The sequence below is a fragment of the Antedon mediterranea genome, chromosome 11 (genome assembly GCF_964355755.1).
Source record: "Antedon mediterranea chromosome 11, ecAntMedi1.1, whole genome shotgun sequence".
NCBI lineage: Eukaryota > Metazoa > Echinodermata > Crinoidea > Comatulida > Antedonidae > Antedon > Antedon mediterranea.
In genome coordinates, this window is record NC_092680.1 from 14,972,685 (window position 1) to 15,113,584 (window position 140,900).

The 140,900-nt window shown below is 32.7% G+C and overlaps 6 protein-coding genes, 1 long non-coding RNA gene, 1 other non-coding gene and 1 pseudogene across 8 annotated transcripts; all 9 read left to right on the forward strand.

The window, feature by feature from the left end:
• Positions 1-5,436: 5,436 nt before the first annotated feature.
• On the forward strand, positions 5,437-28,955 carry LOC140062937 (MAM and LDL-receptor class A domain-containing protein 1-like). The gene is made up of 16 exons (XM_072109329.1): positions 5,437-5,494; positions 10,967-11,347; positions 13,358-13,608; positions 15,290-15,374; positions 15,740-15,907; positions 16,502-16,770; positions 17,797-17,884; positions 18,650-18,823; positions 19,442-19,710; positions 21,436-21,523; positions 22,260-22,430; positions 24,452-24,747; positions 26,080-26,323; positions 27,284-27,564; positions 27,801-27,885; positions 28,704-28,955. Exons 2-16 carry the CDS (start codon positions 11,146-11,148, stop codon positions 28,913-28,915), a joined length of 2,883 nt encoding a protein of 960 aa, XP_071965430.1. The 5' UTR covers positions 5,437-5,494; positions 10,967-11,145; the 3' UTR covers positions 28,916-28,955.
• Trnad-auc (transfer RNA aspartic acid (anticodon AUC)) lies at positions 23,899-23,970 on the forward strand. The gene has a single exon. It is a non-coding gene; the product is annotated as a tRNA-Asp (tRNA).
• On the forward strand, positions 28,137-28,254 carry LOC140063286 (5S ribosomal RNA; annotated as a pseudogene).
• Positions 28,956-34,584: 5,629 nt separating the features above from the next.
• LOC140062941 (uncharacterized) lies at positions 34,585-36,910 on the forward strand. The gene is made up of 4 exons (XR_011847559.1): positions 34,585-34,771; positions 35,330-35,430; positions 35,808-35,892; positions 36,442-36,910. It is a non-coding gene; the product is annotated as an uncharacterized lncRNA (long non-coding RNA).
• Positions 36,911-41,966: 5,056 nt separating this feature from the next.
• Positions 41,967-60,094, forward strand: LOC140062936 (MAM and LDL-receptor class A domain-containing protein 1-like). The gene is made up of 22 exons (XM_072109328.1): positions 41,967-42,156; positions 42,850-43,100; positions 43,730-43,814; positions 44,514-44,669; positions 44,898-45,251; positions 45,619-45,780; positions 51,286-51,551; positions 51,662-51,743; positions 52,239-52,421; positions 52,925-53,184; positions 53,660-53,873; positions 54,163-54,413; positions 55,120-55,204; positions 55,300-55,455; positions 55,650-55,921; positions 56,095-56,182; positions 56,385-56,543; positions 56,888-57,186; positions 57,386-57,665; positions 58,112-58,365; positions 58,531-58,618; positions 59,551-60,094. The coding sequence occupies exons 1-22, from the start codon at positions 41,967-41,969 to the stop codon at positions 59,787-59,789; spliced, it is 4,374 nt and encodes a 1,457-aa protein (XP_071965429.1). The 3' UTR covers positions 59,790-60,094.
• Positions 60,095-63,545: 3,451 nt separating this feature from the next.
• On the forward strand, positions 63,546-80,603 carry LOC140062934 (MAM and LDL-receptor class A domain-containing protein 1-like). Its single transcript, XM_072109325.1, has 22 exons — positions 63,546-63,789; positions 64,479-64,726; positions 64,853-64,937; positions 65,042-65,197; positions 65,301-65,654; positions 66,327-66,497; positions 67,152-67,429; positions 68,092-68,173; positions 68,470-68,634; positions 70,410-70,690; positions 72,806-73,049; positions 73,514-73,758; positions 73,846-73,930; positions 74,085-74,240; positions 74,352-74,623; positions 76,747-76,834; positions 76,940-77,113; positions 77,930-78,228; positions 78,396-78,681; positions 78,992-79,248; positions 79,488-79,575; positions 79,800-80,603. Exons 1-22 carry the CDS (start codon positions 63,591-63,593, stop codon positions 80,039-80,041), a joined length of 4,455 nt encoding a protein of 1,484 aa, XP_071965426.1. The 5' UTR covers positions 63,546-63,590; the 3' UTR covers positions 80,042-80,603.
• A 14,880-nt stretch (positions 80,604-95,483) lies between these two features.
• On the forward strand, positions 95,484-103,009 carry LOC140062939 (MAM and LDL-receptor class A domain-containing protein 1-like). The gene is made up of 13 exons (XM_072109331.1): positions 95,484-95,693; positions 95,949-96,192; positions 96,604-96,857; positions 97,208-97,292; positions 97,434-97,586; positions 97,978-98,249; positions 99,063-99,150; positions 99,339-99,509; positions 99,693-99,988; positions 100,221-100,482; positions 100,758-101,014; positions 101,267-101,354; positions 101,866-103,009. Exons 1-13 carry the CDS (start codon positions 95,505-95,507, stop codon positions 102,096-102,098), a joined length of 2,592 nt encoding a protein of 863 aa, XP_071965432.1. The 5' UTR covers positions 95,484-95,504; the 3' UTR covers positions 102,099-103,009.
• Positions 103,010-105,602: 2,593 nt separating this feature from the next.
• Positions 105,603-119,462, forward strand: LOC140062935 (MAM and LDL-receptor class A domain-containing protein 1-like). The gene is made up of 22 exons (XM_072109327.1): positions 105,603-105,772; positions 106,274-106,536; positions 106,755-106,839; positions 107,123-107,278; positions 107,561-107,914; positions 108,048-108,224; positions 109,361-109,635; positions 109,943-110,030; positions 110,174-110,332; positions 112,039-112,307; positions 112,518-112,770; positions 113,120-113,376; positions 113,760-113,844; positions 113,993-114,148; positions 114,293-114,564; positions 114,965-115,052; positions 115,198-115,374; positions 116,713-117,011; positions 117,233-117,518; positions 118,117-118,373; positions 118,601-118,688; positions 118,897-119,462. The coding sequence occupies exons 1-22, from the start codon at positions 105,673-105,675 to the stop codon at positions 119,154-119,156; spliced, it is 4,404 nt and encodes a 1,467-aa protein (XP_071965428.1). The 5' UTR covers positions 105,603-105,672; the 3' UTR covers positions 119,157-119,462.
• Positions 119,463-128,176: 8,714 nt separating this feature from the next.
• Positions 128,177-139,862, forward strand: LOC140062006 (MAM and LDL-receptor class A domain-containing protein 1-like). Its single transcript, XM_072108046.1, has 20 exons — positions 128,177-128,246; positions 128,414-128,501; positions 129,072-129,230; positions 129,426-129,779; positions 130,441-130,626; positions 131,160-131,428; positions 131,614-131,710; positions 131,987-132,148; positions 132,502-133,032; positions 133,400-133,647; positions 134,145-134,226; positions 134,583-134,735; positions 134,871-135,145; positions 135,614-135,701; positions 136,099-136,287; positions 136,650-136,942; positions 137,426-137,702; positions 138,102-138,361; positions 138,645-138,732; positions 138,999-139,862. Exons 1-20 carry the CDS (start codon positions 128,190-128,192, stop codon positions 139,235-139,237), a joined length of 4,095 nt encoding a protein of 1,364 aa, XP_071964147.1. The 5' UTR covers positions 128,177-128,189; the 3' UTR covers positions 139,238-139,862.
• The last annotated feature ends 1,038 nt before the right edge of the window (positions 139,863-140,900 follow it).

A 140,900-nucleotide genomic window follows, 5' to 3' on the forward strand; every position in this document is an offset into this window, starting at 1 on the left:
ACTTCACTCAACAGAGAAAAATTCCAACTGGAGATCGAATTGTTGTTAAGAGAGGTCGTGTCGTCCACCGCGCTCTCGCGGGAGCATGCCTAAAGCATTGTTGTTATGCTGTGGTTAAGGGGTTGCACTGCAAAAATAGAAATATACCGCGCTCGCGAGAGTGAAAACAGGGCAGTTGTTTTCTATCATGTGACCCACAATCTTTCAATAAAATTAGGAATTTATTTAGGTTTATATAATTAAATTATAACCACATCATAGTTACCATTGTTTATAATAGTATGAGAGAGAAAAGAAAACCACTATTATTACAAGAAAAAGAAACACACAGTTAGAGTGTAAGAATGTTAAATAGTACTTTTTTGTTTTAGTACATGCTGTTTATACATACATTTATTTATGATTAATCGATTGACTTGACAAACCAATGTTGTTGTGAAATGCATTAAATGTGAAGGTGTTGTTTACAAAATGCCACCAAAAAAAAATTACACTTTGCTCATTCATCTTGTATCATAGTAGTAATTGTATTTATATTTTGCATAGAATAGCATTAATTACAACTGCTAAAGTACAATTTCTAGCTGACAGGTTTCACCAAATAAATGTAAATATCTATAATTCAAATTAGTTTATTCTGAAAACATGTACTACTCCTGTGTCTGTTCTATAGAAATTGTCTTCTAAAGGTTTTTCAACACGCGTCCACCTTCCATCTTGTACTAGCTGTTCAAAAGCCTCATTCATCGTCTTTATATTCCCATTCTGATAGCCAAATTGTATTGATTAAGAGGATAACATGACCACCTAAACGTAAAAAAATTCCAATAAGAATGTATTATTTATCTAATAGATACACATTTCACAGACAGAATAATTTCAAAACCTATCATCAATAGATAATCTTTGTAGATCAGAGATTTTGCAATACATTCAGTTTATATTAAGCCAACTCAGGCAGCTGCATCGTACGACGAGATTCGTATATATATGGCCTTGTTTGAGGACGATAAAGTTGCCATTTACCCGTTTACACTACAGAGAACGACTAGAAATAAGATACATATAACCTATATACAGTTCGAAATAAACTTAAAGGTGGAATTTTCGAAACTCTAAATAAACGGTGCAGCTCTCGGTTGTGGACAGAAGCATTAGCGCCGTTTGACTATAGGCCCGGCCCCAACGGATGAACTTGAGGGGAGATGAAAGTGGCCCACATATTGCGCAATGCAGTCCAGTTGAGCTTCAAGACATGAGGTATTTCACAATTACTATTTATATTTAATCTTCAAAGATTGATGAATTAATTAGCCACTAGCCTTAACGGCTATGTGACTATCTGGCTTCTCCGGGAGACATGTCTCCGAATTGTAATAAATAAAAAATGAATGTTACATATCAGTTTTTAAATTTCCGGTACATTATTGGTGACCGAGCAATATTAAGTGAGGCTTGTAAACAATCGACGGCGTGAATATTAGTAAACCCAGCAAGTTTTGTCTAAATACAGTACATAGTTAATAATCAATTATCATCCAGACCAATATATCATTTATTAACATTTTTAATCATTGTATCAATTATTGATATTCATAAACATATGTTTAGTATTTACCATAACTATATTTCACTTACCAGTTCTCCAAAAAGTCCAGTTCCTAAGCAACAATCAAGTATGGTATCATTTTTGCCGGCGTACCTCTCTAAAAATTGTAAACTCAATTTAGGTCCTTTAAAATTGACTGTAGTGTTGTCTGCATCGTGTGTCTTTGCCCATTTGTCATAACAATTAGGAATATATTCGCCATCGTCTTTAGCAACAACATCGCTAATCCGTTCTGTTACCGTTCTATAATTATAAAGACAAACTTAGTTGGTTGAAGTTACACGTTAACACTAGTCTCTTTTTAAAAATGTCTTTGAAAAGCTGGTCTAAAACTTTTCAGTCTTCTGGCTCGATTGCCATAATTATCTTGTTGCTACAGTAACTTTGCGTCAATTTTGTTGATGGATTGCTTGTATTATTGTATATTTAGATGGAATAATAATCATTTATGTGTAATGAAAAGATTAATAGCCTGATGATACAATTAATTAATATTTGTCTATGTTTACTCAGAACATCATGAGCTATAACAACCCTTAAATGACGTTAAAGGTAACGTTCTACATTACTAACTTTTGCTTCGAGATTCCTGTTCATTCATTTTGTTGATCTATAGGACATAGTACAGGAGTAATTTTAGGGGTTAATTAGAGGTCATTATGAGACAAGTTTTACTTCTAATTTTGGTCCTAAGATGGTAATATAATAAAAAGAGAACTTTCTTCGTTTTGATTTAGCTTTTCGCTTTTTATTTTTGTATCTCCATTGAGATCCAGCCACTGATACCCACAGCATTGTCATTTTTTTCAGTAATTTGCCTTTGGATTTATATATATTTTCTACTGTTTGTATCAATTTTGATCTGATTTTGCTGTAATTATGGAGGGTACTTTGGATAACTTTACCAAATTACGTCGCCTGTCCGAGAAACGTGACAGGTATCGTCACCATTTACTCTTATTCAGACTCCACCCTGGCTCCCTTTGTTATATTTCTTTTATTCCTGTCCACCCAGGCACCACTTGCCAGCTTTATACTATGACGTTATCCAAATTCCTTCACTTGCACTGATGAAGGGCTAGTGTTGCCCGAAAGCTCTGCTAACTTTTCTGGCTGTTTACTTTATCGTTTTGATTTAGCTTTTCGCTTTTTATTTTTGTATCTCCATTGAGATCCAGCCACTGATACCCACAGCATTGTCATTTTTTTCAGTTTATATATATATATAAACAAATCAGGCACAGAACATTAATTAAAATTAAAATTTAATTAATTAATTTGAAACGATAAAGATGAGGAAATCTGTGAGAATGAGAAAAAGTCGCCCCAACCGAGACTCGAACTCGGACCGTCTGCTTGATATGCAGTTGCCCTAACCATTAGACCACTGGGGCTTTCATGGTATTGTTCTTTAACTCGATCGGATAACGACCCTTTAACATAAACACATTATATAATATATATATAAACACATTAGGCATAGAACATAATTCTAAACCGCCTGGTGATATACTGAAATTTAATTAATTAATTTGAAACGCTAAGATGCGGAAATATGTGAGAATGTGAACAAGTCTACCCAACCGAGATCCGAACCCGGACCTTCTGCTTGATATGCTAACCATTAGACCACTGGGGCGTTCATGGTATAGTTCAAACCCGATTGGATACGGTAGCGACTCTTTAACATTCTCGGCGTAAATCAAAACGATAAAGTAAAAAAGCCAGAAAAGTGGACAGGAATAAAAGAAAAACAACAAAGGAGATAGAAAAGGTGAGGGTAGAAAACAAAGAAGATAGCTTGGTAGATATAAACAATATTGGAATGGAACCAAAAAACAGCTAACATGTTGGTTAATATTAAAACTTAAATCTGAGAGTATGTTCCTAATGATAATTCCAAATGAGTTTTTCTACAGCTGAAAAAAAATGTAATGTAAAAAGTATACGTAGATCTAGGCCTACTTGTTTTGATAAACTATAGCTTATATAAAAAAGAAATATAGACCAGTAGTGATATTGAAAAAGGTGATTCTTTTGTGGATATTTGTGCCGTTGATTTTACGAAAGCCTTCGACCGAATTGACCATACGGTCATTGTTAGAAAGCTTGTCGACATCGGAGTGAGAACATCTATTATTCCCACCATCTGTGGCTTTCTGACGGATCGTAAAATAAATACTAAACTTAGTTCATCCTTTTCCCCTTATGCCAACATCACATGTGGGATTCCACAGGGTACAAAGCTTGGGCCAATTTTGTTTCTTATATTAGTCAATGATATCTCTATGGAAGGCTGCAGATGGTGGAAGTATGTTGATGATCTCACTCTTGGTGACACTGTTAAACATGGTAATGCCCCTAAACTTCAATCTTGTCTTGATGACCTTACTGAGTGGTGTGATACAAATCACATGGTCCCTAAACCCTCTAAGTGTCATATCATGAGAGTTAATTTTTTGAAAAGAAATATTCCCCCTCCTAATTATTACCTTAGTGGTACAACACTTAATGTTGTTTCGTATATGAAGCTCCTTGGACTTATAATCCAGGATGACTTGAAATGGGATAATAATGTCAGTGACATGGTAAAAAGAGCATCCAAAAGGTTGTATACGTTATATATCCTTAGAAGGGCCAATGTACCAGTTCATGATATGATATCCGTTTATGTTTGTTATATTCGCCCAATCTTAGAATACGCCTGCCCTGTGTGGCATGGAAGCATCAATAAGGCCCAAATATCGACCATTGAAAGAGTGCAACAGAGAGTTTTACGTATTATTCTGGGTCCCGCTTTCCTTACGTATGATTCAGCTCTTGAGCTTACTGATATGACCACTCTCGCATCCAGACGAGAGACGTTGATTCAAAAATTTGGAGAAAGGCTCTTGAAATCGGAATTGTACAGAACTATTTTGCCCGACTACCGCATTATTAATAGAGAGCTTAGATCAACCACGGTAGATAAACCCCTAATTAATATACCTGTTTGCAGAACTAACCGTCTTAAGACTTCGCCTGCCCTTACCATAAGTAGAATCCTTAATTCAAACAGTACCTGATCACGCTGAAGATGGTTATGTTATAAATATTTACATATATTGGCCTATGCATTTGTATATAAATTTTGTAATCTTTTTAACATAACATAATTTTATTTTTTTAACTGATTTATTCAAATTTTTTAATGTTTTGTATAAATTTTTGTATTTTTTTAAATGTTTCTGTTTCCATATATTTATATATATATTTTTGTAAATCAACAATTTCAGCCTTCGGGCTGCATGTTTTTTATTGTATAAACCTGAATAAATAAATAAAAAAAATAAAATAGATAGTTAATTGTTATTTTATCATTGTATTGTATAAGATAATTATTAGTTTTTAAAATGTATTTTGATACTTATGGGAAATTGCTTAATTTTTTTGCGCTATAAGTTTTGTAATTATTCATTTTAAAAGGCTCGTCAAAAAAAACGTTGCATATTAATGTATGGTTTATAATAATAATTATAATTATATTTTCAACGACTGAAATTATAAACCCAGAATTCCCACAACGTTGTCAATTGTCAACATATCATGCCCAAAGGACCGTTTGTACATACGGTACTGGAAAATGATATGATATTAATAAGGTCATATTTGTTAGTTACTATATTATAACATTTCAACGTTATCGTATAGTTACCATTTATTGCAAGCGTTTTGAGTTATTGTAAACATGTCTAATACTATAATATCTAATTTGGAGACACCAATCTGACAAGTTGACGTCACTCAAGGGCAACGTCACATCACAATCCATTGAGATCAATATATATTTTTTTATGAAATGTGAATTGTATTGTAGATCTTTCAGTTTTTCAAATCAAACATCAGGTATGTTTTATAAAATAGCTTTTCAGGTTGATGGATTGTTGGATTAAAAAAAAATCTCTTAGATAGGTTACGTTTACACAAGATGCAATTATGATTGTATAGAAGTGTATATGAAATGTATTGTATTCGTTGTAGAAGCATATGTAGGCGCATATCCTGGAGTGCTAAGCTAGGAAAAGATGATCTACATAAGCTTAATCACGCAACGGCGAAGAGTTGGTGAGTAGTGAAGTATACATCTATAGATTTGAATTCATTTTGAATACGTATATTAGACTATCCACTTTCACTTCATATTGATAGGCAGTATTATGACATCAATCGCACATTTTGCGAACGCGTTCACATCACATACTGAGAATGGTCGAGTGTGTGGCCGAGCGGTTAAAACCGTGGAACCGTAATACATAGCCATGATCGGCAAGGATTCAAGCCTCACTCGGTTCATGGTTCTGGTGGTATAACGAGTCTTCTCGGGTAAGGACTATAAACCGTAGGTCCAGTGTACAAAAAACAAATGGCGATGTGCACCTAGTACATCTTTCGAGACGAGTAGGGAGTTACGCCGGTGTATTTGGCCTACTTGTTCCGTAATAATCAATTTGTTGATGTTGATTGTGGAACTCACGACCACGACGATGGTGAAGATGAAGATGGTCAGTGAAATCACTCAAACTACATTCAAATCATCAGTCTATGGTCGTTACTATGTTTTTAGTATAGTATTTGTTGTGTTCGTGTGACTATGATTTACTGAGGTTTAAATGTTACAAACTCTCAATGGATCTGTCCTACATATAGCTCAATACCAACTGCTTATAAGTGTATAACTTAGACTCTGTAGTCTAATAATGCTGGTTCACATTGATTAATACAGTAAGCAATCGGCCTCTTTCCAAGTGGTCTGTTGCCATCCGGCAATGATGAATTAACAAAATTTTGTGACTGGTTTATTTCAAACAAATTACTTATTAATACTCTTAAAACAAATTATTTAATTTTTCACAATTCTCAACGTAAACTAAAAGTTGATGACCTAAATATACTTCTTGGCGGAATTCAAATTGAACGCAAAACTGAAACACTTTTTTTAGGTGTATATATTCATGAAAACCTCAAATGGACCAGTCATCAAAATTACGTTTCGAAAAAAATATCAAGATCTATTAGTATTATTAACAGACTTAAGCACTTCTTCCCTCTAAATATTTTAAATTCTCTTTATAACACACTTGTACTTCCTTATTTCCAGTATTGTAACATTATTTGGGCTGCAGATTACTCTTCTAATATTGCTAGATTAACTAAATTACAAAAACGTGCAGCTAGATTTATTACTTTTTCACCATATAGAACCTCATCTGAACCCCTTTTTAAACGTCTTGGTATATTAAAATTAACGGATATCCACAATGTTCAAGTTGCCAGTTTTATGTTTAATTATTTTAAAAACCAACTTCCTATTTCTATGATTGATATGCTCTGTAAACGTACCAAATTTCACAATTACAATTTAAGAACTTCTCATTTAAACATTCCTTTTGCTAGACTTACAAAAACTAAATTTTTTATAACTATATCAGGTCCTAATTTGTGGAATCATATCCCACCAAATATCAAAACGTCAATATCATTATTTACTTTCCGAAAAAAGTTAAAGAATCATTATATATCTAAATATTATACTGCTTAGTTAATATGCTTATTATCATTATTTATACTCATATACTATTTATGTCTTACACAAAATATTAGTTGTTGTTTATTATTGCAATCTTTAATCTATACTATATATAATGTATATATAGTATATACTATAATATATACTGGAATTATAATTAAGTATACATATTTTTTTTTCATTTACCAATATCGGTAGTTATTTCATTTATAATTATCATGAAACTATTGAAATATAATTTAAATAATTTTTATAAAGAAGATGTTAGTTATGTTATTATACTGTAATTTTTTATCCTAAATTATATAATTATATATTCTAGGTTATTTTTTATTTTTTTAGTAATGTGTTTTGTTATGGGTCCCTACGAGACAAGTTTTTAACTTCTAGAAGGGATCCATGATAATAATGACTACCAATTACTGCTTTATCTATGTTCACTTTAATATCTTTTTTCTATTTTGTATATATTCATTCATTATTATCTAAATAAATATTATCTGAATTATCTGAATAAACAACTATGTAATCTTAAGACTAAAAATACTAATTTCACCTTGCCTGGGCTGTCCAAAGTTGAAACTGCCTCTGAGATTAATGCCCATTTCTCTAGTGTTTGTAAATGCCATCCCTCCTCTTAATTTAAACGATTTACCTGCTTATCTCCCAGCCCCTGGGCCACCACCTTTAATCTATGCTGTTCAGGTCCTAAAAGCCCTTTGTAAACTTAAGACTAACAAAGCTGACCATCCAGATGAACACCCTATTAAATTATATAGAGATTTTGCTCCTGAACTTGCTGAGCCTGTTGCGGATATCTTCAATCATGCATTGAAGGATGGTGTTTTCCCTGACCTTTGGAAAAGGGTTACTGCAGTTTCCATTCCTAAAACTGTGAATGCTAGTTCTGTCTCTGACCTTAGACCTATTTCCCTTACCTATATTCTTGCCGGGGTATTTGAATCTTTTATTGTTAAGTGGATTCTTGAAGATATTAAGGGTAAATTAGATTCTCGTCAATTTGGTAGTAGGAAAAAGGCTTCCTCAACTCACTATCTTGTTAGTCGTATTGACTCTACACTCAAAGATGTTGAGAAGGGTAAATGTTATGTGAACCAATGTGCCACTGACTTTACTAAAGCTTTTGATCGTGTTGATCATAATGTTATTATTATAAAGTTGATTGAACTGGGTGTGAGGTCGTCCATAATTCCCATCGTCTGCAGCTTTCTCACTTCCCGTTCTCTCAACACCAAGTTTGCTGGGATTTTGTCATCTTCCAAGTCATTGACTTGTGGTGTCCACCAGGGGACATTGCTTGGCCCTGTACTTTTCCTAGTACTTATTAACGATGCTTAGTGTGTTGATTGCTGCAGACGATGGAAATATGTGGATGACCTCACCCTTGGGGAGGTCGTTCACAAAGGTGATTTGCCTTCCATGCAATCCCTGTTAGATGATCTGAGTGTTTGGTGTTCATCCAATAATATTATACCCAAACCCTCCAAATGCCATATCTTGGTTGTCAATTTTCTTAAGGACAAATCGGATGATATTATATCGCCTTCTTTTAGTCTGAGTGGTTCCATTTTACAAGTAGTTGATCACATGACGCTTCTTGGTGTAATCTTTCAAAATGACCTAAAATGGGAACTTAACACTAATAATATTGTGTCTAGAGCTTCTAGACGTTTTTTTCCTTGTGCATTTTGAAGAAAGCTGGAATCTTAATTAATGATTTGTTGACTGTTTATATGGCTTATATAAGACTTATTTTAGAATATGCTGCCCCTGTTTGGCATGGCGCTATCACTAAGGATATGTCCAAGTCTATTGAAAAGGTACAAAAGAGAGCATTGCGAATCATGCTAGGTAACAACTATTTGTTCTATGATCACGCAATGTCAGTTACTGGTTTACCTACTCTTGTTGAGAGTAGAAACAAACTGGTGTTGTCTTTCGGGGAAGGCTTATTAAAATCCGAGCTGTTTAGAGAAATACTTCCCCCTCTTCATAAGCCAGCTCGGTCCCTCAGATTCAACCGCTTTCTGGAAGTACCTCATTGTAAAACCAGCAGACTTAGGTCGTCTCCAGTTCCCACCATGGTGGATATAATTAATAGGCACCACTAGCTCTTTTTTAGATATGTAATAAGTGTATGTTTTAAGGTTTTTTTTATTCATGTATGTTTTTTAATTTTATGGTACGATATCTAATTTTAATAAGATGTTTCTATTTTTATAGCAATTTTAACTAATTTTTATTTATTTGTAATACAATTCATTTCAGTCCTTGACTGTCGTTTTGTAATATATTTTTATATACCGAATAAAAAAAAAATATATAGCAATGTACCACAAAATAGGACATTGGCGTTTAGCTGGCGACAAAACGATATGTTTTGTGACATTACACATAGTCAGGCTAGCTCTTCTTCCTAAAAGCCTAGCTTCATAAAAAATGTGATATTTATGCGTGTATAAGCTAGAACAGATGAGCAACCATTCGTTTATCAACTAACAGAATTCATTCCAATCCACCAAAAATGGAATCTATTTTATTTAATACAATTGCGCCCTCTATTCAAATAATATTTGGGTATAACTTTTCACCAAATTACAACAAATAAAAGACAATTCTTGTAGACGGGATAGAGATAACTACGAAACATCATTTAATTTACCACAAATAGTTTAACCTAAATTTTTTTCATCGTCAATTATTCTCAAAATCAAACTCAAATTAATTAGTATACTTAAATATATGAGGTGATAAAAACAGTACTGGAAGTAGGTACTATTGGGTTGTAAGTCAGGTAGATGCAACCAAGGCTACAACCTTTTGATAGCAGTGATTAACTTAAAATTGACACTTCAATTAAAGACACTGTACCGTTACTATACTCTATTATAAATTTATTTCTTATTTATAATGCCTAATTTACTTTCCAGCCACATTAATGTTTTTTCTTTTTAATTTTCATACATAATTTATACATTTACTTGCTTGCCCACACACACACACAAACAAGATACCACGTTTCCAATAACATGTATCTTAAAAATTTTTCAAGAAATTAGCAATTAACACTGAATATCAATATTGGAATAAATTATTACACCTGATTTTACTTACTTACTCTGTACTTCAGCTCCCATGTAGGCTTCCGTCTGTCAGTGGTGCTAGTCTCGTTTTCAACGTTGGTCTGTCTATGAGAATAATTACTGTAGACCGGTTTGATAAAATGGAAGGGGATGTTGTTGTTGGTTAGCTGGGGAAGGATGGATGGTTACAGGGAAGGCTCTAGATATTTAATTTTGTTAAGCCAATTATCTATAAAAGTATCAAACAAAAATATTAATATTACATTAAATATGACATACACTGTTTACTGAAAGAACACTAAGTAAATAACATTTAAGCAACGTCATTACCGCCTGGATAACTGAAAAAAATCACAACATGAACAAAGTACACTAACTGCAGATCAATTTGAGGTTTGAAAGTAGTTTCAAAACTAAAACTTTACAAAAATTACCGTTTAAACCGTTTCTATTTCAGCAGTTTAGAGTTTTAATCCTTAGATTATTAAACACATGATAGTCTACTGATGTGTGACCAGATTGGGTGGTTGGAGATGGGTTGTACTGCATATGGTTTAATTTTAAAATAATAGAATAGAAGAGACAATATTAATAACTAGAAAATATAGTATTATAGGTATTCCAAACCGATATCAAGGTTATATTTTACATTGTTATAACGACAATTATTTCCTTTCGTCAACTCAGAAAGGTCACAGGTCAGTGGTTGCGTTCATTGATGAGCATTATTCCACCAATGTGGTAGTTCTAAAACAGACAATAGTATTGGAAAGGTCAACAGTAATATAGTGTGAAGTTCTTAAACGGAGGAAGTATACTGTGTTTCACTTCTAAACGTCTGAAGGTGCCAAAATTACCTGCCAACGATGGTGTCGATATTAAAATACTGCATTTTGCTACTGATGATATCAAGTAGTTATTCACTTTTTTGTGATTTTGAAACTGATTTTTGTAACTTTGAGGTAGACACAGACGATGAACTTGCAAGATTTTTACGTTGGTCCAAAAGTACTGGTAGATTTGTTTCTTACATCCCACTAACAGATCATACTTACGGAAATGGAACAGGTAAGAAAAACATGTACATTCCTACGAAACATAGTTAGTACTTGTTACATATTTAAAACCAGTAATTTAGGTGTTGAAAAACAAATGCATTAGAAATTAATAGGATAATTATGTTAATATCATGTGTAAGTGTAATTAATAATATAATTGTCTTTATTAAGTCGGAAAATTGATCTTAAAACTAATTCTTAACTGCCCCAACTAGATGTATTAAGTTATCCAACGAATCATTCATTTCTGGGCGAGATATGTACATCGATAAATCTAAAGAAGTTTTTAATATATAAAATAAATCTTACTAAGTGCGTTTCTCATTATTGTTGTTGAAATAAACTTTCAGTTGATATCATTTTTATTTTAAAGTGTTGCAAACATGGCAGTTCTTTTCAATTTCCATCTACACTTTTCGTTGTCAAAATACAGAATTTCTAGTCGTTTTTGTTTAGGAAAAACGTAATTTTTCTCTATAAAATGTTGCCTAATTATGTTGGTTCTCAAATAGTGTTCTATAGTTGTGTAATTTTGCAATCACATACATTCCAACGAGAGTGAAAGTCACAGGAATCGAACTCGGATCTTACTTTAGTAATTGTTATTATATCTAATATTCTTTAATGTTACGTATAACACGAGTTTCGAATAGGTATCTTTGAGTAGATATGTTTGTAGTTCGGGATCTTTTTTGTATGTTCTTCTCAGATCTATTAAGCCACCTTTGAACCGTTCAAGGATGCTTTTTTCAACTAACCCTTAAAGTTTTAACTCTCGACATTTTTTATAGTTACATATTATTATTGTAAATATCAGCGTTCCACGTGACCACACATTGAACTGTACTAACGATGATAACATTTCCAATTTGCATAAAAAAATCAAATAGTTAATAGGTGACATCGATTTAATGCTCGCGAATATAAGAATATAAACTGCTCTCAGTTATTATTTTTGTACCGATATATGTATACATTCACTGATGTTCACCTTCCGCAGTTGTTGAAGATTAAAGTGTCCCACAATACGTTTAATGGAAAATCAGAGAAGATAATGAGTGGAGATACACTTATTTATTCTTTTTCTATAACAAATGCATTATTTTACAGTGATTTTTTAAAATATATTTGCATTTTACGAACATTAAAAATAACGTAAAAGCAAAATTATTTTCCTACGTTGAAAGTACGCAACACAAAATATAACAGTGGGTATACTATCGGTTAAAAGTTTTATGTATTTAAATACTGAAACTCGTTCAATCCTCCGTATTATTTTTTCTTAATCCGCTAGTAAGTTCCTCCTTAACCCACACGTTTCCCACCCTTGAAAATGTTTCTTGATGACAAGAGCATGATACAATGTTTTAATTACTTGGTATTGGTTTGTAATCTTAAATAGAATATAGATATTTAAATTCACAAACAAATGGTATTCCTGTCGCTAAACACATTACGGTATGGAATTCTGTTAGTTACTAAAATTGCTTCCGGCACGATAGGAAAACGGAAAGATTATATCCGTCACTATTTGGGCGTCATAATCTTATCATGCTTCCTCAAGGAGTACCAGATAGCCTCGACTGCTTTAGCTACCTACTATTGAAGGCTTACAGTATTTACTTTTCCCCCACCAAAATAGCAATTTGAAAAACAGTGCAAATGATTATCAGCCTTTTTATTTGCTTTTGATAATCATGATGTGGGTCTACGTTTATCTTCCAGTTATCTAAAGTGATGGGTCTTGTCGGTTGTATAAGAACATTGGTAACTAACCATTAATGTAGGCCTAAATCAAAACATTCTAAATGCCTAATTTCAATATGCAGTTAAATTGACTATCAATTTATTATACTGATTTTTTCAACGAATATTTTGTGACTTATATCAACATTATATTGCTCTATTTTGATGTATCCATAAACAAAATAATTGTTTATTGAAGGTTCTTATGTGCTTCATAAATGCAAATGTAGCGTTTTATATCTACTACATGCTAAGATATTATCACATTTTTTAGGTCGGTATGCGTTCATGAAAACTAGATATTCTGTATACGATGGGCATTTATATTCACCTGAGCTTACAAATACCGGGTACAAATGTATGTCATTTTACTATCAAGTAACAGGCCAAGTAAATGAGGTTAAGCTATCAGTATTGGCTTTGTATAATGACACGGATACTGGTACTGCTATTTGGACATTGAATGGTGGCAGAGGGCGAGTATGGAGGCAAGTTGAAGTGCCGATACCAGAGGGTGTTTACAAAGTAGGTTCCCCAAATCATATTTTTCACAAAGATTATTTCCACGGTATTATATTAATTATCGAGTATTTATTATTACAGCATCAGAGTTATTACATTGAAATGAAACAAAAATCAGACAAATTGTTTGTTTTATAATATTTTACAATGTAATTTTAACATTAATTCGAAGGAATAGAACTAGTCTTAAAAAGGTGATTTTTTTATATTTGTAGTTACATAATGGTTGTAACTTTCCAGCTAGCTAAAAATTCCCTAATAAATGTATTGGCCTAAAAAATGATTTGATTTAGTCGATTTGGATATTTGAAAGTAGATATTATCCTACTCAAGTTTTTGAAAAATTTGATAAAATAAAACAAAGATGTTATAAAAGTATTCCATAAGCATAAATAGTAAAACAAAGTTCATGATTGTTTAAAATATATTATTAACTTGAATACTGTTTTGAATGCTTTCAAGAAAAACTTTTCTTTTTGCCATCGAGATTAGTTTGTATATCACACAGTAAGACATAAATTTATCAATACAAATGTTTGTTTACTTTTAAACGAAAAAAGAAACTGTTATTGTTAACTGTTTGTTTAAAATTTAAATCAACAAAAACACATGACTGATACTAATACCAATAACGCGTAATAAGACAAGTACTGATAACGGTACGAGTACTCTTAATACACGATATCTTTGCCATTAGGTTCATATCTATAGACAATGTATAACGTGATATATGTGTTTTATTCAGGATACCAAAATGCACTAGTATTGTAACGTATACACATAGTGGCAAAAGTACACAGATTCCAGTGTTTTGAATACATTGTTGGTTAATGATATACAAATAATGAATGTTTATGAGTGCAATGGTACAAATAATGGCACGAGGTGAATGATGAAAGGTTATATCAACGAGGCAAAGCCGAGTTGATATAACCTTTCATCATTCACCAAGTGCCATTATTTGTACCATTACACGAATACAAAACATTCATTATTTGTTTTATATAACATCTAGACGTTTTTTTTCGTACACAAAAATGTTTCAAAAAGTACTATTTAACGATTGTTGAATAGTGCGTACTATTGCACGCCATGTGACCCACATTCGTCCAATCAAATGACAGGAATTTATATAGGTGTTATATAATAAGCGTTATACTTAATTAATAATTTAATTAATACAGAAAACCTATACATACTAAGAAACGGTGGTCATTTTAAAGAGTTTCTAATATTTCCACACTGTTTCCAATAATCCCTTCATTGGGACACCCTAAGGGGACACTTTCCTATGAAAGAAAATACGTTAACACAAAACCACCTCTATTAATGAGTTTGGCCCATTAGGCTGCCCTCAGGATCTACTGCAGTAGTACTTTCTCTCAACATCAGTTAGTACATTAAAAACAAATATTTTGAAGTAAACTCTTCTTTACATTAATATAATACAAGAATACAAAATAATATACATGAATTTGCAAGGAAAGGTATTATAGTTTACCTGTTTTGATAAATAATACTAAGGGTTTATTATTGATAAAGTAAATACACATTCAATAAAAGGTTTTGTTACTTTGAAACATTTGTTTAGAAACATGTTATTTACTTGACAATGAAATGAATAATTGTTCTAACTTAAATTGTTCTTTTTATGAATGATAATGCTATTTTGAATTTGTTTCAGTTGGCGTTCAAAGGTCATCAGACAACCACTTCACAGGGCATATCAATTGATGATGTGAATGTTACGACAACTGAGTGCAGTAAACGTCAGTAAAACCTTTTAAATAAAAAATACATAAATTATACTTATAGTGACAGTTATGAAAAACGCCGAAAACATTTGTTTTAAGGCGGTATAGGTTTGGATAGTAATGCGCACTAGAAATTCCAGAAGCTTTGACTGCTTTAAAACTTCCATAACCCATAACTGCACTTGTTCGCACTTGCTTTTTATGCCATTGGTTCTTTGCTTTGTTTTTTCTAAACACAAATTTCAGTAGTAGACAGCAAATAAGCAAGTTGTTTTTACAAAACAACCTGCTAAATACCATTTTCCCAATAAACCATTAAAAATACATATACAATGTATCTGTTTCCATTTCTTAATGTAATTTTTTCCTTTAAACTACAGCTGAAAATAAAACCGAATATGTTGGAATAAGATGCGACTTCGAATCTTTTGAAATATGTGGTTATAAACAAGATAACTCGGATGATATGGACTGGGTATGGAGTAGTGGAACAACATACACATCTGGCACTGGCCCATCAAAGGATCATACACGAACCGATCAGTTTGGTATGTTTATTATTATCATTAATATTTACTGTAACTCTCGCTCGTATTAAAAGTCAACTCTATAAGAAAGAGCAAGTCTAATACATAATAGCAAACAAGAAACATTCTGTTCAATGTCATGCCTATTTCCCAGACCACCTCTCATCAATTTTTCTCTTCTATTAACAAGAAAAAGAAATGTTTTTGTTAATTATGCAATTTTTCACATAATATATTTGATTTTAATTTATTAAGAAAATCATCAAAACAATACATATACAAAGTGATAACATAAATTACTGACATTACAAATAAAAACATTTATAAACATTTATAACTTGATTAAAATTGCGAAATGGCCTATTCAGAGTCTTTTTTTGTTATTAATCTTCATTTTCCATATTTTTTTGGGACATCTTTTTAGGCGTAACAATTAAACATTGGTTAAAAAGAAATTTTAAAATTCCTGATTCAATTATTTAACTGTTATATGTTCGAATAATTATCTCTCAACATTCACTTATTTGAAATTGTTCATGGTAAAACATTATTTTTTGAACATATATAGTCTGAGTTTTATGACAATGCTTTTTATATTGTTTTATTACGGTATAGGATTTTACATGTATTTGGAGACATCAGTCTACCCAGTAGTTTCTGGCCACAAAGCCCGATTAATCTCTCCATCTATGAACAAAACAACGGATAATTGCTTAGAGTTTTGGTACAATATGCACGGCCGTCATTCCGAGAGACTAAACGTATTTGTTAAGGAGTCAAAATCTGAATCACTTGGTTCAGCAGATTGGACAAAGGCAGGAGATCATGGAGACAAATGGTACCGTGGTACGGTGACTGTCGATACAAACTTCAAATCATTTTACGTAAGTAATACTGTATATTCTCACAAACGCTCTAAAGCCTGGTTCCCACTAGCGACGCAAGGCAATGCAACTGACGCAACGTAAGAAAATCTAATAATTGTGTTTGTCCCCACCGCCTGCGTGAAATCAAACCTGCTTGTTTCGCGTCAATGCAACGTTAGCATGCGCGCCGTATATAGTATATATAAATTTAGTACAGTATATAGTAGACTTTGACATTGTTTAACTGGTACTTTTGAGTACGCGCTGTACTATATTGCGTTGTTGTATGAAATCAAACTGATTTGATTTTCCGTACCGACGTGTAATTACGCAATACAGCACTTTGCGTCGATACGTCGCTGAGTTACGTTGCGTGGGAACCAAGCTTTACATATATGTATACATAAATGAAATAATGGTATCCGCCAATAACTACATAATGTATAATACCACCACCAAAATTACACAACCATAGAAGTCACGCTTGCTATTTGATTGTTACGTTGGTTATCTGCTTCTTTCTTTATAATGCTAATTAATTGCCAAATTTACATATTGTTAATATTGTTATAAGGACTGTGGGCTACTACTAATGATTGTACTCCAAACATGTCGCTAACATAGCACTGTTTGTATTATTATTAAATATTTTGTTACATTTAAATTTATCAATACTTACATAGTTCTAAATGTATAAAGGAAATCAATAATGGATGGCATGATCTATTTTCCTGACACTTCTTGTTTGATGTCTCTTCAATAATCATTTTGAAGTAAGAGATTGCTTTGAAAAATGGAGATATTTGTAATATTTATATGTTCCAAGTTTTATGCATAGTACCGAATAACTCGATGGGTTTTCCAGACAAAACAACATAATTATGTAATGTCGTTTATTTTGAGGTTTCGATTAAGTTGGAACTATTTTGTCAACATTACGGAATAAAACCACCAGTAAAAAATACAGTAGATTGATTTATATTCTAGCAGTAAAAGAGTATACCAACGATAGCATGCAATATAGTTTGTAGGTTTATCTTTCAGGTTGTGTTTGAAGCAGTGAGAGGCGAGGGAGACTATGGGGACATTGCTCTTGATGATGTCTTTATACATGAAGGAAAGTGCCCTGAAAGTAAGATGTGTTCATCTATTAGGACTATATAATTATTTTGCTTGACTCACACTCTTGAATTAAGTTAGACGAATTGAAAAATAACTTGGGAAATAATAAGTATAGGCCTAAAGTATTTTCCCATGATCAAATGAGATTGTTCATGTGTTCAAACATTTCTTTTGTTTTTAGCCTACTCATTCCAAATTGTGTTTCAACGTTGGCGTTAAAATATTATATTATTAATATAAAGTAATACTTATAAGTAGAACAAGGGCATTATTATAATGTCAGGATTCCACTCGGGATTATAGTTGAAAAAAAAACATTTAGGCATTTGTTACTGTAATAAATAATATGATGATCCCTTAATCTACAAACATAATGCATATGGAACTTTCCCAACACTTTACGTAAACATAAAAGCTATAGGCTTATGCTTATATTGAAGCGGCCATTTTATGAAACCGAATATCAATGTATATTATAATGGCACTAAATAGAAATGTGATATTCTATCTCGCTCCGCTCGATCGATTCTCTAATTGTAACTTTTAATTTTCGCAAACAAATGTATTTTTAGACCAATTACTTCGTGGCGGTTGAAATCCTGCGTTCGATAGTACTCGGGCATATATTCTCTACGTCACAAGCTGTAGAGCAGAGAGATCATCTTATGTTCGCTTATTTTGACGACACTCGTCCGTAGAAGTTGTCATAGAGTAAAATGCCGATGAATTGATCGTGATTTTAGCTTTTACATTATATTATTGAAATACATTTTAGTTCCCACACCGGCACCACCTCGACCAATAGCAGACGTGAGTTGCACATTTGAAGTTGATATGTGTAACTACACTCAGGGAATTGGCGACAAGTTTGACTGGGCTCGATATACAGGAGATGGATACCGGAGTTATGTACTACCCCGTGTTGATCACACCTTAGGAACCGATAAAGGTATGCAGATTATTAATTTTTTAAATTTAAACATTAGTTAATTTTCTACTACTAAATAAATGCTATACGAATAATGAATGTGTATTGGAAGGATATGTCATAGATTGAACGAATGAATACTCTATTTAAAAGGCCGAGTAAAGTTAATGTGGATAAACGTATTCACACTATTACAATTCATTACAACTAGCAAGCGAGTTATCTCTATCAAGGTTAAATTGATAAAGAGACTCGACGTTGACGCGGGCCACCATCTTGTCTTGAATATACAAATGATGAGGAATAGTGAAATAGTAAAGATCTAGACGGGGAAGCATTTCAGTACTGTATTATTAAATCTTAATCTGAATCCTGTTTATCAATATGTAAAACATTTTTTTTATCACAACAATGGTGGTTTTATGAGTACGTAGGCCTATTTTTTTCTCTTTTATTTTTTTCTATGAAATGCATAGCAGGTTAATTCTATGCGTCACCTACATGTTTTCTATTTTAAATTTTAATTAGGCCATAGGCCTATGATTTTTAATAAATTGTGTCTTTATTTGTACTGAGGCTATAGGCCTATAGTTAACTCTGTTGCTTTAATAATTTGTCAGTTTTTATTTATCGGTTTAGGCGCTTTTGTTAACATAAATCCGCTGTATTCAAACACTATTGGAGATGACGCCAGACTGGTTACACCGTTGATTAAAATGAACAAGGAGACGATGTGTTTGCGATTTTATTTTTATATCAACCATTGGTCAGTAGATAAGTTTGCTGTATATGTAGTACTAAAAGGAGATAGTATGCCTATTGATCCGTTTTGGGCGATTTACAACCAAAGGTCTTCTACATGGCAGTCGCAGGATCTTGAAATATACCCACAGGATTCAGACTTTTATGTAAGATATGTTTTTATATTGCTAATTACATTTTACCTACGTTTTTAATCTAATTTAAGATCACAAACATAAATGCACGAAAAACCCTTGAAAATAAGAAAAATAAGTCGATTATAATTATTTAAGCGGCCAGCTATAAATACGAGATTGATATTTTCATATTGCTTATGTGATGCACACACTTTCGATCGATCGTAAAGTGGAAAAAATGTATTAACGGATTCTGCCAAAAAAGGAAAAACAATTCAGCAACGGGACAATGTCAGGCTTATATTATAATATAGATGTACGTGACCGTACCATTCTTTGCCAGCTAGGCCTAAACAACTAAGCCTACTGTAAGACTGTACTGTAAGAAAAACAATGCACTACCTAAGTAGCTCGCGTCGAAAGTTCTATCGTAGACGTTTCTATGCTTATCTTAGTTAGGCTTAGTTTTGTAGGGCTAGTTGGTAAAGGGCGGTAACATCGAACATCGTACGTTAGCTACAGGCCTAATCTGACGTTGTCTCGCTGCTGAATTAATTTTCTATCCCTTTTTGCAAGAATCCGTTAATACAATTTGGGGAAGGCCTGGTATATTAAAAGTTACGGTTCTTTTTATTTGTTTACCCCTTCAATATGAAAATATCAATCCGCGTGCGTATATGCATGTTGGAATTTATAGTGAGCCGCTAAAATGATTAGAATCGGCTTATTTTTCACAATTAACAGTTTAAAGACGAAAAAAAAATATAGCAATAGTATTTATTTTTACATAAAATGTAATGTGTTCTTTACCCTTAGAAGGTACAATTTTAATACAAGGAATGACCTGGTTTAATGTTTTTAAAATTATATATATTCATTATTTTTACAAAACGTCAACAATTGTACGTAGGCCTATAGTTTCTTTAAGTTTTATATTTTCCAATGACAGATAATTAGTAGCCTATAGTTAGAATTAACCATAACACATGGTTGAATAAAAAGATCTTGCATATCCTATCTACATAAATTGTTGCCAACCTTTGAGTTTGAAGAGTTTTAGATGGACTGTCTTCTCTGTGTCAGTTCTGCTATTGTATTGATTAGTAAAGAAAAAATATTCGGCATTACTAATTCTGAAAAAAAGATTATTTTCTAGACAAAAAGTCCAACAATTGTCATATTAGATGACTTAATACCATGTGATCATTCATCTTAATGGCCAATAAGTACACTTGAGGAAGGAACACAGTGTTATGATAACAATGTCATACATTGAAACAGTTCAAAGTTTATTGTTACATCTCTGGTCGTTTGTTCACAAACTTGAACCAAGTTATTTTTTTTAAATACTCAATGACTAGTTTATGTCTGAAAATATATGTTTCTTTAAATTTGATAGGTTTGTCAGATATAAGTTAAATGATAAGGCCAACAGCCATAAGTCGCGTGCTAAAACGCATAGTGATACCGGACCGACAGACAGACCGACAGACCGACAGACCGACCGACAAAGTAAACTATAGAGAATAGGCCTACTATTACATGTACTAGAATAAATAAAATGCTATGAAATAGAATTCGAACCAAAAAAAAAAATAAATAAATAAAATAAAGGCTTTAATTGAGTGTAATCTTTCTTAATTTTATGAAAAATTATTTACACTATGGCAACTGAAAAATATTTAAAATGTAGGCAAATGTACACAATTTTGTTTTCATTGCCGTACTTGTATTTTCTTGTATTTTCTTGTTTAGATTATGTTTGTGGGGACAAAGGGATCATCAACTTATCCAAATATTGCATTAGATGACGTTTCAACAACGAGTGGAGTTTGTAAAGTCAGTAAGTATATATCGCTACCGGTAGTCGATACAATTAGCCTTGAAAAATAGCGCCAAATTCTATAGGAAGTATCCATTTTGGTTGGTGTTTAAATGGCGCCAAATGCATTTAGCTCAGTGATACTTTAGGAAAGGACCATTTTTGATTTTCTGTAATTGTTGAAGAAACCTTCACAACAATTTAGTTGATTGTTTTTGTAATCTATTTGAAACAAGACTTAGAAAAGAGTGCTGGTGTTAGGTTGGATTTCATTTACATATTTCAATGTTTTATGTCGATGCATATCATAAACTTTAACTAACACGTTTACATGATTGAATTACAACTGATACGGTACAATTATCAAATGGTTCCTTTTAACGATATTCTTAGATACTTACGGTACTTAGTTCCGTGTCCTTGGATGGAAGAGACATGATAGGATGTCACCTGGTTTAGTCATAATAGTAGAAGCAAGTTTTGCAACCCAGAAAGTAATGTGATAATACCAGCATCTAGCATAGCAACAACTAACAAACAATTTTGAATTGAATTATCGAGAACCGAAAACTCCCATACATTGTAAATTATATCAAGACAATCTAGCAACATGTTGCTCAGCTTTGGAGATAAAACGTCGAATAACATGTACTGTACACTGTTACGAGTTCCTATCTAGGCGAGCCCAGTGTCCTGTTGTTAAATTGTCTGATTAGGCATATATCAAATAAGGTTTATAATGTTTTAAATATTTTAGTTACACCGACACCAGGTGTTCCAGACGCAGACTGTGATTTTGAGAAGAACATGACTGTTTGTGGCTATGAACAAGACACAACTGACAACTTCGATTGGGTCTGGCACAAAGGATCAACGGGTTCAGACAACACGGGACCTGCAATTGACCATACAAAAGGCGATGCTTCAGGTAATACTTCCAATGGAAACTTTTTTATCGTCTTTTGTTTAACCAAAACCATTTAAAATTTAATTAGGCTAATGTAAATTACTCTTTGACGCTCTTGTTGGTATATGTGTTATATTTGATTTATATTTTTCATTTTTTATTTATCACACATTTTAAAACAATTGTGTAAGTATAGATTCTTGAAAATCATTTTGAGGCTCATTTTCATTTTATAAAATATAATGAAAATTGTAATTCAGATTTACAAAAATAATTATTTTTTCTTATAATAATCAAACATTTATATAGCGCTAATTCCAAAACGATAATCAATGGTGCATTGTATCCTGAAATTTGATTAATTTTTAAATTAATCTTATTAATGAAAAGTTAGTAACCGTTTTACAAAAGGTTGCTTGTTTCCAAAGAAATACATTCTTTAGGACCAGAGATTAGTTAGGATAAATACATTGCTCATAACAGTAAAATATGCTCATAACATAACTGAAACTATACAGTCGTTCCTATACATACATACATTATGTTTATATAACTTGCAATTTAAGGTCAGAAATTATTTTAATTGCGGATTCCTTTCCCATATTTATTTTGGTAAATAATAAGTAGGCCTATACTTACGGAAGGAAGTTGCTGTTGAAACACAAATATTTAGTGATACAGAGGAAAGGACAGTTTATTTTAACAATATGCAATGGGAACCATATTCGTATATATATATACGAATATAAAACCACAAAACCTTTTGGACTTAACATTAGGAACATACTCCCAGATCGGTAAAATTATTCCATTGACTACCAAAATTTAAGTTTCAATATTAACAACCATTTAAGCTGTTTTTTAGTCTCATTCCAAAATTGTTTATATCTCTACCAAGCTACCTTCTTTGTTTTCTCTTATTCAGACTCCACCCTGGCTCCCTTTGTTATATTTCTTTTATTCCTGTCCACCCAGGCACCACTTGCCAGCTTTATACTATGACGTTATCCAAATTCCTTCACTTGCACTGATGAAGGGCTAGTGTTGCCCGAAAGCTCTGCTAACTTTTCTGGCTGTTTACTTTATCGTTTTGATTTAGCTTTTCGCTTTTTATTTTTGTATCTCCATTGAGATCCAGCCACTGATACCCACAGCATTGTCATTTTTTTCAGTAATTTGCCATTGGATTTATATATATATATATAAAGACTTTTTCTCATTCTCACAGATTTCCTCATCTTTATCGTTTCAAATTAATTAATTAAATTTCAGTATATCACCGGGCGGTTTAGAATTAATGTTCTTTGCCTCTTGTGTTTATATATATATATTTATTTATATATCGTGAATAAAAATACTGAAAGATGAGGGCGTATCAATTTGATCTCTGTTGCGCGTGTGTACAACTGAGGACTAGTGCTGTTCCGCCGTACCACGCCGAGAATGTTAAAGAGTCGTTATTCAATCGAGTTCGCACAATACCATGAAAGCCCCAGTGGTCTAATGGTTAGGACATCTGCATATCAAGCAGGCGGTCCGAGTTCGAGTCTCGGTTGGGGCGACTTTTTCTCATTCTCACAGATTTCCTCATCTTTATCGTTTCAAATTAATTAATTAAATTTCAGTATATCACCGGGCGGTTTAGAATTAATGTTCTTTGCCTCTTGTGTTTATATATATATATATATATATATATATATATATATATATATATTTTGGTAAATATAAAGACGATTGTGCCTTCATACTCTGTAGGCCTACTATAAAATAAATAACACTTTTGCATAATTGTTAATAGAAAATACATAATATTTAATACTGTGGATAAAAACAGAATGGCTGCAACATTACTAAATTAAAGTATTTCATTTTCCAAATGGTCGATTTATAATATTTGGAAGCAAATTTATATAGATTTCATTTGAGATAAAACTGATAGGTAGAGTGAACTCGCATTACATTAGAAAATACTAACATATGACATTTGACCTCAGCGTTTATATGTGAAATTACTGCAATCGCTCTTTGTTTCTACACTATAGGTCACTATATATACATAGAAACATCAGACCCACGTCGACCAAACCAAAGAGCTAAAATCACATCTCAGACTATCGCTGGACGTGATGAGCCAATCTGTCTTCACTTTTGGTACCACATGAAAGGCGAGCATGTTGGAACATTAAACGTTTATAAAATATATACAGGCAGTACTTACAGACGGTCAATCTGGACCAGAAATGGCAACCAGGGCAAAAATTGGAAAGAAGCATCTGTTTTAATCAATCAAGACTACGAAGGAAGTGGAACCTTTGACATTGTGGATCTCAGTTTTAAGGTAATTATACAGTGTGTATTATGTTAAGGCAGAAGCATGAAAAATAACATATTAATATAAATATCGTTAGTGTAAAATGATGTAAGTACAACCCTCTGGATATCACTACCACACAACGAAAAATAAAGAAAAATCTTTCATGGATCACTCTGGCAACAAGCTATCGATTTCTTGGAAGCGCTGATTTAGTTATGTCCAGCCTTACGGCATACTTTACATAGTAAATTCAGTAGAAGAGAAACAATGTCCCCTGCCCCTCCCCCACCCCCATCAATGTATGAAAAATGTTAGTTTACTGCAAAAGCACACATTTTGGCTAAAAACAAGTGTTGTAATATATGGTTTAGAAAATTAATATTCAATGTCACACAAAATTATATGTTAGAATAGTGTTTTCTCTATTCCTGTTTAATCTTGACCAAATAATTTATGCATTGATTGATAAGTTAACATAGTATTTTAATTAAGTAAAATTTGGTCACCAATCATTCATAATTTGCTGAAAAGTCACATACATTTGAATGTGAAAAAAGTAGGCGAATACTACTTTTGGAAACGTACTTCTTCAATCAAGCTACCTAAAAAGCAATATCGGTTTTACAAAGGAAATCGAATACTTTAGAAACTTCCTAATTTCTTCCTGCCATTAAAATAACATTGATTGTCAGTTAGAAATTAAACAATGCATGCGGTTCATAGAATTGCCCTATTCAGAATGATAGTACAGTAGTAGATTCAGTCAAGTGGCAGATTTTTATTGGTCATTCATAGCAGAGTTAATATTATAGTACTGACGTATACTATCATCAGTTTGTGCCCTTTGTGTGAAAGTTTTGCAACAATTATATTAGTTTCAATGTATGTGTATTGTTTCTGGGGTCTTTCTCGAGACAAGAAACTTGATTTCTTCTAGAGAAGACCCCAAATGATGGCTTATTACCATGTTTTCATTTAAATAATGTACACACCTATATATTATACTGTTAAAAAATATGCCATTGTTGAACAAATAAATGTTTTTTTGAATTGAATAATTATAATTCATGAGGGCGTGTGGCACAGTGAGGGCGTGCGCCGCAGTATGTTGGATTGCTGATCGTGACAAGACACTTTATTTACGTTTGACTCTCTCAAACCAGATGTAAAAATGGGTATCTGGTTAGGTCAAGACACAACCTTGCGCTGATTACTAGCTGCATTATCGGAGTATGTTTCCATACGTATTTTGTCAAAAAAAATGACCGGGGTAATAATGTGAAGTGAATAATTGTGCAATGAGCGCTATATAGAAACGAATACTGATTATGATTACTATTACATTTTTTGTTATAGGTTTCGTTTGAAGCAATTGTTGGCGATGGTCATGAGGGCGACATTGCTATTGATGATATAAAGTTTGAAGTCGGATCTTGTAAACCAGAAGCACCAGAAGAACCGCCAATTACAAAATCATGTGACTTTGAATCGGGATTGGAGAAATGTGGCATGTATCAAGCTATTGGAGATGAGTTTGATTGGATTTCTATGAATAAATCAGTACAAAGTAACTACAAGAAGTACAAACCGTATATCAAAAGTAAGACTTATTTCAAGTTTTGAATACAAATAGGCCTATGCCAAAGTTTCCATTTCAATTCAAATAATTATCTAATTACTCTATCTATTTTTTCTTTATTAACATAAAGATACTTAGGTCTAGCCTACTGGGTACTCTGTGTACTGCAATTCTGTTTCTCCCGCTCTTCAATTGTCTTGTTTTATCAGATTCTCCTTGGTCTCTCGATTTCAACAGTTAAATAGGCTTTATTAATTATACATTTTCATTTTCAGTCATTGTATCTTTATTTGTCCATTAAAACTTAAAATTAACAGACATTTGCTTTGAAAAACTGGCATATCATCATATAAAAATACACAGAAAATTACACAACACAGAATCAGCATGCTAGCAACACGCTATAACATGATGAGCATGATGAGGCTCGAGACAATGAAAGATGTTGACTATTTTAGAAAGTTGGTCAACAAACGAAAGAAATGGAGAAACCTGGTACAAAGAGTAAAGCAAGGCAGCGCAGGCGGAGAAATCAGTAGATTACTCGGTGAAGAGGCACTAAATAAAAAAAATAATATAAATAACAACACAGTAAAAACAAATTAGTCTGATAAAAGATTAAAAAGTACTTATTATAATAATGATTCAATATTGCACATTTTTGGTAATTAAATAATAATCAATACAATCAATCAATAAATCAAAATAACATTTTCTATCGTTCATTCACAAACAAACATAATTTCTTACAATATAGGCCTACATAAAAGAATAAAGGAGGCAATGAAATGGCTACAGAAAAATAATCTAAAATTAATTTTTTGTTTTATCTCATTTTACAATAAATAATACTAAAAAAAATGTGTTTGTGGAGGAATTAGTGATATTTTGAGGGAGGGAATTCCATAAATTAGGTTCAATAAAATGCCATCAATAATGACATATAGATAGAGATAAATATAATGTTTTTTGTTTGTTTAGATCATGGAAATATTATGGCACTGGACATGGCTGGCAAAAAACCACACACACGTGCTGTGATAATAGGATTCATCGCTGTGAAACCAAATGCGCAATACTGTATGTCTCTAGAATACGTAATTACTGGTGATATAACACAAAGAATAAATGTCGTAATGTACAAATCGAATTCTTATTATGGACCTGGTGTTTCAAAGCCTCTTAAGAGCATCGTTGGACACAATGACGATGTTTGGAAAAAAGCGTATATTAATATTAATCCAAATGGTAAAAATGTAACGGTAAGTATACAAATATTTAATTCAATCTTTATTTCCGATCGTCACATGAGAATTATTCATAAGTAGTAAAAGAAAAAAAACAACATTTCCACCACACAGCTTATTACAATAAATAATTTGATACAGGACATTTCTTCAGAAAGTCACCTGCATTGGTTAAGTTTGCACTGTAAACTTATAGAAATACAGAACATTGTAATACTGTAATTCATCTCTCTTCTACTCTTTATTTTCAGTATGGAATTGAAGGTGTTGTCGGTGTAACAGATAAAGGACAGATTGCAATTGACAACATTAAAATCGATGAAATGTCATGCAGTAGTACGTAAACGTTTATTCCCTTTTCTATCGATAGTTAAAAATAGATATAGATAAAAACCTCGTTTTACCTGAAATATATCATGCATAACTATGTAGGTGGTAGCAGCTACCTCTATAAAGATCATATGACCCATAGGCATATGTCCTTCAAAATTGCCATGATTCTGTCTCGATTTACTTTCCAATACCGAAATATATTTCAAATTAAAATAAGGTATACTTCCTTCAATAACCTTTTCACATCATAAAAGATATACGGCTTTACCACGTTGAAACACCAGTTCTCGTCAGATCACCGAAGTTAAGCAACGTTGGGCCTAGTTAGAGCTTGGATGGGAGACTATCTGGGAATAGCGGGTGCTGTATACGGAGCTGGGGTCCTGTTAGGCATTAGAAATCAGCACAGCTGATTCTTATGGCAGCCCCTGAATCTAGTATCTGCCTCAGAACTCTGGTTTTGTTTGTATCAAACCTGTTAGTGGCGGTAGTTATCACTGTTGGTTTCGATTGAATAAAATAAAAAACAAATACATATCCACGTAATATTACCGTCTCACATCTTTGTGTGAAAGAGGCCCTCCGACTTAACAATATCGTTCGAACCAATGTTTCTTTGTTTTTCCTGGTTTATACGTATAAGTTGTATCAGGAGTTGATTTTATGTTCATGAAATGTTCAATATCAACGTATACGTGATTAAATTTTTAAACATTTAGTATACAAAACTATTGACATTATAATTATTATGACATGGAGTGTAGAGTCTGCTGTCAAAAGTAATACAAATTGTATCTAATGTTCAATATATTATCTTTCAGAAATAAAGCCAGAAAAAGAAGAAGAAGGATCAAACTTTGGTATGGGTATAGGTATCGGCTTTCTTATCTGTGTATTAATTTTTGGCTGTATTTTGGTTGCCGCGTATTTATTCTATAATAGAAGGCAAGGATTACCTCGGTACACAAAAGAATTAAATACCAATGCTATCTTTAAAGGTGGCGAACACGATCCTGATATAAACTTTAGTTAATGATGTTTGTTTTTATTACTTTTTTTAATAACATAAACAAGTTCTTATTAATTAAGGATGAGACTAGTAAGGGCTCAGTTATTTACCCGGTAAAGTTGGTTTATGGTCCCCAGTTAATCTTTACCATTGATGGGTAGGATAAGAAACTATGCCTGGCTGGGGCCTAAACAAAATGAATAAAAACTACAATAAATTTGCAAAATACTTCCACATAAATGACACTGTTATGTTGATACGATCGTGGAGTATAATGGTATTTGTAAGTTAAAACAATTTCGAATCAGTGTTCACGACATTGTATTTTTATTCATTGAAACCAAATAATATTAAAATAGGGAATAAAAATAAGAAACACCGAGTCTGTTTACACGGTCAGAACCAATGCTAAATCCAAACCATCCGATGAAAATAATAAATAGAATAATACTCAGTACTTAGTTATAACATGGCGTTGTCAACAATACTGTTAAACATGATCGATAATGACCTCACATGAGCCTAAATGTAGCAACGTGTATTATTATAAACATTCCAAAGCATAAGAAACTGCAGAACATGTCTGCGCTTTAAAAAAAGAAGATATAACTAGTTGGTGTTTTTTTTCTGTACACAGAAACAATTATACAATATTAAAAATCAACAAATATTTTTTGTAATTAAGTATTTTTATTTCATAGCGTATTTTTTTCAACTATGACTATACAATGTCTTCATCCTATACTAGAATAACATGATACGCAGTATATTTTATGAATAAAATATAAACTTTTCAAACATAATTCATCATAGCTGGAATAAAAAAAAAACTATATTGAATACAGTACGTATAATTTTACATTGTATTACTTGCTAATATATTTGGAAAAAAGACATAAGGTAGTGAATAATAAAGTGTACCATAAACAGAACTGGATAAATATGTGTCTATTTTATTTCTAACGAGAATTACCTACATTAAAACGATTTACCAAACATTTTTATATTTTTATCAAACCTTACCAAGCGTGAAGCCGATCTTTTTTTTAAAGACGACGACATGTGTAAGGACAAAGAAAGCTTTTTAACAGAAGAAAAAATCTACTTCGAACTGTGCGAACTAATTAATGGCGAAAACCTTATTGGAATACAACGAATAAGAAACCTCCTGAGGATTTACTTAAGTAGTCATGAAGACAGGGTAAAGGTTATTTTAACGGGAATTAACATAAACTCTAAACACGTAATTCTATATGATTCAAATCCATATCTCCCATCGAACAACAGTATTTAATAAAAGACGTCCCGATCTCTGTTACAATGATGAATTTGTTTCAATGGGAAACTACCATTTAAAGACAGTCTACCACGATTAACAAAAATCAATGGATGTAAAGCGAAGCAGATAGAAGTAACAAATAATGTTTCAACTGTAATGAAGATGATCGCAAAGCGAATCAATGCCCAAAAATGTTCAACTTACGTGCAAAAAATGCAGAAATGATGGGCACAATGAAAAATTCTGTACTTATTCAATTCAATATTCATAAGCCAAAATTATGAAAGTTAAAACTTCTACAACTAAGGACTAATAATAATAATAATAATAATACTAATAATAATAATCGTGGCACCAAATCCGAAGCAAAGAACAATAGTCAAGAACACAATCAAGAACAAGAACAGAAACCTTCAAAGACTTCCGACGAACAAGTTACTCAAAATTATACAGCCGCCCGTCATCTAGTTCTGTGAAACCCCCCCACCCCCCCCCCCCCAAAAAAGAAAACGTCTTCTTAAGGTTAAGCAAGTTAAGATAAGCTCTATTTCTTGTAATTGTTTTTGACTTAGATTGCCCGATTACACAATTATAAAAAAAAGAGTAGGCATACATTTTATTAAAAAAAAAATGAAAAGAAAATAAAAAAATAAAGCCCTGCATTTAATATCATTAAATTCCAGAGGTATGTAAGAAAATTATAAAAAAAAAAAAAGTGTTTAAATACTGTAAAGAGCAAAAAGCTGTATAAAATTTTGTATTTTAGAGAAAAATCAAAATTCTAAAAATGTAATGTGGAAAGGCGAAACCTATCACAGTTTCGGTACCGGTACAACAAAGAGTAGAGGTGTCTCTATCCTATCAAAAGCAGGATTTGATTTAAATGACATAAAGTACAAATATGTAGCCGAGGAAGGTAGACTTCTCATTATAAGTATAAATCATAATAACACCGTTATTACCTTTATAAATGTTTACGCCCTAAACAATTGATACTGTACCGTAGCTAATGAATATGTATTAATATGGTGATATGAATTGTATACTAGATAAAAAAGTAAATTTTAGAATAAATAGTGTAAGTCGCTATGATAATTCACCACTAATACTACAAAAATGTATGAACAAGTTTCACTTGATGGATATATGGAGATGATACCATAAAGATAAATCCCAATTCACTTGGAGAAGAAAGAATACATACAGACCTTTAGAAGTCTAGCGCCCTCACTAGAAACGGCGACATATAAATAACTACGGATATTAGACCTTGTATATTCTCTGATCACCAGGCTATATCCCTATAAATTTTAAATGATCAGAAAGAAAGAGGACCGGGATTTTGGAAATTAAACAATAGTGTTTTGAATGACGAAATATACGCGCTAAACATGATAAGTAAGCCTATCATTGCAAAAAAACCCCCGAAAAAATGAATATAATTTGAAACCAGACAGTCTATGGAAATACTTAAAAGTTAAAATAAAAGAATTCACATGTAAATACTGTTCTAAAAAGAAAAAAATTAGAAATATTAATAAAACGAAATTCATTGAAAAAGTTAACGAACTGACAACAACCTGAATTTAACTTATAATCAAGAAACAGAATGTCAATTAAAAAAAATTTAAAATAACTTGACGACACACAGCAAAATTTGAAATTCTAAGCAAGAAAAAAAAATCTTGTTTTAAGAAAAAATTCTTAAAATAAGTATTTTTTTTCTTGTCAAGATTTAAAATTACTTAAAACAAGAAATAATTTTCTAGAAAAGACACATTTTCTTAAATTAAGTTTTGCAATATTCTTGAAAATGCTTATTACAAGAAATATTTTACTTAAAATAAGAAGTCAATATCATTCTCTTCTTATTAAGAATAGTTTTGCTTAAAACAAGATTTGAAAATACTTAATTTGAAAAGTATTTTACTTAAAATAAGAAATCTATATTATATTTATCCCTATCAAGAATAATTTTTCTTAAATCAAGATTGATGAATTATAAAAATTACTTAAAACAATCAATATTTTTCTAGGTAAGACAAAGTTTCTTAAATTAGGTTTCGCAATAGTCTTGAAAATACTTGTTTTGAGAAATATTTTACTTAAAATAAGAAGTCAATTTCACACTACCCTTATCAAGATTATTTTTACTTGAATCAAGATTCGCAATATTCTTGAAAATGCTTATTACAAGAAATATTTTACTTAAAATAAGAAGTCAATATCATTCTCTTCTTATTAAGAATAGTTTTGCTTAAAACAAGATTTGAAAATACTTAATTTGAAAAGTATTTTACTTAAAATAAGAAATAAATATTATATTTATCCCTATCAAGAATAATTTTTCTTAAATCAAGATTGATGAATTCTAAAAATTACTTAAAACAATAAATATTTTTCTAGGTAAGACAAAGTTTCTTAAATTAGGTTTCGCAATATTCTTAAAAATACTTATTTTGAGAAATGTTTTACTTAAAATAAGAAGTCAATATCATACTATCTTATCAAGACTATTTTTGCTTAAATTGAGATTCGCAATATTTTTAAAAATACTTATTTTGAGAAATGTTTTACTTAAAATAAGAAGTCAATATCATACTATCTTATCAAGACTATTTTTACTTGAATCAAGATTCGCAATATTCTTAAAAATACTTATTTCGAGAAATGTTTTACTTAAAATAAGAAGTCAATATCATACTATCTTATCAAGACTATTTTTGCTTAAATTGAGATTCGCAATATTTTAAAAAATACTTATTTTGAAAAATGTTTTACTTAAAATAAGAAGTCAATATCATACTATCCTATCAAGACTATTTTTGCTTGAATTCAGATTCGCAATATTCTGATTTTGAGAAATGTTTTACTTAAAATAAGAAGTCAATATCATACTATCTTATCAAGACTATTTTTACTTGAATCAAGATTCGCAATATTCTTTAAAATACTTATTTTGAGAAATGTTTTACTTAAAATAAGAAGTCAATATCATACTATCTTATCAAGACTATTTTTGCTTAAATTGAGATTCGCAATATTTTTAAAAATACTTATTTTGAGAAATGTTTTACTTAAGATAAGAAGTCAATATCATACTATATCCTATCAAGACTATTTTTGCTTGAATTGAAGTCAATTCTATTTTAATATTCTTAAAAATACTTATTTTGAGAAATGTTTTACTTAAAATAGATTGTCAATATCCTTATATTCACACAACGGTAGAGCAGTTAGCACTTCAGTTTCAACTGATGAAAGAATCTGGGTAATCAAACTGTTTGTGCTTTGAATAATCGATTGCACTGCAACCTAAAGAAAATAATATTGATTTAATATTTTTTATATTCAAGTTTTAATATGTTTAAAAACTAAGTTGTGCTTTAGTTGGGGAGCTATGCAGCCTAACAAAAAAAATGTTATTTGTAACAATGAAATTGGTCACAAAAAAATGCAACATAAACTTAGAGTGTATAATGCCTAGGCCTAGGCCTAGTACCCAAGTCCTATAGTCACTATAGCTAATAGTCCTGTATAATAACAGTACCAGCAAGGCCTAGGAAATAGACGTATTTCTCTAATAAAAAATAGTTTAAAATGCATAATTGTTGTAATTTTAAAGCAAAATGGCTTACCTGTGGAATCTTGTTTCTCTCCTTTAATTTTAGTAGAAAGAAATCAGCATTTTTTATACTATTATCTGCTTGTTCATCCTCTAGTTAGTAGGCCTTCTTGCTGAGCATCAACAAGATAATTAATATTAAACAATCATTAACAGTATAACAATACTAGAATTATCACTACTACTATCGTCAGTTGATAAATCATCCCCGTTATAATAGTTTTTTTCTTCATTAACTTCGTCAGTCTCCTAGTCTAGGCCTAGTTCTACTTCATCCTCAATTGGCATCCTCGTTTTCTCCAGGCATACTTATATACTGATGTTTCCATCGTCAACTGCAGGAGGTTGCCGATTGTTATACTCGTCCTTAAAATGGCGTCTTATGACATGCTTGTAAAACGAATTGTAAATTCCAAGGCTTGCCGGGCAGCGAACCACCAATTCCACATGTTACTCGAAAATTCGGAGTATTTCCATGAATTGAATTATAATGCCTTAGCAAATAGGGTAGCAAATACTGTACCTACTTCAGTTTACTGGCACCAACTTATCGCTTTTTTTCGGACTGCAACAAACATGTGTCATTATTATTGTCTGTCGTATTACTGTTGGTCCAGACGTTTTATAGATTTGCTTTAACCACCATGGAGGTTTATACCTCCATGCTTTAACGTTGAGCAGTATAATGACCTTATACATTCTGGGTAAAAGGCCAGCGATAAATTTTTGGTTATAGTTGAAAAACAACACTGTGTGTGGTCGATGACCTACTGTAGCTCCCGGCGGGATCATGGCCAACGGTTTTTTAAAGTAATCATTCAAAATCTAGATTTTGTAAGTAAAAGACACCTTTCATCGCAATTTATATATTAAATGCTTCAATAGGCCTAGTAAGATTAGTCTAATATAATGTCGAAGGAAGACGCTTTGTTGAAGATCCGAGAAATAGATGAAGAAGTGGCCAACATTTTAACAGGTTCGTAGGCCTAATAATTATATTTTAATCTGCCAGCAGTCTAGGCCTAGCCTAGGCTCCTTCCTAGTTAGTAATAGTACTGTAGGCCTGGAACTAGTAGGTCTAGGCTAGCCTACTATGCCTGTACTGACGGACAGGTGTATAGGTTTAGCTTAGCATTTTAGTTCAGACATTGAAAGAGGGGACAAATATTGTCGGACCTATTTCAGCTAGGTATAAGGAAGGCCTAATAATAGATAATACAATTATAATGTAACAGTTATTTTGTAATGTAGCCATGAAATATCTACGAAGGATTTTACTGTATTATATACACATATTCCAATGAGAAATATAATGACATTTAAAAACACTTCTTTATATTTAATTAATTGTACACACTAAGTAATCCCCGAAGTGATCACATCGATATTGAAACTTTATGTTTTTAACTCTAAATTTAAAAAAAACATACTAAAAAAACAAACAAAAAACATACGTACTGCATAACTAAAATTGTTATATTAAATTTCTTTAAAAAAAAATGTGTTATTTACAATATCTTAAATTATTTGTTAGGTAATTGAAGAAGTTCGAAGGATACTAATTATTACTAGGCAAAGAGGAATGAAATACAGTTTATTTTGGTATTTTAAAGAGAAACACCAGTCCTCCATCTGGTAAGTACAGTGTATGTTTTTGTACTTTTATCTATTCATAAATAGTTTTATAATGGACCAATGGTAGTGAGGAAAATACGTGTACATATTGTGTACGTATTTTTAACAGCTTGGTTCGACTCAAGCTAGTGTCATGCACTCCTCCCTTTGACAACTAAAATTAAATAAATGACTTATGAATATTAATTTTTGACATATTAATGCTCTCCTGGCCAGCCCACCCTTTCCCCTTCCTTTTACATTGACCACCTACAAAACTGTAGGCTACATTATTAAAAATTTGAGCTACAGTATATCAAGTTTATGTCCATACATTATTCCACTCATTTAAATAAATTTATATAATATAATGTTTTCAATTTGTTATTTTTGGTTAGGTTCAAAGATAACCCATATGTTGTCAAATCTGTCAAACATATTTGTTGGGAAAAACTCATCAAAAAAAGTCTGCCGACCTTGAAGGTATTTAGTGTTTTTTAAAATTTAAAATACAAGTAACATTATGTACATTAAAAAAAAATCAAATTTATCTTAGCTTAAAATTCGAGGTATATATGCCTACTATGTTTACAATAATTTATTAAAATCAAACAATTAAACAAAATTTACATTTAATTGTATGATTGTTATTATAAACATTGATACGGAATAAAAACATCAATCAGGATTGAGCACCATTTTGCGTATTGTCTTCCTAAATAGTAATATTAAAAATAAATTTAGACCCTAATAATTTAACTAAAAATAATAGATACAGCCAGGCCTGTCTTTGGGATCGGTATAAACAGGGCAAAGTTTGTGATTAAAAAGTTCAAATGCATATTCCACCCACCCTTATGTCTTATAATGTAAAATTATTCTTACCACCGTTCTAATATTGCGTCATGTTTTTGTGTTTACCGCCCCAGATATAGGACTCTAAAACCACACCGTACCCAATTAGTTGATGATGTTACACATATTTTAAATACAGTAATAACTAAAACTATATTAATCTCTTTTCATTTTTAGGAACATGAATAAAGATCCAGAATCCTGGTCTTCACGCCGATCAGGTAATATGCCGGTATTGCTTTTGGACACAGAAATGGCCTACATTAAAGTTTAGCAAACAATTCTAACTACAAAGAAAGCAAAATTAGATGAGGCTCTAGTTACTCTCCTCTCCACTTTTTACCTTCTGGATTTCGATTATCCAAAATGAAAAGAAGTAGGCCTCACTATCCTTTAACAGTTAGTGATTTGTGATGAAAACACACCTGTACACTTGACAAAGGCTGTTGAATCATCATTAGTATACATTAATAAATTTAAAGACACCTAATAGTTTAAAGCCCAGGTGCGGGAGAAGAATTTTACGAAATTTGTATTTTACCATTTTAATGTTTTTAAGTTTTCTTTTGATGGCATTTTATTATTAATAAAAACAAGTTTGTTTTAAAGAAGTTGTATATATTATTGTACCTAATGTCATGTAAATTGTAGTTCTTAATGAAAATAACAGTATTGTTAATATTATGTTTTATAACATTCTTGAATTTATTTATTTAAGTAAAATATTACTTAACATGAGTATTCATTTATCGTTCTTAAAATAAATTTTTTATGATTTATATTTTATAGAATTCTTGTTTCAAGCAATTTTTTTCCCAATATAAGTAAGAATTTACGAATATTAATTTGATAGAATTCTTGTTTCAAGCAATACTTTTCTTAAAATAAGTAAACATTTACTGGTTTTTATTTGATAGACTTCTTGTTTACTTATTTTTAAAAAAGTTTTGCTTGAAACAAGAATTCTACAAATAAAAATCGGAATATTCTTACTTATTTTAAGAAATATATTGCTTGAAACAAGAAAACTAAAAATATAAATCGGAATATTCTTACTTATTTTAAGAAAAATATTGCTTAAAACAAGAATTCTAAAAAATACAAACCGGAATATTCTTACTTATTTTAAGAAAAATATTGCTTGAAACAAGAATTCTACAAATAAAAATCGGAATATTCTTACTTATTTTAAGAAATATATTGCTTGAAACAAGAATTCAAAAAATACAAATCGGAATATTCTTACTTATTTTAAGAAAAATATTGCTTGAAACAAGAATTCAAAAAATACAAATCGGAATATTCTTACTTATTTTAAGAAAAATATTGCTTGAAACAAGAATTCCAAAAATACAAATCGGAATATTCTTACTTATTTTAAGAAATATATTGCTTGAAACAAGAATATTAAAATTAAAAATCGGAATATTCTTACTTATTTTAAGAAAAATATTGCTTAAAACAAGAATTCTAAAAAATACAAATCGGAATATTCTTACTTATTTTAAGAAAAATATTGCTTGAAACAAGAATTCTACAAATAAAAATCGATATTTTGCTTGAAACAAGAATTAAAAAAATACAAATCGGAATATTCTTACTTATTTTAAGAAAAAAATTGCTTGAAACAAGAATTCAAAAAATACAAATCGGAATATTCTTACTTATTTTAAGAAAAATATTGCTTGAAACAAGAATTCAAAAAATAAAAAGCGGAATATTCTTACTTATTTTAAGAAATATTTTGCTTGAAACAAGAATTCAAAAAATACAAATCGGAATATTCTTACTTATTTTAAGAAAAAAATTGCTTGAAACAAGAATTCAAAAAATACAAATCGGAATATTCTTACTTATTTTAAGAAAAATATTGCTTGAAACAAGAATTCAAAAAATACAAATCGGAATATTCTTACTTATTTTAAGAAAAATATTGCTTGAAACAAGAATTCAAAAAATAAAAAGCGGAATATTCTTACTTATTTTAAGAAATATATTGCTTGAAACAAGAATTCTATAAAATACAAATCGGAATATTCTTACTTATTTTAAGAAATATATTGCTTGAAACAAGAATTCAAAAAAATACAAATCGGAATATTCTTACTTATTTTAAGAAAAATATTGCTTGAAACAAGAATTCAAAAAATAAAAAGCGGAATATTCTTACTTATTTTAAGAAATATCTTGCTTGAAACAAGAATTCAAAAAAATACAAATCGGAATATTCTTACTTATTTTAAGAAATATATTGCTTGAAACAAGAATTCTATAAAATACAAATCGGAATATTCTTACTTATTTTAAGAAATATATTGCTTGAAACAAGAATTCTATAAAATACAGATCGGAATATTCTTACTTATTTTAAGAAATATATTGCTTGAAACAAGAATTCAAAAAAATACAAATCGGAATATTCTTACTTATTTTAAGAAAAATATTGCTTGAAACAAGAATTCTATTTTAAAAAATCGATAAATTGTTACTTATTTTAAGGCAGATACTGCTTAAAACAAGAATGAAAAAAGCAATTAAATTCTTGGTAAGAATATTGTTCTTAAAGTATTATTTCTTGGTAAGAATAATTTTCTTGATAAGAATTTGTGTGATTCATGTTAAGAATTTTACGATTCTTGGTAAGCCAAAAAGTATTGAAATACGGACAAGTCAAAATTTACTTGTTTCAAGAAATATTTTGCTTGAAACAAGTTTTTTTTTTCTTAAAACAAGAATCAGAATTTTGCTGTGCATATACATGATTGAGGCCAAAGCAGCCCAAATCCTTTCTAGAATAGAATGTTGTGAAAACAGGCGTAAAAACAATAAGTTTTTCCTAGAAAAAAATACCGCAGAAAGAAACAAATTACCACGTTATTTAAATCTAATGGAAAGTAAACCACAGATACTAGTGAAATATTAAGTGAACAAGTTAATTTCTACAAACACTTAAAAAAAAAAATATATTCCGGGTGATAACATAAGAAGTTATCTTGACCAAGCAAAATAACTGTCGTTGGAAGACGGCGAACAATGTAAAGGTCTACGAACCATAAATGAACTAACAAATGTCATTCATAAAATGCACTTAAACAAAAGCCCAGGGTATGATGGACTAACTGGAATTTTAATTTTTTTTTTAATATAATTATTAAATAAATGTTATGTACATCCTTAAATTATAGTTATAAGAGAATTAATAACAAATTGGCCAATTACCTGTTAAATGCTGACTACAAAATAATGTCCTATCAAGTAGAATAAAAAAAATAATTGCGTCAATCATTGATTCCGACCAAAAAGGTTACATCAATGGACGGTTTGGAGGCGAGGACATACGCTTAGTAGAAGACGTTGTTTTCCAGGCCGATATAAGTAACTCGTCTGAAGCAATGTTTTTTTTAGATTTTGCAAAAGCGTTCGACTCTTTAGATAGATGCTTTATGCTAAAATGTCTCAAAAAGTTTGGATTTGGATTGGTTTACCAAAATGGATTGAATTGATTTACAAAGACACAGAATGTAATGGATGTCTATCTGAAAGTTTTCAGATGGAAAGTGGAGTGAGGCAAGGATGTCCACTGTCTGCTATCCTATTTATATTATCTGTAGAAATAATGGCTATTAATATAAGAAAAAATTCACAATGTTGCCCAGCAATACCAATGATATTAATAAATGTAGGCCTACAGCAAAAATATGTCAGTTGGCAGATGATACCGTCATATTTGCAAAAGATGAGATTTTTTCTTAAAATAAGTAGAGTGTTTTGGCAATATGTCAACTATGGAAAAAAGGAAACCTCTCTTTTTTGTTAAAATAATAATCATAAAAGCTTTTGAAATTTCAAAGCTTGTATATAATGCTAGCATTATACCTGTACCTAAGTATGCATTTTAAAAGGTAGAACAGATTTTATATAGTTTTGTATGGGGTAAAAACCCGTTATTAAACCTATTACAGAAGGAGGGCTCAACATGACGCACTTTAGCACACTGGTTACTTCTTTAAAGCTTAGTTGGGTTAAGAGACTTTCCTGACCCAGGTTAAATGAAAATGTGTACCAAGATATTATATGTATCCTTTCAATATTACCAAGGTTAATTTTAAATTTTGTGCAATGTCCTGGTTGTATCGAACATTGTCGTTCTTGAGACGAGTCAGTTACTCAATGGATTCATCTTATTACAGTATTACTTAGTATAGTAGAAAATTGCGTTGTGACAACCAAATGTATAGGCCTATCATTACCATGTATGGGCATATTGCACTTTTTTTGTAAAACTTGTTTGATACTGTAGACAGAGCTTCAGTCGCACAATGGTTGTGATTATGATGCCATATGCTGGTTCCCATACTATTGATGATGTACGCTATCACGTTGACATTAGACAAAATCCTCCACAAATAGCATGTTTGTATTATGTGCTTAGTTCACTACTGACCTATGTGTGGTGCATTGTTTTTAGAAAAGACAAAGCAACTACATACGATCTGGTTAAACTTATATTGGTATGGAGAGTTGTTAACTTTAAAACAATACAAATACATGGTTGATGTAGGCCTATGACACATACGCCTACGCCTATCAACAACTGGTTATTTTCCGATTTTGTTTCAGTAGAGGAAATATTATTGCTTATAATAGTGTCTAGTTTTCCAATGATTATAACCCTTGTGACCCGTTACACAAAAACCGGCGTCCATGAATTACCGCAACACTTACCGTCCCACAACTATGTTAAGAAGACTGTACAAGTATTAAAGATGTATTGTCGCCCAAAAACATGAAAGATTAATTAAATAAGACTATTAATACGTTATTTTGTAGTTTGAATAAAGTTAATCACTTCAGTAAAAAAAAAATTGAAAAAACAATGTTTTCACTTATAAAATGACAAAATAAATGGTTAAATACAATTAAAAATCCATTGCTGACAGCCAATCTTACTATTTTTGCTTTAAATTACAGTTTTTTCAGATAAATAATTTGTTTTCTATCCAATTTTTGGTCAAAATGGATAATTATTATTATAAAATGGCATATTCAACCAAAAATGTTAACAAAATACATTTTCAGGGGGACAATACATTTCTAAATATTCATTTAAAACTAAGGATAGTTTTGGCAGTTTGTTTAAAATTCAGTTTACACACAACACAACCAAGTAAGACGAAATTTTTAGTGAAATTTGAACGATTCATATTATGGGACTAAGGTTTTGATGTGAACGATTATTAGGCCTAGTACTGAGATTTAAAGTAATAAAATCCACAAAAGTATCCAAAGATTAAAACGTTTGTACAACCACCTATTGAACGGCTAATTTACCAATGAAGTGTTTGTATTTTAGTAATAAAAAATAGAAATACATTATCATTATTATTATTACACATTTTTGGACATAATTTAACTGAAGGTTGATAACCTTATAACAATGGAAACACAGTAGAAATGAGGATTTCAGCACATTTTTAAAATCGGAAAACGCAACCTGAAGCACAGGAATTATTAAAACGCAAAACACGGAACTGTTCCCAGAAATATACATGTACTTTGTCGTTATAGAAGCAGTGAAATGTTTATTCCAGGAAGAACCGGTACTATCGGGTGCAATAAGTATGATATCATTTTAGTAGATACCACACAACACAAACATGCTCTTGGTGTATTAGACCTGTACATATTAAACAACGTCAAAGATGAGCACATATACTGTATTGTTTCTGTTGATTCTTTCTGTTCTAATGAGTGAATTAACAGTCAATTGTGAGATAGATTGCAGCTTTGAGGAGGACATATGCACCATAACAAAAGACAAGACAGCGTCAGCCCAATGGAATAGACAATCAGACCAGCATCATAATGACCATACTTACGGTAATAGTTCAGGTAAGACAACAGACATTTTACGCACATTGTTTGAAATCACCATGTATCTTTTCTGTAAAAAATAAAATAACGACATTATATACTAAACAAACCTTTCTTTAAAATATGACAATACAAATAATAAATAGTCATAATAATAGTTATATGCTACGCTTACAGTAAGTACACGTAGACACTGCCTTATCTCGGAAAAGTGAGAGACAGTGTAACTTTAATGTCTTTGATGATGATTATTTATATTATTATATTTATTATTATTATATTACTGTATTAGTATGTATTGTGCGGCCTTATGGTGCGATTTTAATGTAAAAACTATAAAGTCATTACAGGTCTGTTATAATAACGCACTTAGAAAGATTTTAAGACGCTCAAGGAGCTGTAGTGCTAGTGCTATGTTTGTTGATAACCATGTTCCCTCCTTCTATGAGTACATTCGGAAATCAATTTTTTGTTTCAAAACAAAAATTGAAAAAAGCTGTAATACTTTAATTACATGTGTTTTTTCTCGTATTCTAAAAGATTCAAAGTTGCATAGAAAATGGACAGAACTTTTGTATATTTAATCTCATGTATACTTTTACGTGTGTTAACTAGTATCAGTATAGCCATAATAATGTGTTGTTTTTGTAAACTTTATGTGTTTCATATGGACAGTTTGTCTGAAATAAAGTTGAATTGAATTTATTCCAGGTTTCTTTATGTCTGTTCATGGCAACGGACCTGCGCGACTTCTAATACACGTAGTCGACGGTGGACCGAGGTGCTTGACTTTCTGGTATAAACTGTATAATCCAAACAAAAATGCCCAAGGGGGTATACTTCGTGTATACCAAACATACAACAGTGCCTATTTCGATGAACCAATTTGGGAGGTAACAGGCAATTTAGGAAAGGTCTGGCGATCAATTGAGTTGGATCTATCGAGTAGTACTGATTTTAAGGTAATCACTACAAAACAAAAATGTTTAACCGGTAATAAAATCATATCATATCATCGATCTTATGTATTAACATGTTGTGCTATGTATGTTGTGCCTATTGATACAATATACTGTATGTGGTCCGAATACGAGACATTTAGAGTAACAGGTAGCGAAGACTAGATTTGAGTGAGTGGCCGAGCGGTTAAGACAGTGGAACCGTAATTACGTAGCCATAACATCGGCAAGGGTTCGAGGCTCACTCACTCCATGGTTCTGGTGGTAGAACGAGTCTTCTCGGATAAGGACTATAAACCGTAGGTCCAGTGTACACATCTAGCTCGTGTGCACTTTAAAGAACCTAGTACATCTTTCGAGACGAGTAGGGGGTTACCCCGGTGTATTAGTACATTACAGCCACTGATCACCAACTGGGCCCTCTGGGAGACCAGTCTTTGACTGAAGAGGTTACCCAGTATAAATATAAATTTCAATTCAATCAATTTCCCAAATTCTAATCTTTATAATTAACAGTAGAACGTCTATTAAGGAAACCCTTAACAATAACGAAGGATGGGTTTTCCTAAACTGGAGTAGTAATTAGTAATGTAAGACAGTTAATTACCATTTTCTGTTTTGGTTTAATGAAGATTGTAATTGAAGGTGAACGACATCCCGATAGCTATGTGTTATTAGATGATGTTGCTATTACAGATGAAAGATGTTCGGGAACACGTAAGAAAAACGACTAAATATTGGATTAAATGTGATATTTTAGTGTGGCATATGATGAATAACTACATAAATAATGAATATTTATTAGTACTGTTGTACAACTTATATCATAAAATTTACATTTCACCCAATAAAGTTATTTGCACCACGCACGAATATATATATATATAATTTTGAAACGATAAAGATGAGGAAATCTGTGAGAATGAGAAAAAGTCGCCCCAACCTGCTTGATATGCAGATGTCCTAACCATTAGACCACGGGGCTTTCATGGTATTGTTCAAACTCGATTGGATAGCGACTCTTTAACATTCTCGGCGTGGTACGGCGGAACAGCACTAGTCCTCAGTTGTACGCACGTATTACTGTATTTGATTTATGGAACATCTACAGTAAGACGATTTTTTGTCATTGTTATTCTTATGATCTTTTTAAACGAGAGATCGAACGATCGTTAAATAGCACGTACTATTACACGGCATGTGACCTACAATCGTCTAATCAAATGCCATGAATATAATAGGTGTTATAATAGGCTAGTTAGCAAACATAGTGAAAATTAGTATATACCAAACAGATGGCAATTATTTTTCTTCAAACATTATACCAGAACAGTAGCATTTGTAGAGTGCAGTTCGTTCTATCCAAATATCAATGTAGAATTGGCCATACGTGTAAAGTTACTGTTTATGTTTCAGATTCCGTAATGCCTGACATATCATGTGACTTCGAATACAACCTTTGTGGTTACCAAACGAACACTAATGTTGATGTCGATTGGATACGACAACAGGCAGACGATGGGATGTCAGGAGATGGACCAGATGAAGACCATACATTTGGATTTGACTATGGTAGGCTTCTTCAATATTGGAAAAAATCACTTTCTCACTCAATATTTAGTAAAAATAAACAATTTTGATAAATTAAGATTAGATATAAAATTGATTAATACAGTGTGAGTGTCGCTTTAGACATTTGTACACAAAACGTGTACTAATGATATTATTTTTACTTTTACCTTAATTATTTTTTTCTACTTTTATACCATTATTATTCACTTTTATTCATTTTCAACATAGGGCATTACTTGTGTGTAGACCCAGATAATACCCCACGATATGAAGGCCACAGAGCTAGGATCACATCTCCAATTCAGAACATAACTGAAGAAGAATACTGTGTCTTGTTCTGGTACTACATATCTGGTGTAAGCGTAGGTGAACTAAAAGTATTTTCAGAGAAAAATAACAAGAAAGAGTTAATGTGGAATGTCCGAGGTGATCAGAGATCATCGTGGCATAGAGGTAGTTTTCAACTAACCAATACGAATGATCCGTTTCGACTGATTTTTGAAGCAATTCGTGGAAGCAATCCAAGTCAAGGTGCCTTCTGCGTTGATGACGTTGATGTTCTTAGTGGAATTTGTTCAATACGTAAGTTTACTATTAATTAATTCCCAAATGAAATACGTTCATTGAAATAATCAATTGAACCATATAACAAAAAATTATTCTAAGAAATACCAACATCCTCCATTTAGATAAAATATATTGTATACTGTATGAAAGTTGGTTTTTATATAAATGATGAATATTTATGAGTAAAATGGGGATTTAATGTTGCATCTAACGAGGCAAATAAAGCTAATTCTCCCCCATTTTTAACACACATTGAAGGAATTAAATGTCGCGTCTTTGATTTTGTGACCGATTAGCCTACAACATCGAACAACATTTTTAAAATGTTTACAAAAATGTTTCAAATGGAAAATATATGTTTACGTTTTTATATCTCCAAAAGACAATACCTCACCCACTCCAACCGACACACCATGGCAAGTTAAGAATATAGAAGACGCGGGTTGCACATTTGAGACCAATGAGTGTGGCTATGGTTCGTATGACGAGAAAGAGACTAGTTTGGGGGTTAAATCAGGATACGACCATACTGTTGGAGCAAATGGTAAGATATACTCTTTTCGTTGAAACCATAAGATACAATAGTATAATCCTTGATAGCTAAAGTATAAATTTATCTTATATATAATCCCCAACTCGTCCCGAGAGATACGTTCTCTAAATTGGACATCAGCATATTGTGTACACTGGACCTACGGTTTATTGCCTTTATCCGAGAAGAATTATACCATCAAAAAGGGGGAAAACATGAGTGAGCTCAGATAATAATGTCCTGGTAAAATTGATAATTATACTTTCAATAATAATTATAGTCCTTTAAGCTCATCATTCAACTTTGTATACATTTTGGACACTGTAATTTATTCATGGCTAGGCAATGGCTATGCCTATAGCCAATGCCTACATTTTTAAATTAATTTAATTCACATTGATTAAAACAGTAACATTTGGTTTTTAATAATTATTGTATTAAATATTATTATTTATATGGATTTTACAAAAGGCACTTACTGTTAATGTTACTCATGTCAACAAACGACCAAACAATCCTACGCCTAGCAATGCTAAAACGTCTAGGCCTAGCCTAATACTAACAGGCCTAGGCCTACTAACTAGGCCTAGCTAGGCCTAGGCTGAAAGACAGCAATACCAAACTTTGACTGGAACTCATATAGGCTAATTATGTTTTTTTCCAACGAATACACGTACACGAATGTAAATCCTAAAAACGATGTAACGAGTTAATTTGAATGCGTTTTTGATCTAGATTGGTACAAATTATATCTCTCCAAAAATGAACTACCATCGACGAAACATTTTCGACGAAACATTTTCGACGAAAGTACAAAATAGGTGGCACTGTTGTATTTCAAAGCAATACAGTTACAGTTTAGCTGTATCATCCTCTGTCGGATGTAGCCCTCCTCATGCTTCTGTCAATCCCGTCTGTTCTGTGCTGTCCTCGCCCACGTGATGCCTGCATACTTTGTAATGTCGTCCCTCCATCGCCGTTTCTGCCTTCCCCTTTTCTTGTGCCGGTTCTTGGTTGCCATTCTGTCATACGTTTTGTCCACCTGTTGTCATCCCTTCTTGCCAGGTGTCCCGCCCGCGATTTTTTTTTTCGTACATAAGTTGGGGACCCCTCATGAAACGTCACAAAATAAACATGAATAATTCATCAGTTAAATTTGTTGTTCCGTGTGCACCCAAGCGTATAGCAACAAGAAGTGATTACACAACTGCGATACGATACTTTCTACAGTAGGCCTAGAATAAGTCAATTCACGTGATTGCCTTCGCGCACTCTTCTTCACACAAAATGTGTCGAGTCGAGGTTAATCGACAGCTAGGCAAGACATTAAACTAAGTAGTAATTCATTGGACATAGCCCAAAGAAAGCTTAGACCCACAAGAATAAAGAATGTGTATAATTTGTGTACTGTATTTTTTTAATTCTGCTATTTTATTATCAAACAATATGCATGATGTACTCAAAGGAACTTAAAAAATGCGCGTATATGAACACATGAGATGGGAAGATTTGACCCACGAGAATAAAAAATGTATTTTTGTGTAATTTATTGTTTAATTTTGCTGACTTATTACTCGGATTGTGTCATACCAAAGATAACTATCTTTGGTCATACCTAACACACACACGTCACACACACCCACAGCTACTACTAGAATAGACATGGGTTTAGAGACTAATAATTAGGCATACTAGTATTAATACATAATAGTATTAATAGAAACTATAATTTTAACACGTAATTCTTTAGTAATAAATTATATTAAAAACACCATAAACTAAAGGCTGATTATTTTGACAATCCACACAAAACGCCGCTATCTTCTATGAAATCGCACGTCGCAACAACAGCGGAGATAGGCCTAGAATCGTACCGCACTTGTGTAATCACTTCTTGTTGCTATACGCTTGGGTGCACACGGAACAAGAAAATTTAACTGATGAATTATTCATGTTTATTTTGTGACGTTTCATGAGGGGGTCCCCAACTTATGTACGAAAAAAATAATCGCGTCCCGCCCAACGCCATTTTGCTTCTTTTGTTTTGTTCATTATATCTTTGACTTTAGTAAATTTCCTTATTACTGTGTTTTTGATTTTATCCCTAATTGTCACTCCAAGCATTTGCCTTTCCATAGCTCTTTGTGCAGTGGTTAGTTTTTGTTCCAAAAATGTTGTTGTCCATGTTTCACAACCATAAGTCATTGTAGGGAGTACACACTGGTTGAAAACTCTTCTCCTGTGAACTATTGGGATTTTCTTGTCGCAAAGGATTTCTCTATATCTGCCAAAGCAGCTCCATCCCGCCTTAATTCTTATGAGAATTTCGTCTCTTGTGTTGTCAGCCATTTTCACTGTTTGGCCCAGGTACTTGTAGCTATCAACTTGTTCGATCCTATCATTTTCAATTTCTATGGACTCATTGTTATGGAAGTTTGTCATATACTTTGTCTTTCCTTTGTGTATTTTCAAACCAATCTTCTTGCTCTCTCTGTTCAGATCATTTAACTGTTCCTCCATGTCTTTGACTGTTTCGGTTGTCAAAGCAACCTCTGCAAATCTAAGGTCAGTTAAACTCTCTCCATCAATGTTGACGCCATGTCTTTCCAGGTTCAAATGTTTGAAAATTTCTTCCTCTATGGTTGTAGTGAATATTTTTGGTGATATTGTGTCCCCTTGTCTGACACCTCTGTTTATGTGGATGAGCTTAGATACATCTTTGTCAAGGTGTATTGTTGCAGTGGCATCTGTATAAATGTCTTCAATTATCTGAACATAGCCTTCATTTACTCCAGTTTTCCTCAGGGCTCTAAACAGATCAGCATGTTCTACTGAGTCGAATGCCTTCTCGTAGTCTATGAAGCCTACGCATAGATGCAGTTGGTATTCATTTGACTTCTCTATTAATTGGTTTAAAGAATGTAGATGGTCTGTTGTTGAGAATCCCTGCCTGAATCCAGCCTGCTCTCTTGGTTGGTTTTCATCGGGTTTCATCATCATGTGATAAAAGACTGATTGGTCTATAATTCTTGATATCAGCTTTATCTCCCTTCTTGTGTAGTATTATGATTTTTGCCTCTTTCCATTTCACTGGTATTCTCTTTTCTCTCAAGATATGATTGTACAGTTTGACAAGGTTTATGTTTATCTCCTCCCCTCCTATCTTAAATATATCGCTGGCTAAGTCATCTAAGCCTGGTGCTTTATTATCTTTCATCTGTTCGATGGCCATTTCCACTTCCCTAGCTGTTATTTTTGGAGGTTCTGTTTCATCTACAGATTTATTCTTGATCTCCATTGTGGTTTCTGTCTTGGTTGAGTTGTACAACTCTTGATAAAAGTCTGCGCATATGTTTAGGATTTCCTTTCTTTCTGTGGTTAAGTTACCATCTTTCTTCCTCAGTTGGTTATTTCTAGTTTTCTTACGGTTCAGTTTTGTGATCTGTTTTGGTCCTTTTCCACTTTCCAAGATTGTTTCAATTTGCTCTCTCTTCCTTTTTCTGCTTCTAGTTCTTCTCATCTTTCTCACTGTTTTTACTAATTCTGTATATTCTATTCGTTGTGATGTTGATTTGTTTTCAATTTCTCTAAGTTCTTTTCGTTTTATATCAAGCTCCTCAATCAGTCTGTCCTCCTCAGATGTCAGCTTGTTCTCTCTGTTCAAAGGTGCTGTTTCTTCAGCTGCCTCAATCACTGTTGAAGATATCAGATCAAATTTGGTGTCTATATCTGCATCTTCAATATCTAGACTTGCAAACCGATTTTTAAGTTCCAACTGGAACTCCTCCTTTCTGTTTTTCAGTTTCTTTTGGTTTTTGATGATCTTTAGTCTTTCAAGCTTCCTTTTCAGATGTATTTTGGCTCTTACCATCCTGTGGTCGCTACCAATGTCTACATTTGTTATTACACTGCAGTCCTCTACAATTCCCCGTTGGCTGGTTAAAAAAAAGTCTATTTGATTTCTTGTTCTTCCATTTGGGCTCTCCCAGGTCCAATATCTATTCTTATTTTTCTTAAATAGTGTGTTTGCCACTATCAAGTTATGTTGTGCAGCAAATTCAAGTAACATGTCTCCTCTCCAGTTTCGTTCTCCAACTCCAAATGTGCCCATTATAGGTTCTTCTCCTTGTTGACGTTCTCCTATCTTGGCGTTGAAGTCTCCCAATACTATGGTGTATTCCGCTTTGCTTTCTCCTTTCGCCTTGCTTATTTCTTCATACACTTCTTCAACTACTTCATCATCATACTCACTAGTTGGTGCATACACTTGAATTATGCATAAGTGTTTCTTTTCTGAAAGCTGTATGTTAAGACTTACTACTCTATTTGAGTAGTGCTTGATGCCTTTTATATAGTCTTTGAATTTTGGATGGATTAGGAACCCAATCCCCTTAGCTTCAGTGTTGTCTTCCGTTTTTCCATGATTGTATAACCAAGCTCCTCCTTTCAATTCTTCGATCCCCTCTCCTTCTCGTTTGGTTTCACAAAGTCCTATCACATCCCATTTGAAGTTTCTTAGTTCATCCATTAGTGATTCTAAAGATTCCTCTGTTCTTAAAGTTCTGGTATTATACGTACATATGTTGATTTGTGATTGTCCACTCTTAAATTGATGTTCATCAGTCGCACAGCTTCCATTCGGCTTTGACTGTGAGACGCCATATAAAGATTTTATAAATCTTACATCACGACTGGGCAACTTGCATTCACCAGGTCCTTGATGACTGCGCCCTTTTTGGCCATGGGCTTTACGACCTCTCTTTTCCTTGTCTTCCATTTTTATACATGAGGGTTTTCTGCCATATACTGACGCGCTGGCAGGACGTAGTGTCAGCAGGTTTTTCTTAGGGTTTTCCTCCCAAACTCAGAGCTTCGTCAGTTTCCTTGAGCCATAAAGCGGACTCAAGTTATCCGGCTGGCACCGCTTGGAGGTAGAAGATGAGTTGCAAGTATAGAGGCGATTATGGACAAGTGGGCTTACAGATGGTAATGCCACAAGTACATACTGTAACAAGTACAGAAGTTGCGCATATACAAGCCTTACGAACCAAATATGTTCGCGTTTGCAAAATATTTGTTTTGTACTATTTCAAAGCAATAGTATAAAACAAATATTTTGCAAACGCGAACATATTTTTTTTTTCGTACACGAAACAAAGTACTATTAAATGATCGTTTAATAGTGCGTACTATTGCACGCCATGTGACCCACGTTCGTCCAATAAAATGACAGGAATTTATTTAGGTGTTATATAATATATATTCTTATAGAATGATCAATAATAATAATATATTTTTCTTAAAATGATTTGTTAAGCGTTTATAAACTAATCCGAGATCCTAAAAGCTACCACATCTGGAATATAACGCACATAACTAGACGGTATCACTTATGTAGTTCCGTTTAGTAACACATTGATTAGAATGTTAAGAACAACAATACTAATCATTATTATGAAAACAATTTTTTTACATTACTGAAGATGAACAAATAATTTTTTTATTATTTAATTATAGGACATTTTGTGGGTTTAAAGTATTCAAAAGCTGGTTGGACTTATCGGACGCCATACATTTTCAGTAATAGTGTTTCCAATTGTTTGACATTCTATTACAAATGCACTTACCATTACTGTAAATACGGAGGTTTAAACATCTACATTATTGATCAGGCAGATGGAAAAAATGCGTTGCCAGTTGATCCATTTCAAATAGTAAAAACATATTCAACAAAATGGGAAAAGATAAAGATAGATTTGCCTCTAACAAATGACAATTTTACAGTGAGTTATTTTTTCCGTTAAATAAACCATATTTATCAAATCATATTTACATCAATTGCCGATTGGGTGGGTTTTTCTTAATCTCACAATATTATTTTGTCTTCAAATAGGTTGTTTTCGAAACAGAGTATAAAGGAAATGTATATGGTATTGATGACGTAGAGTTTTACAATCATGAATGTTCAGAAGAAGGTATTTTTCATTATTTTCATATGTCTAACACTGGTATAAAGCGATTTGACATATTTTAAGTATTGTGAAATTAAACGGCCACCATTTCGTACAAAAATGTAAGATATGTTTGCAAAACGACCATAATATGACTAAAACAAACATAAAGTCTACTAAACGAATTTAGCCGCGCGAATCTAAAGCGTCGACTTTTGCACACGTGTATTGATATTACCATCTTCCAAATCTCTTTTTGTGACGATGTCAGTTTTATTTCCTTTTAAGGAATCGAAAAATATCGCAACCAATCAGAGCTCATGAAATGATTTACCACGCCTTCTTTATGCACTTATGCAACAATAGCTTAGCAGACATGCGATGGAAAAGAAATTTTCAGCTCTTCGGAAAGGCTACTATAGCGTAATTCATTAATCAAATATAAAATAACTTTAGGACAGAAATAATATATGTTTTATTATTTAAAAGTTGCAAAACAATGATTTGTTTTTTTTGTAGTAAAGCCAACGAAGGAGCCATTTAAATCAACAATTGATTGTGATTTCGAAGAAGGTGAAATATGTGGATACAGTCAAGGAACAGGCATGTACAGCAGGAACAAGGCATGGACACGAATTCAAGGCCCAACACATTCGCTTAATACTGGACCAGACAACGATCATACTTTGAATACGACAGAAGGTGAGAATAACCCATACGAATATAGGGCTTTACTACTGTTATTCATTCTTTTCTTATAGTTTTGATTGTATTAGAGTGAATAAACCCTATTATATAATGTTTTATTACATTATGTACTAGTTCTAGGCAAAGGTAATCTCAGTATTAAATATTCTTTAACAATTTCATATATTAAATATTGTTAGGCCTACTATTTCTAATTTAGCCCAGTTGAAGATTAGGCCTATTTTCTTTTACAATTATTCTAATCTCAGTCTTTACGATAACAACTACGATTATAACGATTACGGCAACCATGATAACTAAAACTACTACAATTAATACGATTAAAACAACTACTATATACGACAATGGCGACTACTCCAAGAATATGGCGACTACTAAGACTAGAAATACAACGACTACAACCACTACGACTACTAAACAAATATGACGACTGACAATGCAACTACACGATTTAAACGACTACGACGACTATAACAACTACATACTATTCGTTTAAGGTCATTATATATACGTTGAAGCATCTGGCATATCAAGACAAACAAGCTTTCTTATCAGCACACCCCTTTTCAAACATGTCCATGGACCGATGTGCCTTCGATTTTGGTATCACATGAAAGGAGAACATATAGATAGATTGAATGTTCGTAAAGACATGACTTATCAAGGCACAATTTGGAGTACATCATCGACTACGTCGGGCTGGAAACTTCAAAATATTGAAATTGACAACATAGACTTGTATGATAAACAAATAAAGGTATATACAACAGTAATACTAAATAATTTACCTTTTAGTGGCCGATATTAAAACATTAGATGTCACATCAAACATCAAACATCACTAACGTCACGTCACGTAAACCCACCGTAAGTAAGTAAATTGACCAATCACAACGCGATGGATCATCCAAACTGCTGTGGTTTGAGATTGGTAACCGTTATTAAGTTGCGCCTCGTCCATTCCAAGTGGGAATCAGGCTTTATTTAAAAAAATTGTATTTATTATGTTGTTGTATCGAGAAAAAAAACTGTTACATTGAATTCAAATAGATGAATGATAACAGATAGTTAATCCGTATGAAGGCCTACACACAATCATAGACATGGCACAGGCCAATCATCGATTTCAATTTTGCTTCAATAATAAAATACATAAAATTAATACGGACATGCTCCATTTTAACGTCTTTGTCATGTAATACATTTGATATCTTTACATTATCTGATTACAGATCTATTTTGAAGCGTATATTTCTGGTGGACATAAAGGAGATGTTGCTCTTGATGATATTACACTTGTTGATAATGTATGCAATCCACCAAAACCTGCTATTACATATTCATATTGTCAATTCAATAGTTACCCCAACAAATGTAACTACAACGATTATCGTCCAAATAATAAATGGCATTCATGGAAACATCAATCAAAAATCAATGTTTCAAGTAGGCACATTTTACAACTTTTTGGTCTTCTAGTTTTTAGTTAATTATACGACATCCAAGCCTTTATAATAATATTTATATATAAAATTGATATTTTTTGTACTTTTAAACAAAAATACCTTAAATAATTAGGTTGTCTTAGTAATGTTTTATTTACAGAAGATTTACTTTGAATTGGTGATAATGATAATAATACTAATACTAATAATAATAATAATAATAATACTAATGTACGTAATTTATATAGATATATACATTATAACATTTGTTATTTATTTTTTTATATCAGGTGTAAATTCATTTTTATACGCTGATAAGACCATAGATAAATATGTAGCGATTGAATCTCCTAAATTTGAATACGCCAAACTATATTGTCTACAAATGTCATATATAATCAAGCAAGATTTTGGTTTGAATGCAAATTTTGGTTATGAATCGATAAAACCGGTGATGACTTCTCTTAGGAGACAAATGGCACCATCGTGGGCAAAGTACTCTCTAGAGTTTAAGCCAATACAGCCAGATGAGCAGTTCACGGTAAGTACACCTTGTTAAGATTTGCTCGTTGACAGGCCAAGTGCATTATATATACAGTAAGAGAGCGTTCGATTTGTGGCAACCTAGTCAACATATTTATTCTTAATGCTGAAAAATCGGAATGCATGTTTGACTTTATGAGTTGTTATGATGGATATATATTAGGCCTATACAAATTATGAATGTTTATGAGTGTAATGGTACAGATAATTGCATGAGGTGAATGCCATTATTTGTACCATTACACGAATATAAAACATTCATTATTTGTTTTATATAACATCTAAATAAATTCCTGTAATTTGAATCAAATAAAAGTAGGCCTAGCCAAAAATGTACCTCTCTCGCGAAACCAGTCATAACATTTAATTTTCGCGGCGAAAGAACAAAATAGGTGGCGCTGTTGTATTTCAAAAGCAATACATTTAGTATAAAAAAAATATTTTCCACACGCGAACAGATTTTTTTTTTACACGAAATGGAGTACTATTAAACGATCGTTTAATAGTATTGCGCTGCACTCCATGTCACCCACAATCGTCCAATCAAATGACAGAGATTTATTCAGGTGTTTTATAATACTAAATAATTACATATTATGCTTATGCTATCATTTATACAATTACAGTATTTGTATTATTATTTTGATAGATACCAAGTCATACAAATCTTCAACTGAATGCATATATTTTTTTACATTTCCTAGATTATATTTGAAGCTGGAATAGGTAACGACAGAAATGGTTTTGTAGCAATAGATAACATCATGATCAACAAAGGACATTGTCCAGGTAAGTACAGTATTGCAGTTGTCATTACATTGACGTGACATCAATCACCGACAACACAAGAACATTGAGTAATAACATGTTACCTGTTCTTTCAGTACCTGGTGTTGTGGATAAAATAGACTGTAACTTCGAGATGGATTGTGGGTTTTTTACTAATATATCACTGGCTAACGGATGGCAACTGTCAAATAAAGACACTTACAAACATAAAAAGTTACCAAATATTGATAATACCTATGGATCGCCATCTGGTGAGTAATGTTTTTTAATATGAAGCTATATAAGATATATTATACAATTTAGTTGATATCTTTTAGCAGTAATGGTTCACTCATATATTTATAAAAACTTTCTATTATAGAAATAGAGATTCAGACATTGTTACATTGTTTGTATAATTATACACTTTGATATATTTATAATTTTTTTTCTTTAATATTTTCAGGTCATTATTATTTCATCTCATTTCGACATACCCAACCGCAGGCAGAACGAAATTTTCTTCGTACACCAGTAGTAGAGATGATTAAAACAAAAAAATGCTTACATTTTTATTATTATATGAACTCAAACGCAGTTTCAAGTCTCAATATTTACGTCGATGATGAATCAGTTAAGCACTTTCCCGTTGATCCTATATGGTCTTATGTAGGCAAGAAAGGCAACCGGTGGAACCTCGTTCAAATAGATATTGGACACACTAAAGGAAACTACTCGGTATGTGGGTATTGAATAAGAAGAAAATACCAATAGCCTAGACAATAACGGCAAAAAACACGGCTTTGCGAAATAATATATGATCGAATTTGTTTATGTGTCAATAGTTTTAATTAAAATCTACTCAATATATGATTTGCTTTTAAGAATGATAAATTTTTGTTACTTGTTAGATTGTGTTTGAACCAAGATCCGGGGGTGAACACCACGCTGACATTGCAATTGATGATGTCTTCCTTCTGGACAAATCTTGTAGTAAAGGTAAACGGTCATTATATGCAAAGGTTATATTACAATTAAAGCTTTATTTTATAGTTATCCAACACATCATTCAAACGTACTTTTTTAACACTTTTCTTATGATTTTTTTTTATATTATACTACATTTTTAACAATGTAAACAAAACTGAAGATTTAAATTTAAATATATTTAAATGCTGGTGACATCTCGTTCTACTTTCAGCTACTGAACTTAACATTGATTGTGACTTTGAAAGTGGCAGTTGTGGCTATACAAATATGCATACGGCAAAATTCAGTTGGACGCGAAATGGAGGAAGAACAGAAACAACAAGCACTGGGCCAATACAAGACCACACACATATGAATGAGGATAATAAAGGTATTAAATGTACTGTAGCACTAAATGCACACATTGGGGGGTATGCCTTTGTTGATTTATCTCATTATGTGATCATTCGAGTTCAAGTTATTTTTATTGTGTTTTCAAAATTTAAAAAAATGGTATAAAAACAAAATTGGTTGCTGGTTATAAGACATAAACTGGTTTAACAGTCGTTAGGATACGCTATTATAGTCTGATGTAGGTCTAAATTAGGACTACATGAAAAATAAAAACAATAAACCACAACATGTGTGTGCTACTCTTTTTCTAAAACAGGACTATAACTGTAGAGTTTAGTGGAATTGAACATCATTTATATTATTCATTTTTTTTAAAAATAGGAAACTATATGTACATCGAAACGTCCCCTCCACGAATACCACTTGACGCTGCAGAATTATCTAGTCCACTTCTACCTCCATCAACTAAGTCAAAATGTCTTCATTTTTGGTATCACATGAATGGAAAGTCAGTAGGTAGTTTAGAGGTGTACAGAGTAATGCCAATACTTAGTGAAAAGACCTTGTTGTGGTCAAAACACGGAGAACAAGGCGATCACTGGAGAAAGGCAATTGTTCCACTGAATGTTAAAAGATACTTCAAGAACGGTTCTAAAGAGATACTTGACCACTCATTGAAGGTTAGAATTCATTTAAAATAGAATTACAGAAAGTAAAATTGTTATAGGCCTATTAAAGAATCACCTGGACCTAAATACTGTGTCAAGAAATTGAGATATAAAGCGCCTCTCAGTGCCTTTCCAACATGCGCACTAATTGGAACTAAATTAAAGGGTACTGTAACATAGGGCCTACATTTATTTTTACATGTATTTGCAGGTGCATTTTAGAGGCATAGTTGGATTCGGATATGAAGGTGATATTGCGATTGATGACGTTAAAGTGGTCACGATGTCATGTGATCCTCATCCCAAGAGTCCACCAGTTACTGAAACTAGCTGCGACTTTGAGAATGGGGTAGAACAATGTGGATTTAAAGAAAACACCGAAATGAACGGCAGTGGGAAGTATGATGGAAACATTGTGAATTGGACCTTCTTCAATGCGTCATTAATAGTTGGAAATCAACCAAATGATATATATGTTTCACTGTCTCAAAGTAATGTATTACTCTAAAATAATTATATTTAGTGCGTTAAGACTATCTTGTATACGAAACATGTAGGAAATATGCAACACAAACTATAGTGTTGAGAGATTTGAATACAATTTGTACACTGTACTTATGAAACTAGATGATAAAAAGTGGAAACAAAACACTAAACGTTTCAACGTATATTACTAAATACTTATATTGAATGTTATATAAACACAAAACACTATCATACTAGCTCATGCACTCGAAAACGAAGTACTACAATGTTGCATCTGTTATGACATAAAATGCGCCAATAAAAGTAGGGCCAATACTTGATAAACTTTACTTTTACTATCAATAAACATGTATCAACGTCTTGTGGTAAAATATTATACTTATAGCAAACCAATAATACCATAGACCTAGTTAAATAAGTAAAGTTATTTCAAATTTATATTCTTCTTCAGATCAAAGCTCTTACATCTTTACAAAAGCAGAAACATTAACAATAGGTCAACGTGTTGGTTTAGCATCACCAGATATCTCGGCTGGTTGGCATTATTGTCTCCACTATTCGTATGTCAGTACTGGTGATTTCGTTATTGCTATCTACACAAATTCATCAGGAAAAGTGAAAGTGATTGACGCGTTATCCAGAAGACATCAGTCGACATGGAGTAAACACACAGTTAACATTCTACCTCAAGAAAAAACATTTACGGTAAATTCAGGGTTGAATAATATTCTTTACTACCGTCATGTCAACAAAGGATAATAGAAAAACTTGGTGCATAATAAAAACAATAGCCTAATCAATTACATGAAAATATGTGGACCTATTAGAATATTCCATTTTATTTCTAGTCTGTCTAACTTATATTCTTAGGTACTATTTGAAGGTGTTGTCGGTCGAGAACGAACCGGTATCATGGCGCTTGATGACATTCTGATTAAAAATGGAAAATGTGCTAAAGGTTTGTAGTGCGTAAGATTACGCTTTTATTTTATAACATGGTATTGTATGTTATATTGTTTTTATTTCAGTTATCTATTCTAAAAAGTGCCTTTTTATTTAAAGAAAGTACGGTTGTCTCAATAAGAAGAATATAACAATATGTTCTTGAGTAATTTGGTGTTGCATACATGCCAACAGTTTATTTGTTAGTTTGTTTAGCTTCCTTTTCCTAAAACGTGCCATAGGCATAAGATAAATGTTTTTTAAATACATGCTTTTGATTGCTTACAATTGGGAGGTATTGAGCTCGACTGAACGCGGATAATAAGCCGACGTAAAAATCCAGTGTAATCAGTAGACTACAAACAGTATCTAAATACATACAGATACAGATACAGATTCATTTATTGTCCAAAATATTAATGGAAATTACAGTGCTCATAAACCTTGGCTTGCCTAAAATAAATAATATATAGCTTAAGAGAATAACATCCATTAATATAAATATAGGGGGGACTATCTAACAAATATGTATATAATGTGTATATATGAATATTATTCTTCTTTTTTTTGTGTCGTCCTGTCATCATATTGTTGTTGTTTATTGATTTTCCACAAATAATACATTTTATTTTCTTGATAAATCATTAAATATTTATGAATAGGAAAAAATGAAGCAATAAGAATTAGTGAAAAATAAATCAGAAAAGAAGGTTTACCTGCCATTCACCGAGACCAGATGCTTTTTGATATTAAATTTAAAGGAAAAAAAGTTGGTTGAGATTTTAAAAACAGGTCTAAACTATTCTATAGTTTTGGCAAACTTATATTTATTTTCAATTGTAACACTACTTTTTGCAAATATAGTTTGGTATGAAGGGATGTTATTCTCTTATATTCTCCTATATATTCCTATATATTATTTAAGTTTAAATATCATTTCATTTGAAGGACCTCAATTGCAGAAAACAACAGAATTACCAGAAGCCAATGAATTATCGTCTCATTCGACTGCAATTGCCTGTCTATCAGCATTGTTTGCAACTGCAATGCTTCTACTTGTACTATTCTTGGTCTATCATTGGAAAATGTTAAACCAACCTAAATCCTCCGGTGACACAAACCAAGAAAATGAACTGATAGAAGTGGATCAAGCGGACATACATACTTTGACCGCTGTACAGACCTAGATTTGCTTATATTGTTATAATGTAAGCAAGTTAAACACAATTAGTTGTAGGCTTTGCTCTCTTTTAATCTTGATAATAGGCTTTCGTATTTCAAATTTTCTTAAAGTCATTTATAAGTCTATTGAAAGCTTACAAATACATTACTTGTTAAGGTCAAATTGTATTTAGTTATCATAGTTCATGCCTTAGCAAATGTACAATAAAGGATTACAGTTTAATTAATTCATTTTACTCAAAAATTCTTCATACATTAGTGAATGTTTATATTTTTTCAATCTATGATACGTAATAAAAATTCAAATTGGTGAAAATTAACTAGTGGTAGTATTATTACGAATGAACCTGTTAAATTAAATTACTGGTTGACAACATTAATCGACAATCTGCCTGCCGACCAAAACTTTAGCCTGCCGAACATTTTGACCGATAGAAAATTGACCGACTGAGACACAATCGAACATTTTGCGTACGTACTGAAATTGTTATATATTACAAAGATAGGCCTACCTTCATATATGTCAACTAGTACTGTGTTGACTCATTCGTTCGACATTCTTGTACCGCCATTACAATGAGGTACATGTTTCTTTGTTGGTCTCAACAAGTATCAGCATACCATGCAAAACAGCCATTCATACACTCGAACAACGGGAATTCAACGCTAACAAGACGTGTGTTAAACCGGGTTCTCCACCATATTATTATTTCGGCCAATAGTTTTCTGACGAAAACAACACTACATTCATTTGTTTTCATTCTTTTATCTACAATACTGCTGGCTTGTTACCAATAACACACATACGTACACCGTACTCCTAATGGACACACGAGTACAAACCCTTCTTCCTATGCCCGTTTATGTATTAGGAATTGTGTAAGTATAACGGAGTGTAACCGCTATCACAAGACAATGCTGACTGAATATATTTCTTACTTAAATAATCGTCTAAATGTACTTATTGTAAAAGATTAATTTTTAACTGACCTAATACTTTACCTAATATAATTTTCAAACTTATATCATAGAAATGAAATACTTAATGCTTAAAGATGTATTGTCCCCCAAAAAACATGAAAAATGAAGATAAATCAGACTTTAAATATGTTATTTTGTAGTTTTAATAAAGTTAATCACTTCCGTAGAAAACACGAAAACAAATAATGTTTTCGCTTATAAAATGACAAAATAAATGATTAAATTCAACCAAAACCCACTGGCTGGCAGCCAATTTGACTATCTTTTGCTTTAAATTACATTTTTTTCAGATAAATAATTTTTTTTTCGATCCAATTTTTGGTCAAAGTGGATAACTATTATGTTACATTAAAATGGCATATTATATTCAAAAAATGTTTTGTTAAGAATAATTTTTTCAGGGGGACAATATATATTTATTACTGTAGTGTTACTATGCCGGATATAAAAATAACGTGATTGTTAAAGTCTGTTTAATTATCGTTTTAATTCTTCTCAACTAAACAATATGCTGTTATAATATTTTGATACCATTTCTAAAAGCACATCTATTGTCACTTTTAATTGACAAACTGTGCTTTTGGTTTCCACTTCAGAGACTGTTTCGGTAACCGATGACTCAATTGACGGTTCCTCAATGTGTAACAAAAGTGTTCTAATCTATATAGCATTACTAGTAGTAAATCATAATTAACATCATTACTATACCGATTGGATGGTTTTATGTGTAATCTATGAGACCAGTTGTTTGGAGTTTAGTTATTTTACTGGTTTACAATTCATGAACTCTATATATCTCATTACTAAATTGAAAACAAATGAAACTATTTTACACACATAATTAGAATTTTACTCCTTCTTTCTTACTGCCTCATCATGCGCCACAAATGCCTCATTTTTATTTAAAACGCGCACCTTAAATTGTACTATAGATTACACTAATACCATTTTTCGTTGTAAATGTTTGGAGCTAACTATTTTGAAACTCCAGAGTCTTCTTCCTTTAGTTAGGCTATAATATTTCAAAGAAGCTTTATAATGGCCTACATTGCAAGGCCATATGACGCATATACATACATTCTTTCAAAATGAGTTCAGTTCCCATATGCATTCCAGTACAGGAAATAATATAATGTCGATTTATAATGTATATAATTTCAAGTATTATCCGCTGAGCCTTTCAAGAATTACCGCAAACCGTCTCACAGCTTTTGGGTCAAAGGATCTTTGTTGTAATTCTATAGAACTATTGACTAAGTGCCAAATTTGTATTTTTTTATAATAAAGAAAAAAAATGGTAGTACACGAAGCAATCTGTAAAATCGGGTGAAAGTTTTAGTATTCATTTATAACATCCCACTTTTAACATACAGTACATCTAGAAGTATCCTTAATCGCAAAACACAGTTTTTCTTGGATAAGGGTAGATGTTTTCTTGAAATACTATAACCATTGTCTGTCAAGTATGTGCCCAGTCTTAGCATTATCACCAGTTCCAAAAATGTGCAGCATTTAGTTATGTATGACAGTCGAGGTTACGAACAGAAATACCATATATTATGTTTCGCATATAAAATAATAATTAACAAAATTCGTTGCTCAATGATGTTCAGAGACCTATGACTAGGCCCTTAAAGATAGAGATATCGATCCATTGATTCTTATAATGACCTACTCGTCCCGAATGATGAACTGGGTTCATTAAACTGTACACATGTAAACTGTGTTCACTGGACCTACTGTACGGTTTATGAGCAATTTTATTGAATCTTTTGTTATTAACAATAGGCATCAAGACGTCCTTACGTTTCATCACGGTATCGATAGGACTGATGATGCTTGCAAATATTCCGGAGTTATTCGTTTTCCAAAGGCCTTTTCTGTACTCGATGTGGGGATCCGTTATTATCTCATTGAAGAGCCTTTCCATAAGTTTAAAGCCAGTTTAAAACAATTTTATAGATGTTTAATATTGCTCTAGATTTTTTTCGACTTCAAAGTCTATTTTTAATCTAATTTTTAAATACAAGTATCTATTTTTATAAATCAATCTCTAATGTACAATAATCCTTTTTTTTTATTATATAAGCATCTATATTTATAATCTATCTCTAATATAATTTTTACACAGTATTTTATCTGTTTTATGTTTTGTTTTCTTTTGAAATAAATAAATAAATATAATCTTTATCTGCAAAAGACCACCATCACCAGAACTAGGAGCGTTGCGGCCTTGAACCCACGCCGTTATTGTTGGATCTTTAGGTACGGTAAACGGCGCCCCTGCCTTAACCGCTCGGCAATTTGACTCGCTTTACACATAACCAAGAAAGAACAAGTTAACTTTAACGATTTTAATAAAAAAAAAACAACAAACACTGAGGTGAAAGAAAGGAAGCATTTTCTCAAGAATCTAAAGTATACCCAGTATAATGATCGACCTAATTAAAAATAATAATAAAAGTGATTGAAAATTATTATTTACTGTGTAGCCGACAAAAATTGACCCTTTTTAGCAGGTTGGTCAATAACCTAGGCCTACAGTAAAAGAAACAAAGATAGTAATAAGGATGTTAGCGCATTGTGGATTTAAAAAAGATATCAGCTGCTGCAACCACAAGAAGTTATTAAAATGCGGAAATATTCCCAGATGTATTTTTATTGTCACTATCACATTTTCTTGAAAAGATTCCTAAATTATATTCCAAGAAAACATGATACTACCGGCCCCACGGTATTATAATATACACTATTTTAATAATACCGACAACAGATAAATAACCATGCTGATGTACTATGCCTGTACATAATAAAAGAAGTCAAAGATGACCATACATATATTTCTTCTGTTGATAATTTCTGCTTTAGTGAGTAGATCAAGTGTACATTGTTCCACAGATATAGAATGCAGCTTTGAGGAAGACACGTGCACCATACAGAAAGACCACGGGACGACTGCCCGTTGGATAAGATGGTCAGGGGCTTCTGCAGGTTTTGTTGATCATACTTACGGTAATAATTCAGGTAAGAACGCACCTTCTTGAAAAAAAAACACCAGTATATTACTATATATAAAATAATGCATAATTGTATACCTAGATGATTTAAGGTTGTGTGTGTATGTTTCTCAAGATACGTATTTTGGCTAGTGTATGTAGAAATATTCCATTAAAAAAAAACGGTGACAGTTTAAATATGCAATGTCTGTAAGATCCAAACGTATTGATAATATAAACTACTTGGATTAAATCATACCAAAGACTATCCTAACTTACTAGTATACAAATAATGAATGTTTATGAGTGCAATGGTACAAATAATGGCACGAGGTGAATGATGAAAGGTTATATCAACGAGGCAAAGCCGAGTTGATATAACCTTTCATCATTCACCAAGTGCCATTATTTGTACCATTGCACGAATACAAAACATTCATTATTTGTTTTATATAACATCTAAATAACAAACAAAAATGTTTCAAAAAGTACTATTTAACGATCGTTGAATAGTGCGTACTATTGCACGCCATGTGACCCACATTCGTCCAATCAAATGACAGGAATTTATATAGGTTTTATATAATATCTAATATACCACGTTGTACTTGAATGTGACAATTCCAAATTGGGAAAACTGCAAATAGGCTATTTATCACAATTACTATGTGTTTTCACACAAAATAAATGGCCTACATGTTTCTGTTGTTTCTATAGGTTTCTTTATGTCTGTCCATGGCCGTGGAACTGCACGGCTTCTAATAGAAGTATTTGACAGTGGGCCAAAATGCTTGACTTTCTGGTATAATATGTTCGATCAAACCCGTTATGATGACGGTTCCCTTCGTATATATCAACAAAATGACAGCAACATCTATGATGAGCCAATTTGGAAGGTTACGGGTGATTTTGGAAATGATTGGCGACCTATTGAGTTGGATCTAACAAGTAGTATAAACAATAAGGTAATACTAATACGAATTTGTAATGTTTGTAATTAGGTATAATCTCTCTAAATAAACAAGTATAAACAATATACATATATAAATAACAATTTAATAAATGATAGTGTTGTCTGTTTGTTCTTCAAGGCTATTATTGAAGCTAAGCAACCCACCGATAGCTCAATATCAATTGATGATATTGTCCTGACAGATGGGAGATGTTTGGGAATATGTAAGAAAATTTTGTATAAAATCAGTTTAGCTAAAATATTCGTTTCCATCTAGTAATAGTAGTACTGTATTAGAAAGTGACTGTTAAACATGATCGTATTTCAGATTCTGAAAAACCTAACATATCCTGCACCTTTGAATACAACAGCTGTGGATACAAAACAGATCCTACTGTTGATGTTGAGTGGATACGACAGCAGGCAGAAAAAGGGGCGTATGGAGATGGACCAGATGAAGACCATACACTTGGATTTGACTATGGTACGTCAATATCGACAACAAAAATGTTAAAAGAGGATGCATAGAGACAGCATTATCTTACCTTCTTAATTATGTTTACAAATGATTTTTTTTTTAAACATAGGACATTATTTGTGTGTAGACCCAGATACTACTCCACGCTATACAGGTCAGAGAGCTATAGTTGTATCACCAATTCACAACAAAACTGCAGACGACTACTGTGTGTTTTTTTGGTACTACATATTTCGTTCAAGAGGTGAAATGTTTGTGCTTTTACAGCAAAGTAACCAAACAGATATCATGTGGAACTTCCCGGGCGACTCCAATTATCTACCAGCGTTGTGGCGCGAAGGTAGTTTTCAAATAACAAACACTGATGATACATTTCGATTGATCTTTGAAGCAATTCGTGGGGAATATGCGAGTCAAGGTGCATTCTGTATTGATGACGTTGACATTTTTAATGGAGTTTGTGGTAAGTTTATTGTTTATAAGTCTAAAAAATTATTTCCAGATCATGCAGTGATAGAATCTCTGAATTCTTTGATAAACTTAAAATAAATCACAGCGATTTACTAGATATATCTTAACTCACTATCGGAAGTCTTTCATTAATTTGAGTTCATTGAGGTACCGCTCACCTTCCTAGTTATTTTATTATGCGTGTTTATGTTTCCAGAAATGTAAATGCATAATAGAATAATAATATATACTAGACAATAATGCATAATATAGAATATTAAATGAGTTTTAACTGCTTTATTAATGCACCCGATACTCCTACGATATCTAGAGACAAAATAATCTGCAGTTTCTTGTTTCCTGAGTGTAACCTCTTTCTATATACTATACATTATCAAATAGTATCGGCAATACAGCTGCCTGAAGCATTATCAATAATATAGGTGCTTTTTACTTCTAACAATTACATTTCTGGGCATCTTTTCATCTAGAGAATATAAATAGCTCCGCAAGTTTATTGTCTCTAGACATACTACCTTTGAGAATCGGATAACTCTTTAATAAAACAATTATATAATTATAAGTAGAATGAATTCTCTTATATCTGTTATAGCTCCAACCTAGACATGTGTTCTAGCAACATAAATTATAACCAATGTATAATGTCATATTTGATTGAAAACAGAACATACGACACCAACTCCAAAGAAACAATCCGAAGTTCCGTGGCAAGTGAAAAATATAGAAGACGCAGGTTGCACATTTGAGGACAATGATTGTGGCTATGGTCCCTATGATGAGAAAGAGACAAGTTGGGGAATAAAACAAGGGTATGACCATACCGTTGGAGAAAATGGTAAGATCAAAGAACTTATAACACAAGAATCTCCTGTTAAAAGGTCAAACTGGGCGACGCCATTTCACAGCATGGAGCAGCGCCCCCTCCAAACTAGGAAGTCAATTACTCTACCCCCCCCCCCCTAGAGTATTAGCGGATCCCCTCTATGATTTTGACTTTCTAATTTGATGCGGGCGCCCTACTCCTCAGTCAATTACTCTATCCCCTCTAGAGCATTAGCAGATCCCCTCTATGATTTTGACTTTCTAATTTGATGCGGGCGCCCTACTCCATGGCTCACAATGGCGCCACCCATAGCTCTATTCTATCCCACAATGCCTTTCGAAATTGTTACGCGCTTCGGACGAACAGGAGATTCTTGTGTTATAAGTTCTTTGGTAAGATGCAATCTGTCAGTGACATAACCTTTGGCACAATATAAAACATTTGAAAGTATGACGATGAAGAATATTATGAGGATGATGATGATTACAATGATGATGATGATTAAAATGATGATAATTGCGATGATGATGAAATAATAACGCAGTTGGGATGGTGATCGTTATTATCACATTAATGGTGATCTTCTGTTACTAATGGTGATGATGTTTACACAAACATGAAGGTAACACGTGTTATATTGTTATGTACCTATATTTTGTTGTATAGGACATTATTTAGGAATAAAGTATGAAAAGTCTGGTTGGGCTTATCGGACGCCATACATTTACAGCAATAGCGTTTCAAACTGTTTGAAATTCAATTACCGTTGTCTTGGAGATATATGTCCGGAAGGGCCCTTACACATCCACATTATGGATCAGGCCATTGGTGAAGAAGCGTTATCAGTTGATCCATTTTCGAAAGTGTATACTCGTGGAAACACAGGCGTAAAGCAATGGAAACAAATACAGATAGATTTGCCGCAAACAAATGGCAATTTCACCGTGAGTATGATACATCCCGACACACACACACACACACACACAAAAGGAGGACGATTAAAATAAAAAATAATGTCTATATTAGGATTATTATAACATAGTCATACTATTAACGGGTTACTTATAATTTTAAACACAAACAAGAAAGAAACGTGACTTTCTCTCTCCATAAATTAAAAGGTAGGCCCTATACAGTACAAATCAATAACAGTAGTGTTGAAGAATTGAGAACTTTGATACGATTGTACTAACTAAAGATCCATGTTTCTATTTTCTTACCTCAGCCCCAACCATGATGGGACTGAGGTGGTGCAGAAGACCCCTTACTTAACCGCCCTACCATTTAAATCGGCGCGACCTATGTGTATATTTCAGATATGAAAAGTGTGCTCCAAGCAAAAAATGGTTGTGCCTGCTATATGTCAAAGGTCAAAATTAGTGGTTTATTGACAGTTTTATGATTTTTATTACATTAGAACAAATATAAACATATAGGCCTACTTTGCGAGTTATTTGAGACTACAATTATTACTTTCTGACCAGTAGTTGCTGTTAACATAGTTTGCTAAAAGGTGTAGGAAACCCTTTCTGGCTCCACGACTAATAGTCTTAATTAGATAACTGAAAGTTTAAGCAGACGTTAGAATAGTTATTGTATTTTACAGGTGATTTTCGAATTAGTAGTTGAGACAATGTTTAAATTTGGTATTGATGATGTAACGTTCTACAATCAGGAATGTTCTGCAGGTATTTTAGCAAATTCTTATCTTCAAATATCTTGATATTCTGAATACTATACCATGAGTAATTATTTTCAAATGATTTCAATCTATCATTATTTAAATGTTTTATTTTTATTATATGGTTTTATAATAATAACCATATTATTTTCTTAGTAACAACATTACGAAGTCACTTAAAATCAATAAAATATTAGGCATATATAAAAAACGCATTTAGAAAGCTTTACTTTATTTTATTTTAAAGATTGTGCGTACATCTTTGCTAATGGAATTATTTATTATTTGTATGGTTGTATGTAGTTAAACCTGAACCATTTATATCAACAATTGATTGTGATTTCGAAGCCGAAAAAATGTGTGGATACAGCCAACCAGGAACCAGAAAGGAGTGGATACGGTTCCAAGGCCCAACACCCTCACTTGGTACTGGGCCAGATAACGATCATACTTTAAATACAAGAGAGGGTAAGACAACACATAGTTAGGCATACCGATTATGGCTCTGTAGGCCTCGTGGGGGCTAACTCCTTTGAATGAATGTCTCTCTACCACCTGCTTAGTTTGCCGAGTCACAGTAATACCCAACATAGTTGAATTTCCAGCTGGTTTTGAATTTGAAGACAATGCCATTGCTTGGTTCGCAGAAATAAATTGGTTAGTACACACGTAAAACACCTAATATGGGAGTAAACTCCTTCTTTGCCACCGCCATTGATTTACATTACTGCCATACAACGCACATAAATTATTGTAATGTTACTATTATTATTATTACTAGATGGTTCTCGAATACACATTCATTTCAATATAAAACATGTACGTACCGCAGGACTATAGTACATTGTCGTTTACAGAAATGAATAATTAGACACGATGATTTATGTAAAATTAGCACCCTAGGAATTAGGCCTTATCTTAAAAATGAGTCCAATTTTTTTATTTGAACTCATTTAAACAAACCCAATTTATGTTTTGTATATAGCAGTAGAGTTGAGGGATGGGGAAGAAGAGGGGAAGAACAATTTTTAAATATATTCTCTAGCCACTCAGTAACGAAATATTGTTTTAAATGTTTTATAGGCCTATCAATATACCACTAAACACAGTAAAACATTTACGATTTATAATACTTTTTTAAAACTGTCCCTGTTATAGTCGATTGAAATAGTACATGTAACGATACACCACTACGACGTTTAGATTTTTCATAATTATTAATACAAACGTTGAGAAGCAGCTGTCAGTAATCTACCCACGGTTACAGTAATAAATGTTCTTTGTATATTTTGTTTATCTAACAGTAACAATTTCGATTCAAATGGCGACCAAAAATGGTTAATACGTACTGTATTTACAATATTGTCAAAGTATTGCAACACTATTATATAAGTTTTATTCTCAAAGGGCCCATAAATTTACCTACTTGTGTTAAACCAAGGGTTCATAAATCTACCTACAAACTGACTGGGAGTCTGAGAGATTGTAATGTTCCATTCATTGCAAATCAATACATTTGTATAAACGTATATTAAATCTATCAAAATAGTATTTTTTAAAGAAAATTTGCCTATCTTCAACATTATGATGCTGTACTCGAGCTGTATAACCGGTTTTCAGCCATTAAAAACAGTTATCGTAGGAGGAGATAGGAAAATGCGAAGCATCCTCGTATTATTGTATGCGGGTATTTTTCACGATGGACATGCATTAGACAGTGTATACCACGATCGGAAAACACCCCTATTTTGGGGCAAATCGTTGAACCTAAATTCGTTTTAATTGTCAATAGCTAATTATCTGACTCAATTTAATTAGTAAACAGGGTTACATCAGGTGGTTAAAATCAGTACCGAAAGTACGAACCAACTTTATATACCATCGAGTAAACGTTCTAGAAATAACGCGCGATTTACCGAATTTAGCCCTTACGTAAATTTATATATAGATTATTATTATTATTATATTACTATACTATCTTTTCATCTAAGTGTGCTGTTATCGCGGTTAGAGATTAGGTTTTGTTTAGTTGTAAATCGAGATAATAATATTTTTTCAATTCTTCAGCTTGCATTGTATTATATTTTCTGAAGCCTTTATACAATTTTTATATTTTTATAATATAATGTTCTATTCTAAATCATTTAATTATATATATACAGTATTAATATAATGCTAATTCACAATTACTTTGTTGTTAAAGTAAAGAAAATATTTTAAATTAATATTTTATTTGGTTAAAGGACACTATATATACGTTGAAGCATCGGAACGAGAAAGAGAAGGTGTATTCTTTTATATCAGAACACCAATGTTCAGACATTCCAATGGACCAATGTGCTTTCGGTTTTGGTATCACATGCAAGGAGAGCACACCGGTGATTTGAGAATTCAAATACAAGGGCAGACTTGGGGGTATTTTAGACGAGAAGATCTATGGAGTGAAAGATCTAGTACCTCAGGATGGACACTCGGCACTATTGATCTTGATAACGAGAGAACTATGTACGATGAACACGTGCAGGTATAATTAGCACTCATTTTTATATGTTGTCACGAACTCTTCTTACGTATGTTTCCGAGCGGTTGAAAATACTTTAGGAACTCCCTTGTGACATAAAAATATAAACACAAAATCCACAAAGTTGTAAAATAACTAAAAAACAAAGCTTTAATTCTAATCAACTTCAACTTTCAACAATCCAGTAAGCACTTTAAACAACAGCTTCACGATAACTTTTACAATCGAATATCCAACCTTCTTCAAAATAAATACTTCAATCCAAAATCCTTCTCTCTCCTTACAATTGTCATACTTCCCCTTATATACAATATGTTCATAACCTTCTAGATCATTCCTTATACTTCTTATTCTATTACATTACAGTTTCTATTAATATCACTTATGGAATGTTGCTGATTGTTCTTATATTAATTATACATGGTTTCTTAAATCAAAATATCTTATTCTAGAATGTTCATGTTAAGGAATGGTAATTCATTACAATGTAAATTTGAATTAAGTTATGGATTATAGCCTGTGATTCATAAAGTTTATGCGATAAATGATATCTAACGGAATGTTAATTGTCGCCATACTAATATTAAAACTAATATTATTAATTTCACTGCTATTGCGTAATTACTAACACTAGATGGTACGCTCGCGTACCATCTAGGTCGTGCCCTCAGATGGTTCTCGAATACACAGTAATTTCAGCGTTAAAAAACTGGCGATTTCAAATGTACAATAATGCAGGACAATAATATATGTCGTTTACAGGAACGATTAAATAGACACTGTGATTTATGTACTCAACTAATATTAGCACACTGGGACTTACTTCCGAAAGAGAAAGTTGTCACAAAATGAGACCAATTGTTTAAGTCAAATTTAAACAAACTTAATTTGTGTTTTGTATGTAACATTATGGTTGAGAGATGGGGAAGAGGATGGGTGCAAAGAGGAACAATTTTTAAATATATTCTTTATTTTGTAACGAAATATTAATTAACATGTTTTACAAATAATATACCACTAAACACAGTAAAACATTGCGATGTAATACTTTGTTGAAACTATCACCGTCGTAGTCTATTGAAATAGTACAGTACATGTAATGATACACTACGACGTATGTTTTTATATAATGTTAAACAATTTGTGAAAACCACCTCTATTCGGGGCAAATCATAAATTCGATTTAATCGGTAATAAATATTAAATTACGGCGACTGAAAACGCTAGCTCATTATCCGTTTAAAAAAAATTATATCCAACCTCTGCAGCACAGATTGAAAAAAAAATGAATCGAATTTCTGTTATGAGTATACAGTACTTTCCTTTACGACGCCTGAGGGAATAGACGCTTGTGGAACGACACAGAGATTGGAATGTTCCATTCATCGCAAATCAATACATTTGTATAAACGTATATTAAATCTATCAAAATAGTATTTTTTTAAGAAAATGGGCCTGTCTTCAACATTATGATACTGTACTCGAGCTGTTCAACCGGTTTTCAGCTATTAAAAACAATTATCGTAGGAGGAGATAGGAAAATGCGAAGCCTCCTCGCATTTTTGTGGCGGGTATTTTTCAAGATGGACATCCATTAGACAGTGTATACCACAATCGGAAAACACCCCTATCTGGGGCAAATCGTTGAACCTAAATTCGTTTTAATCGTCAATAACTAATTATCTAACTTAATTTAATTAGTAAACAGGGTTACATCAGGTGGTTAAAATAAGTACCGAAAGTACGAACCAACTTTACATACCATCGAGTAAAAATTCTAAAATTAAGGCGCGATTTACCGAATTTTGCCCTTACGTAAATTTATATATAGATGTATAAAGCTCTGTCTACACTATAAACTTGATGTCATATCACTATCATATTTGGCACACTTTTCTTGGCAAACTAGTTTGATAATTTTGACAGAGCTTAATGTAAATATGTATCACAAACTGTGTAATATTGTTTACTATTCACCAATGACTACTCGCTGAGTTTTTACAAGCAGGTTTTTCCCAATATGTTGAGAGCGTTCATGTACGGTATAATCATGTTATCATTTCCCCAATTTATATCATGATGGAACTAACCTGATTCTTTTACATTATCTGACTTCAGATCCAGTTTGTAGCGTTTATTGCTGGTGGACATGAAGGAGATGTTGCTCTTGATGATATTACACTTGTTGATAATGTATGTAATGTACCGAAACCTGCCATTACACATTCACATTGCCAATTCAATAGCCACCCAAACAAATGTAACTACAACGATTATCTCCCAAATCATACCTGGTATCCATGGAAACATCAGTATGCATCATGGCACATAGGCAGTACGACATCAATCGGTATTTCTAAAGGTAGTACAATATGAATATTTGTCGGAAAACATGTAATATTGGAATTTTAGATAGTTTTAATCTTCTCCATAATCAGTACAGTGACCATAATACTCTTGTAACTTTTGTATACACTTTGAGGTCTAGAGAGTTTGACTTCATATTGACCTAATCAAAATGTGCAACAAATAACACAACGTATATTTCGAACAATTTAAGACCACATCCAAGTGTCTACGACCAATAGTTACGGAGATACATACATGCCCTGGGTCTCGATCTAGTTACTAGAGTAATAGCAAAAAATGTATATAAAATAGGAAAACTCAGAACAGGTTCTTAACATATATAAAATGTGATAAGTACACTAATACATAGGACAGCCGTCAGTAAAATCGTGAGTGTTTTATTTATAATGAAAATACTCTATGTATTACTTCTACTTGTATACTTCTACAACATGTATTACATTTTGTCTTCATTAGGTGTCAATTCTTTTTTATATGCTGACATTGAACAAGAAAACAAACATGTAGCGATTGTATCTCCTAACTTTGAGTACGGCGAACGGTATTGTCTACAATTTTATTATATCATTAAACAAGATTTTAGTTTGAACATTCGTTCATCAAATCAAAGCTTATTGACTTCTCTGACGAGACAAATGGCACCATCTTGGGCAAAACACTCACTAGAGTGGGAACCATTGAAGGAAGATGAACAGTTTGCGGTAAGTATACATTTTTAAAGTTAGTCGTATAAATGCACGTCTACTGGTTAAATCATATAGTTTTATAGTTTTAATTATATTTTGTAGATTATGTTTGAAGCCAAGATAGGCCACAAAAGAAATGGATTTGTGGCAATCGATGACATCTCGATCGGTAAAGGACACTGTCCAGGTACGTACTGTAATATGATACCATTTAATGCTCAAATGAGTACCCACTTATGTATTATTAGTTCGTGGTTGTCATGTTGCCTGATAATTCCAAAATAGAGTTGTGTTATTACCTTTGATTTTACTTTATTTTATATTACTTTTTATATCATCAGTACCCGAAATCGTAGACAAAATTGACTGTAATTTTGAAAAAGACTGTGACCTTTCGACCAATATATCACTAGCTAATGGATGGCAACTGTCAAATAAAGAAACTTACAAACATACAAAGTTACCAAATATTGATAATACGTATGGAACGCCATCGGGTGAGTCATGTTTTTCTTGCATATCCTGTGTATTTAGGAGTTATTAATCATTTTCAAATTTATGATATGGAACCAATAACTGATGACATTTTTTTGTATTGATTTTCTCAGGTCATTACTATTTCATCTCATTTCGACATACTCAACCACCGACAGAAAGAAATTTTCTTCGTACACCAGTAGTAGAGATGACTACTAATAAACGCTGCTTACAGTTTTATTATTATATGAATTCAAATGTAATATCGAGTTTGAATGTTTATATCGATGATGCATCAATTAAGCACTTTCCCGTTGATCCCATCTGGCATTCAATAGGCAAGAAAGGCAACCGATGGAATCGTGTTCAAGTTGATATTGGATACACTAAAGGAAACTACTCGGTAAGATAAGGTACAATAAAAAAAAGGCATGTAACAAGAGTAGACGAAACAAATAGACTGGGCCTAATCAGTATAGTCAGACAAGGAATGTAACGAGTCCCTATCCTTACAAGGCGAGATCAGTGTCCCCTTGCATTGCATTTTGCGCTGTTTCTGGTAGATAGTAGACAATATTTGTTTGAGAGCTTCAAAGACTTGAACCTAGTCTGGGTTCCAGACGATGTTTTGACCTAATATTACTAAAAAAATAACTATTTTGGCACATATGGCGTTTCATACGTATACATTTGAGCTGAAACAACGTCTGGGCGCGGCATGATTAAAGAATAGAATGATATGCATCAGTTTGAGATTAAAGCTTCCATGACTCTAACCGACAGAGCGCGGACCGCCCACAATGTTACAAAATAAACACAGTTTAATTAACCGTCGTTTAACAACGAAACGCTCGTGTGCCTAATATATTGTTACTGCACATGATCAACAACATTTAACCTTGTTGGCTATGCTGCGCGTTTGCGCACTTTTATCTTGGTGACATAATTAATATTTTATATTTTTAGCGCTAGCTGCTATGGCAACGAACAACAATTTATACTGTACGACAAATTTAATTATAACTTTTCTGAATTCAAATAAAAAATCTACCAGAAATATTACAAGATTATTAATAAATGTACACGATTAAATACAAATTGTTTGTAAATTGTAGTACCCTTTGGGTTTAAATAACATTAATGTTGCCAATGTTCTGCCGCGATTGATCTACTGTACGCTAATGTTTTATGACCTCAAAGTAGCATTTTATTATGTAGTAGCCCTGAATCTGAGACAACACAACTTACTAGTAAACCCTGTGATGTGCCGACATTGATATAGGCCTAGGTAGGCATATTGGTTGGCTTAAAGTGTAGTAGCTACAGCGTGTAATTATTACCGTTGTCTACTTCTTGAGGTAAGCCTAACTTGAAGGGTGTCACGAAAGCTCAGACCACGAAAGCTCAGACCCCCTAAGACCTAAGATCACGAAAGCTAAGACCCAACACCTAAGATTACAAATACTAAGATATACTACAGCTTAAAAACAATACTTGTTTATCCATACATAATTTTAAACACAGTAGGTTTCATTTATTACCATAAATATAATTTAATACTACCGCAAAACATAGATTATTTTTGCCCGTTGAGTAAATGTATATTTTTTCTTTACAACAAACAAACTTGACGGGTTGTTTGTTGGTATATATTTACTCCATTGTGTTGCTTCAGAGGATGTTTTTCTTACGCACCTGCCTTTCTTGTATTTTGACTCCAAATTTGTTGACTAACTTTATCCTGAACACCACACTTTAAAATTAGGACTTATAAGTACTTTCAGAAGGAGAAACACATAACAAATAAATAAATCCTTTAAATTGATGATTTTACAGGCGTGTTTCTTTGTATACTGTAATGTAACTCCTCGAGCTCCCCGCTCAATGTTTTTGTTTCTATGGAGCGCCAAAAGAGCAACAATAAATAGTACAAGTATAAAAACAGAAAGAAAAACTTTTAAGTTAAAATTTATTTGCCAGTATTTATTTCTTCGTACTTGCATGATTATACTATTATCATTACAATTTTAATTTTACATTGTTCCATCCACACTGTAGATGGACTCCACAGAGTTTTCAGCCCTCTATATAATTTTTGCTCTTTTGATTTTCCATAGAAACAAAAACATTGAACATGGCCCATGGGGGGGGGGGGGGGGGGGTAGGCCTACTGTACTGTGTAGGCTAGTCATTTTGTGTGCGAGAAAAACGTCTGTAAAATCATCAATTTAAAAATGTATTTGTTACTTTTTATGTGATTCTTTTTCATGAAAGTGCCAATTCTAAGGTTTGGTATTCAGAATAAATGTTGGGAGTTAAAATACAAGGCAGGTGCGAAAGATAAATATTTGTAATCTTAGGTGTTGGGTCTTAGCTTTCGTGATCTTAGGTCTTAGGGGGTCTGAGCTTTCGTGGTCTGAGCTTTCGTGACACCCCTAACGTGAACCATGAACTGGATTAGGAAGATCAAATGACATGAAATCTTACCAGTTTTTACAGAGACTATACATCTTTATTACTCGATAGATTGTATTTGAACCAAGATCCGGAAGTGAACACCACGTTGATATTGCAATTGACGATGTCGTCCTTTTGAACAAAACATGTATTAAAGGTAGGCCTACTTTAGTATAACACAGTTTGTAATACATTTCTCAAAAATAGTGGCCGTGTACAATAACTACTGTTTTTAAACAATTTACATTACTACATATTTCAGTTATCGAACCAAAATGGACTTCTACTATTGATTGTGACTTTGAAAGTGAAAACATATGTGGATATAAAGATGAGCATACGGCAAAATTCAATTGGACGCAAATTAAAGGAAAAACAAAAACAATAAACTCTGGACCAACACAAGACCACACATACATAAGTGAAGAAAAAGAAGGTATATATATATATATATATATATATATATATATATATATATATATATATATATATATAAATAAAATAACTTGGTTACTATGCTCACTGAACCGTAAGAACGAGTTAGTCTCTACTTGTAGACATATATATATATATATATATATATATATATATATATATATATATATATATATATATATATATATATATATATATATATATATATATATATAAATAAAATAACTTGGTTACTTCATTTTTATAATCACTACAAATTTGTTTCGTACGACCAGCATGTAGCTGGTCGCACTCTTCAGGTGAAATATAAAACATAAGTGACACAGTTGTCTCATAGTGCTTAATAGAAGTGAGTCATCAGGAAGTCGTATACAATAGCCTATTGTTTTAGATAAACTGTTTGGATCTGCAATTTAGTAAGAATTTTTTCCTATGTCTACAAGTAGAGACTAACTCGTTCTTACGGTTCAGTGAGCATAGCTCTGGTTGACATATAATAACATACCAAGTTTCTGCTGTTATTTTATTTATGCTCTACCTTGGTATTGAGCATTCTATCCAAACGGTCTGAAAATTTCAACCTGAGTATGTATATATATATATATATATATATATATAATTTGAGTTTAAACGTAACGTATTATTATTTTGTATGCATACATACATTCATATATACATAATATGCATTAATTGCATTAACAATGCCATCTCAACATGTATGAGTAATCTTGTTGTTGCTATTTGCTTGGATTGAATGTGTGGTTAATGTTTTACAGTAGCATGATTTTTACGTAATGTTATATAACATTTCAAATAGGGAATTATATGTATATTGAAACATCAAATCCACGGATACCATTTGACGCAGCAGAATTATCGAGTCCACTTCTACCTACATCTGCTGACTCCAAATGTCTTCAATTTTGGTATCATATGCATGGAAAGTCAATAGGTAGTTTGGAGGTGTACAGAGTAACACCTGCAATAAATGAGAAGATGTTACTGTGGTCAAATACAGGAGATCAAGGTGATAATTGGAAAAAAGCAATTCTTCCACTGAATGTTAAAAGATACTTTAAGAATGGTTATAAGGAGTTACTTAACCATTCAATGAAGGTGAGTAAGAAAAATGGTACACAAAAATATGTAATGTACTAAATGGTTAGAATAAATGATAACCGTAGCTATTTTCAAATGAATGTGTGTCGATGTTTATAGAATTAAAGCAATTAGTTTTATTCAAATATACGTGTATAATTCACTTAGCGTTATATTTAATACAGGTACATTTTAAAGGCATAGTTGGATATGGACACGAAGGAGATATTGCGATTGATGACGTCAAAGTTGTCATCATGTCATGTGATCCGCCGCCAGATACTCCCCCAGTTAGCGCAATTTTCTGCGACTTTGAGAATGGTGTAAAGAGATGTGGATTTGAAGAAAATACCAATGAAGATGGCAGTGGTGCTGATGATAGTATAAATGTATTGGACTGGACCTTCTTCAATGCATCGACAATTGGCAACCAAACCATTTCGAAGGATACGAATGTTGTTCTATCCCAAAGTAATTTTTATTTCTAATTATTTTCTAGTACTGTGGTTTATGCAATCAGAATTACCCATTCTTTCAAAACCTCGTACCCCCAAAATAACCACTCCACTTTACTGTCATTTGTAGTTTGTAAATACTTTGACTCTAAAGAATGCAATTTACCTAATTATAATTCAATAGAACTCGAGACATTTTCTTTAAAAAATAACACACAACAAAATACACACAAAAAAAACACAAAGGCGTGGACCATTTTATGTGAATGAGTACAACAAAGTCACACGCATAATAAATAATACAAATCTACTACTTTATTTTCCAGGTCAAAGTTCATACATATTTGCCAAAGCATCAGAATTGCAAACAGGTCAGCGTGTTGTATTAACATCATCAGCTATCTCGGCTGGTTTGCATCACTGTCTACACTATTCGTATGTCAGTACTGGTGATTTCATTATTGATATCTACACCAAATCATCATCTGGAAAAGTAGGCATAGTTTTTGCGTTACCAAGAAGACATCAGGCAACATGGCGTAAACGTAGTGTTAACTTATTTCCCCAATCAGAAACTTTTACGGTAATTAATATTAATATTTTGGGTTTTTGCTAATGTAAATATAATATAATAATACGTTAGAGCGGAATGAAAACAAGATTCCCTGAAAGTCATACATTTTTGTATCGATTTATCCGAGCATCTTTAAATGGTAGACGATAATATATTTACACTAAATTTACATAACAATTCAATATAAATATTCAAATTACTGAATGTAAATATATATATTGCCAACAAATGTTTAATCCACATTTTAGATTGTGTTTGAAGGTATGGTCGGTAGAGAACGAACCGGGTTGATGGCGCTTGATGATATTATGGTTGAAAATGGAAAATGTACAACAGGTTTGTAGTATTTGGCCATAATCACTAGATGTCTTAACAAAAGTTGTTCTTTTCATTTGATCATCGAAAGATTTTGACAATGGTATAGAGTTACTGGAGGAGCACAGATTGAATAAAGAAACACTACCAAATCGTAGTCTCAAGCGTAGGCCTATTGTACATACTTACATTAAATAACAACAATATTTATTATTTTTTTCTTATATTTTATTTTCAATTTTCAGCGTCTGCAGGAAGACCAGAAATAAAGAAAACAACAGTGCGACCAGAAGTAACTGAATCGTCGTCTCAGTTCACTGCCATTGTCTGTCTGTCTGTATTCTTTGCAATCGTAATGATTCTTCTTGTTCTGCTATCGCTCTATCATTTTAAATTTGTGAAGCAGCCAAAAGGCTCAGATAATACAAATACAGATGATAGACTGATTCAAGAAGAGATAACGAACAAGTACTCGACATCATTTTGACATTAATATCTGACTAACAAATATCATTTTACGTCATTATTATTATTAGTAAACACATTTTTATGATGTATCTCCATAATATAATAATATAAATAATATATAGTATTATTTGTCCATCTATAAACTGACTGATATTTTATATCATTATTATTAATTATAAACAAACATCTGTTTTGTTTGTTTGTATGACTTACGCAAATAATGTAATAATAGAAATAATAATTATATAGGCCTATATATTTTGTATACATTTGTCTATGTAAATGTATGAACTGACGCATGTAATAAGGTTATAAATATGGTTAAATAACTAAAAATTCTGACCATTTCAACTATGGCGCAGATTTGGCGTTTCTTATAAGTATAACAATACAAACTTATTAAAGTCGATGGCTTATTCGGCAATATTCGTCTAAACCGTTTTATCCTTGTGCTCGTTCCGTTTTTTTTTTACCAAAAAATGAGTAAAATCAGTATTTTACATATACAAGCTCTAAAATTTCTTTTTGATATCCACTCCCATATAGTTAGGGCAATTTTTAAAAGTTGTTTGAAAAAAATCAAGCATAAAAAAATAATATATATATGTGTTATTCATTAAAATAAAAACAAATTACAAAAAAATGGAAAAAATTATTTTCCATACATTTTTTAAAATAATGACTCAAATGACTTTTAATGATAATCAATGTGTAGGCCTAGTATGATTCGTCAGCTTTACATTGAGTCTAATTCCAAAAAAATTGATACATTTTATCAAAAAAATACTGCTGTGTCATAAAATAAAGATATTGGTAAAATTGCGTGAAAAACTAGGTTATTGACCTCTATCCCGAAAGTGCATCACCAGAATCACTTAAGAATTGGGTTTTCAGATACGGTACACCGGTAGTACACTGTAAGAATTCTTAGAATTTAATTGTTATACTTCAAACTTGATCGCTTATATTCCTTTATCCAAGAAGAATGACTAATGACATATTTGGGTACATTAAATAAGTCAAAAATTGATTACACATACTGATTTTGAAAAATTGAAATTACTCAACCACATGGCCTGTGTACTAAACATACGATGGCGTCTACTTAGAATATATCTCCAGATTTGAACGGATATTGAATCCGTCCCAAAAGCTGAACCAAGCTTAATCCTTCAGAAAAGAAAGAAAGATTAATAATCTAATAAATACCCACTAAGTTTTTATCAAGATTTCGTGCTAATGGAGAAAAGTGCCAGATTCCCTTTGAAACCAAACAAATAAATCCTCCAGCTGCCCTTTTTTCTTGATTAAGCTATGTCGTCATTTTCTGGGCTATATATACCAAAATTTCGTCGCGGGAGTAATCTTCCATTAGGAATATCAATTTCCAATTATAGAAAGACATAATTTAACCGGGATGATGGAAATTGCAGCAGATTTGTAAATGTATTCCCATGCAAAATGGTTTCCGCGAAGTGAAAATGGAAGCGGAAGTGACTATAAATTGGCGATGCTCAGTTAAAATACAGCATTTTAACGGCTAAAAATGAACACTTTGCTGCCCGACTGGTAGACTTGCTCCAAGTTTGTATTCATTGTCGTTTTTGTGTTAGTCCACCAGTCGACGTTTCGATTTTTGTATGGAAATATCCGAGCTCAAGTATTGTACGTATGAAACGCCATATGTTCAAAAATATTTTTCTTTTACTAAAATTAAAACAAAATTCCTTCTGGAACCCAGACTACACGACCGACGAAAAACATTAGCTTAACTATTTTCTTGGGTAGATTGGTACTTCCCATCAAACATGTAGCCAAGTCATGGTCATCAAACTTAACTGCTGATACTATACATTTAGAAATTACCATCATTATTCTGCTTACATTGTCTATTTGCTGCTTAAACTTTTAGTTTTAGAGCCAATATTTTTTTGAAGCTCTAAAATACTTGTATCATCTTCAAGGCAATCATGATGCATAGGTCAGCGTCCTTTCCAAACTGGTTAATTTCCCATAATGTGTTCTAGTACAGGATATAGTAGCATTATCTATTGAGTTCTTTATTTCAACCATAATCTTTTGAAGACTATTTCAGACAAAAAGCAGAGTCCAAGAATTACCGCAATATTACTGTTTTATGGCTTTGTATAGCATAGGGAAGGTTATTTTATTTTTGAAAATTCGAGTCAATTCTATATCGTTTAAATCTTCTCTCTGTTTTTGGCTGTATTATTAGGTGATCATTTAGAATAAAATGATCACCTATTGTTATTGTGTGAAATCTTTATTATTCTTGATGATAAGAATGATCACCTATAATTCGTCAAATTGACAAATTAAATTCTAGTTATTATTATTATATTATTATTGTTATAAACGTTACTGTATGTTGATCATTTATGGCACAATTTATACTTCGTTTTACGAGGAAATTTAAATATTCATGACTTTATTGTTTGCTTTTTGACTAGGTAAATTTTGACCATGAACTGGGGTCATTGTTTTGTTGTGTCTCTATTATTATGCATAATTGAAAGTTGGTTGCACTGAGTTTTATATTATTACTGATTCCATTGTGGATATCAAATCCAGATCTGCAGGTAGGTAGTCCGGTAATCCCAATCTGTCTAACGTTGTGGATACACCACTCTTATAAAAGTAAGTACGCTTTGTCACACCCAATGATATTATTTTCTTTTTTGAATTATAGACATAGACTGGGATGAATATATAACACAGTTAGGCAGACTCTATCAAACCCCCTTGGTAAGTGGATGGCCACCGAGCTTAAGTACTTGGTATACGCTGCGCGCGCGTAGTCTCTGTTGCGCCACTTATGCCATTATACGATTTATTCTACTGCGCAAACGACTTTTTATTATTATTTTTGTCTACTTTATACTAGGTATTTACAAACTAGCCTATACGTCGCAGTCCAGCATTGACGTCGGGTCTTTCCAAAACGATGTTGTCTAAAAAAGAATCTCAAGACTTTCTGAATAGTATTCTGGGAATTGATGATTGTTTTAAGAAGTTCGAACAAAATAAAGTGCAACTCTTGTCTGATATTGCGTATTCGTTCATGCATGCTATACCGTTCCAAACGGTTCATGCGATAAATATACCGCCGGATGCGCGCCATTTACCAACGTTTGAAGAAATCAAATCATCTATGGGTCTGTTTCTGCTGCATAACGCAATTTAACCGGTTATTTTAAAATAGATTAAAAATAGATAACAATAACAAGACCGCGTTTCTGCTCAATTTGTGCTCCGAAATAACCGGTTAAATCTATGGGTGGTCGTCGAGCAAAACGTCATCATTACCCAAAATGCAATACACTCAGACGGAAGTAGTAAGTTGGCTGTTTGTTTACATCGACGTCGTCAGTACACACGTGTGTATATCGCCGAACATCTCAAACATGTTAAAATAATACAATGTTGTCTACAGGTCTACAAGTTTTGTTTTTTGTAAAGCCTACTTACTGATCGCTAATAAAATTAATTCTCATGGCGCCTTCAATAACATGGGGAGGGTCGTGCAGCGCCCGATCGCCTAGGATAATTTTTATCTAGCCTAAAATTCATCAACAAAGGCGATGATGATACGGCCCTTACCACGTGAACGACTGTTGTCTTTCGCGAGCGCGGTCCTACAAAAAACCAAACGGAAACAAAAACGAGACTTAGAATGTTGCAATACCTACCAAACGAGAGTAGATAATTGTTAATTAATTATGATTCATGAAACCCTAACTTTTATAGCAAAAATCGTCCGAATTTGTGTTAAAAACGACGAGTTTAGCCACAAAAACTTAAATCAAACGAGAGTATCCAAGTCATAGAATATCGCACGCACATAGTGCCTTTAATAGAATAATGAGTACAGTATTAAACATTGTTTCGCATAATATGTACTAACATAAATAATAACACATTTCTATGCTTAATAAAATCATATTTAATATATTATCAAAGGCTCTCATAACCTTTGTTTTCGGTCGATGTGATGTTTTTCTAAAAAAATTTTATAAAACGATCAAATTAAGATTGTTCATAGTTCTCCTATTAAAGGCACTAAGGGCGTGCCATAAATACGCTCGTTTGGATTAAGTTTTTGTTGCTAAATTCATCGTTTATAACATAAATTCGGATGATTTTTGCTATAAAATTTGGGTTTTCATAATTAATTAACCATTATCTACTATCGTTTGGTAGGTATTTGCAACATTTTGAGTCCCTTTTGTTTCCGTTTTGGTGTTAATGTTATGCGCGATTTGAACGATTTGCGCAATTTGAAATTGCGCAAAAAAAAACCTTGCGCAATTTGAATTGAAACATGTGTTTCAAATTGCGCAAGCAACGTATTAAATTGCGCAAGTAATCTGCAAATTGCGCAAGGTTTTTCGACAGATTGTGAAATCATGCACACCCATATTTTTATAGTAATTTCTAAGAATGATTCAAAATTAAAGATAAATATCGCATTTCCTTATTTTAGTAGTGCAAATATTGTTATAAGTTAGCATACCGTCGAAGAACCGACAAAGGAAAACGAAGCGGTGGTGTTCCACCAGGCGGGCGCGGCGCGGGCGGCCGGCTATACTACTCTAGCCTATCTAGGGTCTGGACTACTGATACTGACTAGGTTACATGGCCTAGCTTAAACTAATATTAAAAACTTAAAAAGTGAGTATTAAACATTATCTTCATTGAAATGGTCTTATTTATATAATAAAATACTAAATTTTAAACTCCTCTGCCTAGGCCTAGCCTAGCCATGTATGGGAAAATTTACAGTTCGTTTTCAAATTGCGCAAAGGTGTCATATTGCGCAAGAACTATCTTGCGCAATTTACAAATTGTGCAGCGCAATTTAAAATTGCGCAAAGATTTTCTTGCGCAATTTAAAATTGCGCAAGTTGATTGCGCAATTTGAAATTGCGCAAAAAAATCCTTGCGCAATTTTAAATTGCGCAAGAATTCTTTGCGCAATTTAAAATTGCGCAAGGATTTTTTTGCGCAATTTCAAATTGCGCAAATCGTTCAAATCGCGCATAACATTAATATAGGACCATCCATACCCTTCGCGAGAGCGTGTACTAACGCCTCAAATTGCTTAGCTTGGGTAGTCCCCGGAACTCCACCCCAAATTCCTCTTTTACTTTCGCAAAAATGCTCTTATTTATTATCTGTGATTCTTTTCTATTGCCTGCCATCCTTCCCCGTACTTTCTCTCCCTCCACAACTGAATAACATATCTTGTGATTTCATTCATCCACATACATGTTCACTTCTTCGTTCGACTGTCAAAACCACGAGGAAAACACACATCGTATGCGACGGTATCTGACCCGGGGTCACAACTGTCAATCAAATAACCGTTATTTCGTGTTGCAGCTAAGAATTGCTCAGCGATAACCGGTTAAACGGCGTTCTAACACCGATTTAAATTGGTGTTTTTAACCGGTTATTTTGCGCTGCCTTTTAACCGGTTACCACAAATTTGTCCTGTTTCTGCTGCCAAGAAAATGGAGTTAATTTATTCACACCGATTTTAATTTATTCACACCGATTTTAACCGGTTATTTTTATGCAGCAGAAACAGGCCCTATGATGACGCGGCAAGGAGGCAGTTGCTATTCGATGAATTACTTCCTGAGAGAGGTTCTTGTGTCTATTGGTTACCATGTAGACTATGCAGGAGCAAAAGCATTCGGCATCGACAACTTACACCTGGCTCTAATCGTTCGGTCACTCGCACAGTTAGGAGATTCACACTTGGTTGACATAAGCACGGCCTTACCAACATGGCTAGTTATACCCCTTGATTTCAACGAAGCATCACCTGTGTACAAACAAGGATTTTTAGAATATAAATTTACTCGTAAAGGTAACAATACGATATCTTTCTTCACAATACGTAACGTCTCTGACAACACAGTAGGAGAAGAGGATAAGTGGTTTTTATTTTATGAGATTTGTCTAACACCTCGTACAATTGACGATTTCACAGCAAACCTGCAATCACTATATGTTGATCCTTATTACTGTAAATTCCCGTTTTTGCTGCAGGCTCGCGCGGTAATCATGAGCAACGGGCGATTAGTTGCAATTAAAGATAAAGAATTTATTTACAAAAATGATAAGGATGAATTAGTAACCAAACCAATCTTAACGAATGATGAATTACATAGTATTCTACTGAAATATTTTCCTCAAATATATAAGTTCAATAGTAACATAGTAGAATTGATTAATGTTATGAAGTTTGGCAATCTTAACACTGGGGGTGATTGTTTGCGCGCGCATGTGACGTCAGAAACATCTTACACATAGAATTGTGTTAAGTTGTTCAGGCCAATTAAATTAGATTATAAGAACATATAAAAATTATTGTATTTTATTACAATATATCTTTTATATTATATAGGTCAATTAACATCTATATTATTATCTATATGGGGATGAGAGCTAACATTGTGTCTGAGGTTCGTTATGAATTTAGTTAGGCCTATAGATTTTAAACATTTTATCAAGAGTCTTAAATATTTATAAGTCACCTTTTTATTCCTAGATTGTTAATGTTTTATTTAATTATAATACTTTTAGATTTTAACTATTTCATTGATTTAAAATTGTGTATTAAGAATTTCAATGTATTTTAATTATGTTCAATTTCCATTTTGGTGAGCCACTTGACACTTCATTTTCATTGTTAAATAGTCGTGAATAGGTCTTTGCCAATATAATTATAATAATATAACACCATCTGCCATTTTTTTATACTTGCAATATTATGTATTCATCTATTCTATTGATTGATTGATTGTAGACCTCTAATAAAACTTATTTATTCAGTATTTTATTATTTAACTTCTGTATTTTTGTTTCAATAATAGTCAGTATAATTCAATTAATAATCAGTTTTTTTTTCTTTTGTTATTTATCATTACTGTAATAATCAATGTATATTATATATTTTATAATTAACATTTTCAGATCGTATGTTAACGTACGTGCATGTTTAAAAAATATTAATGTCAATAAAATGATAAAAATGATCACTTATAATTCGTCAAAGTGACGAATTAAATTTTAGTTACTATTATTATATCGCTGCAATAGTAATACAATCGCTACTAAGTACTGTTGACTGTACTGTTATCATCTTTTATTTATTGGGTCTGTTTCAGTCTGCTGCATAACGCAGAATAATCGATACATATAAGTTACCAATCTTTAAAAACTAGGGAAAATCAACATTCTTTCTTACACAGTATTTCTGTGCGAGATTGAACTCTATGATAATATTTCGTTTCTCTCCCTACTTTACGGGCATACCCACCAATATTATTTAAACAAGAAATATTTCTTACAAAAAAACGCTGCTCACTTGTTGACGTAACAGTTTTTTTAAAGATATTGTCTGCCTAAAAAATATATTTTTTTTAAATTTGCTTTTGAATGTGTCATTTTAAAGTCACATGTGTGACTATATGTAACTATAATATATATTTTTTGACAGAAGTGAATAACTTTATTAAAATTACTGCAAAATTACGTAGTACCTAAAGTCTGATTTTATTAATCTTCATTTTTCATGTTTTTGGTAGACAATACATTTTAAATTATTGTTCTTTCTTCGGAAATAATGATTTTTTTATATATTATTTTCAATCAGTAGAAACATTTTGTGTAATGTAAGTATATAGTCTGGCCTATTGTACACAACAAAAATATAATAATAAACTAAACTATAGTAGTTTACTGTGAGTAGATAGTAGTCCACTTAACCACACAAAAATATAAATAAGTATCCTACTTTAAATTTATTTAATTCAAATCACTCAAAACATATAATACCAACAAGGTGGGTTATATCCAATACGTTAGTTTATCTTTATTGCTAAGGTAAAGTCTGGGGTCAATTCATCAAGCCTAGATGTCAACAAGTGATAAATGGCCAGTGGCACCCTAGAGGTTTTCACCCCAAAAAAGTTTTGATTATTTGACTATTTATTTATTTAAACATTTTTTATTATAATACCGGCCTAGGTTGACAGCATGCACAAAGTCATTATTTATTTTAATAGATTTTACAGTTTACCGTTTACATGCATCTCAATAATACTGTATTGTGTTTTCATAGACTTTTTTATCTCCCAGGTTTCTCCTTGGGGTTTGTAATTTGAGCTTGACCTGTCCGAGTTTACAAAATTCCAAACCTGTCAGCCTCTAGAACTATAGCTTCCGCTTGATATAGCTTCTGAATGAGTAGTCCTCTGGGAATATAGCTGGCTAACGCCACGGCGCGAAAAACAGAAGAAAGTTACGGCGGTATTTGGAAATGGTAATGGCACCAGGTAGCTGCGTATATGGGCACACAATGAGGAGAGCAAGGAGGTCTAGTCTCTACTCCAAGCCAAATAGGCCTGCTTTTATTTTCTTTCTTCGTCTCCGGCATTCAATGTTGTAATATTTATTATCACTCGACACCATTACAACAGTGTTAAAAGCATGCTTTAAAAAAACCAAGTAAAACTTGATTCATAGTGCATTATTAATAGTGTATATTGATGTTAAACAATATGACATTACAAAGATCAAAATAAGATAACATTGTTGTACAGTAGCCTATAGATATACAAAAAATGGATTAATATAAGTTCAAGTGTATTTGTGATAAACTACTGAACCTGTAAAGAAATGATGCATTTTTATTCTGTATTATGAAATTAGCAACTTTCTGTTTGTTTCATCAAAGTTTCATTTCAGTCACCGTGTGTTTTCTTATCGTTTTTTATTTTAGACATTTGAAAAAAGAAAGTAACTGTATTCAAAATGAGTGAGAATTACTACCATACTAGATGGTACGCTCGCTTCGCTCGCGTACCATCTAGGTCGTGCCTACAGATGGTTCTCGAATACACAGTAATTTCAGGGTAAAAAATCTGGCGATTTTAAGTGCACGTACCGCAGGACTATAATACATTGTCGTTTACAGAAACGAATAAGTAGACACGATGATTTATGTAGTCAACCAAAATTAGCACCCTGGGAATTACTTCCGAAAGAGAAACTTACCACAAAATGAGTCCAAATTGTTTATTCATTTAAAGAAACCCAATTAGGGTTGAGGGATGGGAAAGAGGATAGGTACAAAGAGGAACAATTTTTTAATATATTCTTTATCCACGTCAGTAACGAAATATTGTTTTCATTTTTTATAGGCCTATAAATAATATACCACTAACGGTGACTAAATATAGTAAAACATTTGCGATTTAATACTTTGTTAAAACTGTCACTGTCATAGTCGATTGAAATAGTAAAGTACATGTAACGATACACCACTACGACGTTTATATTTTTTGTAATTATTAATTAATGCAAACGTTGAGATGCAACTGTCAGTAATAAAGTTTATTTGTATATTACGTGTTTATATATCTAACAGTAGAGCCTACCCATAATCACAGTAATAAAGTTTATTTGTTTGTATATATTTTTTTACATCTAACAGTATTCACAGTAAAGAAATGTTTGTATATATTTGTTTACATCTAACAGTATTCACAGTAAAGAAATGTTTGTATATATTTGTTTACATCTAACAGTACGGTATTCACAGTAAGAAATGTTCGATTCAAATGACGACCAAAAATGGTTAATAGGTATTTGCAGTACTGTATTGTCAAAGTATTGCAAGTTTATTCTCCAAGGGCTCATAAATTTACCTACTTGTGTTAAACCAAACTGGCAGACTGAGAGATTGGAATGTTCCATTCATCGCAAATATACATTTGTAAAAACGTAAATTAAATCTATCAAAATAGTATTTTTTAAAGAAAATCGGCCTGTCTTCAACATTATGATGCTGTTCTCGAGCAGTTCAACCGGTTTTCAGCTATTAAAAACAATTATCGTAGGAGGAGATAGGAAAATGCGAAGCGTCCTCGTATTATTGTGTGCGGGTATTTTTCAAGTTGGACATCCATTTGACAGTGTATACCACGACCGGAAAACACCCCTATTTGGGGCAAATCGTTGAACCTAAATTCGTTTTAATCGTCAATAACTAATTATCTAACTCAATTTAATTAGTAAACAGGGTTACATCAGGTGGTTAAAATCAGTACCAAAAGTACGAACCAACTTTATATACCATCGAGTAAAAATTCTAGAAATAAACCGCGATTTATCGAATTTTGCCCTTACGTAAATTTATATATAGATAACTCAGGTTTTTAGCAGGTTGTTTTATAACCTTAAAACAATAGTAACAATGTGAATAGGATGTATTGGAAAAAAGGCTACCGCAACAACCACAGCAAATAACATCAGCGCAAAACAGGGAACTATTCCTAGAAATATATTGTTATTGTCGTTATCAATTGTTTTTGGAAGTACTTAAAACGTGTATTCAGGAAGAACAGAATGTTCGAGGTTTAAACATCATTTGTTTATTAACTTGTCGATGTGTTAGGCCTGTACTTAAAACAACTATGAGCACGTATACTGTGTTTCGTCTGTTGATAATTTCTGCTTTAGTGAGTAGATCAAGTGTACATTGTTCCACAGATATAGAATGCAGCTTTGAGGAAGACACGTGCACCATACATAAAGACCACGGGACGACTGCCCGTTGGATAAGATGGTCAGGGGATTCTGCAGGTTTTGTTGATCATACTTACGGTAATAATTCAGGTAAGAATCTAGCCGGTTGTCGTCGATATCTAAACGTGTGGAATATCATGTGTTTCAAGTCATAGACATTAATACCCTCATCATATCTTTCATTCATTCATTCGTTTATTCAGGCGCGCGTATTGCCTGACTTTATTAATTTTAAGCCTCTGACTCCTAGCTTTTGATAAACAATACAATGGCCTTAATTTTGTAAAATTAAGTAAATATTATGATTTAAAAAATGATTAAAAGAAAAGATTATATCTAAAATTATGAGCATGATAAATATATTTGAATAACTTATTATTATTTTTTGGATCTCGTGATTAAACTATATACTATACTATACAGGCATGCAATTCGGAATTTGTCTATGATATGGAGATGGAAAATTAGAGAAAACATACTAAAAATTATGTATATAAAGTCATATTATTTAACGTTTACTTACAGCTGGCGGTTCAATATAGGCATATGCATATTTTGTAATTTAATTTGTTCTTTAGCGTTAAATAATACAAATATGCACAGTTGTTTTGTACAATGTTTTCGAATTGTCTTGTCTTATTGGAGTGAACAAGTGTTATTTGACAAAGTTACATAACACTATTTTTTATTTTAGAAGAAATATATATATATATATTATGTTTTTTTTTTTATTTCTGCAGGTTTCTTTATGTCTGTCCATACACCTTTGGCAACTGAAAGTGGAACTGCACGGCTTCTAATAGAATTATTAGACGGCGGCCAAAAGTGCTTGGTTTTTTGGTATAAAATGTTTACCCAAGATGGATATGATGAAGGAACACTACGTGTATACCAAACATACAGTGATGCCTACTTTGAAGAGCCAATTTGGAATGTTACAGACAATTTTGGAGATATCTGGAGACCTATTGAGTTGGACCTAACGCGTAGTACTAAATTTAAGGTAGAGTAAAACAAAGAGACATTTGAAGCAGCATTATCATTTTAAATTATAGCATATTAATTGTCTATGTAAAAGTTATGTAACAATTATTGTTTAAAGGTTATTATCGAAGCAGAACAACCCCAAGAAAGCTCAATATCGATTGATGATGTTGTCATAACAGAAGGAAGATGTTTGGGAATATGTAAGCAAACTGTATATTATTGTTTTCTACGCTTACTCTCTCCACTCTCTTTTTATCAGCCTGTGCCTCCTTTGTTATTATTTCTTTTATTTCAATCTATTCAGGCAGCGCTGCTGTATATTCTCAATTTTGTCCAAGTACTCTCACTTGCACGGATGAAGAGCTAGTGTTGTCCGAAAGTTTTGCGATTTTTTTTGGCTGTTTTACTTTATCGTTTTACTTAGTCGTTTGCTTATTTTATTGTTTATATCCATTTATAATTTTTTTTTTCAGTAATTTTCCTTTGGATTTATATAATTGTAGTTTACATATTCACGTTTCTATCTGATATTCTTACGAGTAAATATATTATATTTTTTATAACATTTTCGAAAATTAAATTTTTCATTGCAGTACTAATATATGTTAATGGCATGGATAATGAACAATTATAAATTTAAACAAAGAGCAAGTAGTATAAGTAAAAGTACTAAAGTGTGACTTTCAACATTACTATATTTCAGATTCTGTAAAACCTAACATATCTTGCACATTTGAATACAACAGCTGTGGATACAAAACAGACCCTTCTTTTGATGTTGATTGGATGCGACTACAAGCAGACGACGGGGGGTATAGACATGGACCAGATGAAGACCATACACTTGGATTTGACTATGGTACGTCAATATCAAAATGAATAATACAAAATAAAACGTATCGCTGAATATGACCAAAAATGCAGAAAATGTCTTATTCTTTAATTTAATTTCTAGGAAAATGGGCTTATACCCTTGCTTAATTAATTATGTTTTTTATGTGTTTTTTTTTATATATTTACTCAATACAGGGCATTATTTGTGCGTAGATCCTTTTACTACTCCACGATCTACAGGTCAGAGAGCCAGCATTGTATCACCAATTCAGAACACAACTGAAGACGACGACTACTGTGTTATGTTCTGGTACTACGTATATCTTTCAAGAGGTGAAATGTTTGTGCTTTTAGAGCAAAGTAACCAAACAGATATCATGTGGAACTTCCCGGGCGACTTCAATTATCTACCAGCATTGTGGCGCAAAGGTAGTTTTCAAATAACAAACACCGATGATTCATTTCGACTGATCTTTGAAGCAATTCGTGGAGAACGTGCAAATCATGGTGCATTCTGCATTGATGACGTTCAAGTTGTTAGTGGAATTTGCCCAACAGGTAAGTTTTATGTGAAAAATCCTTCTAAAATTTGCAATATACATTCTAGACCCGCTACACAATCTGTAAATTATGCAACTATATACTTTATTTTAATTCAGGTTAATTTATTCTAAAGGTACTCCCGTTAATTAATTGTAGGTCTAGACCTACTGATTATGCTTTTTACACATGTGTGTTTTCACCGCACATGTAGGAGGACTGTAATAATTTAATTGGTATAAAATCTGTATTTCTATGTATTGTAGAATGATCTCTTGTTATTTTTTCCTTTGCTGTTTGTAACGAAAATAGATTTTCATATTGTTATTAATTGTTTGCAAAAACAGAACACCCGCCACCCACTACGGAACTATTGACAACCAAAGAACCGTGGCAAGTAAAAAGCGTAGAAGACGCAGGTTGCACATTTGAGGACAATGATTGTGGCTATGGTCCCTATGATGATCAGGCGACAAGTTGGGGAATAAGACAAGGATATGACCATACTGTTGGAGAAAATGGTAGGATTGAATTTAGGTTTAGGGTATTTTAAAATGAAATAAAGTATTAATGTTGAGATTGTCATAAAGTATCTTTTTATTTGCTGGAAGCGTTTCCTGTTGTGTCAATTTGTAAATGTGCTGAGATGATGTTTGTGGCTTAATCCTTTGACAAAAAAAAAATTATTTTCTGAGTTGTATGAGTTGCCATATTGTTTTATAGGACATTATTTGGGATTTAAGCAAAATAAGCCTGGTTGGGCTTATCGGACTCCATACATTACCAGCAATAGCGTTTCCAACTGTTTGACATTCTATTGTATGTGTCTTGGAGATATATGTCCATTCGGACCATTAAACATCCACATGATGGAGCAGTCTGTCGGTGAGGACCCGGCGTTACCACATGATCCAATTTGGGTAATAAAGTCTGGTGGAACCTCAAGGCAAAAACATTGGGAAAAGATACTGATAGATTTGCCACCAACGAATGACAATTTTACGGTGAGGTTGATAAATTGCAGCATATAACTAAACGTACATACATTAAACATATAATTGAATGCAGATTTTAAGTTAATTCTTTCATGTTTACATTACGGGCGCATTAATGATATGTTGTGTCGAAAATAACAAACATTTCTAGGCACATTTATCGCGCACAATCACTCAATTTATTCTTTGATCTGTTTAAATAACTAATTTAATTAGAAGTTAATCATTTTTGATAGATTGTTGTCAAAAATAAGTCCATACTTATCCACTTTTTCTAAATTCTTATTAATTTGTTTAAAATAATAATTTAAATTTGAACAAATTAATAAAGCTAACGAAGCTTTCATTCATTTATTAATAGGTGATTTTTGAATTGTCCAGTGATCTTATATATGAATTAGGTATTGATGACGTAAAGTTATACAATAAAGAATGCTCGGCAGGTAACACACGTTTAGTATTATTATTATCATCATCATCATTATCATCATCATCATCATTATCATTATCATTATTATTATTATTATTTTTGTCATTATCATTATCATCACTATAATCACATCCAATGATTTGTATTTTATCATATCATTATTTAAAATCAATCAATTTTTCTTAGTAAAACCAATTACGAAATCGTCAACAATTGACTGTGATTTTGAAGACAATGAAATGTGTGGTTACATTCAAGAAGAAACAGGTAACAAGTGGAGACGGTTTCAAGGCCCAACACCGTCACGTGGTACTGGGCCAGGCAACGATCATACTTTAAATACAACAGAAGGTGAGGTTCAGGACTGATTATCGACTTTTTAATCCGATGAACGTAAAACGTTCATGCCACGTGGGTGGTGGTCGACTGATAAAAGTTCATATGTAAATAGACGTTTCGAATAAAGTTCACATAATATTCTCCACCATGAATTTGGAGTGTTATGACGACACGTCTACTCGTATATTAAGTCAAAGAGCGAATAAAAAAATGCCACTGATCACGTTCTCAAATTTGGCATGCGCAAATCCTGAAAATGACGACATAGAGTATCATTCGACATTGGACGTGCAAATCAAGAATGTTCTTGCTTCATCAATTTATTCGAAAAGTCACTAAATTGATATATACAAATAGCAGCCGATTCTTGGTAACTATTTCCGAAGTATAATAGAAATATTGGTAATACAACATGTTTTTCACATGTACATAGTAGGTCTAGTAACGTAACACTTAAATCTTACATGTTACAGGCACCATGGCACCACATATGATATAAAACAGATGCTGTATTACCAAATATTCCTATGATACTTCGGATAGATACTATCTATCCGTGATATATATTAACAATTATGATGTGTATAATATTCGAGTATTTGGCAATACACAAAAATGAAAGTAATCTTTAATTGGATTAAGGACATTACATATACGTCGAAGCATCGGAGCAAGACAGAACAGGAGAATACAGTAAAATCAGCACTCCAATTTTCAGACATGCCGATGGACCAATGTGTCTTCGATTTTGGTATCACATGCAAGGAGAGAACATTGGCAGTTTGACAATTCGATATACATTCAGGACATTTTTCAGTTATGTAACTAGGGTTCTATGGACTAAGACAACTCGTACTTCTGGCTGGACACTTGGTACGGTTGATCTTCAAAACGAGATAACAATGTACGATGACCACCTACAGGTATGTTATCTATATCTAACGTTATAAGTAACTTTGAATTAAAGTATGCATTTATACTGTAAATCTCAACGGAACTGTATTATTGAAAGAAATGCCATGGCTATTGTATTATATGAAAATATTATGTAATTTATAATTGTAGAAACAACATTTGTTGATTTTCACTTCTTTCGCTCCCTAATTATGCAAAACTTTTTTATCACTGTGGGCTAATATAATAAAGTAATTTGATACCATTGCATTTTCTGATTGCAGTTTGAGTTTTCAGCGTTTATTTCTGGTGGACATAAAGGGGATGTTGCTCTTGATGATATTACACTTGTTGATAATGTATGCAATCCACCAAAACCTGCAATTACATATTCACATTGCCAATTCAATAGTCAGCCCAACAAATGTAACTACAGGTATTATCTCCCAAATCATACGTGGTATCCATGGAAACATCAATATGCATCATGGCATATAGGCAGTAAAACATCAATCGGTATTTCTAAAGGTACAGTGTCTTTTTATCTTGATATCGTTATGTCAGATGAATATGTAAACTTGTACCTGTAAACAATATATAAAGTTAATAAATAGTATTTTGTGGATTGTGACCTTGACCTTTGACCCTTTCTCAAAACTAAACTACTCATAGATGATGAATCATAGATCATAGAGGTAGAGTTTGGCGAGATTCATAAAAAAAATGACGGAGGTAAATAATAAGAAATAGTATTTTCTAACCTTGACCTTTGACCCTACCCAAACTCGACGCGATTTTGTGTCATAGGTCATATTATGGCCAAGCTTGGGAAGATTTTGATTTAAACTGGCCACAAACACATCCAAACAAAAATATACTCAAATATTTACTATATACAACAGACAAGTAAACTATTTATATACACTTGATCTTTTTTAGGTGTTAATTCCTTCTTATATGCTGACATTGACCAAGAAAACAAACATGTAGCGATTGGATCTCCTAACTTTGAGTACGCCGAACGGTATTGTCTACAATTGTTTTATATAATTAAAGAAGATTTTAGTTTGAAGATTCATGTTAATTATTCGTCTACACAAACGTTAATGACTTCTCTTAAGCGGCAAATGGCACCGTCGTGGACTAAATATTCACTAGAGTTTGAGCCAGTAAAACCAGATGAACAGTTCTCGGTAAGTATAGTGTAGCTGAATGGCATGGCCGGCATAAACATGTGTACGTCCATGGATGATACTTATAGTAGGCAAAATGGGGAAATACATGTTTCTTTAGAAGTGAAACTGAATGGAAAGAAGGTTAACATGTTTGGACCTGTTAATTAAAGTAATGTGTTTCAAATGCCTTTAAACCCTTGGGTTTCGAATCGTTCATTAGTATAGTACTATTATATTATTATTGTTATAATTTCCATTACCTATGTTATTGATAGATAATGAATATTATTATATAGCATGTATAGTTTTGTAACTGAACCACAAATTGAATAGTATTTTCTTGACTATAATTTTATTTATTTGTCTAGATTATGTTTGAAGCCAAAATAGGCCATGCGATCAACGGATTTGTGGCAATAGATGACGTCATGATCAGCAAAGGACACTGTCCAAGTAAGTAGGCCTACTTTGTAAACATCACTGTACGAGATACTAACAAGTTAGTGTGGTTGCCACATTACCTGAATTAATATTCCAGATGAATAATGTAATAACTTAAGGGTATTGTTTATTTATATTCTTTTTCAATATAAGTACCGGTCGTGGATAATATTGACTGTAATTTTGAAAAAGATTGTGAGTTTTCTACCAATATATCGCTGGCTAATGGATGGCAATTATCAAATAAAGAGACCCACCAACATAGAATGCTACCAAATATTGACAATACGTATGGAACACCTTCAGGTAAGTCATATTGTTCTTTCATGGTAGCTGTGCAGTTTGGAGTTTAGTAATAGGCCTACTTACCTACGAATGCATGTCACGATTCTAAAAGAAGGAAAGCAATAATGAATGATAAAAGCTGTGCAAGTGAAACGTTTGACTCAATCCAGCAATGCTAAAAATGAGATTCAGTATTTAAAGCCCTGTCAACACTACCAAACTCGTTCGGCAAAAAAAGTTTGATGTGTCCAAATAAGGTAGTGATATGACGTCATCGTGTCCATATATAGGCACATCACATTTTGTTTTGGAACATAACGTTTGATAGTATAGATAGAGCTTTACAGATTTGCTAGATTTTTCGTAACTTACCATTCGATACATACTAATACGTTATATTTCCTGGTTTCAGGTCATTACTATTTTATCTCATTTCGACATACTCAACCACAAACCGAAAGAAATTTTCTTCGTGCACCAGTAGTAGAGATGACTACGAATAAACGCTGCTTACAGTTTTATTTTTATATGAATTCAAACGCTATATCGGCTCTTAATGTTTACATCGATGATGCATCAATTGAGCGCTTTCCTTCGGACCCTATATGGAATTCTATAGGCAAGAAAGGCAACCAGTGGAATCGCGTTCAAGTAGACATTGGACATCCTAAAGGGAACTATTCGGTAAGTATTATATTTCTAAGGCAATCAAACAACAGGACTCTAATCTCACCTTGCCGATATAGGAACAGTCCTGTTATTTTATGTCTGGCTGCGACAAATACCAACAGTACTGTAGTGTACAATGTACATATTCTCCGCGGCGCGATGTCTGTTAAGGGACGTCGAACTAACCATGTCACAGCCACAACGGCACAGATCCGTTTTTAATAGAGGGGGAGGGAGAGAGGGGTGTATCAAAATGAAATACTTTGCGAGCAAGGGCCTTGATCGCCCCTGGAAGCCCGGCTTTTTTTTAAAAAGTAATGTATAGGTAGTTTCAATTGATTTCTGATTACATACAATTTTCGCCCGGAGGAATACAATTATTTCAGGTTACGCACTTTTTAGGCACTGCTACTGATGCACCACTGGTTATATATGATCTTTTCTTCTTAGATACTATAATTTCTGAAATTGTATACGATACGTCATGCATGTCATAGGAGTCTTACTTTCTATTTTATTTCAACAATTTAATGATTTTGCTGTTGAAAAGTGAGGGGAAAAATCAATAAAAATATACGGGGGTGGGGGGATGTCTTCCCCGTTCCTCATGATCTGCATCGGTTTATTCTCCGGAGCTCAGCCTTCCTGTTGTTAGATTGTCTTGTTCTAATCAGCACAACAGTGTTCCCTCCATACTTTCTAAACTAACTCTCATACAGATCGATGTTGATTGTTGTTTGTTGCAGGAAAACTATACATTATGAAAAATATTTTAACTGAGGCACTGGCATAGAATTATAAGAACTGTACATTTTTGTTATTCGTTAGGTTGTATTTGAACCAAGATCCGATGGAGAACGTCACGTTGATATTGCAATTGATGATGTCGTCCTTTGGAACAATACATGTAGTAAAGGTAGTATACCAACATTCAATACATGTTTTCACGTTCGAATTAAACAATAGTTTTAAAGGTAGTAACACAATATTAATTCACACGCTTTTTTCTTAAACCCATTCATATCTTAAATCGATTGTATTGTTATACGCCATTATTATTATTGCATGTAAAATATGTACATAATAATATTGCTGTTATTGTAGTTACTGAACCAAAATGGACTTCTACTATTGATTGTGACTTTGAAAGTGAAAACATATGTGGGTATAAACATGAAAAAGCAGCACAATTTAATTGGACGCAAATTAGAGGAAAAACAAAAACAACGAACACTGGCCCAATACAAGACCACACATATATGAGTAAAAAAGAAGGTAATTTCAATTCAACTATACTGTTAAAAATTAATAATTGTTTGGAATTAGGATCTTTTTTTTAAAACAAAAAATAGACCTATATTACCAGTCTGCTATCACATTTTAATCTGGATTCATGTGGTAAAATGGATATGTAAGCCAAAGTGATCATGCATTTGACGTATATTATGTAACTTTTAGGTAACTATATGTACATTGAAACGTCACATCCACGGATACCACTTGACGCTGCAGAATTGTCTAGCCCAGTGCTACATCCATTTGCTGACGCCAAATGTTTACATTTTTGGTATCACATGAATGGAAAGTCAGTAGGTAGTTTGGAGGTGTACAGAGTAACACCAGCACTTGCTGAAATAACGTTGTTGTGGACAAAAACTGGAGATCAAGGCGAACACTGGAATAAGGCAATTGTACCACTGAATACAAAAAGATACGATAGCGGTTTTAGAGAGATAATGGGCCATTCAATAAAGGTTAGGCAAATTAATAGTTCAATTTACAGTACAATAATATAGGCCTAGCTAGTACGTGTTTTTAACAGTTACATATTACCTTATAAAAAGTTATAAGATTATTCTGTATTTTTAACAATCAGATCTTTCATATTTTAACAATCAATTATTGGAATAATTAATCAAATCACAAAGTAGCCTACACACATTTCAACTATCATAGAGTTAAGGACAGATTGTTATGATTTTGCAGGTACATTTTAAAGGCATAGTTGGCTATGGTTATGAAGGTGACATTGCAATTGATGACATTAAAGTCGTTTCTATGTCATGTGACTCTACTCAATCAGTTAATGAAACTATCTGCGACTTCGAGTTTGGAATGAAAGATTGCGGATTTGAAGTGAACATCAGTATTGACGAAAATATTCGGGATTGGACCTTCTTTAATGCTTCATTTGTTGATGGAAACCAAACTAAGTCAAATGATGATATTAATGTTGTATTGTCTCAAAGTAATGTACTAAACTTTCTTGAATTAGTATTTTCCATTTCACAACTGTTACTATGACGTTTCAGTCTGATTGAGTCTTCTTTTTATTTTATGATAATGAGTCAGAACAGTCTAATCTACAAATTATCAAATGTTACCGCATGTTAATAGTACTGTAAATCAATTTGAGGATTTGGATTACCTTGTAATATGCTATATATTCAACAGTAAACATCAACAATGATATTGTTAATAAATATTATTTATTTAACTAAACTGTGTATATTTTTTTTCTAGATCAAAGTTCCTACATATTTGCCAAAGCATCAGAATTACAAACAGGTCAGCGTGTTGTATTAACATCACCAGATATCTCGGCTGGTTTGCATTACTGTCTACACTATTCGTATGTCAGTACTGGTGATTCTATTATTAATATCTACACAAAGTCATCATCTGGAGGACTGGAGTTGGTCCACGTGTTACCCAGCATACACCAGTCAACATGGAGTAAACAAAGTGTTAGCTTGTTTACTCAGTCTGAAACTTTTACGGTAAATTAAAATTAGTTTTTCTCTTTCGTGAGGCGACCCACTTTTATTTCGTTCGGAACTTTCAGTAACATTTAGAATTACAATCTTTTCTAAAAGTACGGTTTAAAATATCAATAAAATAACTATAAAATATACATTGCATTTTCTACAGTACATATCTAAAAAAAAAACAACCAATATTTAAAATATAATATACAGTATAGAGTTCATTGGTTGTTTAAAAGTTGAAAGTATGTTTAACTTAAATGTTAGGTTGTGTTTGAGGGCATGGTCGGTCGAGAACGAACCAGTTTTATGGCTCTTGATGATATCATAATTCAAAATGGAAAATGTGATACAGGTTAGTCTTTCTACTATAATTATTAACTTTATTTTTTTAAATGTGAAACGTAAATGTTTCATATTTAAAAGAAAATATTTTATCCATTACTTGTGATACATAATAATAGAGAGAAATGGAGAATTGATATATCAATATTACATTTATTTTCATACTATGGCAACTATAACTTTTGAATTAGTTAATTTTTATTGGTTTCTTTTGTTTTATCAAACCCTTGACACAAACGCATACTTTCCTATCTTATTTTATAATTCAATTTTAAACTTATTTAATTGTTTACCTTATTTATAAATAAAATGTATTCTATTTTGATGAATGAGAAACAATTATTGTAAATGAAATGCGATTGAATAAATGGCCAAAGAAAAAATACTTAACGTTGCAATGAAGGAGTGGAATTGTGGCTTGGTGGTTATGATGCTATATATAAATTTAAAACAAAGGGAAAAAAAAGGTACTGTTATGCACCTGTTTTTATTATGCTTTATTTTTCATTTTTCTGATTCAGGAAGACCTGAAAAAAAGAAAACAACAGTGCGGCCAGAAGTAACTGAATCGTCGTCTCAGTTGACTGCCATTGTCTGTCTATCTGTGTTCTTTGCAATCGTAATGATTCTTCTTGTTCTGTTATCGCTCTATCGTTGGAAATTTGTAAAGCAGCCAAAAGGCTCAGATAATACAAATACAGATGATAGATTAGTTGAAGAGCAAACATTGTCGTTTACAGAAACGAATAAATAGACACGATGATTTATGTAAAATTAGCACCCTGGGAATTAGGATATTAAATCTATCAAAATAGTTTTTTTAGAAAATCGGCCTGTCTTCAACATTATGATACTGTACCCGAGCTGTTCAACTGGGTTTCAGCTATTAAAAACAATTATCGTAGGAGGAGATAGGAAAATGCGAAGCATCCTAGTATTCTTGTGTGAAGGTATTTTTCAAGAGGACATCCATTAGACAGTGTATACCACGATCGGAAAACACCCATATTTGGGGCAAATCGTTGAACCTAAATTCGTTTTAATTGTCAATAACTAATTATCTAACCCAATTTAATTAGTAAACAGGGTTACATCAAGTGGTTAAAATCAGTAACCGCGATTCTAACCAACTTTATATACCATCGAGTAAGCATTATAGAAATAACGCGCGATTTACCGAATTTCGCCCTTACGTAAATTTATATATAGATAGGTCGTACGTATACGGTTACGGAGGTTGCCCAAACTGCCTAATTATAGCATCCTCTTCGCGTGTTATAAAACCCCAATATTAATATTAATATTAATCTCAAACTAAACCAATGTATAAGAAGTAAATAACTTAAATGTATGGCTGACGTAGAAATTTGTCCAATTATAGTCATGCCCCAATTAAATATAGTACTGTTGATGCTTTTATTATTTGTTTGTTATTATTACTTTAATTTTGTTTTATCTGTATTTCATCATCGATGCACTCACCACTCCGTTCCAGTAAAATAACAAGAAAAGAATATAATTTGCCTAATAAAGATTGCATTTGTTCAAGATGTAAAATGCATGTATTCAAATAAAAGAGTAATACCTAACCCAACTCACTACCCGTCGTTGTTGTAATCATTCATGATCTCCATCAAGTCAACACATTCTCATCCTAATTATAAGACAATTAAACTTACATTACAATAAAAAAATTAAAGTATCATTCTAAACCACCGATAACATTGTGTTTTCACTGGTTCGTGTTTTGTTTAACGATGATGATAGGAAATGTACCATCCCTTGGATCTTTACGTAAAGATTTATACTTTAAACCTGATTAAGAAAAGAAAAAGCTAAACCTTTTTTATGCAATTGTAAGAAGGTTAAAGTTAGCAATAGTAATGCTGATAGTGATTGTACAGTCTAGATTGGAAGACTAAGGGAATTAAGGCAATGCATTATGTGTTAACAAGACCTCATGTTTGGATGTGGTCTGTATGTAAAAAAATTACACAATGAGTTGAATGAGCGTAGATAAATATGATATACAGTGATTTAATAGAACAAGTATTCATAATGACGGTTAAAACATATTAATAGAATAAAAAGAAACAAGAAAAAAAATATATAAAAATAACAAATAACTATATAAACCCAAAAGTAAAATGGAAATTTAAATAAAAACTGATTTGATTGATTAAGATTATACATAAATACATTGTAGCTATTTCCTCCATGACTGTAGTACTACATCCACCATTCCGGTTTCTACAAATCACTTTAGACCTATTGGAACGTTCAAACTATACGACACATATTGAGGATAAGGAAACGATATGATAGTGGTTCCCAAGTTGTTGAATTGTGATTAGAAATTATATAAACATTGAACCCGGATGAAGGGTGTATCTTTTCACCAATAGTACCTCTCTGTACCGTTACTACAGCAAGATTTGTTTTATTATTATTCAGGACAAAAACAGTAATTAAGACTTTTAGTTTCAGGGTACCGAAAAGACTAAATATCAAAACTACAATGAGTGAAAGGATAATTACACATAACTAGAAAAGAGGTGCCGTTTCAATTTAAAAGAAAAACTCTTCTTAGACAAAGCACTTTTTATATTAACTGGTACGTTATCCTAGAGTTTAGGACCAGTGAACTTAATGCTATTTTTAAAAGAAGTAGTTTAAAAAAAAAGGAATACGTATTTGATTTGCGCTCCGGGTTTTGTGGTTATAAAAATTAAGATTGAAACTAAATAAATCATCAAAGTGTGATGGCAGGATCAAGTTTAGCCATGAATAAAGAAAACACTTTGTTGAAGATGGTTAATATCCTGAATTTTAAAAAGACCAATTGAGAAAAATAAAGGATTGGAATGGGATAAGGGAGGAGAATTTGCAATGTATCTTACGGTTTTCTTTTGGATCAATAACCGTTTGTTTTGGATATTTGGTTTTCGACTTGAGTAATCTGGTGTTTCCAATTTAGTTTGCTGTCTAGATAAACACCAAGAAATTTAGTTTTCTCAACAATAGGTATTAATTGATCTTTAATTTTTTAGTTTGAAAGTACTGGTATTTAGTGGTATTTGTGAATTTTTGAACACCATAAAACAGCACTTCTTTAGATTAACAGAAAGTTTGTTTGCAGAAAAGTATGTTAAAATTTTCGGTTGATATTTTAAAAAGGGAATCTATAAATTAGTGTTGTGTCATCAGCATACAACAGAAACGAATACATATTTGAGGCATTATGGATATCATTTATGTACAATAAAAATAATAGAGGCCCAAGCAGGAAACCTTGAGGGACTCCACAAATAATAGGAAGAAAATCAGAAAGGGTTTGTTTAAATTTAGTGCATTGCTTGTGGTTTGAATAAATTATATACAGGTCCATGGATTCCAAAATTATGTAACTTATATAATAAAATATCGTGATCAATTGTATCAAAGGCCTTCGAATCACTATTAAGTCATACCCCAAAAATATATTAATCTAATATTAATATTTATAACATTTATAAATGTAATATGGGTTAGGCCTGTCTAAAGTAGGCCTGCAACACCCCCCCCCCCTCCCGCCTCCAAACTGTTAGGATCTGAAATTCATTGATAGAAGATGAAAATGCGCAATGTTACATTAATGTACATACGAAATATTTCAAATGCAACGCAATTTCCTACAATGCAGTGTTTCTCCATATAACATTTCATACCAGTATTAACCAGGAACAAGGCCATATACATGGCTGCAGTAGCGTGATCAAGTTAGTGTTTACCGACCAACCGACCGACCGACTGACCGACTGACATAGTGACCTGTAGAGTCGCGTTGCACCCGACTAAAAACTACCGCTATAATAAGAACTCCTGATCGAACGGAACCATTGATAAAGGATAAAGAAAAAGATAAGAGACACCGGGATGTAGGTCTAATACTGGTGTCACTTATGAAACAGAAATCTGTCTGAAAAAAAAAGTAAAATTGTTTTCAGAACAATAGAAATAAGTTTGCCTGTAATCCAACATAGGAAATGATCAAAGTTTCAACGCGGTATTATAACCCGAAGGTCACTGTGTATTGTCGTTATTATTGGATGTTGAGGCACTTCCAGGGAGGACTGAAATAATATTATACTACCGGGTTTGAAGTATAAAGGGGATATAACAAACAAAAACCACACAATACTTAATTTATTTTGAAGTATTAGACATAAGAGATAAAGAAAGTCAAGATGAACACAGTGTTTCTTCTTCTGTTGATACTTTCTGCTTTAGTGTGTAATTTGTCAATTGTAAATTGTTTTAAAGACATAGATTGCAGTTTTGAAGAGGACATGTGCACCATAAAAAAAGACAAGACGGCGTCTGCTCGTTGGATAAGATGGTCAGGGGATTCTGCAGGGTCTGTAGATCATACTTACGGTAATAGTTCAGGTACGTAATCACATTATAATTATCAATTTGTGAACATTACTAAAGCTTGGTTCCCACTAGAACGTAACGCAAGGACGTAAACGCAACGCAAGCGTTTTAACCAATGACAAACGAAGTTATAGACAGTTAGCAATCACAAGCGAGTAAGCCATCGCTTGTGATTGGTCAATTCATTTGCGTTGCGTTACGTCCTTGCGTTGCGTCGCTAGTGGGAACCACGCTTTACTTGCAGTCCTACCGTTTAATTTTCTCCTCTTTATTTTTTTATTCTGTAACAGATAATAATAATAATAGTAGCGCCTAATAAGTTGCTTAAGACTAACAAAAATATCAATTGATGTTGCCTTTTTGATAGCTCATTCCAAAGATGAGCAGATGAAAAAGATAAATTACTACAAAATATAATTAAGAATGAAATATATATACTTAATCTTTTTGTAAAAATAGTATTCACTTACATCAAAAAGATTAATAGTATGGCATGATACTTGTTGTTCACAGGATTCTTTATGTCTGTGTATAATTACGGAACTGCAAGGCTTCTAACTAAAGAATATACATCAGTATTCGAGGGTGGCCCAAAGTGCTTAACTTTCTGGTACAAAATGTATAAGCAAAAGACATATGCTGCGGATGGAACAATTCGTGTATATCAAACATACAACGAGACCCACTTTGGTGAACCAATCTGGAAGGTCACTGGTGATTTGGGAAATGTCTGGCGACCAATTGAATTGGATTTAACGAGTGATACAGATTTTAAGGTAAACATTTTTTGAAAAAAAAAAATTATTCAGAAAGCTTGTTTATTAAATCGATAGATAATTACATTTATGACCATGTCATTCATAGATACAAAAATAAAACTTAAATGTACTGTTTTTGTCAATTGTACGCACAAAATAATTTCAACACCACATATCGTGACCTAACAATATACTCCAATGAATGCGAATTGTACTATTTATTTTATTACTTTTAGATTGTTATTGAAGCTGATCGACGTCACTCAACATCAATGTCAATTGATGACGTTGTAATAACAGATGAAAAGTGTTCCGGAACATGTAAGCAATAAATATACTGTATGATATACCAGTTAGAATTTTTACTGCCTAAATACTTTGATTTATTTATTATCTACTGAAAATATTTATAGATATATAATAGAATCTTTAATAATTTCGTTTTAAAATACATCAAACATAATTGCAATAACCAACAAATATATATTTCGAGCACAACACACATGAGTGTCGAATGTGTATACATGTGACATGTAATTTTATTGCAAACAATGCTTAAGGAAACGTGTATATAAGATCACTGTTGAATATAATCATATTTCAGATTCCCTCAATCCTGACATATCATGCAACTTTGAAGACAACCTTTGTGGTTATCAAACTGACCCTACTGTTGATGTCGATTGGATACGACAACAGGCAGACGATGGGATGTCAGGAGATGGACCAGATGAAGACCATACATTTGGGTTTGACTATGGTAAATCACTTTTGGTAGAAAAATAGCTTTACAAAAGACTTTTATAAGAAAATAATCAAACTCTCCTGCATTCAACAACAAATCTAATTCGGCATTTCTCAGAATCTCAGATATTATCTTTTGGAATAACCTGTTACATAATGTAATGACATTTTGGTAATTTCTGTTTGAGTACTGGTGCCACATACAGCACCAGTGCATAGATAAAATACTCTAGAGGCTGAAGTAATCATAAATAGTTTAAAATGTCTATTTCTTTATCTTTTTTTAAATATTAATTAGGGCATTATTTGTGTGTAAACCCAAATACAACTCCACGATTATCAGGCCACAGAGCTAGAATCATATCACCAATTCAGAATACAACTGCAGATGACTACTGTGTCTTATTCTGGTACTACGTATCTGGTTCAAATGTTGGTAAATTAAAAGTGTTCGCAGAACAAAATAACAAGAAAGCGTTAATGTGGAATGTCCGGGGTGATCAGCGATCATCGTGGCATAGAGGTAGTTTTCAACTAACCAATACAGATGATCCTTTTCGACTGATCTTTGAAGCAATTCGTGGAAGCAATCCAAGTCAAGGTGCCTTCTGCTTTGATGACGTTGATGTTCTTAGTGGAATTTGTCCAATACGTAAGTTTATTTTATCTTGCGCTGTTAAAATACTGTATCTTTATAACGTGTTCATGAACAAGTTCACCGTAATTCAATCGATTTTGAAACTGTGTGTATTCTAATGCAATACAATATGATTTTTCACTTAAAGATTACACGACACCCACTCCAACAGAGCCACTGCCAACCGAACGAACTTGGCAAGTGAAAAACATAGACGATGCTGGTTGTACATTTGAGAACGATACGTGTGGATATGGTTCCTATGATGGGATGGAGTCGTCGTGGCAAATTATGTCAGCGTATGACCGTACTGTTGGACCTGAAGGTAAGATAGCATAAAAATCATACAATTTTGTCAGTGTCACAACGAACAGGCATAAATGAATGTTTACAAATGTTGATATATAGTCTAAATGTATAGTTTTAACGTATAACATGTGCCTGCCCGTGGTGTGAATGGCGACTTTTTTCAATGATATTTTCCCTCAAATTACATAAATGTAAGTTCGAAGTCTAATGCTGGTGGCACTAATGATGGCTTCGCTTCTGCTTTTATTGACGGTGATTTTTTTTCTGTTTCTAATGACGGTGTCACTAATGGTGACTTTGCTTCTGCTTCCACTAAATGATGACACTGCAGATGGTAATTTTGCTTCTGCTTCTAATGATGGTGGCACTAATGATGGCTTCGCTTCTGTTTTTATTGACGGTGATTTTTTTCTGTTTCTAATGACGGTGTCACTAATGGTGACTTTGCTTCTGCTTTCACTAAAATGACACTGATGGTGATGTTGCTTCTGCTTCTAATGATGGTGGCACTAATGGCGACTTTCGACTTTGTTTCTGCTTCCACTAAATAATGGCATTGATGTTGATTTTGATGCTGTTTCTACTGATAGTGGCACTGATGGTGATTTTGATGTTGTTTCTACTGATAGTGGCACAAATGGTGATTTTGATGCTGTTTCTACTGATAGTGGCACAGATGGTGATTTTGCTGCTACTTCTACTAATGGTGATTCTGATGCTGGTTCTATTGATGCTGATTATACTGATGTTGATGGTGATCACATTTATTATGGTTTTGCAGCGGTGATAGTATTCTTTTTTTGTGACACTGAATTGTTTATGTTACTTTTACTTTGTTGATGGAGATTTTATAGCTTAACATTACGATGATATTAGAGAGCTTTTGATTTGCGACAGTTAGTCGTTGTGTCTTCACACATAATGCCTAGACCTGGACTCATCTGTATCGAGGTGAGGAGCGAAGACACACGTTCCAATATCTCCGCATGCGCAAAAATTAAAAAATTAGTTAATTAATTAACATGACGTAGTTTGATCGTTGGTCGTTGCAACTGGAATGCTTCCTAATGTTCATCTGGGGTACATATACGTTAATATAGATGGTGACAGAAATAAATTCGTATTATAATGATAATTATTATTTAATTTTAGGACATTATTTGGGATTAAACAAGATCAACTATAATGGTGTTCGTTTTCGTACTCCATACATACACAGCACAAGCGTTTCCAACTGCTTGATGTTCTATTACATGTGTACTGACTATTATTGGTGTAAAGGTAGACCCCTAAGTATCTATATTATGGATCAGGCCGCTGGTGACAAGCAGTTGTTAATTGACCCAATTTGGATAACCAATGAATACAAAACAGACCACTGGAAAAAGATACAAATTGATTTACCGCCAACAAATGACAATTTTACCGTGAGTATGATGAATAATAGTCAAAAGTATAGACAAAAAATATTAACGGGCTTGTCTTTCTCGGGACTGTATCTACAATATCTTCAGTATTTCGGACACATTTTGTGATACATAAAATGTGACGCCGTATTTTTAACCTAAAATTAATTCCATGAATTGTCTACGATACCGGAAAAATAATGTCTTTTGTATAACTAAACAAATGTATGTGTTCCAAGTTCAGCTTTACTACCCATTGGAAACATTATTGTACATTTAAACAGCTTCATTTATAGATAATACTATATTATTATGTATTTACAAATAGGTGGTTTTTGAATCCATGTATGGACGTCCCTATATTAGGATGTTTGGTATTGATGACGTAGTTTTCTATGACCAGAAGTGTTCAGCAGGTATTTATGTTTACAAAATAGTAGTAGGCCTATAAAACATACACATTTATAATGATTTACTTTATGTAGTTTTAAGGATTGTGCGTACATCTTTACTAATATATCTTTACTATATAGTATTTGTATTGTTTATATAAATTTAGTTAAACCTGAACCATTTAAATCAACCATTGACTGTGATTTCGAAGGAGGTGAAATGTGTGGTTACATTCAACGAGGTAACAGGTGGAGAAGATTCCAAGGCCCGACACCTTCACTTGGTACAGGGCCAGATAACGATCATACTTTTAACAAAGCAGAAGGTGAGACTTCTTAGTCTAGGTCAAAAGTAGCATTAGTTTGCTACTCCAACATACAGTTACTGTTAACTGCCATGAATTCTTCTATAATTAGTATTACTCCAATTATCCTATACAATCTTTAGTCGTGAAAAGTCTTGAAACAATTTATAAGATTATTTCTTTACTATGAACAACATTCTGAGTGTACACTTATTGATTTATTCTTTTTATAATTAAAATAATACAACTTTATCAATGGTTCCTCTATTACTTATTATAATAAATAACATTTTTTTAGTACAATTACCCAGTAACCGTTAATTTCTTAAAATATTCATTAGGCCAAGGTAGCCTAGTAGGCCTGTTACAACCGTTAATGTAGAAAACGCCAGCTAATGTCGAAACAACCGTTAATGTAGAACAATCCACCGCTTATGTAGTAAAACCTCCAGCTTATGTAGAAACACCAACAGCTAATGTAGAAAATGTTATATATATTTTACAAAAATGTCTCATTTATATGCCAGTGCATCGATCTTTACTTAGCTATCAGTTTTTCCACCTCTCGTAAGCAACCAACTTTCTAAAACGACCACACATCGTAAGCAACCATCTCTGTTAAGGGACCGCTTCTCATAATCGACCACCTCTCGTAAGGGATTACCTCCTCTCATAAGGGACCACTTCTCATAACCGACCACCTCTCGTAAGCGACCACCTCTCTTAAGGACCACACCTTTCGTAAATGACCACCTCTTTTAAGGGACCATGACCTCTTTCTCTCTATTAAAGGACCGCTTCTCATAATCGTCAGTGACGACTCTTTTAAAGGACCACCTCTCTTAACGACCCCACCTCTTGTAAGTGACCTCTTATAAAGGACCACCACCTCTATTAAGGGACTGCTTCTCATAATCGACCATCTTCCATCACAATGACCTCTCGAAAGTGACCACCTCTATTGCGACGACCAGTGTCTCTGTTAAGGGACCGCTTCTTATCATTGACCACTTCCGAGAGGTGGTCGATTATGATAAATGGTCCCTTAAAAGAGACGGTGGTCGTTCAATAGAGGTGATCACTTACGAGAGGTGGTCTATTATAAGCAGTGGTCCCTTAATAATAGAAACGGTGGACGTTCAACAGAGGTGGTCACTTACCAGAGGTCGTTGTGACGGGAGATAGTCGATTATGAGAAGCGGTCCTTTAATAGAGAGAAAGAGATCGTGGTCCCTTAAAAGAGGTGGTCATTTACGAGAGGTGTGGTCGTTAAAAGAGGTGGTCGCTTACGAGAGGTGGAAAGACTGATAGCTAAGTAAAGATCGATGCTTGCACATGAATTATAGACATTTTTGTAAAATATATAACATTTTCTACATTAGCTGGCGATAGTAACTACATAAGCTGGGAGGCAATTTTCGTTACTACATAAGCTGTTGACTGTTTCTACATTAGCTGGTGTTGATTTTTATTTACTACATAAGCTGTTGGTGTTTCTACATAAGCTGGAGGTTTTACTACATTGGATTGTTCTACATTAACGGTTGTTTCGACATTAGCTGGCGTTTTCTACATTAGCGGTTGTAACACCTACTTGCCGTAGTACTAGTAGGCTAATTTGGAACCGGTATTGTGTGAAGATATAGATGGCGCCTTAGACATGTTCAAAGCGTACGATATTGCACTCCAATTAATTATAAATCATACATTATTTGTACTTGTTGAAGGACATTATATATACGTTGAAGCATCGCTTGGAAGAAGAGCAGGCGGAGTCACCTCTATCAGCACACCGTATATTAGACATATAAATGGTCCAATGTGCCTTAAGTTTTGGTATCACATGTACGGCGAGGACATAGGTAGTTTGACGGTTCGAGGTAAATATCGCTTATCAGACATGCATCTATGGTATAAAACTAGTACACCCACCTCAGAATGGTCGCTTGGCACTATTGATCTCAACAATAATGCAGTGTTCGATGAACTGATCAAGGTAAATACTCTATTTTGATAGTATTGCCTTATTTATAAAACGCTTAAAAGTGTTTATTTAGAAATTATTTCGACTGAAAAATCATTCATGGGATATATACTGTACGACGTGTAATAACACTGTCCTAATTTCTTTCTTTTTTCTTTCTCAGTTAATTAGATTAAATGCAAAATATTATCAGCTAATATGAATAGTATTATTTGTTTACAGTTTACATTTCAAGCGTCGTCAGCTCGTGGGGCCGGATATAAAGGAGACATTGCTCTTGATGATATTAAACTTCTTCCTAATGCATGTAATTCACCTGAACCTGCGATTACACATTCGTATTGCACATTTAAAGAGCATCCTTCTAATAAATGTAACTACAGAGATTATGTACCAAATTATATGTGGCATCCTTGGAAATATCAAGATAAAACCTCGGGGACAGCCAGTGAGACATCAATAAAGATTTCGAAAGGTAGGATTTAAGGTTCAACTTTAGATACTATGTATGTGTGGCAAACTAAAAAAAATAAAATGAAATTAAGTGTGAGGAAAGGGAAAGAAAAGGAAAAAAAAAAAAGAAAAGAAATGGAATAATTGAAAAATCCATATATTTAAAAAAATTATATTTTTGGATTCGAGTAATGCGATTTAGACCTAGTAGAAATAATGATGATACTCACAGTAATTAGGCCTTGCTCTAAATCACTTTTAGGTATTTTAAGACATTAAAAAAAAAATACTGACAGCCTCCAACAATTTGCTTTCTTAGCTTTCTTTCATTTGTATTTACAGAATATAAATAAACATATTTTTCTTCATAGGTGTCAATTCATTTTTATATGCTGACATTCATGAGGAAAACAAAAATGTAGCGATTATAACTCCTGAATTTAAATACGCCAAACGATATTGTCTACAAATGTTATACATAATCAAAGAGGATTTTGGTTTGAACATCAATTTTGTACATCATACAACGTCTAAAACGTTGATATCTTCCCTGACCAGGCAAATGGCGCCATTGTGGGCAAAATACACTCTAGAGTTGGAGACAACAACGCCAGATGAACAGTTCTCAGTGAGTATACTGGAAATAGGTTATGCCTATTATCAGTATAAAATTATTGTGTATTTTTCATTAACCCGTGTTTGTAAGAAATGGTTATTACATACATAGTGTTGGTTGTTGATCATTACTCGCCGACAGATTGCTCGGCTGTTAGTTACTGACGTGTAACAATCTAGAATACTCCGAATGACTAGTGGCTAATAACATGAAAACTTAATTTTTTAAAAGGGGTCAGTAGATAGCATAAATCCTTAGACGAAACACTCTTATAGTTATTAGAAGCATAATTTCCCTTAATGTGTCGTGTTCACATACAACTCATAATGTATTCTGCAACATTGGTTTCTTCAAATCTGTATTTTGGTGATCAACATAGCATTTAAATTTTATAGATTATGTTTGAAGCCAAAATAGGTCATGCGATCAACGGATTTGTGGCAATAGACGACGTCATGATCAGTAAAGGACACTGTCCAAGTAAGTTCTTCACAGCTCTACAGCAATAATATCATACTACAACACAACCGATACACTGAAATGTTATTATTAGTTTGTTTACGTAATCTTATTGATTATCCAAGAACAATTATATATAATTTTGATCTTGTTAAATGTCTTCTTTCAGTACCTGAAGTTATGGATAAAATAGACTGCAGTTTTGAGAAGGATTGCGCCTTTTCTACCAATACATCATTGCTTAACGGTTGGCAACTATCAGACAAAGAAACTCATACACATAAGAGGCTACCAAATATTGACAATACGTATGGGACGCCATCAGGTAAGTAACCATATTTTCCCATAAAAGAGCAATGATGAAATTTATACATACATGCAAAAAAACCTATGTGTTGTAGAACTGCTATAGTTCATTTACATAACTGTGATTCTGTTTTAATCAGTTCCTATAAATATTTATTTTCAGGTCATTACTATTTCATTTCGTTTCGACATACCCAACCGCCAACCGAACGAAATTTTCTTCGTACACCAGTAGTAGAGATGACTGCTAATAAACGCTGCTTCCAGTTTTATTATTATCTGAATTCAAATGCAATATCGAGTCTCAACGTTTACGTCGATGATGAGTCAATTAAGCGCTTCCCTGTTGATCCAATCTGGTCTTCAATAGGCAAGAAAGGTAACCAGTGGAACCTCGTTCAAATGGACATCGAACAAACTAAAGGAAACTACTCGGTAAGGATAGACGTACTGTTAGAAGTACATAAGATAAACCTTCTTCGGTTAACGTTTTTCATTGACGCTATTTTTCAGAAATACGGTTTTCGACGCACATAACTAAAGTTTTTTGAAATTCTTGAGCTCGGCTCAGATTGGTTTGTTTACAACGTGAGCAGAGCTTGCGCGTTGTATGTTGGAAAATAGCGTTGAAGTTAGCGTTTACGAGCTCTTGCGAAAGCTCCCATCTTGAAATCTGTAAGGCTATAATTATAATAATAATAATAATTATTCATATTTCTTTGCGAAATAATAGATAACAAATGTTCAACTAATTTGTTCTACATCTATATTTAAGTTGACTGAACTTAAAAACGAATATGTATGACAAACCTAATCAATAGTTGTATATTACCAGATTGTATTCGAACCAAGATCCGGAGGTGGAAAGCATGCAGATATCGCCATCGACGACGTCATCCTTTTGCATAATAAATGTATTAAAGGTATGTTAGTTTTGTCTCTATGCAAACTACCATAAGTAACGCAGTAATAATAAATGTATCCCTTTCCTTGAACATCATGACTAATACTACTACTAAAAATATAAATGAGTTATGTATATAAATCTAAACATCGTTCTCGTTTCAGTTCCTGAACCGAAATGGACTTCAACTATTGATTGTGACTTTGAAAGTGAAAACAGTTGCAGATACAAAAATGTACGCACGGCAAAATGTAATTGGACTCGTCATGGAGGTAAAACAAAAACAAAGAAAACTGGACCAAGTAATGACCACACATACATATTGAATGACGAAAAAGAAGGTATTTCAAATGTTAATTCTAATACAAAAAAAAAACCTATATTTGGTATCTATAACGAACATGCTAATGTACTTTACCTCTACTACTGCAATACTCTTTTCATATCCATATTGCAGCTAACATCTTCTAGCCCATATTCTCAAAAGTAGACCAACTTGATAATAATGAATTATTGTTGTGGACTGAAATACAGGTGAATGATTGGTAAAACGGGTGTCACGAAACCTAAGACCACGAAAGCTAAGACCCCTAAGACCTAAGATCACGAAAGCTAAGACCCAGACCTAAGATTACAAATATTTATCTTTCGCACCTGCCTTGTATTTTAACTCCAAACATTTATTCTGAATACCACACCTTAGAATTGGCACTTTCATGAAAAAGAATCACATAAAAAGTAACAAATACATTTTTAAATTGATGGTTTTACAGACGTTTTTCTCGCACACAAAATGACTAGCCTACTACAGTACAGTAGGCCTACCCCATGTTCAATGTTTTTGTTTCTATGGAACGTCAAAAGAGCAAAAATTATATAGAGGGCTGAAAACTCTGTGGAGTCCATCTACAGTGTGGATGGAACAATGTAAAATTAAAATTGTAATGATAATAGTATAATCATGCAAGTACGAAGAAATAAATACTGGCAAAATAAATTTTAATTTAAAAATCATGATACGTTTTTTTTTTTTGTTTTCTTTCTGTTTTTATACTTGTACTATTATTGTTGCTCTTTTGGCGCTCCATAGAAGCAAAAACATTGAGCATGGGGAGCTGAGCTCGAGGAGTTACATTACAGTATACAAAGAAACACATCTGTAAAATCATCAATTTAAAGGATTTATTTATTTGTTATTATGTGTTTCTCCTTCTGAAAGTACTTATAAGTCCTAATTTTAAAGTGTGGTGTTCAGGATAAAGTTAGTCAACAAATTTGGAGTCAAAATACAAGAAAGGCAGGTGCGTAAGAAAAACATCCTCTGAACCAACACAATGGAGTAAATATATACCAACAAACAACCCGTCAAGTTTGTTTGTTGTAAAGAAAAAATATACATTTACTCAACGGGCGAAAATAATGTGAGTTTATCTATGTTTTGCGGTAGTATTAAATTATATTTATGGTAATAAATTAAACCTACTGTGTTTAAAATTATGTATGGATAAACAAGTATTGTTTTTAAGCTGTAGTATATCTTAGTATTTGTAATCTTAGGTGTTGGGTCTTAGCTTTCGTGATCTTAGGTCTTAGGGGGTCTTAGCTTTCGTGGTCTTAGGTTTCGTGACACCCTTGGTAAAACATTAGCTTTTTACATATATTTTTTATCTTTCAAATAGGGAACTATATGTACATCGAAACGTCACCTCCACGAATACCATTTGACTCTGCGGAATTATCTAGTCCACTTCTACCTGCCTCTGTTGACTCTAAATGTCTTCATTTTTGGTATCACATGCATGGAAATTCAGTAAGTAGTCTAGAAGTGTACAGGATAACGCCGGCACTTAGTGAAAAGAAGTTACTGTGGTCGAAAAATGGAGAGCAAGGTGATCACTGGAGAAAAGCAATTCTTCCACTGAACGTAAAAAGATATTTTAAGAATGGTTCTAAAGAGATAATTGACCACTCAATGAAGGTTAGTCAAAATAATATTATAGAGTATCGGTGGAACATATTCAAATGTAAGAATAAGATTATTAGGTAAATAAGAAATGGATAGCTTGTTTCGATTACTATTTGCCCATATGTCTGTGGTGCCATGCCTGTAATTGCATATTTCAGTTTATGAATTATACTAAATTATTTCATGAGAAAAATAATAATTATGCATGTTTTACTCTTTACCTTTTAATACAGGTACATTTTAAAGGCATAGTTGGCTACGGATATGAAGGAGATATTGCGATTGATGACGTCAAAGTTGTCATCATGTCATGTGATCCTCCGCCAGAAAGTCCCCCAGTTAACGAAACTAGCTGCGACTTTGAGAATGGTGTAACGAGATGTGGATTTGAAGAAAACACCAATGAAGATGGCAGTGGAGATGATAGAGAAAATGTGTTGGACTGGACCTTTTTTAATGCATCATCCATTAATGGAAACCAAACCATTTCAAATGATACACATGTTGTTCTCTCTCAAAGTAATGAAACATTTCTTACATATTGCCAATTTGTACTGTATATTACTTCTATATAGTACAGTCATATCGTTATAATTAATCGGGTTTTGTTCAAATTTAGTCGGGTATGAGGTTTTCTGGATGGTACTGTACTAGTACTAACACACAAATATTTATTATGTTATATGATACTGTACAATTACCTACCTTAACTAAGTGAGTGTGTGTACATGATATTATGCGGCGGTGACACTGTACTAATATTTATAGAATATCTTGCATTAAACTGTGACAATAGTAATATACTAATGAGTTTCGGGGAGTTTGTTTAGATGAGAAATTTAGTAGTATTGTAGTTTATAAAATAAGATAAGTTGCCGACTTTCCAATCTTTTATATAGCCTACTTCTCCTTATAATACGGTTATACGAATTCAAATTCTACCCAATTGTGTTTACAGCAAAAATCGTTCCATTTTGTTTAAAACTGTACAATTGACAACAACAATCCACATTAAAAAACACAACAGAGTACGTTTAACCATTCCATGAAGTTTAAATTAACAGTTTAAGTGCAAGTTCACACGCCCAGTAAACATATCTATATTTATTTTTTCCAGATCAAAGCTCCTATATATTTGCGAAAGCAGCAGAGTTAAAAACAGGCCAGCGAGTTGTATTGACATCACCAGATATCTCCGCTGGTTTGTACAACTGTCTACACTATTCGTATGTCAGTACTGGTGATTTTGTTATTGATATCTACACCAAGTCATCATCTGGAAAAATAGGCATGGTTTATGCGTTACCCAGAAGACATCAGTCAACATGGCGTAGACACAGAGTCAACATATTACCCCAAGAAGAAACATTTACGGTAATATTTACTTTGACTATCATTTACTATGTTAAAAAGAGAAATAAATGGAAGGAGAAGAAGAAACTCAAAATAATAAATTCAATAAAAGGTATAAACAGCATATTTTACAAGAAGCATATGTTATGAAGAAAGGCTGTAGAAGGCACTCAATAAAAAACGATCTATTACGTTTTTATTGCTTGGTAAAAGATGTTTATTATCTGTTTTTATATCTAAATTTTTAGGTCGTGTTTGAAGGCGTTGTCGGACGATTACGAACCGGTTTTATGGCGCTTGATGATGTCATGATAGAAAATGGAAAATGTACCACAGGTCTGTATTTTTATATAATAGAGACGCTTATATTTCTAAAATGTTTTACATTGTAGATAAATTTTCCACAAACCGTGTTTTTTGTTTGGCATAATTAAAGATGGACGTTTGTACTTTTAACATTTGTTTTAGTTTGCTATCTGTGTTCAATAAAAATTCCATAACTTAACTTAGATAATAATATTACCGTGTTTTTGTTTAATTGCAGTGGCTGTTTCAGAAGCGCCTCAAACTCTAGTGAATGAAGCAACAGAACAGTCAAAAACAACCGACTCTTTATCCTATAAAATTACCATTGCTTTCCTATCAGTATTGTTTGCAATTACAATGATTCTTCTTGTACTGTTATCAATATATTATTGGAAACAATTAAAGCATCCGAAAGCTTCAGATGATTCAACCACAGACAATGAACTGAGGGAGAAAGAGGAAACGGATAAGAATGCGTATGCCTCGTTTGAAACCTAACACCTCACCATTTTAAAGCAAAATTACATGATTTAAAAATATTTATATATCTTTAATAAGTTCCTTCTCTTTTCCGATGCCGAGCTTTCGTTTCAGAAAGTTAGACGAAAGACGAACATTATAAGGAACTGAATTGTGTATACGCATGCGCACAATAATCTTCTTTTGTCTTTCTATCAACTCGAAACGAAACTGTATTGTACTCTCCTATAATGTAGTGTGGATTTGGAAAAAATATGTAGTGGTCACAAAACATCCACACGGATTTTGTAATAGGTCTATGCATATTTGTAGTCATTTGTTTGTTTTTTTTATTACAAACGATCTTGGTTGAACCTAAATTTGTTCGTGCGAGTTCTAATATTCAGAAGCATGTCCGAAGCAAAGGCTTATTATTAATGGTATATACTGCAGCTTTGTAGTAATTTCCATTGCTATAACGTATATAATGTAACCTTATTGTAGGTTTTAAAAATTGAAACAATATTTAGTTGAAAATAATAGTTAAGTATGTGTTGTACACAGTTTCACTTACAAATATAGTATTGAGGATGCAGTTTAACAAATTACTAACGAGTTTAAGTATAACGAGCATATATTATACAGTAGTCTGTCACTATAATAAAATATATTACATTACACAATTGTATTGGTAAGCAGTTTTAGTTGTTGTTTATGTTTGTTCGAGAATTCAAAATATTTTGTATAACATTTAGGAATATAATGAAACGGTAAAAAAATAGTAGATACCATTAATTGAGCTCTTTCAAAAAGTTGATAATGGTGATGGCGAAATTTCTCTTTCAATTCAATTCAACTTTCAGAAAAACCTAAAATTTGATACATAATACAAAAAAATAATAAATACACTGGATTCCGTAAAAACCATTAACAAATTCTGAAGGAAAGAGGACCAATACTTCTATTTATTTTTAGTATTCTTTGTGGGCTTTAATTTTTATAAGATCATTACAGAGACATTGGTTGAAGCCTATGTGTCATATTAATTGTTGCTTTACTCTCAATGTCTTGTCTTTCGATGGATGAGACGTAAAGCCGTTGGTCCCGCGCACGTTAAAGAACTTGGTAAATTATTCGAAAAGAGTAGGAGTGTGGTTACTGTAGCACACTGATGACTGCCATTACATGGGGCTGTAGAAGCTTTAAGCCGAATTCAGTTTCCCGTTAAGCTCGACGACTATAGCTACATTTACATTTAAATACTGGTAATATCATCATCCCAAAAAAGGTAAGCTTACGAGGGTGCTATTGTGATATTTATTTTGTTTATTGTGATAATAAAAAATGACGATAATGGTTTATGATACGTTAAAACCAACATCTATTTATTGTTACTAACATTTATTTTGTTTGTTTTTTTACATTTGCATGCGACAGCATCATATACATACATTTTATTTTAATATATCATTTGGGATCAATACATTTCACATCTTAAACATTTGATTAACTATCACATGCAATTCATGTTAATTTTAGTTGGTGTAGTAATTTTTTTTTATTAAGAGGTGCATGTTTAATCGCAATTTTAAGAAATTTATTTTAAAAGCTTTCAAGTATTTATCGATTTCTTCATAATGTGTTGATATTTTCATTTTCCATATCAAGTTTAAATTCATTCTTATTAAATTGTTTGTAGTTCTTACTTACTTTAAAATTATGTTTAGAGATATTTTTTTTCTTGTCCAATAGAAGCATAAATAACACAATGGTCACTGTATAATATATAATTGAAATGGGATAACGTATAACGGCGTGTTATGCATATTTGATATTACAAAACCTATTTGAGTGAAAATCTGATATTTTTTTTTTAAACGGTCACATATGAGGAGATCAAAATGTGAGCATCACACCTCTGTCACTCATCCTGGTGATATGCAAATTAGCTTAAATATGCAAATTAGGGTGAATCTACAGGGTTACCATATTTTAAAAACCACTAGTCAGAGATTTGATTTTTCACTGATTTATTCAGAATGTATATTATATAATTATTTGCTCTAATGAAACATTTTACGAAAAAATGACCGGAAGTACAACATTTGACCCTTGACCCAATTTCTCAATGTTTGCATACACTTTATTTTGCCCTTAAATGATTTAGATACATGTTTCCAATAGCCAGCATAGGACTGCTTTGTAATTCCCAAAAACACATCTTTGTCACACGCCTCGAAAGTATGTAAATTAGTTGTACAAGTTGATTGAGTTGATCACAGACATATTCAGAATGTACATATTTCTATTTGCTATAATGAAACATTTTACAAAAAATAACCGGCGGTACGGCATTAGACCCTCGACCCCATTTCTCAATATTGCATATATAATGAAATTAAAATGTCTGTGAGCTACTACTAATTCGCATACTTTCGAGGTGTGTGACAAAGATGTGATTTTGGGAATTACAAAGCGGTCCTATGCCGACTATAGGAAACCTGTATCAGAGTCATTTGAGGGCAAATCAAAGTATCTACACAGATTTGAGTCGCATTATGTATGCAAACATTGACAAATGGGTCAAGGGTCAAATATTGTACTTCCTGTCATTTTTTTCGTAAAATGTATCATCGGGATGAGGGACAGATATTATGATCTCCTCATCATATGTGACCATTGAAAAAAACGTAAATGCGGAATAACCCCACTGATCGACCCTCTTTTCCTGGGGCTGACCTAAGACAATTAAAAAATAGAGCTGTTAGGTCCCCGGAAATTGCACTTTACATGATTTGTTATAAATTTAATAAAACAACATATTATAAGCCTACATGACTAGCCAACTATAGCGGGGAAAGAAAATGTTTAAAAAATCAACCTGCCAGGTCTCCGAAAATTGCACCTATACTACGAAATATGAAACAAAATATTATAAGCCTTCATGACTAGCCCTAACATGGTTTGGGCTGAACTAAGAACATTTTAAACAAACAGTGAGACCTCATTGACTCTCGTTTCCCAGACGTTTTTGGGGTCCAGCAGCTTGGACCTATACATTTATCTAGTTTACAAAATTCCGAAACTGTCAGCCTTAGATATATAGTTTTCACGTTGATAAAGCTTCTTATTGATTATGTCCTCCGGGGTTTTAGCTGGCTAAAGCCGCGGCGCGAAAATAGAGCTACTAGTTCCCGGAAAATGCACTTATACTTTGAGTATGAAATGAAATATAAGTCCCTGGGACAGCTCTACAGAAAATGTAGAAAAATAGAGGTGCTAGTGGAACATTTAGCCTCTGATCCTACTATATATCACTATTAACATTATCTTACTATCATCATTGTTGTTAGTCGTTAGAAATCTAAAACCGGACCTATCGTACACTGAAATATTATGAGTTAAATTTAGAATAATATAATTGTCAATCAAGTGGCTTAAGTTCAATAAAAGAGGATCTTCTAGACAATTGTAGTGACTTTATGTTTTTAAGTAACAACTTAATTGATTTAACAATCACAAGTTCCCCAACACAACACATTGTAAGGCGGATTTGATTTTGTTGCTGACGTACGTTGATGATAAATGTCAGGAAGCAATCAAGCATGCATTCAATCAAACTTAAAATATCAGCTTATTGATTATTAAAAAGCGGATATTTTTTCTAGCAATTGTTGATATTGAATTAAGGGGGGACAAGGGGCAGAGTTTACGGTGGGCAGAAATTTTACGAAAACCTACACATGAATCACGCCCGTATTCTTAAACCGGAATTTAGTCGTAGTTCGAAGTTCGACTTGAAAAAGTCGTAGTTCGAGCTATTACTTCAAATTCGATTCGAAAACGAAGTAGTCGAAGTTTGCAGTTCGACTTAATGAAGTCGAGCTTTTAGTCGAGTTGCACACGTCTGGGTAACAAAGGCTATACATTGGCCAATGACAAGAGAGTATTTGAGGAGCAGACGAAATTTTGCGTATTGATATCACTTTCCATTTTCTTACAACACTTTTTACGCATCAGGACTATACATGAAAAATAATTTTAATCGTTAATTATTAGAACAAGATCAGTATTAATTTAACAGTGAAGTACTTTCGATTAACAACAAACAAAATCTTCAAAATATATTTAGGAACCATGGCGGACCATATTTATCGTGACAGGCCTGTCACGATAAATATGGTCCGGGGCCAAAATCGGTCCGGCCGGACCAGTTTTGGCTCTAAAATTGTGGCCAAAAGCAGTCCGCCACTGCCAAAATCGGTCTGGGCTTTTCTTCTGTCGATTTTAATTGAATTACTAGGCCTATGATGCTGTTTTAAGTTGTTTATGGCTAGAAAAATATCCCATGATATATATTAGTAAGTTATCTTGTCGGATAAATACTATAAATAAATGTATTTTATCTAAAAACATGACTTAGGTGTTCACTCATATTTCGGCCTGCCACACACTCACATGAACGGGTATGAGACGCTGATATTGCCAGCTAGATTTTATTTATGATTGAGGCCTTTTTCCGTCCTCAGCCTAATCAATATTGGATAATTGTTTTATAATAATTGTATTGAATTGATATATTGATTGATTAACCATAAATAATTAATAAATTAAATTGTTTTTAACATCATGGGGAAACGAAGATGTTAAAAAAGAAAAAATGGATTAAAAACAGGCAGAGATACATATTGTATACAAAAAGCTTAATTAGTATTAATTATTGATGAGTTACTACTAATAATGAAAAAAAAAAACAGGCTTAATTTATAATATTAAAATAACAAATAAATCCCCGTAGTTTTCAATAATGACTAATCATGGCCTTTTTTTTTAATGATATATACATTATGACTCATTTTGCGCACCATATATTTGTAAGACCGGACCATATTTGGCGGCCAAAAACAGTCCTACTGCCCAGACCGATTTTATCCAGGCCGGACCAGTTTTGGCAGCCAAAATTGGTCCGACCGGACAGGTTTTGGCAGCCATAAATGGTCCCCCGGACTGATTTTGGCAGCCAAAACTGGTCCGCCGGACCGATTTTGGCCCGGACTGATTTTGGTGTGACAGGCCCACTAAACATTCCATCGCGTGGTGAATTTCCGCATCTGCCATTGTCGCTATGGCGTGACGTAGTTGAAGTCGGACTTGCGCGAAGAAAATTATGTAATTTGTATACAGTTGTAAATAAAGATGATTTTCATTATTATAACATATACCAATGTATATTTAATTAAGCTAATATAAAAATAGATATTTCATTCTTCAATATCTGGCCAATATAACAACTCAATGACTGTTACGTTTTTCATAAACATCGTTTAAAAACCATTTAGTCGACCATTTAGTCTGCCCCCTCCAGGACTAAAAAAATCGATCAAAATCCGTCTCGATTTAGTCGAGGTTGGCCTGAATTAGTCGGCGATTTAGTTGAAGTTCGGTTTATGAATTAAAATGACGTCATTTTTTTAGTTTTAGCTCGAACTACGACTAAAGTCCGGTTTAAGAATACGGGCGTCAGAGTATTTTTATTTTTATAATTGTTTTTATTGAATATTTTAACTAATTATTGGAACCAGTATAAAGTAATGTTTATAGTATTTTTGATGTTCTTATATGTTGCTTTTAAAATGTTGTATCTCTGTAGTATTCATGTCTAATATATTGAATATTGATTGTTTTAAACAATTATTATAAATATTGCATATTGTAATAATTTGATTAATATACATTTTAACATTTTGAAAATGTACTCATATTATTTCCATTTTAATTGTCAAAATAAAATTGAATCTTGAATCTTATTAACGAAATATAGTCTAACTAAATCAATATTTATGAATGCCATATAAACTATTAAATCATGTATTATATTTTAAGAGTCTGTATAGCATGAGGGTTTTCTGCGAATATTTGATTAAAATAGTAATGCATTAATTATTTTTTGTATTTATTTTTTCTAAATCATCATACTATCTTATAGCAAATAACTTGCCAATTACATTATAGATATCCTTTATTGTGCGTATAAATTTGAAAATGTTTTATTTGAGAAATAGCATTAGTTACAGTATAAGACTAAGATTGAACTTGAACTAAGGATCGGAATGCATGTATTTTGTTTAGTATTTTTATTACCTTGTTTAATTAATTTCAAGACTTTTTAAGGAAATAATATGTACATGTAAAACAGAAAAAAACAATTAAGGGAATTATGAAACATAAAGTTTTGATTATGATGATATAGTTTATAATATTTTGTTTTAAATGATAGGTTTCGCATGATTGTAATTACAATTTAAATATGTGATTGTAAAATTCATCTAGATTTAAGTAACAATATGGATCATGGACGTTTATTTTGTTACAAACCAAAACGAAGTCGGTTTGTGTAAAGAACAACAAAACTGTAATGTTAGTACATTTTTACTTTAAAAAAAAATCTCCATATTCAAAACAATAGTTTTTTTTTCCTGTTTTGTATTTTTAGCTACCAGGTACCATGATACATTGGAAATGTATACTCGCTTTGGGTACAACAGGTAATAAACAATGTGACGTCAGTAAAGGTCACAAGAGGTTCCTGGATGGTACGGTGTACTTCTTACCCTATTCTCACGCACCAATCAAACTTAGATTTTGCAAGGACGTTGCCTATATAAGACACACACTTGAATCGATACGATAGTAAAATTGCTAAACAGAAACAGACGATATCATCAGTGAACCAGTGAAATCAATATGTTTTCTAAAGGTGCATTAAGTATTTGTCTGTTGCTACTTTTAGCTATAACAGCACATGCAAGACGCCGACATCAACTAATATGCGATTTTGAGGAAAGCATGTGTCGGATAAAGCAGGATAAAACAGATGATGGAAGATGGCTTCGATGGAACGGAGAAGGCAATATCGGTGTGCAGACAATACCCTCTGATAGTCTGAACGGCAATTATACCGGTAAGTTATTATTCAACTTTTTAAAAAGTCCTAAAGTTTGACAAAATCCAATTCTTTTTTGTTGGAAATAATACAAAAAAAAGTATTTTGGTTTATGTGAATATTCAGCCACACAATTGTGGCACCTTTTCTCCCCGTCACGCATATTTTGAAGTTGCTGATTGTAAATATGAAATACGGTAACATTTATTCACCTTGATGGTATTGCTTATAACTACTGCGGAATAGCTTGACGTCAGGGTTTAATTGGTCAGATGTTTTGCCCTACTCTGATGTAGTTACACACAACAAGCATGTTGGTGCAGTACCCGCTGCTTACTTGCGCTCGAATCTAACCACTATAGCCATCAGCTATGCAAGCTCGGTAGTCTAGATGTATGAACGCCAGTCTAGTGATCTGGAGGTCGTGGGTTCGACTCCCACCCGAGAATTACTTGCGAAAGTATTCTCAAATAAAACATAAGCTAATATTGTTATTGGTATAGGCGCCATATGATATTGTTATTTCTGCAATTGGTATAATTATATATATATATGTATAGCGGTAGCATAATTATTCCCCTATTTAATAATCTTTAATCAGCTCTACCGAACCTAAACCGATTAACTATAATAGGCCTACAATGAAGAAAATGCAGTGGGCGGGAAGCGATTAGATGTAATATACATGTTTTTGTGTGCAGGGACGTACCAGAAACGGTTTCCGCCTTTCGGAAATGACAGGATATGAAAAATAGCTTTAAAACGCATCACTTAATCTAATGGCACCTAATGCTAGATAGTATGATGCGATAAATTAAGTATACTGTAGGCCTACCATAGAAACATTGCGTTGGTATCGCGGGGTTGAGGTTCTTGGAATCTATGACGAGTTGGTTACGGGTTGTGTTTTTCAGTGAGCATCAATTGAAAATAATGAATATCTGATAAAGAAAGCCATTGATGCCGCAACTACAATTACTACCCAATTCTAACAGTAGGCTACTATTATGCACAACATGTCGCATACACACGAGATGGGCAACTATTGTCATATAATGGGCAACTATTGTCATATGTGTGGAGATAGCACTCATAATCGGGTAGCCAAACAGATAAATCGGCTCAAACCTGACCATATGTTGTTTTTTTTTACATAAACCTCGTAAAATAGTCATAACCGTTATATATAAATGTTGTTTAAACAGTCACCCATTGCGGCAGGAATGTATGCCGTTGGCAATTTCTGATAGGATCTGATACAAAATAGTATCATGACTATAACAAAAATAAACCGCCTTCAAGTTATGAAAAAAAAACCCAAAAAACTTAACAAGCCTATGTTTTTGACAGATACTGTAAGAAACAAAAGGTAGTAGAACGGTAAATCTAGTATACCGTAAATGATACAACAAGGAATGTTTAATTTTTAGTGCGACCGTACCGTACCGTAAACCAGTATCTTGTAGACAGCACGTTTTTAAGTTCAACGTTCAACTCCTCGGAGGGAATTTATTTATAAGCAGGCCTATTAAATTGGGCCAACTGCCTTAAAACATAAATGCTCTATGACTGTATTGTGTTTCTAGACTTTAAAAATAAAAATTAAAATAAAACATATTTTCAACGAAATAATTTGAAATAAAGCGTGGGAAAATTTCAGAGTAATATGAAAGAGGTCCTCTAACGTGAGAGTTTTGGATAAACTTTCTGCCTTTATCCTATTTTACTTCTAAACTTAGAATGTAAGTGTTGAAGGACTGCCTCCTTGTATAGAGATCACGGCCAAATCATTTTGGATAAAAAAAAAAAGATTACAGCTGAGGCGTGATCGGAATTGTTAATTATTCGTCCCTCCCTATTTAACACATACCGAAAATTCACTTCACTATATGAATGAATAACTCTTTTTTATGTTTTCTACTGTATCTACAGGATACTTTATGTACGCATATTCAACAGGTGTGTCTAGACTTCTAAGCCCGGAATATTCTTCTATATATAACGGAGGACCAAAATGTTTGACCTTTTGGTACAACATTTTTGGAAGTCGGCGGACAGGAACGCTTAGCATCTATCAAAGCTGGAATGAAACCTACTTCGGTGAGCCAATATGGCAAATAACGGGTGATATGGGAAATGTTTGGCGTCCCATAGAGATAGACCTGACAAGCGATCATCCGTTTAAAGTGAGTTACTCACCTGTTATTATTTGACTGTATGATTGTTTTAAAAGTTCGAGAAGATTATTTTGATTATGCGAGAGTGAATACTATCTACCAACATATTTATGTTAGTAATTTTAGGTTCGATTAGATAGAAAAAAATCCTTAAACCAACTTTGTTTTATGTTTAGGTCGTGTTTGAAGCAAATAGAGGAAGTGGAATTTCAATATCAATTGACAATGTACATATATCTGAAAGTGTATGTCCTAACAGTGAATGTAAGTTAGGAATGCTTTATTATTGATTTGAAATGTATAAACATGCATACAGGTGGGTATATAATGAATCATTCACATATGTTCCGGCACAGTTCTGGTCCGGAGCCGACAAACCGAACTTGAGTGTTTCGTTTTCACGCCGACACTCCACGCAGCTATGCAACAAAACATATGTGCCGTAACCTCATGAAAAACAAAAACAACAAATTCACGTTCAATCTGGTTTGCCGGCGCCAGCCGGAACTGTGCCTGAACAGGTGTGAAATATCTTTAGGCCTACATCCGATTCTCAGTGCTGAATCTCATATGAAAATACTTGTTCTGCATCATAGGCAGTGTTACAGCATCTCATGAACTATATAATGGAGGGTTAAATTATGGTTAATAGTTAGGTTAGGATGATACAGACGTCGCATAAGAAACACATGTGAAGCTGTATTACGGATTTTGAGATGATACTTAGATGGTGTACCGATAATCGGCTAAGTATAGTGGTTTTGACTAATTCAACACAGACCAAGTTACGTTTAACGCACATACTGACATAATGAATTGCTGTTTCTAAAATAGATTCCTTGGAACCCAGAATATCTTGTAATTTTGAAAACGAAGAACTGTGTGGATACCAACAAGACCTCAGTGATGACGTTGACTGGAAAAGATACAGTGCTCAAGATGGTGTTTCTGGAGACGGCCCCGATGAAGATCATACGTTTGGTGAAGACTACGGTAAGTAGGTAGACAATTAAACTCACACTCACTGCGTTATATACGTAAGTTGGGGGTTATTACTGGAAATTACATTTGAAAGTTTATGGTAATTGTTACTAATACGAAAATCGGATAGGAAATCGTTGCTTGTTTTAAACGAAATTATAAAAGTTGACTAATACTGTGTAGTTTGCTAATTTTACAATTGTACAGGTTTTTATATTTGTATGGATCAACGCCGTGTACCCAAACTACCTGGACATCGAGCCCGCATCGTATCAGCAATCTTCAATACAACATCGGACAACGATGACCACTGTATTAAATTTTGGTATTTCCTGAGTGGCTATGACGTCGGAGATATCAATGCTTTTATATACCATGACGAACAATCCCAGCTGATGTTTAATGTTCAGAATGATCAAAGTGAAATATGGCACAGAGCATATTTCCAAGTTCCATCAACTGTAAATAGTTTCAAAGTTGGATTTGAATCGGTTAGAGGTGTGGGTGAAGGTATACACTGCATTGATGACGTTGAGATCTTCGAAGGTTCATGTGAAATGTGTAAGTATGGCTCTATAGCTTTGTCCAACTAATAAAATCTACGAACAGGACATTGAGCTGAGCAAAGGTAGGAACTCGTAACAGTCCTTTGATCTTATGTCTGGCTGCGACAAATACCAACAGTACAGAATAATGTACATAATTATCCGCTGCGCGTGGAACTGATCATGTCGCAGCCACATATAAACCTTTTTTTACCTCCAGATCTCAGCATCCTGATGTTAGATTGCCTTGGTTTAACTACAGCAGGCAGCCACATAGATAGCTAAGAATACTTGACTTTTCGAATGAATGTTCATGCTAGTAGATAAACATTGTTGGAAAGTTTAACCTTTTTAAAATAATTGTTTATTATTAGGTCATGTTAGTCATGGTTCATTTCTTTAAACAAAAATTATACCTAAAAGCTGTTGTGGGGATACATCACCGATAATTGACAGACGTTTGTTGTCTCAGTCTGTATGTAGTATTTATTACGCATTTACTTCAAATATAAAACCTTATTTTCGTTGCAATATTTTCCATTTAATAATATACAAAAAATAATGAATTTCTATGAGTGGAAAAGTACAAATAATGCCATGATGTGAATGATAAAAGGTTAATTTTCACAGAATTTCCAAAATTGTTGCCGTAAAAAACTATAACCACTCTATTTCAGTACTTACTACAGACACTCCAGTGGTGACCACTCCGGAACCTGTGGTGGACAACGCCAATTGTGATTTTGAGACTGACTGTCTGTATTCACTGGGGGAAGGCGAATCCCATTTGTGGCTTAAATCTCCTGCATCTTCTGAACAGCACTATCGTTTACCGAATACTGACCACACTACAGGAACCAATAGTAAGTATAATTGTTATTTTATCATTATCACAATTCTCAGTGTACTCCTTACAAACTAACTGTTATGGAAAGGTATTCGATTTGGAAGGACAATCCCATGTATTCTCTGTTCATTATGTCACTCTTCAAAGAGCCCGTAATTTAAATGTATTCTCCTTTTCAGTTTATTCACAAATCAGTTAGAACTAAACGTATGTACCGCGCATATTTTAAATAGAGCAGAGTTCGATACATTCCATTTTTTAAATAAAAAGATTAATCAAGAAAACCCATTTTATTTTGCAAGACTCAGCTCACCATATTATTTACGCTGTGTTTTTGAGCTTCTGCACTAAATGTACGATAACGAGAATGTTGTGGCTTATGGCCTACAGAAAAAAGCATAAAATTAATTAGTATATAGATATAGATATTAACCGGTGAAAAGGTGTTTAAATAATTTAATTTATTTTATTAGAAACTATTAATATTTCACAGTACGGTGTAACGATATATTGTTATATATATATATATATATATACTTACAATTTTAGGTGGTCATTATGCACATATGGTTAGAACTACTGAATATGACAGAATAAACCTCCGAACTCCAAAGATGCATCAACAAAACCACTCAAAATGTTTGCAGTTTTATTTCACAATGGATACTGCACGAGGTGGGGATCATCTGAACGTATTCATAGATTATGCAACTATTGCTTTCCCTACTGACCCAGCATGGATGGTTTACAGCTCGAATTTATATAGCAAGTGGACAAAAGCTCAGGTTGATATACCTCCGACTGATAGAGATTTTTCGGTAGGACCTCCTTGTACTTTCTTTGATTGTTTTCCTTTATTATATACATCTTTGATAATAATGTCAAAAAGACATCTCGTGTTAATAGGTTATGTAAATTTAGAGCCAATGGTACACAATAAACCCAGTAATTATTATTAATTCAAGAAACAAGGTACACATATTTATATGTTTTCTCTAAAAAGGTTGTTTTTCAATCCGTGCGAGTCAATAGTTACAATGATGGACGTGTTGACGTAGCATTAGACGATATCGTATTTCTGGATCAAGATTGCTCCTCAGGTAAATTTTTATTCTAAAACGTGGTACCGATAGATATTATTTTAAATATCAAGTATTGGTTGAGAATCCAATATATTAAATGAACAGTAATTTATTTTTCGTTTATTTCTGAGTGTATGTTGAACGTTGGTTGTTCGTAGTAATGAGCTATGGTTACAGTAAACTGACATTGTAAGAATTGTTGAGGAAGTTATAATGTAGTTGTTCTTCGTTTTATGTATTACACGTGATAGTAAAATATGTAATATTCATTATAATTTTATTTTTGTAAATTAGTAACACCAGCTCCTTGGCATTCTACCATTGACTGTGATTTTGAAAGCAATGACTCATGTGGTTACGAAAATAAGTTTTCAAATGTATGGACGCGAATAAATGGAACAACGCCCTCTCAGAATACCGGTCCGTACAATGATCACACGCTAAATACAACCGAAGGTTAGTAAGTTTGTTGTCTTATGTATAGTACTTTACAATAGAAATTTAACTTTATTATTTACCCTTCATATGATATTAAAGTTTGTTTACTCAATATTTATCGGGTTCAGATGACTTGGTTGGGATATGGTTATCAGCAGGTGTTCCTTTCTACCCAAATAGAATAAAGTTAATCTGTCTAAATAGTTCCTTGTTCCACTAACGCTAAAGTAGTATGGTCTTCTTATACACCACATATACTACATCATAATAATTGATTGATCTAGCTTTACGAATGGATCATCACACTTGAGTGATGATTGTTATATTGAAAATAGATTAAATATCATCTATTACATTTTCTTTTATCATAGGTCACTATATGTACGTAGAAGCATCTCCTCCTAGTTTTGGTGGTTCCAGGGCTCAGCTTGTAACACCGATCATCCCTAAATTTGACGGACCATTATGCCTTCAGTTTTGGTATAACATGTTCGGTGAAGATATTGGATATCTAACAATGTACAGACTAAGCCCAACGAGCAGCGCTTTATTTAGCGAGCTTGGAAATAAAGGACGCGGGTGGAAACTAGCCAAGGTGGCAGTGAACGATTATGGGAGTAGCGGCTATATGTATACCAGCTATCAGGTGGCTTTTGAAGCTACGTTAGGTAAAGGATATAGAGGGGATATTTCTATCGATGACGTGAAGCTTCTACCATATGCCTGCGATGCTGTGCCAGACCCAGAACCCGTGAAGAGTATTGATTGTGATTTTGAGGGTGGTGTTGGCGAATGTGGATTTACAAGAAATAAACAGTATGCAGCTTGGAAGCACTATGACCGCAAATCAACAGAAGTTGACATAGGCCTGATGTCATTGTTTCCGGAACGTCTGACAAAATGTATGTTTACTCTTGTAATATTAATCCATGTAACGTTCGTTACAAAACTAATAATTGAATAAATTAGGAAAGACAAAAACTAAGCATAGGCCCACAAGTTTTTTTTTCTATAGCCCCTCCCCCCCCCCACCCACTCCTCATGTATTCATGACCCAGCCGTTAAGATTTACCCACAATGACAATTCAGACAACTCCTCCTTTTCTGCTTCAAATTATTTGTCCTCAAATTGTCCCATGTATCACTTCTTAATTTAAATTAAGAAAGAATACATGAATCAGAATTATTAACCTTGTTATCGGCACTTTCTAATTTAAAATAAAAAAAGACACTTAAACCAATACATTAACTTTATATGTTATTTTTCAGTATCCAATTCGTTTGTGTTCTACGATACAGTTCCGTATAATAGCCAGATATCTTTGATATCCCCACCTGTGATTCCAGCACGGCATCATTGTTTATCGCTTTCATATATATTAGAACGAGCCCATCTTAGTATCAGTGTGCAGAATTCAACTGGAATCACTGAAATGATAACACTAAAACGAGGTTATTCACCTCTATGGACGAGTAAGAAAATATCATTCATTATGGAAGGAAATGATAATTTTAAGGTAATTATTTTTTCTATTTTTTGTTAAATACAAAGCACTGTGTCACCATTATATTTCGTATAGCTTCATATTTCATTAAACACCATTCCTTTTCAAAACATTTACAGGAGGAAAACGTTTTATTCTTATTTCCCCCAAAAAAATGATAATGAATACAGTTTGTATATTATAATTATTTTGAAATATTTCACATTAAAAAAAATGACGCATGCGAGTTTAATAGACTTTTTGTAATATTTTATTCTGATCATATTTAGCATTCAACATCTCATATGAACATATAAAACCATAGTCAAAAGTACTTTCTATTGTCTATGATAAAACATACATGTTCTAAAATTAAATACATATGTGCTTTCTGATTGGCTGTTGCAACTAAAAAGATTGAGAAGATACTGTGCGGGTTTTGAAAGATAATGGTATACTGCATATCATCTCCAGAGAGAAGCCATCGTAGTGAAATAATGTAATTATTTTGTTTATATATTGTTCTTTAGGTAGTTTTCAAAGCTGTCTACAAACTATATGAAAACTTTCTTGCAATTGACAATATTAAGCTGACACCAGGGAAATGTCACGGTAATTTTTTAAATTTTATTTGATTCAAAATATTTCTATCCAAGGGCTATTTCGCATGTTAGAATAATTTGTATCGTATGTAGGTTTACAAAGTTACTATCGTGTTCGACTTTGGTAGTTTTCATGAGAACAAACTAGAGTTAGATTGCCATGATTCAATCATTGCAAGGATGATTTTTTATTGATTGCTGAAATTAGAAAATTCCGTTATGATGCTGCATGTGTATTCATATGCAGTCAAATAATGTACAAGATGTCTATATGTTTATTTATACTAAAGCATAATATGCTTAACCTTTCAATCCTTTTATAGTCGTTGAATAAATAGATTAACAGTTTTGTGCCAATTTTCACAGATGTACCTGTTGAGAAACTCAGTTGTAACTTTGAAAAAGATTGTAGAATGGTTGTTAATCTCACAGATGCTGAAGAGCCTGCTTGGCAGTTATCTACGTCAACACGTTATAGTTTACTTCCAACATATGACCATACGTACGGGACACCGGCAGGTAGGCCTAGAATAAAAAAAAGAAAAGAAAAACAATTGTTGATAAACTTTAGCTATTAATACTAGGTAATTTTCCAAAAATAATGTTGACAATTTATATATTCTACAAATGTATTGTTATTTTATTACGTTTTAGGTCATTATTTCTTCATATCATTTCCAAGGACAACATACAGTGATCAGAAGCGGCTTCTTCGTACTCCTATTATGCAACGTACAGGCAATAAACGATGTTTACAGTTCTATTTTTACATGGATTCATACAAATCAAATCTTTTAAACGTTTACGCCGAAGACTCCGGTCTCAATCACTTCCCAGTCGATCCAATATGGAGATCATATGGCAGTGAAAACTCGGCAAAATGGATGAAAGCCAGTGTTGATATTCCACCGACTGAAGGAGATTTCTATGTAAGTAAATTTACAATCTACAGTACTCTTCTCTCGTACTACTAATTATTAACCTAAAAAATGATATGCAAGTTATGTAGGTAAATCCAAACGAAAATTACTAAAAAGAATGGCAATTCCATGGGTATCATACAATGGCTGGATCTCAATGGAAATAAGCAATAGGCTAAATGAAAACGAGAAAGTAAAAGCCAAACAAAATTGCAGAGCTTTCGGGCAACACTAGTTCTTCATCATCATGTATGTAAATTATTGAAAAATAATTAAAGTGGGCGAAACACACAAGAAAAGAGATCGCTTCTCCGAAACTCTTACAAAATGCTGGAGTGACATTAAGACGAGGCAATCGTTTACATTTACCATATTCCTTTTGCGTATTTGGTGTATTACTTATTGGTTAAATTTGATGAAATCTCTTATTGTAGCGGTTTTTTTAAAGAATAGTTCTTTCGGTACACTTCCTTACAGGTTGTATTTGAACCAATATCACAGGAGAATGTATATTCTTCTATTGGTATCGATGACATCATCATCCTTAAACAAAAGTGCTCAAAGGGTAAGTAGTCCTACTTTTAGAAGTCCATTTTAAATGTAAAATATATGCACGACAATGGTTAGACATCATGTATTTGGGAATCACAGATTTTAGTGTTTTGATAAGCATATTTAAAATGTATGTAGGCATATTACCTATACGAACGGACTGATCTCTCTTAACTTTAAATAATAGTTTTATGTTAACAACATAGGCCTACATAATGAGTAAAACATTAATCTAATGCGATTTCCAAATAATTGCATTACAAGAATCTTTAAAAAAAATTACAGTCGTCTAAAGATAATAACCATAATGAGTATCATTATTGTCACAATAAATTCAAATGCAGCATGTTGTTCTTGAATTGAACTTTTAGTACACCTTAAGAGTATTAACAAGTAAAGTACTTTTTCAGTGATTGAACAAGAGTGGAAATCGACAATTGATTGTGAGTTCGAAGACAATGATATTTGCGGATATAAACCAGCAGACGAAGTCAGAAGAGAGTCTGACTTTAAATGGCGGATAAACAGTGGATTGACTGACACTCATGATACAGGACCACAAACTGATCATACGTTTGAAATGAGCGCCGCGAAAAAAGGTAAGTAGTCCAAAATTGGATACGTTGCAGATTAAAAACTATTTGGTTTTGACATAAGCAATGAATTTTAAAATTATTCATTTTAAGAAAAAAACTTAAAAAAACTTATCTAGTGTTGTTTTTTTCTTAAAATGAATAATTTTATAATCCTTTCATTTTCATTGAAATACAAATACAGTATCGTCCAGACTTATTCAAATAGTATCAATCAATCAATAAAGCAATCATCGAAATTTTTATTCCAAGATCAAAATAAAAACATATACAGACTGATACAATTAACATGATAATTGAATGAGATACAACATAAGCACAAATAAGCGTTTTTAAAACAAAATTGAACATTATACGTTCTTTTACAGGAAGTTATGCATATATCGAAACGTCACCACCACGAAAGCCTGGAGATATTGCCATACTTGCCACCCCACTCATTCAGCCTATCAATACCTCAGTTTGTCTTGAGTTTTGGTATACTATGTTTGGTGAAGACACTGGCAGTCTTGAAATATATCGAAATATACCAGCAGTGAACCGGTACGAAAGACTTTGGCGGAAAGAAGGACAACGTAGTAAACGATGGCTTAAGGCAGAGGTGCCATTGAACACAAACTATATGGATGACAATCAAGACTTCATTGAGCACACTAGCAAGGTAGATACAAGTACTGTAACAACGGCGGTAGGCTAATAATGACATGCTATAGTGATTATAACGAAAACGAATACGTTACAAAAAAACGTATTCGTTTTCGTAAGCCGCCAGTAAAAACATGAAATTTTAAAGATTTCAGGTACGTGTTGCTTGGCTTCCCATACCTAGCATAAAATCAGAGCGAACGAGATCTTTAAAAACTGCTATTTATCAAAATTTACTTCGCCTCCCTACTCATTCAATTTCACCCGATTCACAAGCCGTAGTTATAGAGAAGCGTAATAAAATAATATGTCAACACTTTTCTGTCTTTCTGTATTTTATACTCGTTTAAATCTTGTTAAATGTTAAAATATCCCTTTTTAAAGTGTCAAGTTCAAATGATATTCACTTGAATCGGTTACATTTATTTCATGTCCTCATAATGTGTTTTGTTCATAATGTATTAATTATTCTTAATAATCGTTTTTGTTATGTTTTCAGATTTATTTCAAAGGAACCGTTGGCTATGGCTACAAAGGTGACATTGCTATCGATGACGTCAAGCTAATCTTTAAATCATGTGAACCTCCGCCAAAAGTAAAAGATCCTCTTCCAGTAAATGAAACAATGTGTGATTTTGAAAACGGAGCTGACGGCTGTGGCTTTAAAGACTTTGAAGAGGAAGGTAGTGGTGCAGAATGGAATTATTTCAACGTTTCATCAATCAAATTTGATCCTACGATTGACAACGATGACCCGAAAGTGAACATGTCGAAAGGTAACTTAATAAACATTGCCATATTGTTAACAAGTTCTAATAGTTAAGACAGTCGTCGGTGTTTTGTTTACATTATGTAATTTATAGCAAACGAAATTTCTTTTGCTAATATTTTTATTTACTTTGATTTGAGACATCTTAGTAGGTTGTAGATCATGCTCTTGATCAAAATTTATGCATTTTGACTAATTTATTTTTGTGACAGGATTCAAACCTCGAATAGGGAAAGCTATTTTTTTGGGTCCCTTTTAAATATTGTACTGTTTATGTATGTGAATAAAGTAAAGTGAAAAGTTAATAGGACACGGTATAGTGTGATATTATTCTTATACTATGTGTAGCTTATAGTGTTACGAACGAATTAGCCTAACTACACTAAAAGTGCTAAATTCATTACAGGACAGAAGTCTTTTATATTCGCCGATGCGTCGGATTTACGATCTGGTGAGCACGTTGTCATTATGACGCCTTCAGTCTCTTCCAATCTGGATTGTTGCTTGTCATTCTCATATATAACAATGGGCGACTTTATAATCAATATCTACAGCAAACAAGCTTCTGGCGGAGAGGAGGAGTTTATTCACCAACTCGCAGGCGAAAGCATGGCAGATTGGTCCAACACCTCTGTCAACATTAAAGCTAGTGAAAATCCTTTCAAGGTGACTTTTTACTTTAATTATAGTTTAAGAATCGTCAAACATAAACAAAGATCAAAATTTGATGTACACGAGTCTGGACCTGGAATATCAAAGTGTTCACAGACATTATGTAACAATGGAGGAATTCCTACAAAGGTACTATGTTAGGTTGTAGAAAATTAAAAGAATCTAAAAAATAAGTATAAAACATATTTGTGTACGTACGAGACGTATCGTTTGGAGGTACCCGATAGATTACTATTACAAAGAGATAATCACAATGAACTTTCCTTTCTCTTTTAAGGTTGTTTTTGAAGGTGTGATTGGTCGTGATGACGGTGGTTTCCTAGCGCTAGATGACATTATTGTAAACGATGGAAAGTGTCCAACAGGTAAGAAGAAACGTATAAATGAGGTTTACACCAATACCTTGTAAAATGAACTAAGACGAAATAGAAATGCCAAACAAATATTTTATTTTACGCTTCTTTCATTACAAACTTGTTAAGCTTGTGGTGTGTAGTATGTTCGTAAATTACAAAAATAGAAAGATGAATACCGTTCATATTTTGCTACCTTCTACATGTAGCACACCCATTGAGTGGGGCTTGCAAAGTCCGTTCACAATTTAGTTTAATGTATCTTTTTTATTTTAAAGTGGCTCCTATCAAACATGTCGTTGAAGATTTTGAACAGAAACCAGCGGCAGAAGACAATGGCCGATCGACCGTATCAATAGTAGTAATAGCACTACTTACTATAGCATTACTCATTGCTTTTGCTGTTGTCATCTTTTTAATCCTTGTCATTAAAAGCCATAGACAAAGAGCTTCATCTGATTCAATGATTATCGAAGACGTAAAGTCAGTAGAAGAAAAATCTTCAACTATTGATTAAATTATCTATAGGATTTTAAACAAACAGGATCCATTATGATTTAAAGCACTATTTACTCTGAAAGTAAACATACTAATTATAATTATGATCTAACTGATAATGACGTAACCACTTATAATCCAACCGAAATATATATACATATATTAAATAGTCATATTTCTTGGGTATAAACAAATAAATAGATAATTTAGGATTTATAGGTATAAGTTCTTATCCTAATATTATTTGGTTAAGTTGTTATCCAGTTAAGATTCGAAGTAAATCTACACTAATCTTGAAAATAATAGTGAACTCGGATATATGCATTACTTTGGGTGACAGTACACAGCAGCAAGTAATGCAGTAACTATAATACAATTATTAATTAGTCATAATCTTCCTATTACATGACGTTATCATCCTTTATTTGATGTTGTTTAAATGTTAAACTAAAATCAAACTCTATGTCCAAAGAAGGACATTAATATTACCATTCCAATAATATTAGGTAAGTTTTAAACTCAATAATATTATTTGTTTATGTTTTTATGTATTTTGTATAATAGTGAAAGTTGAAAACATTGTTGAGCGTCTTATTTTGTGTCAATGTTATAAAAATGTTTACAATTTGAATAAACTTTTTGTCTGTCATAAAGGGAACAATGCTTTGTTGTTGGTAATATATCATGACACTGTAAGCGAGTTAAGCGCGTCGCTTTAAACGCACCATCCTAACATGTTGACAAGCTTTCTGTAACTCCAGTTTCTCCTATTCACAAATACGACGATTTGTGTATTCTGTCATACTGAAATGTTTAATTTAAGTTAAATCAGACAATATTGTTTTTACTTTCATAGGCCTACTAACATACTCTTTTTTAAAAAGATTGTTTATATTAAAAAGAAAAAGACATCTACTTATTAACAAAAGTATCGTAGGCCTAGGTGGCTAGGCTATACCACTACAATGGAAAGGTGTCGGATATTACCCAATATTTATTACTGAACATAGGCAGGTGGTTGGTAGGTAGGCCTAGGCCTAGTACATTTTTGTATTGGATATCCCAGATAAGGTACGCTCGAGATTTTTTGTATAACCTAATATTAGCTTATATAGAGCCCTCTATTGTTTATCCGAAATTTATTTATTTTTAATTTGGAACCTTCGACTTCCTTTTTTAACCATCATCTGTCATAATCTTCAGTTCGAAAAATGAATTCGAACTACTTTGCGCTTACCTCATTGCTTTAGTGGGAACCAATCCTAAAGAAATAACAATAACAGGATCGTCCAATTAAAAACAATACTATAACTAATAGGGCCTAGTATAGAATTACTCTTTGCTTTTAATCCTTGTCATTATAAGACATAGAGCTTCATCAAATTCAATGAGTATCGAAGACGTAAAAGTCAGAAGAAAAATCTTCAACTATATTAGTTGATACGATTTTAACCACAATATTATCATGATGATTTAAAGTACCATTAACTCTGACGGTCAACATAACTGTCTTGAAGTAACCACTATCAAAATCAAACCGAAATAAAAGAAAATCATTGTGGCAATATGAGTAATCTTGATTGTTCATAAATGCCATCAAGGAGAGGTTGAACAAATGTAGAAAGAAATAAGGGGATACAAACTATCAATAGTAGAGAAAAAGACAACTTGTATGAATAGTC

What these genes read in the sequence shown, in the direction of transcription:
- LOC140062937 (XM_072109329.1), top strand. Translation starts at nt 11,146, where the DNA reads ATGGTGTCGATATTAAAATACTGCATTTTGCTACTGATGATATCAAGT. An exon ending in GACAACTGAGTGCAGTAAAC is followed by an intron (nt 15,375 to 15,739) that starts GTCAGTAAAACC and finishes TTTAAACTACAG; the next exon opens with CTGAAAATAAAACCGAATAT. An exon ending in TACAAAAGGCGATGCTTCAG is followed by an intron (nt 22,431 to 24,451) that starts GTAATACTTCCA and finishes TCTACACTATAG; the next exon opens with GTCACTATATATACATAGAA.
- LOC140062936 (XM_072109328.1), top strand. Translation starts at nt 41,967, where the DNA reads ATGAGCACATATACTGTATTGTTTCTGTTGATTCTTTCTGTTCTAATG. An exon ending in TAGTGGAATTTGTTCAATAC is followed by an intron (nt 45,252 to 45,618) that starts GTAAGTTTACTA and finishes TATCTCCAAAAG; the next exon opens with ACAATACCTCACCCACTCCA. An exon ending in TACTTTGAATACGACAGAAG is followed by an intron (nt 52,422 to 52,924) that starts GTGAGAATAACC and finishes TATTCGTTTAAG; the next exon opens with GTCATTATATATACGTTGAA.
- LOC140062934 (XM_072109325.1), top strand. Translation starts at nt 63,591, where the DNA reads ATGACCATACATATATTTCTTCTGTTGATAATTTCTGCTTTAGTGAGT. An exon ending in TACTTTAAATACAAGAGAGG is followed by an intron (nt 68,635 to 70,409) that starts GTAAGACAACAC and finishes ATTTGGTTAAAG; the next exon opens with GACACTATATATACGTTGAA. An exon ending in CGGTAAAGGACACTGTCCAG is followed by an intron (nt 73,931 to 74,084) that starts GTACGTACTGTA and finishes TTATATCATCAG; the next exon opens with TACCCGAAATCGTAGACAAA.
- LOC140062939 (XM_072109331.1), top strand. Translation starts at nt 95,505, where the DNA reads ATGTGTCTTCGATTTTGGTATCACATGCAAGGAGAGAACATTGGCAGT. An exon ending in TAATGGGCCATTCAATAAAG is followed by an intron (nt 99,989 to 100,220) that starts GTTAGGCAAATT and finishes ATGATTTTGCAG; the next exon opens with GTACATTTTAAAGGCATAGT. An exon ending in TAATGTTGTATTGTCTCAAA is followed by an intron (nt 100,483 to 100,757) that starts GTAATGTACTAA and finishes TTTTTTTTCTAG; the next exon opens with ATCAAAGTTCCTACATATTT.
- LOC140062935 (XM_072109327.1), top strand. Translation starts at nt 105,673, where the DNA reads ATGTGCACCATAAAAAAAGACAAGACGGCGTCTGCTCGTTGGATAAGA. An exon ending in TACTTACGGTAATAGTTCAG is followed by an intron (nt 105,773 to 106,273) that starts GTACGTAATCAC and finishes TGTTGTTCACAG; the next exon opens with GATTCTTTATGTCTGTGTAT. An exon ending in TGAAAAGTGTTCCGGAACAT is followed by an intron (nt 106,840 to 107,122) that starts GTAAGCAATAAA and finishes ATCATATTTCAG; the next exon opens with ATTCCCTCAATCCTGACATA.
- LOC140062006 (XM_072108046.1), top strand. Translation starts at nt 128,190, where the DNA reads ATGGGAAATGTTTGGCGTCCCATAGAGATAGACCTGACAAGCGATCAT. An exon ending in GGATCAAGATTGCTCCTCAG is followed by an intron (nt 131,711 to 131,986) that starts GTAAATTTTTAT and finishes TTTGTAAATTAG; the next exon opens with TAACACCAGCTCCTTGGCAT. An exon ending in AATGAGCGCCGCGAAAAAAG is followed by an intron (nt 136,288 to 136,649) that starts GTAAGTAGTCCA and finishes GTTCTTTTACAG; the next exon opens with GAAGTTATGCATATATCGAA.